This window comes from Notolabrus celidotus, chromosome 14 (genome assembly GCF_009762535.1).
Source record: "Notolabrus celidotus isolate fNotCel1 chromosome 14, fNotCel1.pri, whole genome shotgun sequence".
Taxonomy (NCBI): Eukaryota; Metazoa; Chordata; class Actinopteri; order Labriformes; family Labridae; genus Notolabrus; species Notolabrus celidotus.
Genome location: NC_048285.1, coordinates 3,393,236 through 3,537,414, shown reverse-complemented (window position 1 = coordinate 3,537,414; position 144,179 = coordinate 3,393,236). Strand labels below are relative to the sequence as shown.

At 42.3% G+C, this 144,179-nt stretch overlaps 3 protein-coding genes across 11 annotated transcripts in view; 2 read left to right on the top strand and 1 right to left on the bottom strand.

The window, feature by feature from the left end:
• Positions 1-16,356, top strand: part of LOC117825424 (beta,beta-carotene 9',10'-oxygenase-like) — a 16,599-nt gene extending 243 nt beyond the window's left edge. The window contains exons 2-13 of the mRNA XM_034701259.1: positions 11,818-12,024; positions 12,164-12,362; positions 12,932-13,143; positions 13,384-13,499; positions 13,725-13,827; positions 13,927-14,055; positions 14,245-14,405; positions 14,528-14,695; positions 14,810-14,947; positions 15,085-15,267; positions 15,395-15,505; positions 15,725-16,356. Coding sequence (XP_034557150.1) covers positions 11,988-12,024; positions 12,164-12,362; positions 12,932-13,143; positions 13,384-13,499; positions 13,725-13,827; positions 13,927-14,055; positions 14,245-14,405; positions 14,528-14,695; positions 14,810-14,947; positions 15,085-15,267; positions 15,395-15,505; positions 15,725-15,841 — 1,674 coding nt within the window. The 5' untranslated portion in view covers positions 11,818-11,987 and the 3' untranslated portion in view covers positions 15,842-16,356. The remainder of the gene's footprint in view (positions 1-11,817; positions 12,025-12,163; positions 12,363-12,931; positions 13,144-13,383; positions 13,500-13,724; positions 13,828-13,926; positions 14,056-14,244; positions 14,406-14,527; positions 14,696-14,809; positions 14,948-15,084; positions 15,268-15,394; positions 15,506-15,724) is intronic.
• A 4-nt stretch (positions 16,357-16,360) lies between these two features.
• Positions 16,361-20,579, bottom strand: LOC117825425 (testis-expressed protein 12-like). 9 transcript variants are annotated; one of them, XM_034701264.1, is made up of 5 exons: positions 20,450-20,579; positions 19,575-19,694; positions 19,303-19,432; positions 17,394-17,445; positions 16,361-17,227 (listed from the first exon to the last, which is right to left on the bottom strand). In XM_034701264.1, the coding sequence occupies exons 2-5, from the start codon at positions 19,677-19,679 to the stop codon at positions 17,083-17,085; spliced, it is 432 nt and encodes a 143-aa protein (XP_034557155.1). In that variant the 5' UTR covers positions 19,680-19,694; positions 20,450-20,579; the 3' UTR covers positions 16,361-17,082. The 9 variants fall into 9 exon arrangements, with proteins under 9 accessions (XP_034557155.1, XP_034557160.1, XP_034557151.1 ...); XM_034701269.1 differs by having other exon boundaries at positions 19,303-19,411; positions 20,287-20,517; XM_034701260.1 differs by lacking the exon at positions 20,450-20,579 and adding an exon at positions 20,163-20,443 and having other exon boundaries at positions 19,303-19,452.
• A 5,097-nt stretch (positions 20,580-25,676) lies between these two features.
• sorl1 (sortilin-related receptor, L(DLR class) A repeats containing) lies at positions 25,677-142,311 on the top strand. Its single transcript, XM_034700863.1, has 48 exons — positions 25,677-26,106; positions 54,279-54,395; positions 59,381-59,515; positions 61,495-61,656; positions 65,197-65,264; positions 78,489-78,669; positions 95,956-96,057; positions 96,840-97,009; positions 99,758-99,950; positions 102,510-102,627; positions 110,010-110,083; positions 112,835-112,923; positions 113,578-113,756; positions 115,375-115,561; positions 117,901-118,029; positions 119,745-119,830; positions 120,826-120,998; positions 121,085-121,216; positions 121,618-121,709; positions 122,264-122,510; positions 122,594-122,732; positions 123,406-123,579; positions 123,665-123,778; positions 125,259-125,381; positions 126,006-126,125; positions 126,522-126,647; positions 126,796-126,906; positions 127,827-127,958; positions 128,230-128,361; positions 128,500-128,634; positions 128,722-128,874; positions 129,110-129,286; positions 129,712-129,840; positions 129,978-130,104; positions 130,201-130,370; positions 130,493-130,605; positions 130,808-130,912; positions 133,291-133,357; positions 135,150-135,232; positions 135,367-135,457; positions 135,550-135,740; positions 136,487-136,606; positions 137,178-137,342; positions 137,452-137,626; positions 138,013-138,119; positions 138,454-138,646; positions 139,120-139,332; positions 139,511-142,311. The coding sequence occupies exons 1-48, from the start codon at positions 25,783-25,785 to the stop codon at positions 139,576-139,578; spliced, it is 6,711 nt and encodes a 2,236-aa protein (XP_034556754.1). The 5' UTR covers positions 25,677-25,782; the 3' UTR covers positions 139,579-142,311.
• The last annotated feature ends 1,868 nt before the right edge of the window (positions 142,312-144,179 follow it).

Here is a 144,179-nt window from a genome sequence, read left to right as displayed (position 1 = left end):
GATTTCTCCACCTCTCTGTAAATGTGTGTGAAACGAGCCGTTTCAGACTTCAGTGTTTTTGTTACGTAACAACAATATCCGGTCTGTCACGGAGTCAGAGCTCGGAGCTTGTTCAGCCCATAGACTGTATAAAATAATACAGAATCCCCTCCTCCGTTTTTCATTACCTGCACACATGTGTGCTAACAAGGAGCTTAGGAGGGAGGCATGCTAGTTGTAGGCTGTCTTAATAAACACAAAGGTCGGTTTTACTCCCCACGTCTGCAGATTTGAAGATCTAGTGTATGATTTTGATTTATCATGGATAAGTGCTAGCGCTAGTTAGCATAGCTACATAGCTACAAGTCGTAGCTGTAGCTGTGTACCAAGACACACGTCGACATACTGACAAATAAAACAACAAGAAACACTAAATCTGTGACCAATCCTTCAGAAAGGTCCCACTGCCTTTCTGGCAGAGGTCAGTTTTACTCCCCACGTCTGCAGATTTGAAGATCTAGTGGATGATTTTTATTTATCATGGATAAGTGCTAGCGCTAGTTAGCATAGCCACATAGCTACATGTTCATAGCTGTAGCTGTAGCTGTAGCTGTGTACCAAGACACACGTCTACATACTGACAAATAAAACAACAAGAAACACTAAATCTGTGACCAATCATTCAGAAAGGTCCTGCTGCCTTTCTGGGAGAGGTCGGTTTTACTCCCCACGTCTGCAGATTTGAAGATCTAGTGGATGATTTTTATTTATCATGGATAAGTGCTAGCGCTAGTTAGCATAGCCACATAGCTACATGTTCGTAGCCGTGTACCAAGACACACGTCAACATACTGATAAATAAAACAACAAGAAACACTAAATCTGTGACCAATGGTTCAGAAAGGTCCTGCTACAGGCGCCTCTCCGTCAGGATCAGATTCTGGATCAGATTCAGAGGGTTGAAGTAACGTGATCTCTGAGCCGCCGTGTATATTCAGCCAACATGTAAACATTAGATCAACGTGCTGGAGAGCCGAGGCACATCCACTTCCTGAGGGGGCGTGGTCAGAGAGAAAACAGAGTGTTCTGAGGAGGACTGAAGAAGAGGGTTTTTCAGGCAGACCAAAATCTGATTTCAAAATGTTTTTTTGAGCATAAACTTTAAAGACATGTTTTGGGGACCTCTTAGACCAATATATATTGATGAAAAAAGCGTGATATGTCACCTTTAACCTGTGAGAATCATCTTGAAAATGCAAAGCAGACGTAAAAGGAAATATCACCAGTGAGCTGAGGGCTTGATTATTCTTAACAGAGAAGAAACAAATATCTGAGTCCCTCTTGGAGAAGAAGAGTCCTACATGAAGAATTAGAGTATTAGCAAATCTGTCAAACTCATAACATGAATACGTTAGGAAGAAGGTGCTCTGTATTGCTCTGAAGGTTGATGATGTGTCATGTGTTGCATGATATGCGTGTGCCAGAACAGAAGCTGTAACATTTGTAAAAAGGAGGCAAATATGAAGTCGCAGTGAAGTTGTGACCTAGTACAGTATGTGCAAAATATCAGGAAAAAAGGAACTGAACCTTTGGTGTTGTTGTAAAAGATGATGACCTGGCACCGAAGTGAAAAGTAGCTTTATCTGCTCAGTCACAACTCCCTTATCCTGAAACCTTATAAAGTGAATGTTATTTTTAAAGCAGTAAAGCTCCGCCTGACCTGCTCCCAAAGAGATAAAAACAGTAGGGGAGTCACTGCGAGGTAAAGGGGTCATCTATGAGGAGTGAGTCATACTTTACATGCAAACATCAGGAGGCAGCATTGAGTTAGAACAGCATAGTGAGCTTCTGAGCTGAATCTTCAAGTTTGGTAACTCTTGTTTTGCATCTAACAGACACCTGTGGCTTGTAGTTCACAGCAACAATAAAATATTCTACCTCATCACATCGCAAAGTAACATTTATATGGTTTTAATCTGAAGTCAATTTTTCTTCTTTCACTAAGTTTACTATCTGGCTGAGACGATCTTGCTGTCTGCCACCAGAGGGAGAAAACTAGATAAGAGGCATGATAAAGATGTTAGAGAAGTAAACCAGTGTGTGTTTTCAGAATAACCAACTTGTTTTTTATTCTGGAGACACTTCATGTGCCAAAGGGTTTAGTGAAAATCTCCTTTCCTCTTCTATTATTATTCTTTTTTCCAACCACTAAATATTTCCTCCCAGGCGAACACCAAACAACCACACTTTGCTGACAAGTACAGCCCTGTGCAGAAGTTCCTTCACTGATAGAACAACATCCATTTTTAGCTTTTGTAAAACATCCGTCCTATCTAGTAGAACTTTAATACATGTGCCAACTTGAGCTGGGTTATTCAGAAGCTTTAAACTGACAGGGATTTAAAAAGTCTACAATGATTGGATTATTTATAAGTGTACGACTAATTAAATGTATTTCTTTCACACAAGTTTGACTCAGTGGATCTCAAGCGTTTTGCACGGCATCATCAGAAGGTCCTTCAACAACTATCCTGATAGAGTTTTGAGCCAATGCCACATAGAAATACTAACCTCTGAACAGTGTGGAAAACAGCAACTTCAAGCTATCAACACTTACAGTGGGGCAAAAAAGTATTTAGTCAGCCACTGGTTTTGCAAGTTCTCCTACTTAGAAAGATGAGGGAGATCTGTAATTTTCATCGGACGTACACTTCAACTATGAGAGACAAAATGAGAACAAAAAATCCAGGAAATCACATTGTAGGATTTTTAAAGAATTTATTTGTAAATGATGGTGGAAAATAAGTATTTGGTCACCCACAAACAAGCAAGATTTCTGTCTCTCACAGACCTGTAACTTCTTCTTTAAGAAGCTCTTCTGTCCTCCACTCGTTACCTGTATTAATGGTACCTGTTTGAACTTGTTATCTGTATAAAAAGACACCTGTCCACAGCCTCAAACACTCAGACTCAAAACGCCGAGAGGGACTCAAATCCTGCAGCGCCAGGCGTGTCCCGCTGCTTAAGCCAGTACATGTCCAGGCCCGTCTGAAGTTTGCCAGAGAGCATATGGGTGATCCAGAAGAGGATTGGGAGAATATCATGTGGTCAGATGAAACCAAAATAGAACTTTTTGGTAAAAACTCAACTCGTCGTGTTTGGAGGAAGAAGAATGTTGAGTTGCATCCCAAGAACACCATACCTACTGTGAAGCATGGGGGTGGAAACCTCATGCTTTGGGGCTGTTTTTCTGCAAAGGGGACAGGACAACTGATCCGTGTTAAGGGAAGAATGAACGGGGTCATGTATCGTGAGTTTTTAAGCCAAAACCTCCTTCTATCAGTGAGAGCATTGAAAATGGAACGTGGCTGGGTCTTCCAGCATGACAATGATCCCAAACACACCGCTCGGGCAACGAAGGAGTGGCTCCGTAAAAAGCATTTCAAGGTCCTGGAGTGGCCTAGCCAGTCTCCAGACCTCAACCCCATAGTACATTTGTGGAGGGAGTTGAAAGTCCGTGTTGCCCAGCGACAGCCCCAAAACATCACTGCTCTAGAGGAGATCTGCATGGAGGAATGGGCCAAAATACCAGCTACAGTGTGTGCAAACCTGGTGAAGACTTACAGGAAACATTTGACCTCTGTCATTGCCAACAAAGGTTATATTACAAAGTATTGAGTTGAACTTTTGTTATTGACCAAATACTTATTTTCCACCATATTTTACAAATAAATTCTTTAAAAATCCTACAATGTGATTTCCTGGATTATTTGTTTCTCATTTTGTCTCTCATAGTTGAAGTGTACCTCTGATGAAAATTACAGACCTCTCTCATCTTTCTAAGTGGGAGAACTTGCAAAATCAGTGGCTGACTTAATACTTTTTTGCCCCACTGTACGTCTCCAACAGCCAGAAATGGCACTGTTTTATGTGTTGGTTGAAAAAGTGAAGACAAATTCTGAATTCTATCTTTATAAATTATTATTTAAACTATTGCATATACTGGAAATTAGTATACAGTATATATATACATATTTTATTTATTTAAAAAAAATGTAATTTGTATTATTATTTATTATAATTTTTTTTATTGTATTTATGTATTTATGATTATTTATTTTTAAGCATAATTCAATTAATGGAGCAAATTCTATTTATAAAATATGTCAACAATATTTCTGTGTAGTCTAGAAGGATAAACAAATGATCTGAATTTTATCTTAAAAAATGTAATATTTGAAGCTAGCCTGAATGGATTTGTTTAAAGTTCTTGAAGACATTTTACGTCTCATACGTCTTCGGTTCTTTCAAATTATTTTTCCCTCAGATGCGGTTGGACTCAGTGTTTCAAGATGGTTCCCTGTACATTGCCAAATTCTTGAAAAATAATAAATTAAACCTCCATCAAACAAAAATGTTCAAATTGTAAATTTTAGAATTGTATATATCTATATATATCTATATATATAGATATATATGGAATTATTTTGAATTTATAACATTTCCATAAGATGTTATGCCTTCAATTTAAAAGTTATGTCATGTATGGTTTATGAACCACCAATAAATCTTTAACACTAGTGCTGGCACACATAGTTGAATGTTGAAGACACAGTTGTAATACCAGAGTTATGACCCGATACTAAAAACAAATAAACAATAATATATATAAATAAAAAAGATCTGAAGCTTCGTGTTGATGAAAGAAAAACAATGACCTTGCACCAATCTGAAATATTGCATTACCTGCTAAGTGCAGAGTAGTTATTTCCTTATCATGAAGCATTATTATCTCTGCAGGCTGTCAAACAGTGGTTAAACTCTGTCTGACTTCAGTCGTATAAACTCAGACATATAAAACTCATAGGGAGAGTCGCTGAAAGGTCAGCATGTAATTTACAGTACGGGGACCTGAGAGCTGGGTAACCAGGCGAGAACATACTGTATCAAGTGAACAGTGCGCAACATCAAGCACACAATGTGTATCTGCTTGAAATAGTGCAGCTTATCTCAGAGGTTTACAAATTAGGTTTTCTTTTTTCCTGTTATCATTTGGTGCCTTATGAGATTACACATTTATCAGTGAAAAAGTGTGTTCTGAGGACATTGGAGATGTGGTCATAAATGTTTAAGTGTGCTGCTGTAAAAAGTAGGACAAAATCTTAACTGTGGTGATTCTTGATAATCGTAAAGAAAGTACAAATAACTTGAAATTATTTATATGCTAATTTTTATGATGAAAAAAAAAGACAGTAGATGAAACAGATTTACTAATGATGTCTCTAAAAAAGAAATAGCACAATTTATTGAACACAACTAAACACAGCAGCCGGTACCATGCAGGTAAACAATGTCGGGTTGGTTTGCTGAGTTCGGGTAACACTAACAGAGCTAGCACCAGGAGCCTTTGTACTTCACAGGTTTATGTTCCTTTGCTTGTTACTTGTTGTCAGCTGTGCTGAGACTAACCAGACACAGCCTTCATAGAACTGTATCTCCATTTTAGATCAAATACTGACAAACTGAGCTGTGAGATGTGAGATGTTAATTGCAATCCGTGTTTGTTTACATCCAGGTAATAGAGCATTATAACACTGTGGTAGTCCCCAGTGTCCAAATCTGCAGCCCCGGCTAGTGGTGGGTGGCTGTCATACAGCTTGCACAGGACTTCCATGAGATCTGTGTCCGGTCCGTCTCTGATCCGCTGCGATCCGACTCCGTGCTCTCTCGTCCGTCAACACCCACCAGTTGAGTTTTCAGAACGCAGCACGGAGCAGGACCTCTGGACAGCTGGAGTCACGTGACCGAGGTTTTCCTGCAGCTATCATTGAATCAAGGATTCTCCTCCTCCTCCTCTCCTCATCCATGTTGTCTTTGTGGCCCTCTGAAAACCTCTGACCAGTGGACTCCAGGCCTGGCTCCACTCAAAATGACATTTATTTGTCATAGTTAAGTTAAAACCGATCGAACGAAAACACAGTGTTTTATTCTGAAAATTAACCGGATGTTTTCATTTTGTTTTGGTGCCTGACTTCCTGTACTGCTCCACCTGCTCTGTTGAGATTGATGCATCGTGCTCCGGCATCCAGCAAAAATAGAAGTCTTGCGTGTCTGATCTGTTGCGTTCCGACCTGCCAGATCATCAGCCAGAACGCAACAGATTGGATCCAGTGGAAGTTAACACATTGACTAGAATAGAAACCTATCAGATCCAGTGCCGTGACGGATCAGAGTTGGACCGGACATGGATCTGGTTTAATTTAGCCGTTGGCATGGGGTCCACTTTTTAGAGGCCTGCATTTTCCAATCAATCCCAATAATAAACTAACTCTGGGAATATAGTCAACTCTCGTACACAAAATCCAAAGTGAGGTCAAGTTAGTGATGCCCTTTTCATCGCCCATGCAGTGTTGGGTTAACCACAGTACTTTGGCAGAGCTAGCACAGCACACTCACTCTTCATCTGATACAAAGAAGCTCCCTTTTATTTCTGTGGCTCCAAACATTCATTTTTCAACCTCAAAGGCGAACTCATAGCACAAATCCATTTAACAGTATCGCTTTGGTACGGGTTTGATCTGCTCTTTGAAGATTGATATCTGTGGTATTTTAAACACAGTGGGTGCTGTTGTGTTGTTCTCAATCTGGCAGCAATTTGCAACTACCTGAACATCTGAACACAGTCAGCATATAGTGAAAGAATGCAGTTCAGAAGCATTCAATGGATTAAATGTTTGTATTTCACTAAGTTTCTTTGATCAGTAATAAAGGCATGAAAATGAAATAAGCTGGGGGCTGTTTGTTCTGATTCAGTTTTTATACGAAGCATATTTATTCTGATACCCTGTAGACCTTTTGTAATCAGACTATGACGGTGCTTGTTCACTGCACGTGACCAATAAAACCACATCTGCCCTGCCCTGCTGATAACTCATGGGCATGAATGAAGAAATCTCTTTAATCCAACCAGCTCGCCAGAAGGCATTTAATTTATGAAAAACAGCAGCTCAAAGTGGGTTCTTTCTGTCAGATGGATGTTGCAGCACAACAAAGGGGAACGCTGTTAAAACTGAGTGCTGGTCAAGAGGTGGATTGGAAAACAGCAGCCGACTAGCAGCAGCTTTGTAGTGTAAAAACAAAAGAGTGTGAAACAAGATGAATATTACCAAGCTGTGATGTTTGCTAAAAGAAAGCATGTATGTCCATTTTAAAAACTACAGCACAGTTATTATCAGTCTGACTCTCCTTGTTTAACACAGATGTTCCAGCTGTGATGTAACAGCTTGATAGGCTATCTTGATAAGAGCAGTCGGGATTATTTAGTCTTGTATGCCCTTTCATTGTATATCCCTGGCTTGCGTCACAAGGTGTCTCAGCATGTGTTTAATAGCCAATCAGCTGTTTGCTATGCAAACTAAGTTAGAGGGAATTGTATCCCCATAGACAGTTCACTTGCAGTGGAAAAACACCTTAAGATTACATGTGAAGTCAGCTGGTGTGTGCAAAAGGGAAAAAATGTTGTGACTAAACTATAGGAACCATAAAGATACTCAGTTATTATTATTACTTTTATTTTGTATTTTTCTAAAACTTTCTGTATGTCTTGTCTGTGAGAGGCGCTATAATAATAATAATAATAATAATAATAATAATAATAATGATTGTTTATTATTATTGTTGTTGTATTAAATAATAATAATAATACAAGTAACAATAATAATAATAACAATAAAAAACAAGTTTATTATCATTAATAATAATAAAAATGATAATAATCTTGTTATTGTTGTTATTATTAGTAGTAAATTAAATACAAATTAATTATTATTATTATTACTATATCAATCATGTATCCCATCATGTGGAGAATATACACACTACCAGTCAAAGTTTGTAAACACCTTCTCATTCAAGGGTTTGTATTTATTCTAATTATTGTAAACAGTGTAGATTAATACTGAAGACATCAAAACTATGAAAGAACATATATGGAATTATTGAATGAACAAAAAAGTGTTAAACAAAGCAGAATATGTTTTATATTTTAGATTCTGTAAAGTAGCCCCCTTTTCCCTTCATGACAGCTTTGCACACTCTTGGTATTCTCTCAGTCTGCTTCATGAAGTGGTCTCCTGGAATGGTTTCTAATCAACATGAGCCTTGTGAGGAATGGGAAAAGCCTTTGCACTGGGCAGAGGTCTGTAGCACTGTCACCCGAAGACAGTGATAGACTAAAGCTTTAAACATGTGTTCTCTCAGTTTGGATATTTGGGAAGCATTTTGCCCCCAGCTCCACCCCTGCTAGGGCACTTTTATTTCTGGGACTCAATGTTCTTGACTTGACTTGTCAGAGCCAAAAACAATAACCTACTTAAGAAGATGAACCCCCTGCCCGTGAAGAAGCAGTGTGTAATGTCAATTCAGTCCAGAAACAATGCTTCAGTTCATAATTTCAACCTAAATATAAAACTAGGTTGATGTCACATACATTTCATGTTTTTCAAAATAACTCATCATGTCAGGGAATATTCTTTTTTAGCTCTCTTTCTTGTCTTTGCACTACATTTGAAACATGATCCAGCGTTTAAAGGCAGAATCTGCAAATACTTAAGTGTAGGTGTCAGAATAAGTGTCCATGAAGAAGAATAGGTACAAGAAAATCTCACTTTTGGTATTTGAGAGCTAGGTGTGTTTTATGCTTAACTCTTTGTTCACCTTGTTATCGAATATGTGTTGAAGTAAACACACACTGTTTCTTTAATGGCTAAAAATACTTTCAGTTTATTTTGGTTGTAGGAAAACAGGTTGTTTTTGTTGTTGTTGTTGCTTTGATTTTTGGCTACCATTTAGCAGACTTAAATTTATCAGTGGTCATTCTGCAACAGATACAAGCTGCTCTTTGTTCGCATCATGATGGAAATTTAAGGATCATAACCTCTGAAGTGTTCCAGCACACAAGAACTGAACAGAGCATTAGTGAACAGTTGTGACATTATAAACTTGCTGTCATGCCATGGACTATTTGGTGACCCAATTTCTTTCACCCGTCCTGTAAAGTCTTCCTATAGGACAGACTGGCTGGAGTCACTCTGTGTAGGGATGAAGATTTACATAAATCTGTGAATGATTTTTCACAGCACAGAACTTCTTCCATAGCTTGAAGGGAGAGATGATGATACCTCTTTTTCACATTCACAGCTCAATATATTTCTCATGAAATAAATCAGTTAATCAAAAAAAACTTTGAATTTCCAGCATTGACAGACTACACTGTTCACCCATACAGTTATATAAATGACTTAGTTATGCCTCTTTTTTTGTACTCAATTTATAATCAATGTTGTCACTGCCGCAGGGCTCAAGTTGTTTTTCTGGGAACTTCCAAGTTGCGTAATACCTGCATAAGATCAGTAAAAAGACTTGTGACTTCAATCTGTATTTTTCTGAGCTTTACTTTTACTTGTGTTTTTGACCATTTCTACTAAAGTTTGATTCTACCTGTGACAACTTTAGTGATTGGGAAAAAAATCTTTGAAGCATTTAAGCTAAGATCATTCTTTTCAGGGAAATTTGGCTGCAGGTTGTCCAATGAGAAGATTGCTCTTAATGTTTGGCCTATCTCAGATCACATGGGCAATTTTCTGACCATACTATTGCCTCTTGGAGCAATGGTGCATGTTCCAGGACTAACGGTATAGCCTATGGTCAAGGTATAAACGACTTCTGGCTCATCATGATGGTTTGTTGTTGTAGTTAAGTGAAATACGATCTGGTGATGACACAGAGTGTTTTATTCTGAAAATTAATCGGATGTTTTCATTTTGTTTTGGTGCTTGACTTCCTGTCCCGCTCACGTGCTCTGTTGAGATTGATGCGTCCTGCTCCGGCAGCGGTGAGAGAAATAATAACCAGTGAATCCAAAGGAACAGCACGCTCTACTGGAAGTAATGACTTAAAATCTGGTGAGCCATTGTCAGACAAAAACAACTTCCTACTTTATACTACTGACAGCTTGAAAGTGTCTGAGTGCAGTTTGAATAAGCAAGGTTACACCAGGAAATCATTTAGACAAGGTGGTGAGCCGCCAAGATCTCAAAGCATCTGATCAGATCAGACGCCTGTTAGTGGGCAATTTGAGTGAAAAGCTGTCTCTGCTCCTCTCCTCCCTGACACAAGGGTCAGGGAGTCCTACTTTTGTTTACATATCTGAGTCTGATTTTCCGAAGGTGTTTGTGTCTTTTTTAACCAATTAAAATGTTTTCACGTTGTTGTAACTTGTGTTTTTTTTCTGGTTATACGTGGCATGACATTTAGAAGCATTTATTTCCAAGCTTTAAGTCTATGTTTGATTACCTATTTTATTGATAAATGCTCCTTCAGTGGACCAAAACACCCCTTTCAAAATAAAATACTGAAAATAAAAGTTATGGTATTTCAAATGATAGGATAACGCGAGAGGACGACCATGCCATACCTTTCGTTTTCAGTTTATATAAGCTTGTAATATTTATATACCCTCTCGATGAGATATCGATCATGACAATAAACATAACAGATCATTTAGGCCTGACTGCATCAGCTCCTATGCTCCAGAGGACAGAGCCCTGCTTAGCTATGCTCTCTGTTTCACCTCATACTACACATGACGTTGAACAATGTTCAGTCCTGTTAATGTAGATAAGACATAGTGAGAGCTGATAAAGCTCATATACTGTGTTTTAAAAGCATGTAAAGAAGAAGCACATCACAACCTGGAAAATGATACGTCTTGAAGTCTACATTTAAAGAAAATGTACCGTACAAATATTAATAAACAAATCAAATAATATCAATCAATCAATAAAGCTTTATTTATATAGCACATTTCATACAAATCAAATGCAACCCAAAGTGCTTTACAGCGATTGAAAACAAGAAAGAAGCAGAAATGAGACAATGGCAAGACGTATTAGGGGAAGATAATAATAATGATAATAATAAAAATAATAAGAATACAAATTAAAAATAAGAACAACATAAAATAAAATAGAGACTAGAAATAGAAATAGAAATAATAAGTTCAAGAGATATATCAAGTGACTCCACAATGAGGCCCCCACTCCATGGTTGACTAATTAGTACCTACAGTAAATCAGCAATTTAGATACTGCAGTTCAACTGACCTGAAACTGATAAGTGGCTCACCTTCCAATGCCCCGACGGGAAGCATAAAATGTGTTAGTTATCAGCTTTATGGGTCGTATACACTAGTGAGATACCAGACTCTTATTTTTCTTCTGCTTCACATAAAAAATTCCACAGGAACATCCAATTTTTTTGGCACAGATTTAGCTCGGTGGTTAAAGCATGCAACCCCTAAAAAAGGCCTTAGTCACTGTTCCTTCAACCCTTTGCTGCAAGTCATCCCCCACTCGTGACTCCACATATCTTTCTTTAGCAGTCCTATCTAATTAAGGCAGATGAGGTTTAAACAAAATTAATAAAAAAGTAAAGAAAATTCAAGTTGGCTATAAAACAAATCAAAGGCATTTTCGGCCAGGGTACAATCGCTATTATTGTCACAAAAACAGAAGTTTGCATTAAAAAAAGCTGATTGTGTGTTTCTATAAATATTTCCAGACCATCTTCTTATCTTCCCAGATTTCATGCGTATATGCTTATTAATTAATCATGCCAACTGAAGTATAAATCACCATGCAATAAACACTGATGTATAAAGAAAGATGAATGCGGTCACAGTGCATTTTTGCCACTTGTCAGTACGATCAAGTGATTACCTCTGTGAATAAGTTACCACTTGTATTATCTTGTGATCATGAAACACTTCCATTCTTTTAGATGATTACACAAGCACGAAATCAGTGTGTGACGGGGGCACGCTAAGGGGGGCGTCACAGCCAGGAGAAGAGTATAAAACTGAGTGGCAGACTTAGAGAAACCACACTACTGCAAGAGGAGTGTTCAAGGACTTTGAAACGGTAACAAACTCAAGAGACGACTCTACAGCCATGACCAGCATCCCGACCCAGCAGAACAGTGCTTCAGGTAAAACTTCATCTTACAAGCTTTGCAAACTTAAGCTTCCTACTGCTTATTTTTAAATAACACAACAGCATCTTAAGTTATACGTAGGAATTTTGCTTCGAGTTGCACTCACGTAGAGTTTTTCAATTTTTTTCCATAGCACTCAAAAAATCCAAGTCTAGGAAGAACATCAACCACTTCACCGACGTGCATGGTCTGCCTTGTATTGAGAAGATTGTGACCTCTGTGGAGGAAACCCCAGAGCCCATCAACACCAAAATCACTGGGAAAATCCCAGAATGGGTCAACGGGAGCTTGCTGAGAAATGGACCGGGAAAATTTGAGATTGGGAACCAGAGGTGAGTACTTTACCTTTTTATACATCCACTGCAGCCACTACATCACAAAGCAGACTCTATAGATGTAGTAATCCAGGTCCTGGATCTCTTCAAATTATTATTTAATGAGTGGATTCTGTTAAATTTGAGTCTCTTTCTGATTGTGAAGCTGTAGTTTAAAAAGCTTTAGCTATATAATAACGCTATTTGTTATTTTGGATAAACCATATTGGCAATAAAAATGGCTTCTTTTAAAGAAATCAAAATGTATTTGGTTTTGAGATTAACACAATCAAGAAAATAATCTTGTGTGCTATATTAATGTACAATTATGAGATCCCCTTTAATATAATAGACGGTGTGCCAGCTTCATGTAATACCAAACCCTCTGTTTTTTGGGATAATCTTAATATTATAAGTTTTGGTACTGAAAGAAAAATACAAGGATAAAAAGACATCAGAAGCCTAAATTTAATCTGGACCCAGGCAAGATGGTGGCCGTATGGTTCTGCCCCATATCAGTGAAACATTCTACTGCTCTTTTTTATCTACGTCTGAGTCCAGCCTTGTATTTCCTCTCCACTCTTCAGGTTCAACCACTGGTTTGATGGTATGGCCCTCCTGCACCAGTTTAAAATATCCAATGGTCAGGTGACCTACAAAAGCCGCTTCCTGTCCAGTGACAGTTACCAAGCCAACAAGGAGCACAACCGCATTGCAGTGTCAGAATTCGGTACCATCATGATGCCCGACCCCTGCAAGAACTTCTTCCAGCGCTTCCTGTCAAGATTTGAGTTACCGAGTGAGTGTTTTATCAAGCTGCATGGAAAGGACATTGACTTGTTCTTGCAGTTGACCCGTCAAGATTTGTAAAATCAAATTAACAGTTTATATAGTGATTTGAAAAAGAGTCTGAACTACTAGGTTCTAATTTAAGTGTGAACCACTCTGCACATTAAAGTATATGATATACAGAATAGTAGTGACTGCTGAGGTTGTCTTGATCTGCGTTGACACCATTTGCTTGTTGTTTCCCCTTTAGAAGCCACAGATAACGCCAATGTGAGCTTTGTGACCTACAAGGGCGACTATTTTGTCAGCACGGAAACTAATGTCATGCACCGGGTGGACCCTGAGACACTGGAGACAACTAAAAAGGTAATGCACTGTTAAATTTAAGACAAGTGGTTGTAATTCAGCAGAGAGATATGCACAGCAGTGCAGTTTGTTATGTTGATAGCAGAAGTCATAAAAGAGAGCAGTATTACGGCAGATTTATAGCAGATTTCCAGGCTACTGTCGGAGCTTATTAGCACTCAGCAGCTCTATAAAATCATAAAATATAAGAAAAGGTGTTTACAAGTCTCTGTACTGGTTTACAAGGTGGACTGGAGCAAATTCATTGCTGTGAATGGAGCAACAGCACACCCTCACACCGAGCCTGATGGCACAACGTACAACATGGGGAACTCCTACACACCTAAAGGTACTTTAGACACATCCAATCACATTGTTTAGAATCATAGAGGTGCAAAACCACCATGTATCTGCTGATCTTTAACTCATTAACTCTCTGTTCTTGTAGGAGCATACTACAACATCATCTGTGTGCCACCAACCAAGCAAACAGCTGATGATACCCTGGAAGGAGCCACCGTGCTGTGCGCTATTCCCTCAGTGGACAAGACCAAACCGTCCTACTACCACAGCTTTGGTGAGCTCAGGTTTTACACAGATGAGAGTTCACACTGCTCTCAGCCTTGAACCAAGAGTATAGATCCATTTAAAGGAGCTGGATTCAATCTCTACCACCAATGAAATGTCAAAACACAGCACCAACTACACGAATGATCCCCTCAGAGTTATGAATAAAATCTAATATAACCTCTTCAATCAATTACAGCGATGTCTAAGAACTACGTGGTGTTCATTGAACAGCCGATCAAGATGGACCTGTTGAAGATTGTGACCGGCAAGCTGAGAACGAAAAGCATCAGTGACGGCTTTTCCTGGGATCCAAAACTCAACACCATCTTCCACCTGATTCACAAGCAGACGGGGCAGGTGAGACTCGAACACGGACCTTCAGCTCTTCATACGGCCTTTAAAGAGACCACGTCAGTCTTATAACTTGTTGACCGCTATGAGACAGGGTCTTAATCCCTCTGTCACATCATGTTTTCCAGGTTAGCACCATGAAGTACGTTGCCAAGGCACTGTCAACCTTCCACCAGATCAACGCGTACGAGGAGGACGGCTTCCTGATCTTGGATATGTGTGCTTCAGACGACGGACAGGCGATCACAAACTACAACGTCCAGAACCTGCGCAAGTCTGGAGAAGCCCTTGATGAGGTAAGAGGGTGAAACAGAGGTCGATACCACAGAAGTCGTACGCTCCATTAAGGGTCTTGGTCAAAGTCTCGGTTTCTTGAAGCTGCTAAAGTCGTGTTCACTTTGTCCCCTCAGGTCTATAACACCTTGTGTCGAGTCTTTCCACGGCGCTTCGTTCTTCCTCTCAACGTGTTCCACGCTACACCCTTCAACCAGAACTTGAACGAGCGGTTCGACACCACAGCCACTGCGATAAGAACCGCCAAAAACAAGGTTAGCAGCTGATATAATGTTCATGACATATTTAGGCTGGGTGGTTCTACTAAAGGGGATATTACTTTAATTGTAACACAGATGGAACAATGCTTCCTTGACTCCATCACTCATGTTGTTTTAATTTTCCTGTGCAGGTCTTCTGTACCCACGAGGACCTCCACGGGGAGGATCTTCATCAATATGGAGGTCTGGAGTTCCCTCAGATCAACTACAGCGAGTACAACACCAAGCCCTACCGCTACTTCTACGGCTGCGGCTTCAGACATCTTGTAGGAGACACACTGATCAAGATGGACCTCAAAGGGAAACACATGAAGGTGAGTGTTTGTTGTTGATTCGTACTGTCAACCAGTGCGATCACAAATCAATCAATCATATTGAAATGTGGATTTAATGCTCACATACATAACTCTAACTCATGGTGATCGCTGTTCTTTTCGTCAGGTGTGGGAACACCCCGGTCTTTATCCCTCTGAACCAATCTTTGTACCCTCCCCTGACGCGACTGAGGAGGACGATGGTGTTGTTTTGTCCGTGGTCATCACTCCAAATAAGGTGAGCAAGGTTCAGGGTTTTTTTGTCTAAAGAAACTTATTGTAAAGGTCTTTATACACTTTTTATTATTAATAAAGCTACACCTTATGAGTTTTCCAGCAGGTCTTGCTCTACAAATTTCCTTTCAGCTGACTTTTTGACCAATATAGTCGTTTGTTTTAAGATGATTCTCTTAACTTCTGGTTTCCTAAACTGTATTTGTGTCTTTATCAATTCCAGGACAAGAGTACGTTCCTCCTGGTTTTGGATGCCAAGACATTTGAGGAGCTGGGCAGGGCGGCGGTGCCTGTCAACATCCCCTACGGTTTCCACGGGACATTCAACAACACAGCTTAGGAGCGCGAGGAGGAATCCAACAATGAATGTACCTCTGGTTTCACATGGACTCATAGAAATCAGATCAGAAGTGAAACACTGTAAATATTCCCTTTGTTGTTTTGTTCGTCTCAAAGAAATTTAAAGGGTCATTAAAATGGAATGAATGTATACTTCGCCATAAACTGGTAACAAAAAGAAGGAAAAGCTCCATTATTTGTGTTTTTGTTATTGTATTGATGATGTGCCGTTAGAAACACTGTAAATATGTTTTTTTTCTTTACTCTGAACCATTGTTTTGAAATGTTTTATGTAAATATATACGTCCAAAGAATGATCCGTTTCAGTACAAGTTAGGAAAACTTTGACTCTTTTATGAGACATATTTTGTTAGAACCAGACAGTGATGAATAAATGGATATTATGGCTCAAGCTTCACAAGGTGGAGAGAGCTACAACAAACTTACATTTTTGAATATGTGCATGAAAAAACTATTTCTGCTCTGCAAACAAATAAAGACTGTTCAAAAATAACAGAAATACGAGCATATGTGATTTATTTCTCATCATAAACAGTCAGTCAATAAGCACTGGGATTTAATGGCTTGTAATTCTAAATAAAATGCATATTGAAGTCACCAATACATTACATTTAGCACAAAAATAGACTCTCACATGAGGTGGATTACACATTCTCAAACGTCAACAAATGAAGCTGTGGCAACAGAGTGTGGCGCACTAGCGCCCTCCTCTGGTCAGTGTTTGGGCTTCACACTGCCTTAAGACGTATTCACAATACAACTACAAACATGTATGGCAGAGGATGTAAAAGTGGTCACAGAAAAATAAAATAGATGCAAATAAATTCCACTTATTATTTACCAACAATCATGACAACATGTAAGACTCTTCAATAGTTAAGGCACATTAATTCTGTACATACATATGTGCAAACAAAACTTGTTTGTGTCCTTCCTCTTTGAAAATGCTCAAATATTCAGACAACAAGTTATAATTTATCATAACTTAAGACAAAAAAATTGCATGACTAAAGAATCTACAGAATCAGTGAAATTGTGATGAATAGTGGCATATTTACGTGACTAATTCAACTCAAAAACAATTAGTTTAATATATTAATAAATGTCTATATTAAAGCAATCCCACATATAAATTACTTATAAACAAAAGCAGAGCATATTGACAAGAAATATAAGTGTTCAGGAAAATAAAAAGGTCTGTTGAGTCACTGTGCGTTAAACCTAACCCTGCAGTTTGTTAGAGATGAGCGCCAGCTTCTGCCTCAGATGGTTTTTCTTCTCTCTCAGGTAAGACTCAAGGTTTTGAGTCTCTCTCAAAATACCATCCAGCTGCTTGATCTGGGAGGTATCAGCTGTGGCTCTCTCACTGCAAAAGACCATGATAATGACATTAAAAGGTGTCTATTATGACAGTTTTATATCATACTGTTATTGTCTGATGCTCCTAAGGGGCACTGAGTGACCTAGATAGATCAGACAGTTATAGATCAAAGCTTTGTAAAGTCTAATGAGGTTGTATGAAAGTGACCTACCTTAACACTTCAGCAAGTTTTGAAAACAGCATGCTGACCTCTCTGCTTGCGCCTGTTTTAGAGAGCAAAACAACGAGAGGGATGTTAGACATTTCACTGTAAAGCAAAGAGTACCTCAGAGCGACAATAAGACTGAAACGCCATTTCATTTAGTTTCATCAGAATATATTCCTCAACAGAAAAACAACAAAGGCAGTGAAGTGAATAGAATTATATTTCCTTCCCTGGGGCAAAAGAAGTCAAAGAACAATGGATATAAGGGACTCAAACATGGCGGCACCTACTCTGAATGTGTTTTCTTGAGTTGGAGGCAGAGTTGCAAGAAAGTAAGCACTGTTTGGTGTTATACATTTAGTAATACAGGCACATTGCAGCAGCTCGCATTAACAAAATGCACTACAAAAGAATAAAGCACCACATGCCAGAACACCAGAGTTGTGGCCTCTATTACCCCTTTTCCACCTAGGCAATTCCAGGGCCGGTTCGCAGCCACTGCTCAATTGAGAACCATTTTTTTGTGTTTCGACTGCGAGAGAACCGGCTCCCGGCCAGGAAAACAGGTTCCAGAGCAGTACCAACTCTTTGCTGGTCTAAAACCGCGAACCGCTTACGTCAAGGGCGAGGGGGAGGGTGGCCGTGACCAAAAAGACCAACCAGATGAGTTTCCGCCATCTTCCTGCAGCAAAAAAATAACAAAGAGGAAGCTAATGGCTAAGGCTAAGTAGTGGTCAGTCGAGGGAACAAGCTGCCTCCATAGACTGTATAAAATATGGATGTAGTATCCGTGATGTCACCCATCTGTTCCTGAGAGCTGTTTTGAAGCCAATCTATGGCAGCAGCCATATTGGAGATGCGGAACTCAACCAGGCAGAGTGTGACGTAATGTGAGCTTCCTAGCCAATAGCTATGTGTTCCCAACCAGGAGTCACGTCAGTCATGTCCTTATTTGGGCAAAACTGGTAATCTTAATATCTTCTGAACCGTCACGTTAGAAAAAAGTTCACCCCCGTACAGTGTGTGTTGATAGAGAGATTAGCTTTGTAGGGCCAAGCCGGTTTTTGAACCAGGCTGTAAACATGTTTATTAATGCTGCAAAGATCGTCTTTTTCCCATTCATGTCCATGTGGTTTCTGGTGTTTCTGCAGCCAGCCTCAAGAGGATTCTTGATGTATTGCAGTTTATAACACTTCTGCATGGGCTTCATCGTTTGAGACCGGAGGTTGTCGCTTGGCTGCCTCCTTGCGGTTTTGTCCTCGCAAGGAGATCCAAAATCGACTGATGTGAGAGAAAGTTCGGCGCTAGCACTGCTGGGAAAAGTGGTCATGTAGAATTGACGTCCTGACGTGGCTCTTCCACGGGCTCGATAACAGGGGGGATAAACAAACTGGTGCCGAGTTGACCAAAGCAAACCTAATAATCATGATCTATCTCAGACAGGATTTAATTTAACTCTGAAAAAACAGAACATTTTGGACTTAATTGGTTAACGGTTCTAGACCATCAATGAGTTGGTGCCGCTCTGGAACCTGTTTTCCTGGCCAGGAGGAAGTTCTCTCGCAGTTGAAATGGTTCTCAATTGAGCACTGGCTCTGAACCGGCCCTGAAACTGACTCGTTGGAAAAGGGCTACCTTGAACCAGCTTCGAACCAGTGCGAGCATCAACCCTGAACTAGAACCAGGTTCACGTTGGTCGAAAAGGGGTAATATGTTAAAGCAGTGTCTTGACAAACAGGTCAGGTGTATATTCTTAAAGTACCAGCTGGATCTGTTTAAAACTACAATCCACTCATTATGTTTACAAAACACAGTCAATACATTTCAGTCAGATTTATGATGAGCAACTTCATTATAGGATTAAACTTTGAAACTACAACAACATGTTGTGATGGCAGTGTGACAATGCTCATACCTGCAGTTGTAGCATCAAATAAATCCGCTGGCTCTACCATGGATGGTTTGGATGGCGGCCTTTTCTTCTTCGGGGGCGATTTCTCCGGATTGGCAGATGACCGTTCTGTCTGTTGCAAAAGGTTGCAAAACTGGTTGCACCAAAATAGACCTATTTAATTGGTCTGTCAGAGGAAATGTCAGAGTCTAGCCCCATAGTTGAGACAGTGGGTTTTCTGTGCTATCAAGAGTAGAGTAGTCAGTAAATAAGAGGCCACCAGCAGCAGCTCTTACCTCTTGTGGTGTTGCCTGTTTGGGGCTTTTGTTGTAGATGTTCACAGCTCTCTTGTTGAGCGTTGGTGGAACCAGCTTTCCTGCCATTGGTGTCGTTTCCTCCATTATTTGGTAATGTCACTGAAAATTTGACCGAACAAGTAGTTTGTTAACAACAAAGGGTGTCTGTCACAAATTCATACAGTGGCTCATGATAACACAAATCTGGTGTTCCCCATTATAACAGGTTAAGAGGTGCTAGGTGTATTACTATCTTTATTTGTGCTTTTATATCTCTAGAAATTAGTTTATGCCTGTTGGCAAGGGGGAAAAAGACTATTTTGAGAAAAACTATGCAGGCTTTTCAATTATAATTAATATTACATGTTTTACAACATTAGACTCCAGGATAAACCGATTAATTGTGCAAATATCATGAGTTGCTACCCTTAGTTAATGTGGCTACACATCCTGTTGTGAAATATCTCCCTTGTAGGTTTAGATAGCAAGGAAATGTAATAGACTATGACTAAAAGTCGATTTTTTTCCCCCCTTTGTGTAAGCTATAAAGCTGCATGACTCGTGTAAATTAACATAATGTAATTGTACCTTCACTCACCTCATTCATTCAATCCAAACTGTTTAGTTTACTCTGTGGTGTGCATTTAACTAGCTAACACGAAGCTAAAACAGTGTGTAAAACTAGTTAAAATCAAGCTAGCAGCTAACCTACCTGCTGACATTAATCAACGGTTGATTTTTGAAATAACGGTTTGTAACTGTTTCCCACGAGCAAACGGGCAGTGTGAGTTAATGTTTAATACGTTCATCGAACCGTGAATTCAACTGTTCATTTCCGGTTTATTGAGTTACGTGAGTTAATTATTAATAATTACCGTTAATTCAAACAGTTAGCGCGTACCGGGCACACGCCGCGGTAAGGGGTGTAGTGTCAAGCAGCGCCATTTTGGATGATTACTCGTAGAGAAGGGGGAAGTACGGCGGCCCTAAAGGTCAAATGTTAGAACATTTCATGACGCAAAAAAATAAATAAAACAATTACAGAAAAAATCCAAAATAAACCAAAATATTTTTCCTAAAATAAGACAAAAAGCAAGAACATTTAATTAAAAACAAAAACACTGTACCTGTAAGCGCCATTTCACAGTTAAAAGTTTTCTTATATTATTTGAATAATATATCTTGTTAGAATACAGAGAGAAAAACATTTTGTTTAGTTTTGGTAAGTATATTGTTATATTTGCTGATTTATTTCCTGTTTTTTTATGTTCTTGTAAGCTTTTGCTGTCCTACGTGGCTCCGGTAGTCATGTGACTAGGAAACAGGAAGTGAAGTGTTTTGTAAAAATAAGTGTTTTATGTGGTTCTCAATAAATGAGTGCAGCGGAGTGTCGTGGTTGCTTGTATTTAGGTGATATATCGTTTGAAAATTGGGATATTGATGTAAAAAAATACTTGGTATACTATTGAAACAAGCATCAAACTCCGGTCTAAAAATATAAGTCCAATACGGAAGTGTTAAAACTGCAGTTCATCAAGGATCTGCTTGAGGCCGGCTTTGGGAGTACCGGAAACCACATACACATCAATTCAAAAAAGCCAATCTTTACAGAAGAAATAAACATGTTTACAGCCTGGTACAAAAAAAGGAGTGTAGTCTGGATAGCTCATTTCTCTATCGGCACACACTTTGAGGGGGGTGAATTTTTTTCTATCGCAACGGTTCAGAAGACATAAGATTACAAGTTTTTGCCCAAATAAGGACATGACTGACTTGACTCCCGGACGGGAACGCATAGCTGTTGGCTAGGAGCCTCAAACCCTGTATCTTTATGTCACACTCACTCGAAAAGCAGTTATGTTGAGCTCAACATTTCCAATATGGCTGCTGCTGGCAGATTGGCCCATAGACTGTATAAAATATGGACGTAGTATCCGTGACGTCACCCATCTGTTTCTATAGAGCTGTTTTGAGACCAATCAGCGGCGGCATTCATATTGCTTCTGTCGAGCCAGTGTGACGTAAAGAGGCGGAGTTTGAGCCTCCTAGCCAACAGCTGCAGTGTTCCCACAGGCAGCTGTGTCTCTCATTGGAAGACTAGTAATCTCAATATCTTCGAAATTGCTGCGTTAGAAAAAAATTCACCCCCCTCACAGTGAGAGCTCATCGAGAAATGAGCTATCCAGACTACACTCATCTTTTGTACCAGGCTGTAAACATGTTTATTAATGCTGTAAAGATCGTCTTTTTCCCACTCATGTGTATGTGACTTCCGGTACTTCCGGAGCCAGCCTCAAGCGGATCCTCGATGAACTGCAGCTTTTAACACTTCTGCATTGGACTCATATTTTTAGAGGAGGTTGCCGCTTGGATTGGCCTCAAAACAGCGCTTCAGAAACAGATGGGTGACGTCACGGATACTACGTCCATTATTTATACAGTCTCTGCTCAGAACGGAAATATGTATTTGTTTGAAATTAATGACAAAAAAGTTACTTGGTATACTTTTGACAGCAAATAATAAAGGACATCACAAGAAAATGGTTAAAAATAGAACCACTGACCATTGAGGAATGGATTAATATTGTCCATGAGATTTACATTATGGAAAAACTGTAATTTTCCCCCATAGTGCAATATGGAAAGTTTTTCTGTGTTCAATTCATATTTTACATTTATTGAAATGTGTATTTCTTTCAGTTAAGTGTTTTTTGTGGTCATGATGTGTTTGTGCAGTTTTTCATTTTCCTGCACATGAAAATGTATTATGTGAATTTTGCAAACTAGCTGCGTCATGCATGTGGTGTCTCAAAATCCCCTCATGTACCCTGAGTGGATTAACTCCTTGGGATTGCTTAGAGGGGGATTAGAACTGCACTGTGAGTAAACTGTATGTCAGGTGAAGCTGCTAAGGTTGGGGTTTAACTGGAGATCAATGTGTGAGAGCTAAGTGGATTATTTCAATAAATATACAGCACCATCATAAACTAAAAAAAGTAAACTTGCAAGTCATCCAGGGAATGCGATCGAAGCTTTTACACATTAAGACAATAAAAACACAAAGAGACGAGGAACTTGTTTCCCATGTGATGCATATGATACCACATTATACTTACCTATGAGGCCTGATAAGACGAGCTAACCTTGCATGGCTAAACTGTACCTTCAAGTGCTTACAGTGCCATCACTGTGCTTATAGAATACAGGCCTGCTTGTGTCGTATCTCTAAGAGTAGTATGGGAGGCATAGCCAACAGTGATGGGACTTCTAAATGAAACAAACAGAGACTCTCTGAAATGTATTGGCATTGATAACAACATCACCCTAATATAAAAGCTATTGTGATGTTAATTTAGGATGCACAAGCAAATAGATGAACTCCACTCTGAGTCCATGTTTTCCTAAAGTCTGACAAGTTCCCATTTGCAATGATACTTTTTTAACCATAATGAAAACTCCAGGGCTCGCATTGGTGTCGTTGTACACACACCAACCTTGTTTTGTTGTGGAAGAGGTGGTACACAAATCAATATAGGACTAATTCAAAGGTTTTGCAGGAAATAATGTGATTCTTTGAGGATGTTTGTGAATGCAACCCCTGAAGAGTTCAATCGATAGAAATAAAGTAGACTGAATCGATCCAGAAGTAGAGACAACATAGAGAAGTGGGTCTGCTAATGTTCTGGAGCTGTATTCTGTTTGACTGTACAAATATCATATACTGTATATTTAAAGTAGTGTAATAAAGGATCTCCAAGGACCTTAAAAATCAAGTGAAAGCAGGATGCTTTTGATAAAGCTGTAAACCATGGTCATTAACTGATAAACATCGTTTGCAAGCCACTGTTACTCTTTAACACCTTTATATATTTAACAGGCATTCAAAACACATTTGAGTCAATGTTTAACAGCAAATCAAACACTGCAAAGTTAACCATAAACCAAGAATCCTGTATCCACATTTAGTTAGCTCAATGTTCTTGTTAAATGATTGTCAAAATATGCAATAAAAGTTTGACTTCAAAACGATAAAGGAGTTTAATACTAACTTTTAACTCCTTTGTGTTTTGAATTTAAGAAACTTTCTGGGCTTATCTAAATATGTAACAGCCGAGACTCAGGACAGGTCATCAAGTAGCTACCATTCCTTCCTCATATGTAAATAAATAAAAAAACTAGACAGTGATGGCATTTAACAGACTTAATAGAAGGTGATAGAGAATATAGTAATAAAAGGCATGTGGTTGTTTTTATTTCAAAAATCTGTTTATTTGAATTTTTAGACATTAGATACAAAAGATCAATGTAAACAATTGAGGCAAGCGATTTTTTTATAAGAAAACACAATAAGAAGACAAGTTAATGAATGATAATAAACCCAAAACAGTAATAATAAATGTTAACAATTTAAAATAATTTATATTAAACAAATAACGAATGGAAGCATAAAATAATTGTGGAAATACAATAAAATAAATGGGTAAATATCTAAAAAAATGAATTAGTACAAAAGTTGAATTCAGTGGAGGCCCTAAAAGGACATGATTAGATACATTTTATTTTCTCTGTTATCACAAGATCTCGACTTATTTTTCTTGTGATAATGCGATTATTTAACTCATTTTATCCAGAGAACAAAGCTTGTCTTTTTGTGTTTTGGATCCTCAACCTGTAAGATAAATATCTTGTAACAAAATGTCTTTTTATTCTTTACTCAATGGAAGCCACACGTCTCATCTGCTCCTTTGTTTCAGAAACTCCAGCTTCTTAATATCTATAACATTAATATCTCTCAAATATGTGTTTTTTTGTATAAAATACAACGTGAAGGGAATATCCCTGATCACTTCAAGTCTTACTTCAAATTAAATTCACAGGTCCACTCTTACTCAACTCGTCAAACTTCATTTCTTCATCCTCCTGAACGTTTTACTTGTAGAAGTCAAATCTCAATATGTTTCAGGGGCAGCAAATTCTGGAATATTTATTCCAATGTGGCGAAAAACAGTTTATCTTTAAAATGTTATAAAAGATGCTTGAAAAAACTTTTAACCACTGTTACTTAATTATACTCATCATGCTCAACCAAATACTCATAAACAGGTGTCCATACACATCATATTCATATTTTGTACTTTTGAATTCTGTTGATGTAATAACTGTATTTATATTAATTGTTAATATTGTATTTTCTTATGTTATTTTATTTTTAGTATCAACTATTGTCTTTACATGTGTCAATTTAGTATTTTTAAAATAATTTTTGTTATTAGAACCCTATTTGGGTGGAGGCTTCAAATAAACTCTCTGAGTTTTCTGCCTCTTCCTGCACATTATATTATTTATCTTTACTATTTTTTTGTATGTATTTTCTTTTAATTGTGCAAACTAATAAACATAAACATAATCACAAACATACTGAGGCAAAGTGTTCTAAAACAATGTTTGAGAAATATAATTAAAAAAAGTTAATAATAATAAAAGAAACTGATACCATGCCTTTCCTGTTACCTGAATTTACTTGGTTATCATATGTATAAATGTGCTCCTTTTATGTGTTGTACGGAAGCCCTAGCAGGTCATGATTAAATACATTTTATTTATTCAGTTTTCTTGTCTTATTTTTCTCGTTGTCTCGAGTAAATAAATAAAATGCATTTAATCATGTCCTTTTAGGGCTTCCATAGCATTCCTTTTTTTTTTAAACTTGTGATTTTCCCCTGTTGTGTCATTTGTATTGTTTTTAATGTTTTTGTGATTTTGTAGGGCTGTAACCTTGTCATAGTCTCTTATAGGAAAAATTGCCAGTCTCAGTGGGACATTCTGGACATATAAAGGTCTAATAAAAATAAAAATAAATAATTAAACTGAATTTTAGGACTTTTTGTTATTTTTCTGACTTATATAATTATAATTATTATACAATTATAGTTATTATACACATTTTGAGTATATGTGTAGCATTCTTATTGCTTTTGTGTTTTTTATTTATTTATTTGTGTCTTCTTCATAATAACAAATGACATTTTGTCGCATTGGGGGCCTCACAGTCTTTGTTTCACCAACACTTTCTCATAATGCTCGTAGTGTCGTCTTTCCCGGGCATTCCCATGGTCCGTGAACGCAGCATGGAGCAGCCTGCCTGCCAGTAGAAGGAGCTCTCCTCTTCTTCGGTCTTACCTAATCTACGAGCCAAACATACACAAACATGGCGCTATCACAGGCAGGCAGGATGCAGTCCTCTCTGCGCTCCTCTCTGTATTTATTCGTGCTGGTCTGGGTCGCAGGATTGAACGCGTCGACCCTCCATCTGCACCCGGAGCAGCGCTTCATGCTGCCGCAGAACAGAGGATTCTTCACGATAGAGGCGAATGAGGATTTACCGTGGGGAGATGGAGGAGGCGCCGCGGCTCCTGCGCTGCCCCTGGCCGCTCAGAACGTCGCTGAAGGCAGGTTGGACTCCGGCGCCCTCCCGCTGCAGCGAAGCCGCCGGAGCGCAGGAGAATCCACCATGCCAAAGGTGTACGGACAGGTAAGGCTGTGCATCTCTGAGATCCCTCTCTGGAGAATCTGAACACTGGGCATCACCTCAGTGTGCCCTTAGCTGGGAGAGAATTACGCAAGCATCTGTGTTGTTTTGAAGTCACATCATTGCTTGCACCTTAAACTGAAGGCTGGGATGGTTGCAGAGGAAATACCGAAAATAATTGACCTGGTTCACCTCGAAGCAGCACACCCAGAGCACAGGACACACAGCGGGTCAGCAGGTTCACATTGTGTATCCGATGCAAGATAAAACACGGTGCATGCTCCCTGAATATGAGGTCTGTGTGAGACCAGGTTCACCTTTAGGTCGGTGGAACCTGATGTAGCATCTCTTACATTCAGAACTAACTAGCTCCTACGTAGATCCTATTTGCACTGAGGTTACTAGAAAACCAAGTGGACTCTGGAGGTTTTAGTCTTCCAGGTGTGCTCTGTCCAAGGAAACCGAGTTACATGATCCTTAAATGGTGGTTCCCCATGGAGGAGCATCAGAAGGGAAGGGCGAGCCAAGGTGTGAAACAAATGGCTCCAGCTGTTTCCTTATCACCTCTGTCACCAGAAGACAGAGGTTACAGAGGAGTTAGGGTGAGAAGTTTGTGTCAGGATGCCAGTTTCAAAGACTCTGGGGAGCTCTGCTAAGCTCTGCTAAGTCCTGCAGACTTAAGTCAACATTAAGATAATTTAGATGATCTGCTCACCTGGTGGGGAATGAGCCAGGGCAGTAACCTTTAGGAAATGTAAATGTTAGGTGTGTTTGCTTCATTATAGGTGCAAGCTTAGTCCTGCAAAACATGTCATACATATGAACATATTTGCATTACTGATTGTAGAGAGAAAGAATCCAGCATGGCTCAAAGAAATTCAGAAGGCGTCCGCCTTAAACCGTAACGCCGTTGAAGAGGGTGTATGCAGGATAATTCATGGTGTAATCAAGCGGCAACCTCCAGCCGCGAGAATTGAAGCCAATGCAGAAGTGTTAAAAACTGCAGTTACTCTAGTGTCCACTAGAAGCTGGCTTTGGAAATAACGGAAACCACATAAACACCAATTCAAAGAAGCCGATCTTTACTGCAGAAATAAACATGTTTACAGCCTGGTGCAAAAAACCAGTGTAGTCTGGATAGCTCATTTCTCTATTGGCACACACTGTACGGGGCTGTACTGTTGGCTAGGAGGCTCAAAGCCCGCCTCTTTACCTCACACTAGCTCAACAGACGTTAGGTTGAGTTCAGCATTTCCAATATGGCTGCCACCGATGATTGGCTTAAAAACAACACTTCAGAAACAGATGGGTGACATCACGGATACTACGTCCATTATTCATACAGTCTATGGGTGCAATACCATTAAATATAACACAATACCTAATACAATGCCCCAATCATGATGCAAGCATTCTGCAATAACTTATATTGCAAGACAGTCATGTTGTGATGCATCATGATATCAGACTAACTTGAGAATAAAGAGTAGGCCAAAGTGCATGATTTATGTCATTGGCACCACCATGAGGGATCATGAATAGTGACTCTTAGTCAAATAGGAACACAATCTGTCCAGGCTTTTGTATCATTTCTAAATCAAGATATTGATATTTTGTATTATTGGTAAAATACATGGATTCAACGAGTCAGAACTAGAATATATTGCTGTATTGATATTTTGTTCCAACAGTATGGTCAACCGAATCTACTGCAGACCACAATCTCTTTAGCTGTGATGCTTTGCAACATGTGCTGCAGACAGTGCTTTAGTGCATTATTGTCCCAAGGTGTGGAAAGGCACTCAGCTATGTGTTGACATCATTTCTAAATCACCCCTAGAGCTGATTTTTGTCAAATTAAGATTTTGTTTTGGTGCTTATCAAAAATATACATTGGTAAAAGTGTAGTCTGTGAGATGCCCTTATCGACTGATTGTTCAACCAACATATTAGGCTGGATCAGACAATTTTACAAAGTATATAGTAATGCTTTAATCATGCATTGCTACACAAACAGCCACATTTTAAATGGAGTTTGGTGCAGACATCTCAACTGGTGGTCTCTGCAGATCACATACCTCAATCTGACTAATTTTGAAAGCAAATATTTCATCTGAATTATTTACCTTTGTCCCCCGTGTGTCAGCTGCTGCCGCTGTTTACCCACACTCTCTCCCTAATAGGCTGTATTTGAACAAATTAAACGTGTGTGTACAAACACACTTTGTCTAATGCTTTTTGGGGTAATCCACTCTTGGTGACATAATAATCTGCTCTGTGACGTTTGCTGAGGAGCACTCTGAGTCTGGAGCTTTTACATGTGTTTAAGTTATTTGACTCATTACTGCAGGTAGAACGTCGCCGTTTAGTACAGATCTTACATAAGTCTGACGTCACAATGGGCCGTTAACTCTAGTTATAAAGCTTGAACACACTGACACCGCCGTGATGGAAGAAGGGTAATGAGGCGTCTATCAACAAACTACAACAACAGTGGTGAAACACTGTTTCCTGGAAAAAAGTTTCAAGTTGAGACAGAAAATGTGAGAGACGGGGCGGCAGAGTCAGAGTGAAACTATCTGAGTCAGTGTGGGAACTTGTTAGAGGACAAACTGCGTTTATCTGGAACTGTAAAGAAGAAATGATCCATTCCTCTGAGGTGAAGGTTCCTCTGGAGTGTCTGAAGTGAGGCTGGAAGTTTGGTGTTAGAGGATTTATTAAAGAACATATTGTTTTCTCGGTTCAAATCAGAAAGGAAATAGCTCCTGAAGATGCTTTTATTTTGTTTCCCCTGTTTGAAGCCTCATTCTTTAAGTAAAGATAATCAAAAAGGACTGAAAAGAAGAGTTTGATGTTAAAAATCAGCATTTCTCCAGTGCTCTGGTTCAGGGGTGACGGGAGAGGCTGTGAGCTGAGCTGCCACTAATGAGGACTTCTTCCATTGTTCACAGGGTCTCCAAAGGCAGATGAATTATTGATGAAGTCTTCCACCCCTCTAAAACCACGACACAGACTCTGGTAGAAACACTGAATTAAACAGTTTCCTCTAAAAGTCAGTCGGCTCTGACATTCTGCCGTTTCAAGGCGTGATATTTACGCCCCTATGACGCCTCGTCTGCGATGTTGAACGCACTGAGGCGTAAAGGTGAGGCAGAGTGGCTCCGCCTCTGATCCTCTCTCTGAGGTAGTAACAGAGGCGGAACGGGGGGAAGAAGGTGGTGTAGTGTCTGAGCCGGCAGGGCGGAACAGAGCTGTGTGTGTGTGTCTGATTGTGTGTATTTTGTGCTCCCACTGTGTGTTAATAATTCAATTCAATTCAAAATACTTAATACTATTTATCCCCGGGGGGCAATTAAAAGGCCAGAGAGCAGTGGTAAAGGAACGCGGTTAGGTCAATAGCTCTACAGCAGCAATATATACATTATTACGTTCATACATACATACATACATACATATATCCCAAAGTATACATTTTAAATTAAAATAAATAAAGAAGTGTGGGGACTGCGCCGTGGTTGTGGTTGGATAGAGAATAAATAAGCTGTCTCTTGTGTCTGGACGCCGTTTTTGTGGTGCAGTGTATAAGTACAAAGGTGCAGGGATGATGGAGCTTTGTTCCAGAGCTGTTGCAGTGAGTCAAGCCTGGTTCATACTTCTGCATTGACTCCACGCCGTGGTGGCCAATGCTGATGTGAGCTCTTCATACATAAGTGTCCGTGCCGTTTTGCAATACTCTGCCTAAACGTTTGGAGGCAGTATGATTTCTCAGCTTGTCAGATCTCCTGTTTGCTTTCCCGCTATGTTTTCTTGTTGCATACACACATAGTGACTTTGAGCGTCTTATATTATGGAGATAGGATGTATGGCAATTCTGGAAATGTTGTAAATGCAGGAAATGCCATGCTTCCCAGTGGACCAATCACGGGGCTTGCTGCCGGCGTCGTTTCGATAGGTAGTTGCATTTTGGAGGAGTTACACGTCATACTGCGTTTATAGGCTCCTGCATAGGAACATGGGTTCGCAGACCTACGGCGTAGGCTATGGCATTGATCTAAAGCAGACGCATGAACCAGGCTCAAGAGGCTGGTGTTTCTGCCCCTGAAAGCTAAGCCAAATCCTCACTTCAGTGACCAATGTTGGGCCCCAGCCCTGCTTTGACCTTTGCTGCACGTCATCCCAACTTTCTCCTCCCAATAATTCCTGTCTTCCTTTCTTTTATCGCAGTCCTAAAAAGCAATCTATCATACAGAAAGAATGATATAAAGATCGCCTGTGTTTCTCAGATGCTTTTTGGTGAGCAGATTGCCATGAGGGGCTGCGAGCTGAGCTGCTGTTACAAACTCTAGCACAGTATCTTTTGTTCTGTGGTTACCTTTTGCAATATTTCCACAGTGAGAAAGTTTGACCGCATCCTGTAAAAATGCAGAATAAAACTGATCCACAGCAGAGACCTGTGTTTCTGTCTTTGGTAAGGCCTTGAGGGCTGCAAGCTGAACTGCTACTGAAGGATAGCTTGGTTTGAATGCACTGAAAGCTTGTTGTGGTGATTTCTACTCAGTGATTGGCCTTTTGATCTATCCATCTATAGTTAAAACATCCAGTGTTTCCTCCTTATTGTGCTGAATTTATGATATTTTTAAAGATGTTAAATATCCAGTATGTAACCAGTAAACTGACAGGCTCAAGGGCCGGACTGAGAGAGTGAAAACTGTTGAAAACAACCTTCATGCAAATGTGGACTCACTCGAGGGTTGGCCAGAGAGAAAAAAAACAAACAAGAAAGGAGAAAATCTTTGTCTCAGCGTGTGTTGGTGTCTGTGGTTGACAATCCCACAAAGAGCTTCGCGGAGCAGAAGAAGGAACCGAAGAGAGGAGGTGTTTCTTTTCATCAGCTGTCGTCAGGCTGCCGTCTCACGCTGTCCTCAGCTGTCTCGCCCGCTGACACCCACAGTCCAAACACAGCAGACAGGACAAACAGACTCCAGAGAGTCACATCAGGATCAGGTTTCCAGGCTTGTTAAGAGCCGAGTGCTGGAGGTTGTTATTGAGTGCTTAGCGTGGCGAGTGTTTGTTCCTGGACTTGTTGTCCCTGCTGTCTTTGTAGTGGGATGAGCGGCCTCGTTAAGGAGCGGAGGAGGCGTCCTAATTGGAGATAATGGCCTGGTGTGAATGGGGTATAGTTTGCATACTTAACCATGCATCCATTGACCCATAAGCTGTGGTTAACTGGTGCAGTGTAAGGTTAATGGTGCCTCTTACAACCACTGGATGAAACAAACCTCCATGTTTTTACTGTGGGAGTTACAGAAAATGTGCTCAGAGTTGTTTGTTGTTGATGTTGTTGCATAAAGTTAGATTAATACAAAGTGTTTTTGGAGCGATGAATCTGCACAGATTCAACCTTTATTCAGTCCTGATATGATAATGATGTAAATGCGTTGGATTCAGGATACCAGGTCATAGGGCTGGGCGATAATTTGATAATGATAAGTATTGTGATATAATTTTTCGCAGTATAAATATAACAAATGTTGGATAAAAACTCAATATATTTAAGCCTGTGATTACACCCCCCAACCACTAGCAGGGTGAGAGGGGTGGGGGACGGAATTAAACAGCCAATCATGACTGCTTGGTGATGGCTTTGCGTGATAAAGAAAACGTGCGTCTTTATTCATCTGAGCTGATGTCAAATCTAACATCTCTCACATATTCACTTCACTCATGAAACGTCTTAAAGGTGACATATCATGCAAAATCCACTTTTTAACGGTTCTCTACCTGAAATATATTTCCCTGGCATGTCTACAAACCCCCCGAAAATGAAAAAAATCCATTCTGCCCCTGTTCTGATTTCTCCACCTTTCTGTAAATGTGTGTGAAACCAGCCGTTTCAGTTTTCAGTGTGTTTCATACGTCACAACAATATCCGGTCTGTAACTGAGTCAGAGCTCAGAGCTTGTTCAGCCCATAGACTGTATAAAATACAACTCAACCCCTCCTCTGTTTTTCATTACCTGCACACATGTGTGCTAACAAGGAGCTTAGGAGGGAGGCATGCTAGTTGTAGGCTGTCTTAATAAACACAAAGGTCGGTTTTACTCCCCACGTCGGCAGATTTGAAGATCTAGTGGATGATTTTTATTTGTCATGGAAAAGTGCTAGCGCTAGTTAGCATAGCCACATAGCTACATGTTCGTAGCTGTAGCTGTGTACCAAGACACACGTCGACATACTGACAAATAAAACAACAAGAAACACTAAATCTGTGACCAATCCTTCAGAAAGGTCCTGCTGCAGGCGCCTCTCCGTCAGGATCAGATTCTGGATCAGATTCAGAGGGTTGAAGTAACGCGGGTCTGTGAGCAGCCGTGTATATTCAGCCAACATGTAAACATTAGATCAACGTGCTGGAGAGCCGAGGGCACATCCACTTCCTGAGGGGGCGTGGTCAGAGAGCTCATTCTCATTTAAAGGCACAGACACAGAAAACAGAGTGTTCTGAGCAGGGCTGAAAAAGAGGGGTTTACAGGCAGACCAAAATCTGATTTCAAAGTGTTTTTTTGAGCAATAAACTTTAAAGACATGTTTTGGGGACCTCTTAGACCAATATATTTTGATGAAAAAGAGCGGAATATGTCACCTTTAAAATTTGAGGGTGAACTGCAGGTGTGATCGCAAATGAGAATTGGTTCTCAATTAACTCACCTGGTTAAATAAAGGTTAAATAATAAAGTTTGCACCCTGACGTCACCAGGAACTTCACCAACGAGTCCCCAAAGTGAAGTGTTCACAAGAAGTCTGAGAAATCTAGAATCCACTGCAAGAATTCAATGCAGTTGTTGTGCACGAGTGTCCGTTTACACGTAGCATTGCTCAAAAGGCAAAGACTTATCATAGTGTCACACTGCTTCAGCCACCCTCTAGCTTATCTTGTAAACACAACACTGTGACTACTGCAGCGTCCTTTTTCTGCCATGCCCGGCCTCCCTGGACTCTCTTCCTCTCTCGTGCCACCGGGGAAACTCCCGGCTGTGAGTGATGTGTGAGAATCAGCAGCTCGGAAGGATTTCAGGGGAAGATTGTCCTGAAATTTTCTCGAAATGTACGAGCAGTGTGGATGTGAAAAGGGCTCAAATCAGGCAGAGCTGGAGCAGCATCCCCGCTGCACCCTGCTGCACCCTCTACTCACCAGACGCAGTCCTAATGACACACTCCCACACACCTTTAGAGCACATACACACACACACACACACACACACACACACACACACACACACACACACACACACACACACACACACTCATGCATCTTTACTCTCAGTGCTTTGCGTGCAGAGTCTGATTCCTTGAGCCTTCTTAAAATTCATCACCGACTCTCACTCTCAACAGCCGACTGAATCTGTGTCTGTGTGTGTGTGTGTGTGTGTGTGTGTGTGTGTGTGTGTGTGTGTGTGTGTGTGTGTTCTGTCACACAGCACTTAGCTCCAGCTTGAAAACACGGCCCTCAGTTTTTGTCTGGTGGAGTTTGTGCAGCTGCAGTTTAGATGTTTGGAGTAGAGTTGTCTGCTCGTAGAACAACTTTCACCCACTTTTCATTCAGCTTCACAGAAAATGAACGTAGTGTTTATGTTTTTCATACGAGTGCTTCTCTTATAATCATTAAAAAGCCCTGTAAACAGTTTAATCTACTCCAAAGCATCCACCAATTATCCGTCCTTGTCATAACCTTCTGAATCTGTCGACACCTCGCTCTCTGTCGGCGTGGTCTCACCTTAAAGGAACCCTGACGGGACGTCTGCTGTCACATCGAGCACAGTGCCTTCATTGTGTTCAGCCGGAGCAATGCTACCAGCACAGGCCAACTTGCACATGCAAAGTGTGGAAAGCCTGCCAGTCCTGCAGGGATGATGTCATTGTTTGAGACCGGGCCCTGCCGCCGCCGATGCTCTCCTGACTACGATTGCTGCCCCCCCTCCTCCACCCTCCCTCCTCAGTTGAATAATGGAGAGCTCAGAGCTGAGGAGAGGGGAGGGCGGAGTGGGAGAGAGTAGGCTAGATGCCCAGGCGTAGTGTTGCTCTGTTTCACTCCTTGGTAGTACCAGACACGGAGCCAAACTCCTCCACGCTACCGACGGGACGTCAGAGCGCCAGAGAGGAGGAGAGGAGGAGAGGAGGAGGAGAGGAATGCAGCAGATAGCAAAGAGGAGCTCTCTGGATCTGCTGCAGTTAATCCTCTCAGGTCAAGTCAACAGTTGTTTTTGCTTAATTATGCAGTAGGGCTGAGTGTCATGGCAAAACTATGTAGAACTTCTGGTATGCTGACACTGATCATTTCCCCTGATTTATCACTTAAACTTCAGAACACAGTTTGTTTACAGGCACACGTTGAACTTTACTCAACTAGTTGTTCTCCAGGTCACAATTCTCTCTGTTTTAGCATCGCAAGGATTTTAAAGAGAGCCAGATTACCTGTTGAGACCTCCCCCACCACCTTCTTAAAGGGATATTGCATTTATTTATTTTTTTCTAAGTGCATAACCCTTCAAGAGATCCCGGTCAGCTCGGCCCCTTTGTTGAGAAACTTTCTGGTTAAGACGGGTCAGCTGTACCTCTTAACTTGAAGTTAGCACACTCTGACCCAGACACTGATGTTGATGTAAGTGTACACTCTATTTAGTCATTTTCTGCACTTCACCTTACTTATAGAAAGCCAGTCTGTTGTTGCACTATTTGCACATGCATCACATGCATAACATGTTGCTCCTGTTTGTATCTGCAGGCTTTGAAAGAGACCAACAATACAACAAACTGAAAAATGAGTATTACTGTAACTAAAACCAGAAAAAAGCAAGTAAAAGATGTTTCTAAGAAGTCGGCATCTGTCTGATACGCTTTGGGTGGGAGCAGTTTGGGGACTGCTAGCTGAGCAGCCTCTAACACTGGCTCAGCTTGTTTTGAAAGGTAAGCTTCTTGCATATTAGGATTCTTTCAGTCATCATCATTCACAAAGGTATTCAATTAGAGCCAGAATTACTGTATGGGCATTGTATCACAAACATGTACAACACTCAACAAAGCAGTTTCTAGGTTGGAGTTTCTTGTGTGGACGATCTATTGAAAGTCAGCCCTAGATGCAAGTTTTTGTCAGCTCTGTGCACAGACTCCCCTCCTCACTTCCTGTTAGCATTGCTACCAAGGGTGCGTCAGATCACCCCAGCCTTATCTCATTTTTTTTCAGTGAATTTCCGGGGTCCCCAAATCTGTGACTGACACTATTTGAAGGGGGTGCATGCTAAGCTGGTCCTCAGGTCAGGATTCCTCCAGCAATCACACCTCCAGCTTTTTTCTGAAGCCAAATTATCTTGAAAAACTATCTTCTTCTCCAAAACGAACATAACATGTTATTAAAACCAGTAAAATCACAGACAAGTTTAGAAATGAGTCCCTCTCTAAGGCTCGTCAGCAGACACAGAATGCTGGTAGGGGGCTGTTAGCTGAGCTGACGCTTACATACATATACTTTATGTTGTTGTCATGTTTTTCTGCACTATCCGTGTCTTTTGCAGATCTTCTGGGAGTCTGTTTCTTTACCTGCAGCTCAGACTGAGCTTTGCAGTGGGAAGTGTGTGAATGTCACGTACTGGCTAAATCCTGCAGACAAACTGACGTCTAAATAGAAATGTCTACAGTTCATCATCCTCCATGCATCCTACATCATGATGGTGTTACTGCACAGCCCTGTTTGAGTTTAGAGAAGGAATCAGATCCTCTCCGCCTGGTTCTGATATTCTATTTTCTGAATCCTGCCGAACAAAAGGTTATTTTCTTCCTCTGTGCTGGAAGCTCTCTCTCTCTGTTGGTTGAACAGAAATATTTTGGGACTTGGAGATGCTGAGACTTGAAATGAGCTGCTCCTCCGCTGGGATGATGAGACATAGCACAGACTGTCCGTGTGCCCGTTCTCACTCCGGGAAGAGTTTCTAGTGTTTTCTAATAGATGAGATCAAGAGCTTTGTCTGGAGTTTATTTAATTGTGTTCAGGTTTCACTTTGCTAATCCTCTGACGAAGATCCGTCTGGCCTGCGCTTGCCTGCTCAGGATGACTAATGCTGTGTCACGTCCAGGCCTGGTCATGCTTTTTATGAACACTCTCCCCTGGCGATTAATCTGCCGGTGAATATTAAACACTGCTACTGAAAATGTCCGTCCGATGGCTCTGGTTTCATCCCAAATAATCAATATACATTGATGAGGCTTTTAAACTGTTGTCAGACCGCCAGTAGAAACCCCGGCAGCCAAAAGAGACCAGAGGCTTTTATTTGGACGCAGGCGCTGATGAGGAATGCAGCCAGTTTTTTTCACTCGCATGTTTTGGCTTGTTGGTGAAAGAAACAGCCTTGTCGCCCGCCTGGGGGATGTGACACAAATAAACGTGCAAAAGGACAACACATAGTGCCATTTAAAGGGATCGAAAACTGTGAATGTGTCACCAGACTTCAGTTTAGTTTCAGCCTTTTGGGCCGTATTCTGAACCGCCTACTTTACGAGCTGTGAACCAACATGAATCACGTCTACAGTGAGCAAACAAAAGCTAAATATGCTGCTAGCAGGTCGCTTTGCCTGCTGTATGACACAGTGAGGAATCAAGCTAACGTGTCACAACAACTAACGTGCCAAAAAACGATCTGGTGATAACACAGAGTGTTTTATTCTGAAAATTAACCGGATGTTTTCATTTTGTTTTGGTGCCTGACTTCCTGTCCCGCTCCATTTGCTCTGTTGAGATTGATGCATCGTGCTCCGGCATCCGGCAAAAATAGAAGTCTTAGATATCTGATCCGGGGGTCTCCGATCTGCTGGATCAGAGACGCAGCTAGAACGCAACGAAGCGGATCCAGTGGAAGTTAACACATTGACTAGAGTAGAAACCATCAGATCTGGTGCTGTGATGGATCAGGGACGGATTGGACAAGGATCTGGTGGAATTTGGCAGTAAGTCTTAACTGGTTTCAGGGTTCCCACACTTCCTGGAAAGTACTGAGATGTTAAGTACTGGAAAACACCTGGGAAATGGGAGAAAAAGTCAAATGTCCTGGAAAATCACATATTGTCCTGGAAAATTATTCCAACATGACTAAACCACGATATAGCAGGTATATTTTGAGTTTGAGTTGAGAAACATTTGTGGCCATTTTTGTCATTCAGTTCTCCTCTGATTATTATCATTGTTATTTATTTATTTCAGTAAGGCAGCTTCCAGATTTCTTTGCTGGCTCTTTTGTCTTTTTACTTAGCTAATTATCTATTTTTTGAGAAAAGAGAAAGCTGACATGAGAGTTGCCCATCATTAAAGTGCTGTACATCTGTGGTTGCATTATTCTATAATCAATTTGCCATAATTTTGAAGCATGTAAGAAATGATTTCATAGATAGCCATAGACTGCACGTCTTTCAATGTAGACTTCCACTGAGAGGAACATATTAGACTATTTAGGAACTAAATTAGGAACTAAATTTAGACTCTCATACCAGCTTGATCATCACTGAAAATGTCCTGGAAATGTCCTGGAAAATGATCTCTGGAAAGGAGTGGGAACCCTGTGGTTGTGTTGTGTTAACATTTCCAGTTGAATGCTTTAAACCTGACATTTGAACCTTAACAAACAAACAAACAATTGAGCTAGAGGGAGACCGGCAACTCCCGGGTTCTGTAAGTTAAAATGGCTGATTTTGTGGATGGAGTGTGATGGGTGTAATGTTGTCAGTAGAAGTGCGATGCAATGTGGTCTTAATCCACCATGAGCAGAGCACTTTGCAGCATTTAGCAAGTTACAGTGGCAAGGACAAACTTCCTTTAACAGGCAGAAACCTCCAGCAGGACCAGACTCATGTTAGAAGTGCAGGACTAATTAGAGCTGTGGCCGGGCCTTAAAAGTTAGACCTGACTCGACCCGACCCAACCCAACAACCGTTTACAGCCCGACTGCCCCGACATTATTCATTACTGATCTGGCAAATTTTGCAAGTTTTGGGTAGGATGGTCTGTTGATCTTCCACCAGCCAAGAACATCAGTTTCATCTTCCATGACAGTCGTTTTAATGTAGTGAGATACCTCGTCTTCTTTTCAGTCAGCTCGCTGTACATTTTCCCACTCCTCAAAATTCACTCTTTTTGCCAGAGGATGAGTGTACTCGTCTCTTTAGAGCTCTGGGTCTTAAATCTCCACATCACACCGTGCACCTGCAGCACCGGGCATAACTTGCAGATGAATGCGGGCATGAACATGTATGGCCTCCCTGTCTGAGTGTGACAACATTCTCAGGAGGTTAAATTTGGTCAGAGGAATGATGCGGACTTGGACATGGACTTGTACTTATATAGCGCTTTTCTAGTCTTTCTGACCACTCAAAGCGCTTTTACACTACTCGTCACATTCACCCATTCATACCCATTCACTCACTGATGGTAGAGGCTGCTATGTAGTGAGGGATCATCAGTGTTAGCTAATCTCATTCGTTCACATTCACACACCTCTGAACAACAGAGGGAGCAATGACTTGCAGTGTCATGCTCAAGGACACTTCGGCATGTGACTGCCGGAGCTGGGATCGAACCGCCAACCTTCCGATTGATAGACGACCGACTCTACCCACTGAGCCACAGCCGCCCCGTCGTATAGAGGTCCTGTATTATCACTTTACGTGCAAGCCAGTGCTTGTGCCGTTAACGCACGACTGCTTGCAGAGGGGAGTCCAGATTCACCTCCAGATTAACCGTGCAAGCCCGAGCCCGGGCCGAGCCCGTGTAAACTGATAGAAATTATCCCCGAACCCGACAGTCAGGTTCGGGGTCAGACAAATATCTTCAGCTCTGGGACTAATGTCATCAGCGCCACAGCGGGGAGTCATGAAGAAGTGATGTTGAGTCAGTTTGAATGGAAATCTGTTTAGAGCTTTTCCTTGAAGTAGTTTTGGAGATTTAGAATCTGAGTGAGAGAGGGGAATGACATGCGGTGAAGGGTTGGCAGGTCAGTCTTGAACCTGAGCTGCGTGCTCCGAGGATGACGGCCTCTGAACATGGAGCACATGATTTAACCGCTTGTCCAAACCCTGGCCGTAGAGCCTGTTATTTAAAATTAAGATATTCATATTTGGTGCCAGGGATGTGATTATTTTATTGTACGAGTCAGGACAACATTATTTTGCAGTATCAATATTTTGGTTTCAGACTCATAAAATAACATCCTGATCCTGCCAGTTGCATAAACAAATACTTTAAGAGTCTTTATTTTCTGCAGCGTGTCCTGTGTTTACAGACAACACTTAGCAAAGACGTGTTTGTTTACCTCCTCTGTCTGATGCATGGAGGCTCCACTGTCAGGGGAAAAGAAAGCCTCTGTAGAGGTTTGGGCTTTTCCGGGACTGTCTCCAAAACGTTTCATTTCATTAAATTGTAATTTAATTTGAACGTTGCTCTGATATCATTTTGGACGGCGATAAGATGAGTGAAGTTGTTTGATGATAAACGCAGCAGAGCTTCAAAACAAAATGTCATTATTACAGATTTAAAGCATCAGACTGAATTTTGCTCCAGAGACATGAAAGTGCTCTTAAACCTGAGTTAAAGGTGAGCGCTTCATGGTTTCTAAAAGACTTAATGGACGTTTTCTGAACTCTGTCTGCCTCGTTGTGAGGATTCAGTAATCCTTAACACTGTGTTTCTGTTTTGCCTGTTTGCACCAGAACAAACTTTTGGTGCAGAAGAAGAAAAAGGGAAAGAGAAAAGAAAAACTTGAGTGTTGCTACAGTTAGCTGATCTAGCACCACCAGCCTTCAGTTCTCCTTGCAGGTTAGCGTCCTCATGCCTGCGCTGGTTCCTCATTGCTCTGGCGGAGTGGTTATATGTCAGTTTAACCCATAGACTGTATAAAATATGGACGTAGTATCCGTGACGTCACCCATCTGTTTCTATAGAGCTGTTTTGAGACCAATCGGCTGCGGCAGCCATATTGCTTCTGTCAAGCCAGTGTGACGTAAAGAGGCGGGCATTGAGCCTCCTAGCCAACAGCTGCAGTGTTCCCACAGGCAGCTGTGCCTCTCATTGGAAGACTGGTAATCTCAATATCTTCGAAATTGCTGCATTAGGAAAAAATTCACCCCCCTCACAGTGAGAGGACATCGAGAAATGAGCTATTCAGACTACACTCATCTTTTGTACCAGGCTGTAAACATGTTTATTAATGCTGCAAAGATCGTCTTTTCCCCATTCATGTGTATGTGACTTCCGGTACTTCCGGAGCCAGCCTCAAGCGGATCCTCGAGGAACTGCAGCTTTTCACACTTCCGCATTGACTCATATTTTTAGACCGGAGGTTGCCGCTTACAACTTTATCTCCATTTACTAGATCAACATACTGAGAAACCACGCCATGCTGCAAGACAACATCAGTTACCTATGATTGTTTACATCCAGGTAGTAGAGCTTTAGAGCCGTCATCAACCGGCCCCATCATCAACATCATCATTGCGATTAGCGTGTCTGCAGACCCACCCAGAGACTGCAGATGGAGGACAGCATTTCTGGGACTGCAACTCTGAGACCATTGTGGTTCGAGAAAGCACCACCACCTAGTGGTCGCCAGGGACTGCAATTTTGTGTCTTGCTTCTTTTGAAGTTGTGCTCATAAGTTTACATACCCTGGCAGAATTTGTGATTTTTTTTGGGGCAATTCTTCAGAGGATATGAATGATAAGAGAAAAACTTTTTTTTTCACTCCCAGTTAGTGGTTGGGTGAAGCAAATTTTTATCAAACAACTGTGTTTACTCTTTTTATATCATAATGACAACAGAAACTACCCAAGAAACCACAAATTCTGCTAGGGTATGTAAACGTATGAGCACAACTGTAAGGGTGTACTACAACCATAACCCTAAAGCCTGATTTATACTTCTGCGTCTCCCCTACGCAGCAGGGGCTGACGCGGACATGAGCACCACATACTTGTGCGTCGATGTGTCCGTGTCGCTGCCCTCAGCCGAAACACTTGAGGGCAGTGTGGTCTCTCTGATAGCGGGTCGCCTCCTTCCAGCCCCGTTACGATCTCTGTTTACTTTTCCACAGAGATTCAGAGCGTGTTATGTTAATCTACAGCTGATACATGTTGCTGTTTATCATACAGACATGATTACATGAAGAATAGAGAGGAGGAGATGAAATACACAGCTGATGAGTGGGTATCCAGGAAGTGGTGTGAATGCGGGAAATACGATGCTGCCGAGCGGACCAATCACAGGGCTTGCTGTCCGCGTCCATTCTGTGGTTAGTTACATTTTGGAGGAGGTGCACGCCGGCTACATGCTTGGCCTCAATTCAACACAGAAGTGTAAATCAGCCTTAACCGCAACTGTTGCAACAACTCAAGGGTCCTACAGATGCGGTCCTGAATCTGCAGCTTCCTGTTCTGCAGACATAAACTAGTGGGGATTGCCTACAGTCATAAATATATTAACAACTCCTTTAACTTAGTAATTATTCAGGAGATGACGTTGAATCGTTAAGTCAAGTAAAAGCACTCATCCCTATATGAGAGTCCTGAAAGCTCTCAGAGACGGATTACTCGGTCTTGTTTATAAAAAACAGCAGACAGCAGAGTTCTGTTAAAATATCTCAAACAGGATTTTATAAATGTTTCAATCTGCCGGTGAAAGTTCCAGTGTGTTTTATTGTTCCAGTGTCTTTAAGTTATTTGTGTTTCATTGGGGTGTTTGAGCAGGACGAAGCGGTGCAGATATAAATCTCCCCTCCTCTCCTCAGAGGAGAGACTATTAAAATGGCGATAAAGCCACTGTTCCAGTCTGCTGCCTCTCAAGGTCTGACTGAGGAGCCAGCCGTCAGGAAGAGAGAGAAATCCTTCCATCTGCACTTTCTGACTGCGTCGCTGTGTTTACCGAGTCCTGTCTGCTCGCTCAGGTATGAAGGGTTCACACAGGAGAGCTGCTGGGGACTCAGTGTGCATGAAACATGTTTGTGACAGACAGACTGACAGACACTGTGGCAGTATAGTCGCTTTTATCGGTCTGAGATGCTCCTGTCTGAGATGCTCCCGTCTCGCCCCCTTTCCCGTCCTCCTCCCTGAGTGACCACAAAGCTGTCACAGAGATTGATGGACGCGAGCAGACAGGGATTACACCTCTGAAACCAGCCGCCATGTTGCTTTGCAGAGAGAAAGAGAGGGAGAAAGAAAAGAGAAGAAGTGAAGCTGAGCAGCACAGGGAATATGCTAAACAGGAATGATAGCATGAAATCTTGTTGGCCTGAAGGTGTGCATTATTCTCAGATGAATGTACGGCTCTGACACAGCAGCTGTCCTGAATTAATTCGGAGGTGGGAGGTGTCTGTTCAGCTGTTACTAGGATGCAGCTTCTCCTCCTTCTTAGGATAGTAACGCAATGTTTACAAGGTTGACAAAGGCAGAGTCTGTTTATAGAGCAAGTGGCTCCATGCATGACCAGGCTGGGCTTTAAAACGGAGGGAGCCTCACACTTGAGCTTCACCTGGAGGAAATCATTTGTAGTAAGGCTGTATTACACACATGAATGAACAAACCTTTACAAATAGATGTCTGGAAACTGCATATGAAACATTTGCATGTCAGTTTGAGAAAAGTAAACAAGTAAGGTAAATAAAAATGTGCTTTAATGTCCCTCAAGGGGACATTTCCCTTGGGTGATATGCAATGAAGGTGCAGCTTTGAGCACCATAACATGAGACACGTGACACAAGATTTGCAGCCATAAGTACCAATCAGGCAGAGCATTAACATTAGGGATGACCACAATTAATCGATTATCGATTGTTTGTTAAGAAATTACTCGAAACACGCATTTTTGTTATCAATTTTCCGTCACGTGGAACAAACATCACATGGTCTCATATTTGTTCAGCTATCAGGGAGGTGTTTAAAGTTTAAAGCATGTTTCGATGTGAATCAGCTGTTAAAGGTGTTGAGGACAGCGAAGATGCTCAGCTGGCGGCTGCAGCTGCGCGTCAGGTCTCCATGCGCGCTTTTTAAAGAGGATCAATACGCAACTGCTGCCAACAACGACACGGTCACAAAGGTTGACAACTTTAAACAGGTCATTTCAACCTTTGGATACGAAGGCAACAGACTGGTGGGAAATTCAGGTACACATGTTTGCAGACCAGCAACATCAGAGCCGTCTCGTCTTTTCTGCCGCTGGATTAATTCTGACTAGGGGTGGTGAAAAAAAACGATTATTAATTAATCGCGATTATGTTATGGACGAGTATGAATCGATTATTACATTTTCAAAAAAGTTATCCCGCGGTCAACAGAAGTTAAACGTCACCCGCTTGCACGTGTTCAGTGCATTCAGCGGTCAGAATCGTCACAACGAGTGAGCGGTGTATGCAGTGAGGCGTGTAAAATGGACGAACAGCCAGCTACTAGCAACCAACCAATCCACCCAGCTCCTTCTGGGCTAAAAGCGAGCGTGTGGATTCACTTTGGTTTTTATGGCAGGAGCTCTAAACATGTCGACAGAACCATAGACTGTATAAAATATGGACGTAGTATCCGTGACGTCACCCATCTGTTCCTGAGAGCTGTTTTGAAGCAAATCGACAGCAGCAGCCATATTGGTAATGCGGAACTAAACTGGGCAGAGTGTGACGTAGTGTGAGCCTCTTAGCCAATGGCTGTGTGTTCCCGACCGGGAGTCACGTCAGTCATGTCCTTATTTGGGCAAAACTCATAATCCTAATATCTTCTGAACCGTCACGTTAGAAAAAAATTCACCCCCCGTACAGTGTGTGCCATTAGAGAGATTAGCTTCATAGGGCCAAGCCGGTTTTTGAACCAGGCTGTAAACATGTTTATTAATGCTGCAAAGATCGTCTTTTTCCCATTCATATCTATGTGGTTTCTGGTGTTTCTGCAGCCAGCCTCAAGAGGATTTTCGATGTATTGCAGTTTATATCACTTCCGCATTGGCTTCATCGTTTGAGACCGGAGTTTGCCGCTTGGACAGAACGCATGCCGTCTGGCGACATTGCCACACTAAATTAAAGAACTGCGGCAATACCACAAACTTGAGGGCTCACATCTCCCGCTTCCATCCGGAGGCGGCAATAATAAGGCGGCAATAATAATAATAATAATAATCGGGAGTAATCGAATCGGGACTTCAATAATCGGAATCGAATCGAATCGGGAAATCAGACAGATTAACCACCCCTAATTCTGACCCGGTTGCGCTCCCGGCTGACACCTGACCGAATACACATGTTTATTTTTCTCAATAAGAACAAGTAGACAGAAAACTGGACTCTGTGAGTCTGAAGTACTTTTCTGTTAGTAGTCTCAGCCTTCACTTTATAAGATTATATCTGCGTAGAATATTTTAATGAGCCTTATCGTTGATATTCTGCGTGTCAAACATGTACCCGTATTCAATCCCGTCAGTTATTTGCATTTTGTTGCTGTAGAAAATACAATTTAGGGGGAAAACAACCTATTTGGCATTGTTTTTGACATAAGAAAAATACTGTTTTTTTAATCAATTAATTGATAATTGATCGTTAACAATTCCAAAAATCGATCATGAAAAACACTTAAAATGTACATCCCTAATTAACATACAACATGTTCTGATATATGCATGATTAAAATACATTAAAATGGAATAAAATCCTTATAGGGATGCAGAATTTGTTATTGACTGATAAAGGAATGTATTTGTAAAATGTTTAAGCATTATTTAAGCAGCAGCAGCTGACCAAAGTGCTGTACAATACATACAAATAAATAGATGGATAAAATGAAATTAATAAAATTAAAAAAACACAATGTGAGACCAAACCAATGAAATTATTTGAGAAAAACAAACAAACAAACAACAAGGAAAGCACAGCATGTTGGAATTGTAACCTACTCGGGGCTAGAGGACTCAAATGCTAAAATAGAAAAGTGAGTTTTAAGGTGAGTCTTAAAGCTAGGGTTGTTAGCCATGGAAAACTAGCATGAATTTGAATGTAGCATTTCCTCAGGACTCCGCCTAAGATGCAGGCACAGGTCATTCTTCTGTTGCAGGTCTGACTGAGCAGCTCAAGTCGAATTTGCAGGAGCTGTCATAAATAAACACTCCTATTTCACCTCTAAATCAACCAGGAGTAACATCTCTATCATTTCAAAAAGCTGCGTGGAGGACGTGCCCTTCACCCTGCAGACCGTTACAGTGAGTCTTCATGAGAAGTGACTCCTCTAACGAGCAGACAGACGGAGGATTCAGCCGCGCTCTGCAAACACTGCTTCACAGTTTATAAGCTCGTCCTGCTCCAGAGACCGATCACTACAGACCAGTTTACAGCTGGAGGTAAACACTGGAGCTGTAAATGTAAATCATCAGTAATGATGCTCTTACATGGTGTATTTTCAGTGTTGAAGAAGTGAAGCTTCTGCTGGTCTGATGTGCAGTTATCACACAAACATGCTTGTGAACCTCGGGTCTGTGTGCCGGTGTTAGGGGGGGACGGGTCACGATGAGTTCAGTGAGCCAAACCACAAAGTGTGTTCTCTGCAGAGTTTGAGAGCACTTTATGACACTAAAACAAAGATACTGTGTTGCACAAGAACATAACTTATCACTTTTATGGTCATGGTTTTCTTCTTTATGGCCGTACAAAACCGAACTCAGACTTTTTGTTCCTCTATTTTCATTTCTGCACCACATTAAGCTCCTTTATCAGACTGTATGAGCTTTATGCTTTACCTTTTAGATACAGGTTTTCAGTTCGTATTAGTTCACCAGACCGTATTTTACTTCACTACAACAACATGATGAGCGGAGCCAGGCCTGGAGTCAACAGGTCAGAGGTTTTCAGAGGACCAGAAAGACAACATGGATGAGGAGAGGAGGAGGAGAATCATTGATTCAGTGATTACAGCAGGAAAACCTCGGTCACATGACTCCAGCTGTCCGGTGGTCCTGCTCAATGCTGCGTTCTGAAAACACAACCTGTGGGTGTTGATAGATGAGAGAGCCTGAGCCGGACTGCAGCGGATTGAAGACAGACCGGACACGGATCTGGGCGAATTTGGCCGACACTGTAGAACAGCAATCCCCCCTAGAATTAATTGATAGCATGTTGAAGGTTTTAAGTCAATTAATGAGCCAACGTTTGCTGTAGTGTAAAACCTCCTGAAGCCTCGCCAAGAAGTTTTGGCAACACACAGAGTTTACTTTTCATTTTAATGGAGGTGTAGCTTCTTTATTCAGTGTTTTTACCAGATTGAATTCTGGGTTATTTGTTCTGGAGAGGATGAAACCTCTGTGGATAGTTCTGTCTCTAAAGATAAATAAAACTTCTTGATGCGTGGACCCGTCGTCCCTTCACAGCCTGCCTTGTTGTTGCTCCTGCTCTGCTCTGTGTGAGGTTACCCTGATGCAGCTAGAGCGATAACATAATCGCAGATACGACAGACGTACGGCTCTGTAGCTCCAAGTCTCCTTGACTGATGATTCGAATCTTTGACTTTGAGTGGGCAGCCCTGAAGTAAGAACATTTAATGGCCGCTCTGCCCTTCATTTCAGAGCACACAATCCTACTCAGACAGACCCTCGCAGCTTTTACTCTAATGCTGCAATCTGCTGCAACCTGGCAAATAGTTTTTATCACAGTCATCACCGTTCCCTACTTTCAGCTGCAGAGCCGCTGGCAAACTTTCTGGCCCGCTCACACCGCGACCCAATGAGGCCGAAAATGCAGAGATTTACTGCTGCAACACCTCGGCCGGCGAGGGAGAGACAGCCCTGACTTTTACTGAGGTCGCCCCGAGGGAGGAGGACTGAGGAAGATGGAGAGGAGGAGGAGGAGGAGGAGGAGGAGGAGGAGGCTGATGACTACAGCAAGAAATGGAAAAGCAAGTTGTGTATCAGTGGAGCTGGCTTCATGACAGCATCTCATAGTCGTCCCATTGTGAGGAAAAGGTTAATTTGCGTCTTGCAGGCGACACAGAGTCTGCCCCTGCAGGATGTTGGCTTTTTAGCGTCAGGAAAAATCCCTGCTTACTCTTAAAGATCATCGTCTCTGGCAGAGTTTGATGCTTTCCACGACTTATTTGTGATAAACGTTTGTAATTTTCCAGAAGGTCCCTCTCTCTTAACCAGAACACGGTATGCTGATGCTGCATTGCTTTATAGATTAGTGAGGCCTCTGTGGGTGGTGATATTAGAGTCTCAGCCTTTTCTGCTGCATGTTCCTCCATGTCTAAGAATCTAAAGTCTGATGTTCACAACACAACCGGCCAAGAGATGCACGGCAGCTTTTCATAACCGGGGACCAGACATTTTATTAAAGTGCATTTCCTCCTGCTTTCACAATAACAACGTTTTGGCCCTGTCATCCACATCATCGCCGCCGATAGTGGAAGTTACAAACAAGAAGTGGGTCGAGGGTTGTGTTTGATCACAGTTGACAGGGGAAGCAAAGATATTTGTTGTTTACTCCTCAGTGTGAAGAGCAGAAAAAGCCTTTGAAGCAAAATAACAGCGCTCCTTCAGAAGCCGGGCCCCTCGCAGAACCATCAATAAAAGATAAGGGAGGAGAGGCAGCACGGAGGGCGAGGCAGTGACAATGAAAAAGATGAAATAGCCTATTCCTTTTCATTGATCTACGAGTCCGATGGGAGCTGCACTGAGCGGGGAATTAGTATGTGTTCCAGCAAGTCGTTTCATTACCTTGCCTTTACGTGGAAGTGGACCGCCTGCACAGACACATACATACACTGTGAGAGCCTGAGCAGCCAGGTGTTAATGCGTTAAAGAGGACTCTCTGTGTACCGCTTGATTACAAGTTAAAATCACTGAAGGACCAGATACAACAACACAATGAATCCTTTACAATCAAATGTGTGTGTAGCTCCATCTTTGTCCATCAAGTCTTAAAGGTGACATATCATGCGAAATGGACTTTTTAATGGTTCTCTACCTGAAATATGTTTCCCTGGCATGTCTACAAACCCCCCGAAAATGAAAAAAATCCATTCTGCCCCTGTTCTGATTTCTCCACCTTTCTGTAAATGTGTGTGAAACGAGACGTTTCAGACTTCCGTGTTTTTGTTACGTAACAACAATATCCGGTCTGTCACGGAGTCAGAGCTCGGAGCTTGTTCAGCCCATAGACTGTATAAAATAATACTGAATCCCCCCACCGTTTTTCATTACCTGCACAAATGTGTGCTAACAAGGAGCTTTGTCTTAATAAACAAAAAGGTCGGTTTTACTCCCCACGTCTGCAGATTTGAAGATCTAGTGGTTGATTTTTATTTATCATGGATAAGTGCTAGCGCTAGTTAGCATAGCTACACAGCTACATGTCGTAACTGTAGCTGTGTACCAAGACACACGTCGACATACTGACAAATAAAACAACAAGAAACACTAAATCTGTGACCAATCCTTCAGAAAGGTCCCGCTGCCTTTCTGGTAGAGGTTGGTTTTACTCCCCACGTCTGCAGATTTGAAGATCTAGTGGATGATTTTTATTTGTAATGGATAAGTGCTAGCGCTAATTAGCATAGCCACATAGCTACATGTTCATAGCTGTAGCTCTGTACCAAGATACACGTCGACATACTGACAAATAAAACAACAAGAAACACAGAATCTGTGACCAATCCTTCAGAAAGGTCCTGCTGACTAGAGGTCGGTTTTACTCCCCACGTCTGCAGATTTGAAGATCTAGTGGATGATTTTTATTTATCATGGATAAGTGCTAGCGCTAGTTAGCATAGCCACATAGCTACATGTTCGTAGCTGTGTACCAAGACACACGTCGACACACTGATAAATAAAACAAGAAACACTAAATCTGTGACCAATCCTTCAGAAAGGTCCTGCTGCAGGCGCCTCTCCGTCAGGATCAGATTCTGGATCAGATTCAGAGGGTTGAAGTAACGCTATCTGTGAGCAGCCGTGTATATTCAGCCAACATGTAAACATTAGATCAACGTGCTGGAGAGCCGAGACACATCCACTTCCTGATGGGGCGTGGTCAGAGAGAAAACAGAGTGTTCTGAGGAGGACTGAAGAAGAGGGTTTTTCAGGCATGCCAAAATCTGATTTCAAAGTGTTTTTTTGAGCAATAAACTTTAAAGACATGTTTTGGGGACCTCTTAGACCAATATATATTGATGAAAAAAGTGTGATATGTCACCTTTAATAGAATATAATAGAAGACTTTATTGTCAATGCAGACTGTACAATGAAAATAAAGACAGGATGAAAAACTTTCAGTCATTCACAGTAAAAAACAAACAGTCATTCAATTAAATCAATGCATATTAAACAGTTAATATGTTTTTTGAATGGTAGATAATGTATAAGATAAGATATTACTTTATTGATCCCCAGGGGGGAAATTCAGTTGTTGCAGCAACCCAGACAAAAGTACAATCAAGAAAGAAGTTTCAATTAGTAAAATAAAATAATATTACAAAAATAATAGATAAACAAAGATAGAATTAAAATTTAGATATATACAAATGTTACAAATGGATTAAATAGTAGTAATTACAGGCAGTATTAGAATGATTCAGTAGTGACAGGTTGACATGGTGAGATTATGGTTTGGTCAGACAATGTATATTGTACAGTAGTTAATGCACATTGCAAAATTGAATATGTGAATTGCACTGTTAATAAGGTATAATACAAACAAATATGTATATAGCACTGTAGATACTGTATATCAAAGGAGATAGTGTGTGTATTGCACATTAGATATGTATATATATATATTTTTATTTTTTATTTAACCTTTATTTTACCAGGAATATTCCCATTGAGATACAAAGTCTCTTTTTCAAGGGAGTCCTGGCCAAGACAGCAGCATAAAAAGTTTCACAAATAGAACAGGACAAAACATACAGTGGCAAGTAACTATTACATTGATTTATAAATTAGCAGTGTTAAGCTTTAAAACATGTGCACAAGCTGTTCAGATCATCCTTTATCCTAGCTTTGAAATCCTCCAATCGAATTAAACAGTCCAGTTTCAAGCGACCCTGAAGCTCAGACCAAGAAGACGGAGCAAAGACATTAAAAGCACTTTTACCAAAGACAGAGCGAGTCTGAGGAATGACAAAAAGAATTTGTCCATGGGACCGAAGATGACAGCCACAGACAACTTTAGGAGTCAATAAGGAGCATAAATAAGACTGCAGCTCCTGGAGTATGGCCTTATAAAGAAAGACATACCAATGCTCCATTCTTCTGTTGTATAAGGAAGACAAGCCCACCTTCTCATACAAGATACAGTGATGTGTGCGGAAACCTAAACCAGAAACAAACCGCAATGCAGCATGGTACACAGAGTCCAACATTTTCAGAGAGGCTGAGGAAGCATGCATATAAAGAACATCACCATAGTCAATTACAGATACAAAGGTTGCTGGAATGAGCTTTTTACACGCAGCAAAGGAAAAACAGTGTCTGTTTCTATAAAAGAAACCCAATTTCACCCTCAGTTTTTATAGTAAGACTCTCAATATGATGATTAAAAGAAAGATTTTCATCTAAGAGAAAACCCAAGTATTTAAATGTTGGGACACATTCGATTTCCTCATTTGTGGAGGTGAAAATCTTAGACTCATTTTTCACCGTCCTCTTGGACTTGGAGAAATACATCACCTTAGTCTTGTCGGCATTTAAAACCAGCCTTAGTTTACAAAGATTCATTTGTACTGTGTTAAATGCAGCTTGCAGTTTGCTAATTGCACTTGATACGGACGAAGCTGAAGAGTACAAAACGGTGTCATCCGCATAAAAATGAAACTTTGCATCCATTACATTTTTACATAAATTATTGATATAGATGACGAATAAGATAGGACCCAATATGGACCCTTGCGGGACACCATTTGTTACATTCATATAGTCAGAAGCTAAGCCATCAACCCTGACACATTGCTTCCTACTGCTCAGGTAGCTTTTAAACCATTGAACAGTTTTCAGCGCGAACCCATATATTGAACAGAGTTTCAGTACTGCATGGTAGATAATGTTAAATGCACAGATAATATGTTTATTGCTCAGTAGAATTAGGACAGTGAATACGTGAAATGCATAAATATGGTCGATAATGTGCATAAAATAAGTAAATACGCAATATATGGTTCGGTAAATGTTTTGTATTTCATGGTGATTGTTAATTTTGCACCAGAAGAATATTTTGCCCTTTAGTAAAATTATATTGCCCAAGAAGAAAAAAATGTAAATGCAGAAGAAGTCTTTTTTTAAATAATAATTACTATATTTTACTGGTTAGTCATGAAAACACATTTCAATCTGAGTTCAGAGTGTTTTGTGTTATTGAGCTCATGCAACATGGAGTTCACAGCTTCTGCTTTTTTTATTTAATTTTGCAGTCTTTTAAACATCCTTCATACTACTGGACTTATCTATGCAATCAAAAACCACAATGAGGCCTGCACGATACTTAACAAATACACAATATGCAGGTGCATTGTTCAGCATGTGAGATGATGATAAGAAGTATGCAGAGCAACAAACTGACGATGCTAACACTGTTTGTATGTCAGAATGAACTGCAGAGCTGTGTTATTTTTCTCTGGAGGTTCATCACTGTGAGATAACAGCCCGCTGATCATCCTAACCTAACATAAGACAGTCTATTCCTCCTGTTTCTTCCTACGTCTCACAATGAAGTCTATAAAAGTAGAGTTTGTTGGCGAGGAGACCAAAAAAAGTTCATAGAAGTTAGAGAACAAACTTCAGGATATTGCTCTCATCAGTCTATTTTCTTTGGGTATTTTTCCATATGCAGCTTTAACATTGACTCATTAAATCATTGTGATTACAAACACAACCTTTGTTGACTCGTGGATAAATGTGACATTTTGTTTATGAGCCGCTCCGACAGATTCAGCATGAGGTTATCTCGGGTCTCCGCCTCGTTTGTTTGCATACTTTAATAAGTTGTCATGCGGCCCTGAAGGCAGCTTCACTTCCTTGATCTTTATCTTTCTTCATTGTGTTAGTTTGACAGTTGGGACACTGAAGACAAAGTAAGTGAGTCTTAAAAGGGGAGGAAGAGGGATGAGCTCGTCTGGGCGCTCTGGTCTTTAAATCGTAACAGATTTGCAGCTTTATGGTTGAGGTTTTACACTGAAGTAAAAAGTCATCGCTGTCTGCTGAGGCCTCAGATTTAAGCCATATGGTGAGCTGAATAGATGTCTGTATCTGTTCTTGAGACAGTCAGCAGATCCAGCTGATTTATTACACCAGTCCTCACTCCAGAGTAAGAAACATTATCACCTTCAGATTAATGGATGGGTGTCAGTGAAGGTAGTTCTCATTCCCAAGTGTTGCAAAGAGGGACGCCATCAGTGTCCAAAACTTCCTGTAGCTAGAGATAACAAAGCACGGGAACATAACTACAACTTTAATTTCTGCTTTTTGCACAGTTGTAACCATGAAACTGGGACCTTTAAATATGGCTGCTGCATTAAATAAATCCTCTTTTGTTGATGTTTGTTGTGGTTAAACACTCACACACAAAGACAAAGATGATACAGTTCATGAACATATGAAATAAGATGTTTTCATTGTTGAAGCATGAATTGAATGTGAGTTGCCCAACAGTGCTTAAAGGAACTAATTTCCTCTCTTGATGTTGCATAATCCCATCCATAAAGCATTTATTGCTGTGGCTTTCACAGCTGTGTTTGGCACCTTGCACCAGTCTGAGACGTTTCTTTTGAGGCTGCTTCTTGCGGGCTCTCACATTTGATTTATTTTGAACTTCTTGGAACAGGTTTGTCAATTGCATGAAGGGATTTGTGCTCATTTCTGTATTTCTAACAACCGTACGATGGCAAAAAATCTTTATAACTCATTCATCTTGACTTTATCATGACAAAGACTTATGCATTGAGCAAAACTAGGGGCGTGGCTAGCTCAACTGACAGGTGGGTGCATTGCAGCCCCAAGCTTTGGTCTCAACTCTACCTCATATTGCTTTCTAGGCAAGTCTGGAGTTAGTTGGAGTCAGCATTTCAGAAACTAACACGTGACATCACTGAGCCTACATCATTGAAATTGTCTATGACTTTGTCGGGTCTCAATCAGCTAATGTTCCATGTGATTGGTTGAAACCAGGCGGCAATCTCCGGTCTAAAAATATGCGTCCAATGTGGAAGTGCTAAAAACTGCAGTTCATCGAGGATCTGCTTGAGGCTGGCTCCAGAAGTACCAGAAACCACATACACAACAATTCAAAGAAGCTGATCTTTACAGCAGTAATAAACATGTTTACAGCCTGGTACAAAAGACGAGTGTAGTCTGGATAGCTCATTTCTCTATTGGCACACACTGTACTGGGGGTGAATTTTTTTATAACTCAGCAATTACGAAGATATTTAGATTACGAGTTTTCCAATGAGAGGCACAGCTGACTTGTTTGACAGTCAGGAACACTGTAGCTGTTGGCGAGGAGGCTCAAAGCCCGCCTCTTTACCTCACATTCGCACAACAGCAGTTATGTTGAGTACAACATTTCCAATATGGCTGCCGCCGCCGATTGGCCTCAAAACAGCGCTTCAGAAACAAATGAGTGACGTCACAGAGACCACGTCCATTATTTATACAGTCTATGGTTGAAACTGCAATATTCACAAACCAGCAAAACAAGAACTGGTTTCATGACTGGATCAGCTTCCTATTATTTCATCCTTAAAACCAAACCTGAAACTCTGCAGCCCTGGAGGAACTGGAAGACTGCGGTCTGTACTGGTGTTTGGAAACAGATGAGTTTGCATTGAATGCAAACACGCTGAAATAACTGAAGAGGATGTTTTTATTTTTGCTTTCCACCTCCTGTGTGTGTGCTTCTGCAGAACTCTGGATATTGAGACTTCAGTGCAAACACCAGGAAGATTCATGACTTTAATTTCACTCTGGTATCAATATTTAACGTTTCGTTCCTGACCCTTAAATCTCATTCACTGCTCTTGTATGCCTCCGTTCTCCTGCTTGGCAGTGACCCAGTTTCTCTGTAGTGAAGATTGACTCGCCCTACCTGCATCGTACCCTGATGCTTCACCTCTAATTCAGCTTGTTTTGTCTACAGGCCAACCTGAACGACTCTCATAACCAGATGGTGGTGCACTGGGCCGGGGAGAAGAGCAACGTCATCGTAGCTCTGGCCCGAGACAGCGCCGGAACCAGCGTGCTGAAAACCAGCTCGGTGAGTAGACCTGAACGAGTCCACGCATCAGATCGACTGTTTAATGTAAGCTCTGACTCAAACATCTCTCAGTGTTTACGTCGTCTTCATCGACTGACCTCAATAATTCAGCAGGAGGTGTGTGTGTGTGTGTGTGTGTGTGTGTGTGTGTGTGTGTGTGTGCTCACACTCGTCTAACATGGTTCTCATGTTTCTGGTGATGTTTTGATTGTTGAGCCACAGATTGAGCCCTCCATCTGCCACCTTAAAACACATGCACAAACACACACACACACCCACACACAAACAAACAAACAAACAAACAGACAGTTAGAGGAGCCTGAAGCCCTGTCATTGAACCTGTTCCTCTTTATCTCTCAGTTTGACTTCCCCACCTGTTCTACTTCAGAGTCACTTCCTGTCAGAGCTTGCTTGGTGAGAAGTTAACAGTAAGAAATGATCTAATGTTTTAAGTAAAAGTCTCTTTTTTTACCTTTTATTTATATTATTGAACCTTGACCTTATTTTTATAGGGTCTCAATGACTAATAAGGACAAAATGACTTCAGCTTACAGCTGTGAAACAAGCTGTATCAGCCACAGCATCATAGAAATACCTTATTTAGATGCTTTTCCTAACCCCAGTCAGATGCAGATCAATATTACATCTGTCTGACTGCAGAAGAAGAAGAATTCATACAGAGACAGACGTTTATGCAAAGATGATGTTTAAAAAAAAGAAGTGGTTAGACTTGTTGCATAACTGTAAAGCCACAAGACTTTGAATAAAACAGAACAGCTTTCTTCCCCAAAATATACATCTGTAAAATGTGACACATTTGCGTTTAAGACTTCAGACTAAGGCTTTACTTTAAGACTGTAATCAATATCCATACCTCAAGATTAAAACACTTGTCATTTATATTTTTGTGTTAAAATAAGACATAAAGCCTCATATTCCATCTTAAAAAAAGATCCAGATGCATAGCAAGGCAAGGCAAGGAGCCTGGTGGGACGGTTCAGGGTGTTTTTACCCTTTTCTATTCATTGTGGATCTGTGGTGGAAGGAGGAGGAGGGAGGCAAAGGACTCAAGAGGTTACAGGATAAATACATACATAAAAAAATAAGGAGATAAATAAAGAGAAAGGAACAAAGAAATAATAAGGAAAATAAAATAAACTACAGTAGTGAAAAAAAGAGTGTGTGTGTGTTTGTTAATGTAAGGTGTAAGGTGCATAGTGGTTTGAGCATGCACCCCATGTATTGATGCTACAATCCCCTCTGCAGTGGTTGCTTGTTAGACTCCCAGCCACGACTCTTTGCTGAATGTCTTCCCCCGTTCTCTACTCCCCACATTTCCTGCCTCTTTTCAGCTGTCCTAAACTTCACCTCTCTTGCAGAGCTCAGGACTTTGTTTTCAAGCCTTCTAACTGTTTAATTAAAGTCTACCGTATCAGTGATTGACATGTTATCCTTTTTGCTCATTCTAATGTGCCTGATGTAGAAATGAGGAGTTAAAGTCCTTTCAAGAACAAATGAAGGTTTAGCGATGTCCTGACTTGACTATTTACTTAGTTGTGTGAATGGATGTTTAGATTCTGACTATCTGACTAGTCTGTAGGTAAGACAACACGGCTTAACACAGGATCAGAGTCTGTGGGTAAATGATGTCGGTTCACTGAGGGTGACTAAGGATAGCAGAGCTAGCACCACCAACTGTGGACGTAACCAGACACAGCCTACATACAACTTTATCTCCATTTACGACATCAACATACTGACGAACCACGCTAAGCTACGAGACGACATCATCACCTGTGCTTGTTTACATCCAGGTAGTAGAGCTGTCGTAAGTTATGGCAGCAGTCCACTCACACATCTCCGAGTTTGAACGAATTCAAAAGAAAAAATGAATCTTTCTGTTCGATATCTGCTTCACACTCTCCTCTTCTTCCACTGTGTAACCTCTCAGAGCTCGTATTACAGCATAAAGATATCAAACTGATATCTTTTAATTATACCTTATCTCTCATGAACACCCACAGCCGTGGAGCTGAATGTGTTGATAAAGAGACGTTTGATAATCGTCCCCTGAGGCGGGCAGTTAAGGGAATAATTTAGCCCTTTAGTTAATTACAGATAAAGGGAATGGATCATTTTGTGATAGAGTTATAAGTGTGGAGCGTCCTCGTGTATTTATATAACCAGGAGATCAAATCTGAGTTACAGTGAAAGGATTTGAGGACGTATTCTTAATCTCAGATATCAACATTTTCTGTGGGTGGAATCAAATTATAAAAACAGCATCTTATTTCTGCTTTAATTGAATTTCATGTGATTATGTTTGAAAGAAGAGCGTCCAGCATGTCTCCTTTTAAAGGTGGCATATCATGCAAAATAGACTTTTTAATGGTTCTCTACCTGAAATATGTTTCCCTGGCATGTCTACAAACCCCCCGAGAATGAAAAAAATCCATTCTGCCCCTGTTCTGATTTCTCCACCTTTCTGTAAATGTGTGTGAAACGGGCCGTTTCAGACTTCCGTGTTTTTGTTACGTAACAACAATATCCGGTCTGTAACGGAGTCAGAGCTCAGAGCTTGTTCAGCCCATAGACTGTATAAAATAATACTGAATCCCTCCTCTGTTTTTCATTACCTGCACACATGTGTGGTAACAAGGAGCTTAGGAGGGAGGCATGCTAGTTGTAGGCTGTCTTAAAGGTGACATATCACGCTTTTTTCATCAACATATATTGGAGGTCCCCAAAACATGTTTTTAAAGTTTATGCTAAAAAAAACACTTTGAAATCAGATTTTGGTCTGCCTGAAAATCCCTCTTCTTCAGTCCTCCTCAGAACACTCTGTTTTCTCTCTGACCACGCCCCCTCAGGAAGTGGATGTGCCTCGGCTCTCCAGCACGTTGATCTAATGTTTACATGTTGGCTGAATATACACGGCTGCTCAGAGATCGCGTTACTTCAACCCTCTGAATCTGATCCAGAATCTGATCCTGACGGAGAGGCGCCTGTAGCAGGACCTTTCTGAAGGATTGGTCACAGATTTAGTGTTTCTTGTTGTTTTATTTATCAGTATGTCGACGTGTGTCTTGGTACACAGCTACAGCTACAGCTATGAACATGTAGCTATGTGGCTATGCTAATTAGCGCTAGCACTTATCCATGAAATATGAAAATCATCCACTAGATCTTCAAATCTGCAGACGTGGGGAGTAAAACCGACCTCTGCCAGAAAGGCAGCGGGACCTTTTCTGAAGGATTGGTCACAGATTCTTTGTTTCTTGTTGTTTTATTTATCAGTATGTAGATGTGTGTCTTGCTACACAGCTACAGCTACGACATGTAGCTATGTAGCTATGCTAACTAGTGCTAGCACTTATCCATGATAAATAAAAATCATCCACTAGATCTTCAAATCTGCAGACGTGGGGAGTAAAACCGACCTTTGTGTTTATTAAGACAGCCTACAACTAGCATGCCTCCCTCCTAAGCTCCTTGTTAGCACACATTTGTGCAGGTAATGAAAAACAGAGGAGGGATTCAGTATTATTTTATACAGTCTATGGGCTGAACAAGCTCCGAGCTCTGACTCCGTGACAGACCGGATATTGTTGTTACGTAACAAAAACACTGAAGTCTGAAACGGCTCGTTTCACACACATTTACAGAAAGGTGGAGAAATCAGAACAGGGGCAGAATGGATTTTTTTCATTCTCGGGGGGTTTGTAGACATACCAGGGACACATATTTCAGGTAGAGAACCATTAAAAAGTACATTTTGCATGATATGTCACCTTTAATAAACACAAAGGTCAGTTTTACTCCCCACGTCTGCAGATTTGAAGATCTAGTGGATGATTTTTATTTATCATGGATAAGTGCTAGCGCTAGTTAGCATAGCCACATAGCTACATGTTCGTAGCTGTGTACCAAGACACACGTCTACATACTGATAAATAAAACAACAAGAAACACTAAATCTGTGACCAATCCTTCAGAAAGGTCCTGCTACAGGCGCCTCTCCATCAGGATCAGATTCAGAGGGTTGAAGTAACGTGATCTGTGAGCAGCCGTGTATATTCAGCCAACATGTAAACATTAGATCAACATGCTGGAGAGCCGAGGCACATCCACTTCCTGAGGGGGCGTGGTCAGAGGGAAAACAGAGTGTTCTGAGGAGGACGGAAGAAGAGGGATTTTCAGGCATGCCAAAATCTGATTTCAAAGTGTTTTTTTGAGCATAAACTTTAAAGACATGTTTTGGGGACCTCTTAGACCAATATATATTGATGAAAAAAGCGTGATATGTCACCTTTAAAAGCTCACACATTACAATCATTCTCCCATCATAACAACGTCTGCTTTGCAAATGTTACATGCGTCCTTTTCTTTGCAGCGTTGAGGGTGAAGTTTCAGGATGTGATGGTGTTGCACTGGCTACTGAAATGTTGCTTTGTTTTGTTCACCTGTTACTTCCTGGTTGCTGTTTTGCATGCACCACTCTGAGCAGAGATAGTAAAGATGCAAAGATGTCTCACTCCTCAGCAGTTTAACTCCAGAACACTATGCAAGCGTTGAAACACGATGACATCACCGACCAATAACAGACAATCAAATTTGTACGCAACTAACCTTTTCATTGATTTATGTCGATGAAGTCTTTTCCTGTTTTATCAATGCACCCTCTCTTAATTCTCCCCCTTTAGTCTTCTCTAATGCTCTAGTCTAATCTGCTTTGTTCCTCTGCTCTGAGTGTAAATGAGGGTTTCTCTGCAGAGTGTTTTGGGAGGATTTGTAGAGAACATTTACAGGTGACTGCAGGGCAGGTAAAACCAGAGAATGCTTGAACTGAAATCTTCAAGTGCAAGGTTGAGGAAGCTTTTATTTAAGTTAATGAATTTCTGAAAGTTGCACAGTTTACCATCAAATGTTCCTCCACACACTGAGTGTTGTCTCTGATCTCTCTCTCTCCTGCTCTTCCTCTCCAGATCTACGTGTCGTATGATTACGGGACCACCTTCACGCTCGTCTCAGAGAAATTTCAGCTCCTCGGGGCCAAGTTCAAAGAAGGAGCCAAGCAGGTCATCTCACAGTTCTACCACAGTCCTGCAGACAACAGGAGGGTGAGTTTGAGTCAGGACACACGGACACAGACGTGCAGAACAACGCTGTGAAACTAAGAGTGCACGATCAAGTTACTCTGCGAAGCTATCCTGGTCTGAACCCTGAGTTTCAGCTTTATATCTGCTAAGATTAATCTCTTTTGTTCAGTGTTTACCTTTGCATTTCAGTCTCTCAGCTACAGATGCTCATGTGTTCTCTTTCTTGAGGTGCAAACATCTCTCAGGGAAATACAAAGGAATGTTTTTGTCACTGAAGTCTGGAGGCTTTAAAGAGACTGATGCAACAGTTGATTCTGCTCAAAGAGGCATCTTCACCAAAAGCTCTTTCTCCTTTTCTGTACAGACGTAAAATAACAATCTGAGCCTGTCAGTGCTGACACTAAGAACTTCTAGTGGATGCACTTTGATCAGGCATGCAGCTTATTTCACGGAGTTGACCACTTTTCTCTACCTGCTGTTTATTTTGACCCCAAACTAGAAGATGGGCCCAGGTTTTAAAATATGCAAATTCTTCTTTGATGCATTTTCCGTTGGTTTTTACACGCTTGGTGCAGGCTAGAGAATAAACTTGATAACACTACTTTAAAGTAGAGATGCACCATGTGGATTTTTTAAGCAGGGTTCCTCTCAGAGAAAGGAGTGTCATCAGGTTCTGTAAGTCGCCCCAGTAGTGTTTGTCCAGCTCCACCTGGGAGATCCAAAGACGCTCCCAGAGCAGACTGGATTTAATCCCTGCAGTGAGCTCTGGCTCTCCTTACATTGGACTTCCACCAGATCAGATCTGTCTCCGATCTGTCACAGCACCGGATCTGATAGGTTTCTATTCTAGTCAATGTGTTACCTTCCACTTGATCTGCTCCGTTGCATTCCGGCTGCGTCTCTGATCCGGCAGGTCGGAGTCCTCCTGATCAGATACACAAGACTTCTATCTTTTGCCAGATGCCGGAGCATGACCCATCAATCTCAACAGAGCAGATGGAGCGGGACAGGAAGTAAGGCACCAAAACAAAATGAAAACATCCGGTTAATTTTCAGAATAAAACACTCTGTGTTATCACCAGATCGTATTTCACTTAACTACAACAACAAACCGTCATGATGAGCGGAGCCAGGCCTGGAGTCAACAGGTCAGAGGTTTTCAGAGGACCAGAAAGACAACATGGATGAGGAGAGGAGGAGGAGAATCCTTGATTCAGTAATTACCGCGGGAAAACCTCGGTCACATGACTCCAGCTGTCCGGCGGTCCTGCTGCGGACCACAGCGGATCGGAGACGGACCGGAGACGGACCGGACACGGATCTGGTGGAATTTGGCCGACAATCAAACGCTCACCTGCCTTCTGTCAACGCGAGACAGGAGTTTCAGCTCTCCTCTGAGCTGCAGACGTCTCCTCCAGAATATTGACAGACTTTAACAAAGTGCTGATTTAAAAATAAAACTTCTTAATTAAGGAAAAATAAGCTTTCTAGCTGCTCCTGGAATCACTTCCTTCTTGGCACACGCTTGTTATTCAGCAAAGCGCTCTCCTCTGAACACTTTCTCGTGTCCCAGCGGGACTGAATTAGCAAAGCGTTCTCTGTGCATTAGTGATCCGGCACCTTGACTCTCCGTTGAAACGCTGCAGTCAGAAAACCGCTGAAGCACCTGAGAACCAGCTCGGCTCGCTCCCCGCCTGAATAATTTGTGCTTTCTGATACGCCGTGGCTCGCACACTCAGAGCCGAGTATTTATTGGGGAAACAGTGACACAGCACATCAAAGCCAGCTGAGGAAAGTGGGATTAGCTCGGTGCAATTACATAATCAGACTGTGTAATGTGGCTGGGGAATACAAAGTGTTGATGGAGCGCTGAACTGTGAGACTTCTCCCAGAGTTTCAAAGCTTACGTAATGTTTCAGCTTTAAGTAATGTTTCGCCTCAATCTGTGCTAACGTGGGTGTTTCCTTCTTCTTCTTCTTCTTCTTCTTCTTCTTCCGCAGTACCTTTTTGTCGACTCCACCAACAACTACCTGTGGAACACCTTCGACTTCTGTAAGAGCGTGCAGGGTTTCTCCCTCCCCTTCAAACCCACTGACCTGCTGCTGCACAACCGGAGATCCAACCTGGTGCTCGGCTACGACAGCTCACACCCCAACAAGCAGGTAAAGACGGACCTGCTGCACCTGAGGTTTACCTAATGGGTCGTAGTGGAGCCTTTTTTCATCTGAACAAATCTCATGTGTGACAAGACGAGAGAGAGACGCAATGTCAGAGTGTTCACTGCAACAAATACAAATGCTGACTTTTGGTTTTGCTCCAACAAATTTAATGAGTTAAAATAAAAGATTTCAGGCTTTTTAATTGAAGAAACATTTGAACGATGTGCACAAAACTATGAAACCCACAGAGCTCCATTTAAAAAAACAAAACGTATACTGTCTTAATTTAATATCTTTCTGAGAGTATTTGCGTGTTGTAGCTGTTTGATGGGAGGCTAAAAGGCCCGCTTTAAATCCACCTAATTCTAATGTATGTTTTTATTTACTGTGGAGTGTTGCTTTTATTATTGCTATCATGTAAAGTGACCTTGGGTGTCCAGAAAGGCGCCTATAAATAAAATGAATTATTATTATTATTATTATTATTATTATTATTATTATTATTATTATTATTATTATTATTATTATTATTATTACCTCTTTGCTCTTGAAAGTTAGGTTGAGTCAGCATTTCCATCCTGGCGGCCGCCATTATCAGGCTTCAGAGCATCTCTCCAGAAACCAATGATACCCCTTTTCGACCAAGGCAGTTTCAGGGCCGGTTCTGAGCCGGCGCTCAACTGAGAACTGTTTTTTCGTGTTTTAACTGCAAGTGAACCGGCTCCTGGCTGGGAAAGCAGGTTCCAGAGTGGCTCCAACTCTTTGCTGGTCTAGAACATAGACTGTAGAAAATATGGACGTAGTATCCGTGACGTCACCCATCTGTTCCTGAGAGCTGTTTTGAAGCCAATCGGCTGCGGCAGCCATATTGCTTCTGTCGAGCCAGTGTGACGTAAAGAGGCAGAGTTTGAGCCTCCTAGCCAACAGCTGTGCCTCTCATTGGAAGACTGGTAATCTCAATATCTTCAAAATTGCTGTGTTAGAAAAAAATTCACCCCCCCTCACAGTGAGAGGACATCAAAAAATGAGCTATTCAGACTACACTCATTTTTGTACCAGGCTGTAAACATGTTTATTAATGCTGCAAAGATCGCCTTTTTCCCATTCATATGTATGTGACTTCCGGTACTTCCGGAGCCAGCCTCAAGCGGATCCTCGATGAACTGCAGCTTTTAACACTTCTGCATTGACTCATATTTTTAGACCGGAGGTTGCCGCTTGGTCTAGAACCGCGAACCGCTTATGTAAGGGTCGAGGGTCGGGGGGTGGGGTTGCTGTGATCAAAAACACAAACAGAACATGTTTCCTCCATTGTCCTGCAGCAAAAAAGAGACTAATGGATTCCAAAGCAAAGCAGTGGTCTGTTACAATGTTACAATGTTACAATGTCATTTAGCAGACGCTTTTATCCAAAGCGACGTACATACGAGAACAAGAAGAACACAAGCAAAGATCTAGAACAAGAGGAAACAAGATCAGTAAGAGTAACAAACTGCTTCAAGTCCATTTGGGTGCAGGTACTGCCAAGCAGTGTAAAGGCAATGCACAAAAGTAAATAAGGAACATCTACAATGAAGCAACCAAACCATTTAAGACCTTCCATTATCATCATCAACAATTAACATCACCACATTAATGACCAAAGTACCAAGTGCTGGGTCACTCAAGAGCTGAACACAGATTCCCAGAGTAGAGCAGGACAGTGCGAGTCAACTGTAGCTGGAAGACATGATCTGCCACTGGGGACAACAGTGGAGAACAGTCTAGCTAAGTGCATAGTGCTTCTTAAAGAGCTGGGTCTTTAGCTGTCTTTTGAAAGTAGAGAGGGACTCTGCAGATCCAATGGAGTTGGCCAATTCATTCCACCATTTAGGGGCAACAGAAAAGAAGAGTCCAGCTAGAGATTTTGAGGCCTTGTGTGCTGGAAGCACTAGGCGCTTTTCAGAGGCTGAGCGTAGCGGGCGAGAAGGGCAGTAGACCTGGATGAGGGGTTCCAGGTAAACTGGAGTGGTTTTGGTGACTGCTTTGTATGTCATGATTAGAGTCTGCCGAGGAGACAAGCTGCCGTTGTCCGCCATCGTTGTTGTTGTGAGGGAAAGTTCGCGTAAACGCTGCTGGGAAACGCGGTCACGTAAATCTGACGTCATGACGTGCCTCTTCCACGTGCTCGAGCGGGCAGAAAAACAAACGGGTGCTGTGTTGGTTCTCGAGTTCAACCAGCTCCGAACCAGCGCGAGCACCAGCCCGGAAATACAACCCAGGTCACGTTGGTCAAAAAGAGGTATGAGTGGCGTCACAGAGACCTACGTCCATTTCATCTTACAGCTTGATGAAGAGAGTGATATGTTTGAGCGTTAAAGACAGCAGGATGATTTTATTACAGAATACTTTCAGACATGTGCAGGAAACAAAATTAAACGTGTCACAGGAGCTTTAAGGTTAAAGAAATCATTGAAGTCAAGCTCTAGCTGCAAGGTTTCCTAATTTGAAATCAATTTAACTTAAAACAAGAACCCTCATTACCAGATTGCAGCCACACAACCACACACACACGTCTGCCAGAACAGGAGCCACAGCAGTCACAAGAACAGTAACTATTAGTAAGCTCTGTTGGCTTCTTCGTGGTTAAGACGATGTGCTCACTCGACAGGTGTTGCCTATCAGCTGCTGATCAAGACAAACATTTACTGAAGGCTGGGACCCTTAAATCTGCATTTTCATTGGACAACATGATGCCCGACTTCCGAAAGGAAGCTCTCTGTTGGCGTGCAGACTGCAGGAATGTCACCGGAGCAGTTCACTTATTGTTTCATCCAGAAAGTCGATGTGAACCATGCAGGACAGTCGTTTCATCCTGCTGATTTTAAAGCCAGCTTTGGTGCGAGCGGTCCAGACACACCTGGGGGATAAAACAGTTAATCCAGCTTAATCACAAGGATTTCTACAAATTAGTGGAATTATAAAACCTGAGAGGAAGAGGCCTCTTTTCATGCAGAGAGAAACCCTCACATGTTTCATTTGAAAACTGGAGCAAAATCAAAAGTGGTGTTCGCATTAAACTTCAATGTCTGAAACTAAATTTGGAGAATAAAGATGAACTTTTGATGCAAATACAAACTGTTTTCATGCATGCTTAAACTGCACATGTGTATTGTCAGGTACTTGATTCCCTTGTGATTGGGTTCAGTTTGAAACGCTTCATTCTCAGAGTCGAGCTGCTCTCACGTATTCTGCACGTGTCTGATTTAGTTCCTCTCACTGAGAAGGAACCAGCAGAGGAAAGTATCTGTTGCTAAGGTATCAGCCTGGAAGCTGTGTTTGGTGTCCTTGCCCTGAGTTCAAGAACGAACCGCCAAACGGCTCTTTACTGTTCTCATGTCACATGTGCAGGAGCCAAAACGAAAGGAATGAGCTTGACCTACATTTTTACAGTGCACCATCCCCCTCCTCCTCTTCTTCCTCTTCTTCCTCCTCCTCCTCCTCCTCCTCCTCCTCCTCCTCCTCCTCCTCCTCCTCCTCTTGTCTCTCCTCTCTCTCCTGCAGCTGTGGAAATCAGACGACTTTGGGGAGACATGGTTGTTGATCCAGGAGCACGTGAAGACCTACTTTTGGTAAGACACATCCACTGTCTCAGGTTGTGTATTCTGCGTATCACAAATGTCCTGAACTCTGTGCTGCATTCAGGGCCTCGGTGTGTGCAGGAAATGGGAAACATGGCCTTCCAGAAACAACAGTGAAGTCACAAAGTAATACCAGGCCTTCAGGCACTAATGATGACTAATGCTGCTCATGTGTGCTCCGGGTTGTGAGTTAATGTGGTTAATTATTGCTGCATGGGCCCTTTATGAGAGAAGTCTGAGTTAAATTATTGTAACATAGCTGTTGAACAATGCTCAGGTCTATTTATAGAGACATTCAACTTAATAATAACATGTTTATCCATCCTGAATGACAGCATATCAAATGTATAAAAGTCACTGGCTGCTGTTTAATATCAATTCTGATATATTCCTGTTGCTTCTGGCAGAAATATCAGTCATGTTCCAAAATCTTTAGAATCGCACAATCCTTTTTTTCTGTTTCGTGAATTAAATAAAAAAAATTGTTTTTCTTTTCTAAGTTATATTTTTGGTCTTTTAGGCCTTTATTGACAGGACAGCTGAAGACAGACAGGAAATGTGGGGAGCAGAGAGTGGGGGAAGACATGCAGCAGATGGTCGACTGGCCGGGAGTCGAACCGGCGACCTCTGCGACGAGGACTACATACATGGGCCCTAGACTTAAATGAATCTAAAGATCTGTTTAAAGCATGTAAATGGCTCAGATACCCGTGCACCGTATGTTAAATAACAATATGCATGGACTAATTGGTGTTATTATTATCAAATTGTTGTATTCAATCAGATGCAAACAACAACAACAAAGTAATATCTGTATTTTATATCCGCCAGCAGCCAACCTGCTCTCTGATTATCAGCATCTGCAGTTAAAAAGCTGACTTCTGTTGACCACTAATATTTAATCTTAATCAGGGTAATATATTTCCAGCGGGTGTCTTGTCCAAAAGTCTCAAATACTCAACCACTTTGGCTCCAAAAGTTAGAGAATGAAACTTAAAAATACTTACTTTGAGATAATAAAAACCAGAAAATGCTTTAATGTTAATTTTTGAAGTGCTTTTAATGAATTGTATGTCTTTGAAATATAACATTCAGTAAACGGCAGTTATAAAAACATTAAAAAGACATTAACTCAGTGAAAGTTGAGCAGCTGCAGCCTCTGCGGCAGTAACATGTCTTTATTTTGTGTTAGTACCAGCTCCAGTCTTTTGAGACAAAGTTAAATTTGACAAAAAAAAACATTTTCAGACAGATGGTTTCATCAACATCTTTAGGAAGTGACTCATATATATTTTAAAATATCTGTCATTCATAAATTAGATTGAATTTGACCTCAATGAACCATAATTCTGCAGCCAGATGAATTCCCCCTGACGCCTCCAAACAAGCTGTTACAAAGAGAGTCCAGTTATTCTCTTTTAACCCTGACGTTTCACTCAGTCATGTTTTCTTCTTCAGATGTTTTAAACACATGAAGTTAACGTGTCGGTGGAGAGGCGGTGTGTTTGTCTTTGAGGAGTGGCGAGAATGACTTCATTATTTAGACGGATGAACAGGATCAGACACGAGGGCTGAACTGGTTCATGTTTACTTTCACTTTGTCAGTGTCACACTGTGTGTGTGTGTGTGTGTGCGTGTGTGTGTGTGCGTGCGTGTGTGCGTGCGTGCGTGCAAACACATGAGTGTGCGTGCGTGCATGCATGTGTGTGTGTGCATGCGTGCGTGCATGCTGCTTCTTGTTGCTTGCAGTGAGAGGAGTAATGGCTGCTCCTGTGTGTTTGCGTGTGTCGTTGCAGCTGATTGCTCGCAGTCGTCGGTCTCTGATGAATATTTAATGAATCCTTCTGTAACAGCCGGCAACACTATCATGAACACACGTCATCAGAATGTGCCACAGAAAGTACAGAACCCAACCTTTATGATTAACAGATGATAAACAATAAAGAGAGGGTAAGGAGTTAGATGATATAACGTAATATTCGTGCTGTCACATCCTGTTTTTCCCCACCAGTTCCCCTCACTTTGATGATTCTACTTCAGTTCTGAGAAACAATCAGCTCTTGAAACCATGTGTGGTTTCTCTTCACCTCGACATGTTTCGACCACAAACTTCCTGCAGTCGTCCTCAGAAGACTCTTGTGATGTTTAGTCTTGTCTGTCAGCTGATTTACAGAAGTTTGATCGTCCCACCTGAAGCAACTGGACGATCATGCCCCCTTTTGTCTACCAAGTCTTAAAGGTGACATATCATGCAAAATGGACTTTTTAATGGTTCTTTACCTGAAATATGTGTCCCTGGCATGTCTACAAACCCCCCGAGAATGAAAAAAATCCATTCTGCCCCTGTTCTGATTTCTCCACCTTTCTGTAAATGTGTGTGAAACGAGCCGTTTCAGACTTCAGTGTTTTTGTTACGTAACAACAATATCCAGTCTGTCACGGAGTCAGAGCTTGGAGCTTGTTCAGCCCATAGACTGTATAAAATAATACTGAATCCCTCCTCCATTTTTCATTACCTGCACAAATGTGTGCTAACAAGGAGCTTAGGAGGGAGGCATGCTAGTTGTAGGCTGTCTTAATAAACACAAAGGTCGGTTTTACTCCCCACGTCTGCAGATTTGAAGATCTAGTGGATGATTTTTATTTGTCATGGATAAGTGCTAGCGCTAATTAGCATAGCCACATAGCTATATGTTCATAGCTGTAGCTGTAGCTGTGTACCAAGACACACGTCGACATACTGACAAATAAAACAACAAGTAACACTAAATCTGTGACCAATCCTTCAGAAAGGTCCTGCTGCCTTTCTGGCAGAGGTCGGTTTTACTCCCCACGTCTGCAGATTTGAAGATCTAGTGGATGATTTTTATTTATCATGGATAAGTGCTAGCGCTAGTTAGCATAGCCACATAGCTACATGTTCGTAGCTGTGTACCAAGACACACGTCTACATACTGATAAATAAAACAACAAGAAACACTAAATCTGTGACCAATCCTTCAGAAAGGTCCTGCTACAGGCGCCTCTCCGTCAGGATCAGATTCAGAGGGTTGAAGTAACGCGATCTCTGAGCAGCCGTGTATATTCAGCCAACATGTAAACATTAGATCAACGTGCTGGAGAGCCGAGGCACATCCACTTCCTGAGGGGGCGTGGTCAGAGAGAAAACAGACTGTTCTGAGGAGGACTGAAGAAGAGGACTTTTCAGGCATGCCAAAATCTGATTTCAAAGTGTTTTTTTGAGCATAAACTTTAAAGACATGTTTTGGGGACCTCTTAGACCAATATATATTGATGAAAAAAGCGTGATATGTCCCCTTTAAGACAGCATGTAGGCCCCTTCATGCAGGTGTTCTGCCTCCCTAACCAACGCTGGAAGCTGTTGCTTTCTGAGTAGATGACCTTGGGTTAGAAACATCTGAAATGCTCATGTGCAACAAAGCAAAAGGGGACCAAGAGAAGTTAAAATCAGACTGCTGCAAGAGAGGAAAGTCACATCATGGACCTGGATAAGGCTGAGGCTGAGAGAGTGACCAACACCAGCGTTTGCATAAGGGAGGCGAACCAGGACTACATGCTGTCACGTACCTGGGATGCTGTCCTAACACTGTCGGGCAGCAGCCTCTTCAGGATGGCCTCTTTAAAAGCTGTTGAGCTTTATAAAGAAATTCGGGTTGAGTAACTTCTATAAATCAGCTGACAGACAAGTCACAACAACACAAGAGTCTTCTGAGGAAGACTGCAGGAAGTTTGTGGTCGAAACATGTTGAGGTCAAAAGAAACCACGCGGGTCTAGTTACAAGAACTCTTTCATTATTTATTTATGTTATTCTATTTAACCAGGAAAACCACATTGAGATTAAGAATCTCTTTTACAAGTGTGTCCTGGCCAAGTTCGGCAGCATCATGTTCCAACAGAGTTACAGACAAACAACATAGAATTCTAAAAGATGACAACATATCATGAATTGCAGAACAAAAGTCATCAGTCAAAGCTTCTACAAGCTGATGCATCTTCCTCAAGAGCCTTCAGTCTGCTTTTAAAAACATTTAAAGAGACAAGCTCACTCAAACCCAGGCTCTCCTGCAGGAGCAGCATATCTAAAACTCTTTTTACCCGTTTCAAGACGCACTCTGGGGACCGAAAGCAAAAACAAGTTTAGTGACTGGGTCACAGAGCGGAGACTGGAGCTTCCAGTATTTTTTAAATGAATAAAATCACAAAAAATATGAGGGAAGCAAGTTAAGAATCGCCTTATAAACAAGGACATGCCAGTGATGTAGCCTACGGGTAGACAATGCAGACAAGCCAACTCGAGCTTACAGGGAGCAGTGATGAGTTAGAGACTTAAAGCTTGCAATGAACCTCAGAGCTCCATGAAAAACAGTGTCCAGAGAGTGAAGGCATTGAGCTGATGCATACAGATATAAAACATCACCATAATCAATCAGAGGCATGGAAGTAGCAGCAACACATTTTTTCTTTCATACAGAGTCAGACCAAATGTGTTAAATTGCAGCGAGTGAGGTGACACATCCGTCCGTGTCCTGTGGTGTTTGTTCTTTAAAGTCAGCTTGGTCCTGCCCTGTCTCCTTAAAGCTACATATTCTACAGTCATGGCCAAAAGTTTTGAGAATGACACAAATATTACATTTTCACAAAGTCTGCTGCTTCAGTGTTTTTAGGTGTTTTTGTCCGATGTTTCTATGGTATAATGAAATACAAATAGAAGCATTTCATAAGTATCAAAAGCTTTTATTGAGAATTACACAGAATTCATGCAATAAGTCAATATTTGCAGTGTTGACCCTTCTTTTTCAAGACCTCTGCAATTCTCCCTGGCATGCTGTCAATCAACTTCTGGACCAAATCCTGACTGATGGCAGTCCATTCTTGCATAATCAATGCTTGGAGTTTGTCAGAATTTGTGGGTTTTTGATTGTCCACCCGCCTCTTGAGGATTGACCTCAAGTTCTCAATGGGATTAAGATCTGGAGAGTTTCCTGGCCAAGGGCCCAAAATCTTAATGTTTTGTTCCCCGAGCCATTTTGTTATGACTTTTGCTTTATGGCAAGGTGCTCCATCATGCTGGAAAAGGCATTCTTCATCACCAAACTGCCCTTGGATGGTTGGGAGAAGTTGCTCTCGGAGGACGTTCTGGTACCATTCTTTATTCATGGCTGTGTTTTTAGGCAAGATTGTGAGAGAGCCCACTCCCTTGACCGAAAAGCAACCCCACACATGAATGGTCTCAGGATGCTTCACTGTTGGCAAGAGACAGGACTGATGGTAGCGCTCACCTCGTCTTCTCCGAACAAGCCTTCCTCCAGATGCCCCAAACAATGGGAAAGGGGATTCATCAGAGAAAATGACTTTACCCCAGTCCTCAGCAGTCCAGTCCCTGTACCTTCTGCAGAATATCAGTCTGTCCCTGATGTTTTTACTGGAGAGAAGTGGCTTCTTTGCTGCCCTCCTTGACACCAGGCCTTCCTCCAAAAGTCTTCGCCTCACTGTGCGTGCAGATGCACTCACACCTGCCTGCTGCCATTCCTGAGCAAGCTCTGCACTGGTGGTGGCCCGATCCCGCAGCTGTAACACCTTCAGGAGACAGTCCTGGCGCTTGCTGGACTTTCTTGGGCGCCCTGGAGCCTGTTTGGCAACAATTGAACCTCTCTCCTTGAAGTTCTTGATAATTGGATAGACGGTTGACTGAGGTGCAATCTTACTCGCTGCTATAAACTTCCCTGTTAGGCCCTTTTTGTGCAATGCAATGATGGCTGCACGTGTTTCCTTGCAGGTAACCATGGCTAACAGATGAGGAACAATGGTGTCATGCACCATCTTCCTTTTAAAGTGTCCAGTCACTCAATCATGACAGATTGATTGCCAGCCTTGTCCTCATCAACACCCACAGCTATGTTAATGTGTGTGACACCTGTGTCATTGAAATGATGTTAGCTGGTCCTTTTGTGGCAGGGCTGAAATGCAGTGGAAATGTGTTTTTGGTGATAAAGTTCATTTTCAAGGCAAAGAGGGACTTTGCAATTAATTGCAGTTGAGCTGATCACTCCTCATAACATTCTGGAGTATATGCAAATTGCCATTATAAAAACTGAAACAGCAGACTTTGTGAAAATGTAATATTTGTGTCATTCTCAAAACTTTTGGCCATGACTGTACATCTTGCACTCTCCACACCTTTATTGAGACTTCTGAGATGCATTCAAACTCCTGCTCTGAATCTTAACAGGATGTTTTCTAACATATTTATGTGTCACATTCTGTATCCAGTTCATGCACGCAGCGTATAGATTTCTGTCCACACTCGATGGAAGTCGCCCCTGGAGTTCACAAAAGGATAAATGTTAGTTTTGGAAACGAGACAAAAATGCCGTTCAGCTCCTGAACTGAAGAAACACTTTCTCCTGCTTTGAATCAAAATAATTGATTCATATACCGCTCTAACCCAGTTTGACAAAAGCTAGTAAAAGCTTTGGTGTTAAAGTAGTAAAAGTAGAAGCAGTGCTGCCAACAGCCACACAATGAAAGCAGTGATTGCAGATCTCCTTTGTGCCAAATACTTCAGCGGTCTCAGTCTGCTGCTTTAGATTTAAATAAAGGCCGGCTTTAGAGTGCAGGAAACGGCTCTGATCAACTCTCAGACCACGATGAGGTCTGCAGGTGGATTAAAGAGTTTTAAAGATGAGTTAAATAGTCTGAATCTCCTGAACAGATGAATGGAGCTGCAGCTTTCTTTGCTCTCTGAACATGTTACAAGATATCACACGTAGCAGGCCTGCACACACACTTCCTCACCTTACCAGGGTCATGTTGAATGGATTGTAGAATTGAAAGGCACATGATGCAGATGCTGATTCAGTAAATCTGGAAAACAAGGAGCATTTTTATTCAGAGAAAGACAAATTTAATACTCAAAACTCAACACTTCCTCATTCTGAGTAAATGAAGCTCAAGGGGATCGGTTTCGTTCAAACTGAGGACTGAAACTCATATTAAAATACAAACTCAACTGCAGGCAGGCCAGTTTAGCACCTGGACTCCTCTACTACAGAGCCACGCTGTTGTAATACGTGTTGAATGTAGAGCCTTCAATGATGTGTAAGCTACCCATGCCATGGACTCTTATGATCCCCATACCATCAGGGACGCTGGCTTTGAGCTGTGAGCTGATAACAAGCCGGATGGTCCGTCTCCTCTTTAGAGCGGAGGACACAGCGTCCATGATTTCCAAAAAGAATGTCAGATTTTGATTCATCAGACCATGAATAGGCCATAGGCCATAGACCATTCATCCACTTCCCCTCAGTCCATCTTAGACGGGCTCAGGTCCAGAGAAGTCTCTGTGGTTCTAGATCAGGTTTATATTTAGTTTCCTCTTTGCATGGTTCAGTTTTAACTTGCGTTTGTGGATGCAGCAACTTCCACTACAGAGTCATGTCTGTTTTTAATACAGTGACTTCCACTACAGAGTCATGTCTGTTTTTAATGCAGTGACTTTCACTACAGAGTCATGTCTGTTTTTAATGCAGTGACTTCCACTACAGAGTCATGTCTGTTTTTAATGCAGTGAATTCCACTGCAGAGTCATGTCTGTTTTTAATGCAGTGACTTCCACTACAAAGTCATGTCTGTTTTTAATGCAATGACTTCTACTATAGAGTCATGTCTGTTTTTAATGTTGTGACTTCCACTACTGAGTCATGTCTGTGTTTAATGCAGTGACTTCCACTACAGTCATGTCTGTTTTTAATGCAGTGACTTCCACTACAGTCATGTCTGTTTTTAATGCAGTGACTTCCACTACAGTCATGTCTGTTTTTAATGCAGTGACTTCCACTACAGAGTCATGTCTGTTTTTAATGCAGTGACTTCCACTACAGTCATGTCTGTTTTTAATGCAGTGACTTCCACTACAGAGTCATGTCTGTTTTTAATGCAGTGACTTCCACTGCAGAGTCATGTCTGTTTTTAATGCAGTGACTTCCACTACAAAGTCATGTCTGTTTTTAATGCAGTGATTTCCACTGCAGTCATGTCTGTTTTTAATGCAGTGACTTCCACTACAGAGTCATGTCTGTTTTAATGCAGTGACTTCCACTACAGAGTCATGTCTGTTTTTAATGCAGTGACTTCCACTACAGAGTCATGTCTGTTTTTAATGCAGTGACTTCCACTACAGAGTCATGTCTGTTTTAATGCAGTGACTTCCACTACAGAGCCATGTCTGTTTTTAATGCAGTGACTTCCACTACAGTCATGTCTGTTTTAATGCAGTGACTTCCACTACAGAGTCATGTCTGTTTTAATGCAGTGACTTCCACTACAGAGTCATGTCTGTTTTTAATGCAGTGAGTTCCACTACAGAGTTATGTCTGTTTTAATGCAGTGACTTCCACTACAGAGTCATGTCTGTTTTTAATGCAGTGACTTCCACTACAGAGTCATGTCTGTTTTAATGCAGTGACTTCCACTACAGAGTCATGTCTGTTTTTAATGCAGACTCCCACTACAGAGCCATGTCTGTTTTTAATGCAGTGACTTCCACTACAGTCTTTGAATCTTTTTGTGACTTGCTAAGTAGTTAAGTGATATAACTCTGCCAGCTGTGATTTTTAGCTCCTGCTGCCACTGTCCTCAGCATCAACAGAGTAGTTTTATTTGTATATTCATAGAATTCCTGATAATTGAACCTCTGATGGCATCCAGCGGTCAGCCAGTATCTGATGAAGTCTGTTAAAGCCCCCCTCCTCCACAGCCCTGCACCCTGCAAGAGAAACTGCAAATTATCCGAGGACAACAGCAGCACAAATAAAGATTGATCTCAACCCAGACTCCCCCTCCAGGCCCCCTGCGGCTCCATCCAATTTGGGTCTAATCCTGTTTGTTCTGGCTTCAGCAAAAGGGGGGTTCTGTTGTGCTGCAGATCGGTCTAAAGGCTTTTGCTACTGGATGCGTTAAAAACCCAATCTGACGGGTCGATCCCCCACCAAACTCCTAATCTTCTGATCTCAGAGCTCCGACTGAGTGCTCAAATCCTTTGTGTATACAAAGAGAAGTACAATCCCCTTTCTGGTATGGATTACAGACGTAAAACAAACGCTGCAGAGGCTTCTTTTAAATGCATTGAGACGGATACCAAGGAGAGATGTTGCAAGTCACATTTTTCTTTATACAAAAAGAGCAGCTAACATGTTGGATGTGAATGCAATAGCATGTAATTCATAAATTCAAAGTTACTTAAGGCTTTCACAGATCAGCAGTTCAATGCAGGATGCTGCAGAGCATGACGCACTGAGGCACAATGGTGGGGCAGAGTTGTTCCACCACTGATCCGGAGTAACAGAGGCGTGATGGGGGGAGGATGGGGGCAGTGTGTAGCATCAGAGCAGGCAGGGAAAAGCCAAAGTGGAGTTCAGTGTGTTAGTAAAATGAAGTAAGGATGACAGATTTTAGAAGAATATCAATGTGAAAGTAGCTTTAGATCAGCCGTATGCATGCAATGAAGTGTCAGCAGTTTCGATGTGCAAAGACATATAGGGTAAGTAGTTTGTGTGTTTTTGCAGTGAATCCTGCAGAGGATGCTTTTATTTTCAAAATGTTGCAGAGAAAATCTTATTCAACGACAAACAGGAAGAGAGAGACAGGGCGGGAGGAGGACGGTGTTTAGGAAGTGTTGGAGTGTGCAGAGCTGAACTCAAAGGAAAGGCACGGAGACAGACTGCGAATGGCCTTCTGTGCACTCTCAGCCCAGACTGCGTCCATCAGCTTAACAGGAACCTCTGAAAGAATGCCACAGAGGCCGAGTCCGTCCGGGACACACTGCTCCCTCTGTTCAGCCCTCCAGACTCTGCAGGAAAACACACTGATTTAGAAGGCAGACGATAAGACGCAGTGAACCTCCTCCATTCATCCGGGCTGACTCTCCGTGCCACCGCGTCGGAACAGCCTCGCTGTACACTCGAGGACACAAATAGTTCCACTGCAGCTTTTCAAGGTTGACACACAGGCGGATATTTTTTTCACATCGGACACTGACGCTCTCTTTTTAACGCGCTTGCATTTATTGTTTTGAAATGTTGCTCCTGCACAATCTGACACATGAAGGATCCTCTGCTTCAGCTCAGGGAGAGAAAAAATAACTCAGAGACTGTAGATGGAGCAACAGAAGAGTCCGCACGCACAATTCAGAATATAAGCATCAGGCTGACATCCCTGAAGATGTTTGGTCAATTTCTGTTAAATGCATCTCAGGAGAAATAATAATAATAATAATAATAATCTTTATTTCTATAACACTTTTCTAAACAGAGTTACAAAGTGCTTCACAGAAAGACATGCAAACACATAAAATAAAATAAAATAAATATATAAAAATATTAAATAATAAAAAAATAACAACAACAATAATAATAATAATATAATAATAATAATAATAATAATAACAGTGATAATCTTTATTTCTATATCACTTTTCTAATCAGTTACAAAGTGCTTTAAAGAAAGACACAAAAATAAACAAAGAAAATAAAAATAAAATAACAACAACAACAACAACAATAATAAATACATTCAAATAAAAATAAAAGAACTCCATAATAAGATGTCAAGAGCAGACTAACATGTTTAGAAGAGATTAAAAATTACATACAGAAGTAGCACGCCTTATTTCATCTGGTAGGTCGTTCCATAGTTTAGGAGCCCGGACTGAAAAAGCCTGAAAGCCCTTGGACTTCAACCAGGCTCTGGGAACCACCAACAAGCCCATGTGGGCTGATCTGAGAGGGCGGGCAGGCTTAGACCGAGTGAGAAGGTCTGTGATGTACTGGGGAGCCAGATTGTGTAGAGCTTTGTAAGTTAGGAACAAAATTTTGAAATCAATGCAGAATTTAACAGGAAGCCAGAATTGGAGTTATGTGATCTGATTTTCGTGAACCAGTGATTAATCAGGCGGCTGCATGTTGAGTTAATTGAAGGCGGTGAACAGGAGTATGAGATAAACCAGAATAAAGGGCATTGCAAAAATCCAATCTTGACAAGATGAAGGCATGGACAATGAAATAGTCTTTAAAGTTTTTATGCACTCTCTTTATGAAGGAGTCAGAACTTTTAAGATCTTGTGGATGATTTTATTGAGAGAAGACATCCAACAGCTCAAACTGAGTCAGGCAACATGCAGGATAGAAATGAAACACACCTGAAGTATCCCACGTGTGAGTCCACGCAGCGTGACACAGGATGTCAGCACATCGCCCTGCAGCCCCAGTGAGATCGCGTTAAACCTCAGTGCTCTGACACCCTGTGATTATACTCTGCTAACACGTTCCCACTCTGAAACCAGAGAGGGAGACGCTTTATTTCACAGCGTGCTAATGAGAAGTGAACAAACACCTCGGGCTGCGAAACATTAGCATTTAAAACAGCATCATTTCTGTTTATTGAGCTCTGATGAACTTTCAAACCTTTGCACCGCTGCCAATTAGCCGCCTGTCTAGATGGAACTGACCTTTACGGGAGGAGAGAGTTTCAGAGTCTAGGACAAGGATGATGTGTTAGCTTGTTAACTGGTATTACTTTAACATGTTGATTAACCTCGTCTGTACAGGACGGTCGATGGTTTCATCACGGCGTTTGAACTCACTGACCCTCAAACCACTTTGTTTACTCGGGAGAGTCGTTGGGAATTTCTAATGTTTGAAGTGTTTTAACAGTAAGCTCATCGGCATCCCCTTCTCTGCATCCTGAAGCTGCTTGTCTTTAGAAATTATACCGTTCAAACCTCTGATTCTTCTTTTAATTAAAGCTCATTTCAACAATATTTTGCAAACACAGGTAAACTAAGAAAATACAGCATAAAAACAGCGTCATGTTAGCAGTGAGATGTAAACTGAAGGCCCTTGAAGAGAGGAGATAGAAAAGGATTTCCCCTTTGATGTTGAAAGTAGGTCTAAGTGAACTAGTTGGAGGAGGAGGGGGTGTTAAAATTTTTATGTAGTCTTCCTTGTCCTCCATTAAGAAACCACTAAAATCCCTGTTCATGCAAGGATAGTACTGAGTAGAGATATGCAAAGGTCGGAGGAACTTTACCCCTGAACTATGTGGATTTCGACCAGTGGACCCAGGGTCTGAATTTAGTTCAGGGGTAGTTAATCTCCCCCTAAAAAGCCCTTGCTAGGGTGGTAGTACTTTTCAAAGGTCCCTGGACTTTTGGTGGGCAGGGCCTGCAATGCTGAACGTGTCTGATTGGTAGAATAACCGCAGTGTTTTTATTCCGCCCGTCGTCCACAATGACATCACACACATCTGTGATTCACTTGATTTCTCTTTCTTTCATTAGTTTTTATTTGTTCTATCTTTTTTGTATGTGTGTGTACTTTTCAAAAGAAGAAGCTGTGATTCTCTTGATTTAGCAGCTTGTAACAGTAGTCTTCTCTCAGCCCACCGTGAATGCGTCTCTCCCGGTGTTACGGTTTTAAAAGTGACCCTGTAAACTGGAGACCCGTCAGCTGAACGTGTCAGTGTTTGTGGAGTGTACACCGCTGTTGAAACACAGAGGGAGTTCCTGGGAATGCAAAGTAGTTTAGATTTTATTAAGATTTCAAAATATCCTCATCAGATATTTAATGATCGTCTAAAGACGTTTATGAGGGATGCATCCGGCTGAGAGTCTCCAGTTAACAGGGTCGCTGTTTAAACCAAAACACCGGCCGATCTCTGCCACGGCTTTTTGAGTTCAAAAGGATTTTAAAGCCGTGTTGAAACGTCTTTGCTACTCGCGCTTATCTCCTCTCACGTGTTGATTAAGTGAATCCATCTGTGATGAAATATAGCACCATCTAAAACAGCGCCAGCTGAGTCTCTTCATGCTAACAGGCTAACTGTTGTGTTGATCATAATGATACCTGCCTATCCGTCTGCTTCTATGGTGTCATCTGTGATGAATGGCATTCCTCTTTGTTTTACTGCCCTCTACTGGCCTGGAAGTGTAGTGCATTTACTTTTTTTTCTGCATACATCACTGGCCTGATTTACACAATCTACCCTGAACCTTTAAATTCAGGGTAAAGTAGTTCTGGGGGCAAGAAGACCCCGGAACTCTTGATCTAAATGCACCTTCTTCAACACTGCCTCAGCTTCTGTAAAGCCTGTAAAATGTCATCCTTCTCCTCCTCACGCTCTCCTCTCCTCCACCTCAGGGGTGTGGAGCCGTACGACCCCCCCACGACAGTCCTGGTCCAGAGACACGAGCCTCAGGGCGTCTCCACCATCATGAGCAGCACCGACTTCTTCCAGAGCGAGCTGAACCGCCGGGTGATCCTGGAGCAGGTCGACAGCTTCCAGCTGAGGGAGAAGTACATGTTCGCCACTACCACGCGGGTAAGAGAACAGATACCGCCCTCGTTTTGTGTTTAATGTTTTTTAGACTTTGTTAGCTTAGAATCAGGATTGTTCAAATAAAGTGCAAGGTATTTTAAAATGTCACCTTTAAGAGATAAAGTTTTAAGAAAAGCAGAGAGTGATATTGTACTTCTGTCTGCAGCTCTCCTCACATGAAGAGGTTATTTAAAGACTACTGAGCTCCTGTACATGAAAACGTTGTCTACTAACTCAATCGCTCTGCTCCTGCTGTGCACCAACATGCATTTTTGAAAGCTGACATTGTTCTACAGCAGGCGAGAGAGCAGCCATTTTCCCACCTCAGCATAATGCTGCGAGTGGAACAGACGTTGGATCAATATTTGGCCTGCAGTCACATGAAGCTCCGTGTGTTTGTCACATTTAGTCTCAAGTGTTTGTGCAGAGAAAGCCTCAATCAGGCGGCAGACAAACAGACAGCCGAGCAGATGGAGAGGAGAGTTTGGATCTCCTCCGCGGTTCACAGGCGGCCTGCGACAGATTTTGCTTTTCTCCCGTGTCCCCGGTCGGCTTTGGCGTGGGCTGACGGCGGCCTGTAGCTTCAGAAACAGTGGACTGTACAGAGAGAGAGGAGCTGTGAGGGATCGCTCTGATCTGATAATTGATATCAGATGGTTCATGATACGCAGTTAATGCATGTGGCTGTACTTAAAGTCAGCAGGGACAGAGAGGAATTACAGGAAGCCACCTTCAGGGTGAACCAATGAAGTCGCATGAAATGCCAAAAACTGCAGTACCTCAAGTGTCCACTGGAGGCTGACTCCAAAAGAGAGTTGATCCTTATTGAGCCCCATATTAAAAACACCCAACATATTCGTTTTAATAATTTATATAATTATAAAACTCACCTGTTTATATTTTGATTCAATGTATGTATAAAAAGGGGTGTGGCATTTTGAGTGACCGATCTTAAAATATCACGAGATCTTCACAAGACTTCCTGAAGTGATGAGGTCATCACATAAGCATGGAAGGAATCTGTCTACCCATAGCTCCGCCCCTGACAGGCCCCTGGAGTGCTAGCCAATCAGAGGAAAGGGGGTTTGTGGGACAGGGGGGGCCTTAAAGAGACAGTAGCTAAAACGAAATGAGGGTTTTCTGATACTCAGTGTGAGAAAAATAGTGATTTATTGGAGCTGTGACTCATGTAACGTTAGAACAGAGGTACCAGAGGGACAGAATAAAGCCTGAAAGAAGGCATAATATACCTCTGTTAACCTCTGCTGTTTCTGTTGTTGTTGGATCCTCTTTCTTCATTCAAATATCAGAAAAATAAGACGTCTTGTTGTGCCGTTTATTGCACCAACAGACAGTCCAAAGAGTCTTCTGCTCCAGTTTTTATCCAAAGAAATTCACCCGTGTGTTCTCACCAATACTCGTGCTATGATTTATTTTTGTCTGTCTTAAAGCTGGGGTTGGTAATCAGATTTGGATCCACTTTTTGTTATACTGGTTAAAATGATCTTTATGTCTTGATGGCAATCCATACATAATGTGTTCTTAAAAAACAGTGAAAAAAAGCTGCTATCTACAGCCGGAGTAAACCTGGGAAAACACCAACCAATCAGCCTTTTTTGGATGCCAAAATGTTAAACCATTCAAATCCCGTCCTGTCGTTCTGCCCGCCTCCTGCGCCTTCATTTCCCCGGCGTGCACTCTGAGTCCCCGTCTCCTGCCTCTGCTTCCCCTGACTCTACTGACTGCCCCTCTCGCTCCACCTCTTGCCTGTCCCCTCTGACCCGATGAGGTGCTTTGCTCAGGACTGTAGTCCGGATCAGTCTAAAAAGCTCTCACCACGGGGCTCTGACAAGTAAAAGAATGAATGCCATTTACTAAATCCTACAGAAATGTAGATGTACTGTAGCGTCCGTCTGGACGCTGTAGGGATGACGAGCCGATTCGTGAACACGTTTAGTTTTAATAACTGGTCACTGTTGGCCGTGATCACGACAACCAATCACAAAACAACAATCAATGTTTGAATGAATGAAAAACTTCTCCTCTTGTCTCTCCTCTCTCCAGCTCACACACTCTACACCTCTCCTGATGCCTTCACTGACTGTCAACACTGTAGGAATTAAGAGCATTTACACTGAACACGTTTAACAAATAGGAGAGTTGTTACAGTTTTATATGTGTTATAACTTTTCTCCTGATATCGTGTCACCAGTACAACTGGATAATGCTAGAATGACAGTTGTGAGTACTAACAGCAGCCATGTTTGTTTGTGTTTTTAACTTTCACTATGAGAATGTTTTGGTGAGGACCCGTTTTGAATCAGTCACCATCATATGGTCGCAAGTCAGCGGCGGTCGTGCATGTGAGCCGGGGGGAGCGTCGTTTTGGAGGAGCTCTGAGGAAGGAGGGGAGGGGTTAGACGGAGTCATGAGGACATGCTACATTCAAATTCATGCTAGTTTTCCGAGACTGCCAACCCCAGCTTTAAGAATCAAGATTCCCACTGGCTGTCTAAATGCTGGAGCACAGTTTTTAAAGGAAGAAAAGTTATAAAACAAAAAACAGAATCAGGTCATACATGCACATTTTTTCTGTCCCCTACAGTCCCCATACCTTTCTTGACCTTTGTAGTCTGATAAATACACAGCTGTGATCAGATCTAGATCCAGAATGCAATATGGCGACCGTCATGATGCTGAACGTGCCTCAAAGACACTTCCTGATAGAGGAGTCTGCTCCGTGCGTGTTGCTTTCAGGCTTCACTTTGGATTTTCAGTTCTTGTCATCTGTGCAGAACATCGACGTCCCTCTGTGTTATGATAATATATAACAATACTCCATTAATAAGCCTGATTTAACTTAAAGAATCCACTAAAGCTTCTGCTCTGCTATCTGCACATCAGATCACCCAGAGAGGGATAATGATCTATGTATACTCTGAGTGTGTTGTCATCTGTTAGTGCAGTTTGCATGTGGTGCAGTTTACTGTTTACACAGCACGCAGGCGGTGTTTAACGCCGGGCTAATGAAGTCAGAGCTATATAGAGCAGCCTTAATAAATCCCAGTGGCTAATGTGGTTAAAGCTAATGAGTAAATCCTCATTTCCAATTACTTATGTGGTCCCATAAAACACAGAGTTTAACCTCAAAGTGTTGGGAGGCAAACAGCTGCTGAGCGTGGTTTGTCGACCGCGGAGGAAGAAGGGAAACGACACGGGGAGAAAAGAGTGTGAGCAGCGTCTGAAGCAGAGATGAAGACCTTCTTTAAAGTCTGACCTGGAACTACGCATCAGTCTCAATCCCTCAGTCACAGTTTAGAGTTGTCACATAGAGCAACAACTCTTCTTTTTGAGCTGTTAGATATTTTTTTCAGGGCTATTTAAACGGACAGTTGGAGAGAGAAGGAGACTAAATTCTGCAGAAACCAGGAATCGATGCTACACCCGGTGTGTCGAGGACTGTATCCTCTGTGGGGCTCCAGCTTTAACAGCTGAGCTAACCTGAAGCTACAGGATCAGCTTCTCTTTCACTCTGTGACTTAAGCAGTGAGATATCTAGCTCTGCAGCCTAAAGCTCCTTTCTCACACACACGCACGCACGCACGCACGCACGCACGCACGCACGCACGCACGCACGCACGCACGCACGCACACACACACACACACACACACACACACACACTGTTGAAAGTTCATCGAGGGGAGCTACACACAGACGTCTTCCTTCAAGCCGATCGAGGAAAACGTCTGTGTGAGTCGATCTGGAAAGTTCATGGAAAGCGAGTCGGTTGGTTGATTGATGTTTAGCAGCTTTACTGCTCACAGAAGTTGTTGCCGTTAAGTTTTCCGTCGTGTTTGTGTTTTTGAAACGTCCTCAACATCTCCTCCTGCTCGCTCTACTCATGATTCCCCTTCACTTGAACCAAACAGACTGTTTTAAACTGAAAGAGCATGCCTGACACAGATTACTTCCAGCTGTGAGGTTTATGGGGAAAAGGCAATCCAGGAAATAATTGATTGTCCTGAAATGATCGATAAATGGTTCATGTTTGAAGGAGCTAACGAGTAGAACGTAGAACGTAATCTCACTCAGGAAATGTGAAATACAAAATTCGATGCACGTGAGGATTTGCACAAAATAAAATGCCTTGCATGTCTGGAAAAACTGCATTTACAGTATGTTAATGCAACAATATTTCCTCTTGTTTGCGTCAATATCTTCCTATTTTGGATTGCAGAGGGGTTGGAGCCTGTCCCAGCTGTCAGGGGGCGAGAGACGGGGTACACCTTGGAAAGATCGCCAGCTTATCGCAGGGCTACCATGTAGAGATCGACAATCATTCATGCACATGCTCACATCTGCAGTTAAGAGGTTTTTGTGGAAACGTCCTCAACATCTCCTCCTGCTCGCTCTACTCATGATTCCCCTTCACTTGAACCAAACAGACTGTTTTAAACTAAAAGAGCATGCCTGACACAGATTACTTCCAGCTGTGAGGTTCATGTGGAAAAGGCAATCCAGGAAATAATTGATTGTCCTGAAATGATCGAGAAAGGGTTCATGTTTGAAGGAGCTAAGGAGTAGAACTTAGAACGTAATCTCACTCAGGAAATGTGAAATACAAAATTCGTGCACGTGAGGATTTGCGCAAAATAAAATGCCTTGCATGTCTGGAAAAACTGCATTTACAGTTTGTTAATGCAACAATATTTCCTCTTGTTTGCGTCAATATCTTCCTATTTTGGATTGCAGAGGGGTTGGAGCCTGTCCCAGCTGTCAGGGGCGAGAGGTGGGGTACACCTTGGAAAGATCGCCAGCTTATCGCAGAGCTAACATGTAGAGACCGACAATCATTCATGCACATGCTCACACCTGCAGTTAATAGTCACTAATCAACCGGATGAGCACTGGATTACCTGGAGAGAACCTATGCATGCAAACTGGAACAGAAAGGTCCTGCATGGCCGGAGATTTGAACCAGGAACCTTCTTGCAGAAATGACAAATTTACCTATCTTGATATTAAAGTTTTTGCAGACGAGTGAAAACACTACTGGTTTGTAAGTGTTCCAGTTTCAGGACTTGATGTCAGTGTTCTTTTAACCTGGCCCTAGTTTTCATCCAATCAGAAGTCTTTGTTTCACTTAATGCACCTGATTACTCTTGATTCAGTCTGGGTTCATTGCTTTGGCGTGGATTGTTGTTCAATTTTTATAAGCAGAGATGGAAACCTGACTTTATTTGATGTATGATAAATGTAGACGTGATGTGAGAGTGGTTAAGATGATTCTTGTATCATTTTGGAGTAACAGAACATTTAAAGAGCTTCAGTAAAAGAGTAACTCGTCTTAACTTGAGGTTTTTGTGGACTTTGCAGCCTAATTTAGGAGATTACTCTAAGCTGCTGCAACAGGCTACATTTCATCCCGCCTGATTCCCCTCCACCTCTGATTTCTGAAACAAATACTTAAAGAGCGACTACTTCCTCAGCATTAGATTTGGTGTGCTCTCGTTTAATCAAAGTCTCTGCTCCCACAGAACACAAAGTTCTGCCGTGCTGAATCATTGCAAACCTAAAAATGTAGATCGGAGAACAAAACCTCCTCAAATTAGTCCGTGACCTAAAACGGATCCATCAGGGGCTCCCTGACACGGAAAAGTCAGAGCGGCAATAAGACTGCAAAGTATTTCTGCCAACTCTCGGCCGCTTTGTTTGGATTTTTCTTTCTGCGGTGTTCCCTCAGAGACACTCATTTCTAGAACAATCCATCAGAGCTGCAGCAGCACGATGAGAAGAGTCAGGGGGAACTCTGAACGTCACGGATATCCTGATGAGCTCAGAGAGAGTTTAATGTCGACTGAACGGATCAGAGAGATGGAATAAAAGGAAGATGAGAGAGGTTTCTGATGAGTGTCTGCAAACTGTCCTCTAAAGCCGGCTGCTCTGAAGTGTTTCCAAACAACGTGCAGAAATACATCCAGTTGTGTCCAGATAGAAGAGGTGGGAGGAAAATCCGAACAGCACAGGATCATGATGATACTTTGCATGGTTATATATCCATGCAAATATACCTGAAGAATGCAGCGTTCATCCAGCAAACAGGAGACACTCTGAGGTTGTCAAAGCTGCCTCCCGAGTTAGAGCCGCTGAGAAGTAACACGAACCATCATCACCTCTTGTGCAAAGACTTTCAGCCCTCAGCGTTGGCTCTGCTGAATGTTAAACACACTGGAACACAGGTGTGGGAAGTTTTTCTCTAACACAGCCGTATGAAAGTTTGAGGGTTTCAAATATGACACTAACGGCTCATTATGTGACAGATGACGTACGGCTGCTGTCTCACCATCTATTCCTGACTTCAGCAGGTCACACCTGGATGAACTATTCCTGTATTAGCACAGTCGATCATGCAGTGAATCCGGATTAGACTGGAATAAAGACAGCTCAGTTTGGAGCAGTCTTGATTACAGGTTGTATCACAGTGTTGGTCAGTCTGTGTGCATGACTCTTAATTGTGATTAAACTGAAATGACTGAGGTGAGATGAATAGATATTTCCTGTCAGATAACACAGGTTCTGATCTTAGCTGTCCTTTCTTACAGTGACCAGGAGATTTCTGGACAATTTGAACCCAAATCATGATTTATTTTCAAAACTTTAATCATGGTAGTACCACATATCCATCAACCTGTCTAATGATGTATTACCTGTGACTGGTAAGTGGGTTAATTTTGGGGGCATGTTGAAGATGGGAACAAACATCAGTTGGGGGATGTGTGGAGTATTAACTTTATTTATAGGGTTGTGACTCAACAGTGTGGTGTCAGCACGGTGGTGCAGTGGGTAGCACTGGTAGAAGGTTCCCGGTTCGAATCCCCGGCCAGGCAGGTGCCTCTCTGTGTGGAGTTTGCATGTTCTCCCCGTGCATGCGTGGGTTCTCTCCAGGTACTCCGGCTTCCTCCTACAGTCCAAAAACATGCTCACCAGGTTGATTGATCACTCTAAATTGCCCATGAGTGAATGGTTGTCTGTCTCTCTATGTTAGCCCTGTGATGGGTTGGCGACCTGTCCAGGGTGTACCCTGCCTTCTGCCTGGGATAGGCTCCAGCCCCCCGTGACCCCTAACGGTATAAGCGGTCAAGTTAAAGCTGGGGTTGGCAGTCTCGGAAAACTAGCATGAATTTGAATGTAGCATTTCCTCAGGACTCCGTCTAACCCCCCCCCCCCTGCTCACATGCACGAGCGTCGCTGACTTGCGACCATATGATGGTGACTGATTCAAAACCGGTCCTCACCAAAACATTCTCATAGTGAAAGTTAAAAACACAAACAAACATGGCTGCTGTTAGTACTCACAACTGTCATGCTAGCATTATCCAGTTGTACCAGTGACACGATATCAGGAGAAAAGTTATAACACATATATAACACTGTAACAGCTCTACTGTTTGTTAAACCTGTTCAGTGTAGATGTTCTTAATTCCTACAGTGTTGACAGTCAGTGAAGGCATCAGGAGAGGTGTAGAGTGTGTGAGCTGGAGAGAGGAGAGACAAGAGGAGAAGTTCTTCATTCATTCAAACATTGATTGTTGTTTTGTTGGTTGGCGTGATCACGGCCGACAGTGACCGGTTATTAAAACTCAACGTGTTCATGAATCGGCTCGTCATCACTACAGCGTCCGGACAGACGCTGCAGTACATCTACATTTTCTGTAGGACTTAGTAAATGTCATTCATTCTTCTGCTTGTCAGAGCCCCCGTGGTGAGAGCTTTTTAGACTCTGATCCGGACTACAGTCCTGAGCAAAACACCTCATCGGGTCAGAGGGGACAGGCCGGAGGTCGAGCGAGAGGGGCAGTCAGTAGAGTCAGGGGAAGCAGAGGCAGGAGACGGGGACTCAGAGTGCACGCCGGGGAAATGTACGCGCAGGAGGCGGGCAGAATGGCAGGACGGGATTTGAATGGTTTAAAATTTTGGGTCCCAAAAAAGGCTGATTGGTTGGTGTTTTCCCAGGTTTACTCTGGCTGTAGATAGCAGCTATTTACACTCTTTTTTAAGAACACATTATGTATTGATTACCATCAGGACATAAAGATCATTTTAACCAGTATAACAAAAAGTGGATCTAAATCTGATCACCAACCCCAGCTTTAATGGATGGATGGACGCAGTGACCCCACGAAAAAATATCACTGTGATTTTGAACATTTACAGTACTGCAACACCATAATGCATACATCATTCATACATTCATCCCAATTTATTACAGTTTTTGGACCTCACACTTTGTCCACAAAGGTGGCCAGGGGGTTTCGGACAAACTACACGTCCTAAAGACTTTGCAAAAGGAAAAAACACAGACTCTTTAATGGAGAACACAAATGCAAACGCTCCGATTGGAATGCAAATTTGGTGTTTTGCATTCCAGTTCTCCATCAATGCGTCTCTGTTTTTTACTTCTGCAAAGTTTTAAGGATGTGCATGATGAGTGTCTGACAGCTCCAGGTCACCTTTTATGGACAAAATGTGAGGTCCAAAAAGTGTCACAAACTTGCATGAATTGCGATGTATGCAATATGGTACTTCATTACTAAATATATTGCGTAATGTTGAAAATCACAGTAGTATTTATCATGGGGTCACTGATGATTCACAGACTTATCAGTGAAGTTAATACACCTGCAAATCCTCCAGCACTAATCCCCACTCTCAATACGTCCCAAATATAAGCACACTCACAGGTCCTAGGTGTTTCAAACTTGAACCAACATGTTTGTAGATATGAGGTTATGTTATTTAAGCTCCAAACTTTTAAAGTTTTGAAAAAAAATAGGATTTGTGTTCAAATAGTTTGATTGTTAAGTCATTAATACAACAACTGTATTCTCTCTGCAGCACAAGAAATGAGAGCGCACATGGTCTGCAAAAACAGTCCTTACTCCTGGTTCAATTACAGTTATATGAAGCATTCAGTTCATATCTTTTAACGTAAATAACAAGAAAGATAAAGCTTCATAAATAAAAAAGAGTTGTTGTGATGGTATATCAGTGCTGGAAATCTGCAGCCTTAGCTTCATCCATTAGCAGCAGTCACATGACAGATGGAGAGGAGACCGACGTGGACGTGCAGGTTTTTGTAAGAACTTTAGATTTAAAGAATAAAGTCTGGCTGATTGAACATGAGGAGTAGTTTGTTGTGAGGATCAGTCTGACACCTTGTTGAGTTCAGTTGACAGTGAAAGAGAGAGCCTCTGTGTTAGACACCATGTCTGGCCTGCAGGTGTTGTGACTGACCTGTGAGTGACCCGAGCTCGGAGTCTGACCCCCAGAGCTGATGAGACCAGTCTAACAGACCTGACAGCCTGCAGAAAGACCGTGCATGAAAAGACTGAAACAGATCCAGAGCAACCTGTCACACAGCATCAGCTCCATTAGCCACTTTCTGCACGCTGCTCGCAGAGTTATCTTTATTCTCTGCCGTGTTCATTAGCTATAAAAAGAATGCTTCTTCTGGTGGAGTCACAGTTACTCTTGCTGCTCTTCTGTCTTTGCTCTCGCACTAATAGGATTAGAATAATGGAATATCACAAGTGCTTTTGGCTGCACCAAGCTGCTTAAGCTAATTAAGGAGCCAGAAATGGAGAGTTTTATCTAACAATAGGGATCCTGAGGAACCGAGTGTTAATCAGACCTTAAAGACCCCAGCCTTTCTCCCACACAGAGACAGACCCGGGAAAGATAACTGGCTTAGAAGATGTAATGGGGGTGTCGATAAGGCCCGTCCCAGTTATCTGTTTGCCATATTCTCCCTCATTAGATCACAGATTCTCTGCAAAGTCTGAGGCAGACAGACAGACGGAGAAAACAGGAAGTGAGGATTGCAGGAGGAATGAGTCCTCCCATCACAGTGCAGCAAGCTTTAAAGTGGCTTCTGAGGTTTTGTTTACTTGCAGTTCCTCAAAAAAAGAAAAAGAGAACCAGTTCAATCAGACAGCGAAGAATTCCTGGCACTGTCCTCTTCTGTGTTTCGGTATTTCACAGGAAATTCCCAGGAGAGGTAAGCTGTCGTTAAGAGCTTCGTGTTCTCACGTTAAAAGTTGATTCTGCAGCTTTTCTGTGGTCGAGGAAATAAAAGAAAGAGAGTCAACAAAAATGCAGAAATGTGAGTGAGGTTATTGTCTTACAGGAAATCTCTGAGGGGGTGCATGTGACGGCATGGTGGGTGGAGTCACTGCTGTCATAACCTCTGAGTGGCAGAAAGCATGCAGCACCAACAGTATTGAGTTAGCATGAGTGAGAGGAAGATAATATGAGATACCTAAAAATAAAATTATTATAATAATATCTGAAAAATTAAATAAATACCAGAATAAATAATCATAATATGTTTTTTTAAATAATAATGCAGTAAAATATTTTAAAATATATTTATGAGAATAAAAATAAAATCAATAAAACATGATCAGATGAATACCAGAATAAATAATAATAATAATAATAGTATATAACTTTTTTATTAATAATACAATAAAATAATTAAAAATATTTTTTATTAAAATAAAAATAAAATTGTTACAATAAAATCAATAAAACAAAATCTGATGAATACCAGAACAAGTAATAATATAATTTAAAACATTTCTTATAAAATAAAATACAATGAAATTGTTACAATAAAATCAATAAAACAAAATCAGATGAATACCAGCATATATATTAAAAAAAACTTTTTTTGAAAATGATATTAAAATAAAATAATTTAAATACATTTTTATTTTATCAAAATAAATTAAGATTAAATTGAAATGAAAATAATTCTTAATGGTATTTATGGTAATAATGATTATTTCCCAACAAAGCTTTTGTGAAGTTAAATTTTGAAAGATACAAATAGTTTTAAATCAGTAAGAATATTTACCTGTCTGTAAAAACTGCCCTGGAATCACATTTCAATTACAAATCACTCACATGCCTTTTGCAACCTGCTGCACTGATGGGAGAGAGAGAGAAACAGACACCTGTCAATACGAGTGCTTCGACCTTTATTACCATCGATAAAGCCAACATGAGCAGCAGAGTCCTCCCCCTCCCTCCTGTTACTCTCTGAGCTGAGACTTTGAGATGCACGCTGTGGATCCACTCCCACATATAAAGCTCCAGCTACATCAAAGTCCAGCCTCTCCCCCCCTCTCTGCTATAGCTAAATATCTGGATCTTTACCAACTAAATGCTCCACTGTGTTCATCCTCCTCTCATTAAGTCTGCCTCTGGACGCTCAGAGAATAGCGTGGGTTAATCACAGCTTCTTCTACAAACAAAGCTGCAGATGGAGAGGATGCTGATGATATACATTATTTCCTTTTTGGTCATTAAACCAAAAATATCAAACCTTTGTTCTGTGAAGGTGAAGAGAAATCAAAGAGGAGAGATGACGTGTGCTCGCTGCCTCATGCACATTTCTACAAATTCAAGCATCAGGCAACGAGTTCACTTTGATGTTTCACTTTGAAACTCTGGTAGACTCATGACGACTCGACGTGTCAGTGGATGTCAGTCTTGAATCATAAAACATGGAGTGCATGGACTTAAAGTTAGATTTTAGACTTCTGTTGCAGCAAACATCTGGTCTGATGTGCTAATGTTGTAGGAAACTGTTCACCATGTATTCTTTGTAAAGACCCTTACATTGCCGCCACAAGAAAGACACACTGAGGGCCCTTTTGTGAGCTCCTCTTGAACAGAGATCTAACAGAAAAGATGTGTTGCCTTCATGCTGTATTACAGTCTGAAAAACAGCATTTCCTTTGGTGCATGAGGCCAGAGAGTAGGTCATGAATATGTAACAGATGATCCCTGAGATATCGGCTGGCACAGAGCAGACCGGGGGCCTCGCTGCGTAAACTGTGAAGCACATAAAGGTCTGAGAGGGCTCAACTGTTCAGCAGAAGGCTCTTTGCCCCTGGAGGATTTGGCCTGTGACATTTCCAGCTTGTTTTGGTGTCGGTGCGGCTACCTCTCTCCACATAACAAAATGTCAGCCTTTTTAAAAAAAAACAGTAACTGTGAACATGCGCTCTTCCTCCTGGCCAGTCATTAACAAATGTCACCTTGCAGCTGTTTGCTATGTGGGAGGCGAGCTCTCACTGTACGGCTTAGCGGGTTACAAGGAAATATCAAAGCTAATAAACATCCTGAAGAACAGACACTTGTTTGCCTGAAATGCCAGATAGTGTGGGAGTGAGATTGGCCTTGTTTTTACTTGAGGAACCGGCATTTTAGATTAGCTTTAGATAGGGATATAACCTGAAAGACAACTCTGTGTCACACAACAAATACCCGAAGCAGTAAACCCGAAACTGCTCTGCTCTGTAAGGTCAAATGTTTGTCTTCAGCAGTCTGGTGGCTTTAAGGAGAGCAACATAACTGCTGTTTAGGTTTCATAAAAACACAGAGGGGCGTCTGCAAACATGCCATGCTCTTTATTTTAGAATCCGAACCTGTTAGCAGTAAAAACAAGCTCTTTATTTGACATAGTTTGATTACCCCAAAGGATTATGTTGCAGCAGTATCAGCCTGTTCAGTATCTGTTTTTGCAGTATTGAGTTTGCATCCTGCATCCAACAGTGAGACTACAACTCAACCAAACCCCCTGAGATTTAGGCTTTAGACAGGACTGACCATCCTTTTTATAAAAGCAGAAGAAAAGGGGACCCAGGATTGTGCCCTGTGGAACTCCCGACACCAAGCTTAAGTGCTCATGACCAAATTCCAGCAGATCAGTGTCCAGTCTGTCTCCGATCATTCACAGCACCGGATCTGATCGGTTTCTATTCTAGTCAATGTGTTAACTTCCACTGGATCCGCTCCGTTGCGTTCCGACTGCATCTCTGATCCAGCAGGTCGGAGCCCTCCGGATCAGATACACTAGACTTCTATTTTTGCTGGATGCCGGAGCACGACGCATCAATCTCAACAGAGCAGATGGAGCGGGACAGGAAGTCAGGTTTCACCAAAACAAAATGAAAACATCCGGTTAATTTTCAGAATCAAACACTCTGTGTTATCACCAGATCGTATTTCACTTAACTACAACAACAAACCGTCATGATGAGCGGAGCCAGGCCTGGAGTCAACAGGTCAGAGGTTTTCAGAGGACCAGAAAGACAACATGGATGAGGAGAGGAGGAGGAGAATCCTTGATTCAGTGATTACGGCAGGGAAAACTTCGATCACATGACTCCAGCTGTCCGGCGGTCCTGCTCCAAGCTGCGTTCTGAAAACACAACCGGTGAGTGTTAAAGGATGAGAGAGCACGGAGCCGGACTGCAGCTGATCTGGTGGAAAGTCAGATGTCAGATCTTTTCTCTGCAAGTTGAATGAGAACAAAAATGTTTTTGTTTTTTTTTAAATGAAGGTAAACTTTCGGAGCAGAGTGGAGGATTCTTGCACAACTTCCTCTTCTTCTCCAAGGTGTACAGAGAGAAAAAAAATAAGTCTAAAAGGGTCAAAACTCTCGTCTAAAAATGTATAACACTGAGGATGACTGCTCTGTTTCTTCCAACAAACTAAAGCTGACAAAGAGGAATATCAGATTTAGGTTTGTGCTGATTAATAAGAATTTGCTGTAAAAACAACCTTCAAGCTGAACAAAATGAAGCTCTTTTGCATCACTCAGTAATGAGAAGGCTCTAAGCTCGAATGCATTTCATACTTTCTTCCTCTGACTTCATTTTGCATTGTTCATTGTTAGGTCAAATTCTGCATTTCATGCAAATCTGTTATAGTTGAGAGAGTTTGCCACCCAGGCCTAGTTGATCCAAGGCCTGAACACCACTGCTCATTTCAGGGATTTGAGAGTTCAGAGAGGATCAGCTCGGGTGAACATGAGTGCAGCGAGGAATGTGCGGCTCACTTACAGTCGCGGTGCAATCTGTGGTCAGGGTGGAAAAATATAAAAGTGCCATACCGCTTACATTTCAAAACACAAGGTAGATGTGATCCTGCTTCTTTCCTCCTCGACTCTTAAAGTCAACTGACAGAAACCTCAATTACAACAAACTCAGCTCCTGACCTGTCGTTAAAAAATCACCTTTTTTTAGTGGAAAGAAAAAGATCCTGATCAGAAACACTTCTCTCCCTACTACACCTCTCTGTGTGTTTAACATTATCTCTGCGACACCTCCATTACTTCCTCACTCTGCATCTCTGCTCTCTTCCTTTGTCTCAGTGTTTCTGCTGCTTTGCTTTCACATCACACCGCTCCGTCCATGTGGGCACCGCTAGATAAATCAATAGAGTGAATGGTAAAGGCTGAAACGCTCTGCTGGAGACGAGGGGGATGCTCGGGCACTCAAGGATGGAGAGAAATCCTTCCAGGGGACACACACAGGCCTGCAAGCACGCACGCACGCAAGCACGCACGCACGCACGCACGCACGCACGCACGCACGCACGCACGCACGCACGCACGCACGCACGCACGCACGCACGCACGCACGCACGCACGCACGCACACTAACAGACATGAGATGACGAGAGATCTTCTTACATTTCAATTTGACACTTGACTTCACGACTTATAACGTCACTTCCTGGTTGTGTGTGCAGGATGTTTCAACTCCTCTTTGAGGAAGTTACATTTTCTAAGCTTCAAAATGCGATTAGAAAGATTTTAAACCTCATGATCAGATGTAATGATCTTAAAAATGCCATCATTCTTCAAACATGCACTCATCATTCATCAGTCGAGATGTTATTTAAATGAATTGAGGATTTTGAAGATGTGTAGCTCTCTCCGTCTTCGTCTTCATTTCCAGCTTTCTACAGCCGCCCGCTAACCGCCCGCTCCTCCCTCCTGACTCCCCTCTGCTGAACTCCCCGATGGCCTTTTCTTGTTTCTCTTCTTTTCTGTTCTCACTATCTCGTTTTATCTCCCTCTCTCTCTTTGGAGGATGTTGGTGTCGAAGCCTCGAACGGGGAGGTCTGAATTAATTCACAGTGAAATAATGAAGCAGCTCGGCTCTCTGTTAAACAGCAGAACAACATCACAAAACAAATCAACAGTGAGGTTGAGGGATGAGACGGAAATGGAAAAAGGGAGAGTGTTTGAAAACTGTGAAAGTGTGTAATTAGGAGTTCAGAGAAGAGCTGTGACAGGCGGAGAGATAAAAGCAGATAGATTCTCTCTCTTTCTGGATTCAGATAAAACTTCATTTCATGTGGATGGAGAATATAGACTTAGATCAAACTTAGGGATGTCTAGGGATGTTCCAAAGTGACTCATTCACTCGTCTTTTAAACAGACGACTCTGAAAGTGAGGAAGCACTCAGAAAACTCTTGAAAACAAGCACAATCTATTTACACAGCTAAACTCAGGATCCCAGAGTCTGCAGATAAGGCGTTTATTGACTGGAGGAACTTTACCCGTGAACTACGAGGACCCAGGGTCTAAATTTAGTTCAGGGATAGATAATCTTCCCCCTAAAAAGCCCCTGCTAGGGGGGTAGTACTTTTCAAAGGTCGTGGGACTTTCAGGGGGCGGGGCTTGCAATGCTGAACGTGTCTGATTGGTAGATTAACCGCAGTGTTTTTATTCCGCCCGCAGTCCACAATAACATCACACACATCTTCTATCTTTTTTGTATGTGTGTGTACTTTTCAAAAGAAGAAGCTGTGATTCTCTTGATTTAGCAGCTTGTAACAGTAGTCTTCTCTCAGCCCACCGTGAATGCGTCTCTCCCGGTGTTCCGGTTTTAAAAGTGACCCTGTAAACTGGAGACCTTCAGCTGAACGTGTCAGTGTTTGTGGAGTTTACACAGCTGTTGAAACACAGAGGGAGTTCCTGGGAATGCAAACTAGTTTAGTTCTTATTAAGATTTTAAAATATCCTCATCAGATATTTAATGATGGTCTAAAGACGTTTATGAGGGATGCATCCGGCTGAGAGTCTCCAGTTAACAGGGTCGCTGTTTAAACCAAAACACCAGTACAACAATGTACAGTCTTTGTAGTTTTTATAAAAAAAATAAGAAGTTTTGATTTAAAAAAAAAGAATCTCAGAAATAAAGCCTCGACAGTTTGCAACACCAGAAGTCATTGCAAATAAATAACAATAGTTAATTTTGCAAGTTGCCTGGTTTGATTCTGAGGATTATTTAGAGTAAACTTTGAATTGAGGTGGTTTCATAACCAACACAAGACTTCTCTGATCGGTCAAAGTTCATAGAACCAGACAAACATTTGTAAAAACACCTTCCAAAACGTCAATAGGAAGTGTTTTGTTATATTTTTCCAAATTCCATCAAAATAAAAAGTGATAGGAAAAGTAAAGTCCGTGCACGACTCACTCTGAGTGTCCTCTCGGTGTGTGTGTGTGTGTGTGTGTGTGTGTGTGTGTGTGTGTGTGTGTGTGTGTGTGTGTGTGTGTGTGTGTGTGTGTGTGTGTGTGTGTGTGTGTGTGTGTGTGTGTGTGTGTGTGTGTGTGTGTGTCATCCTTCAAAAGAAACTATGAGTCACTCATCTGAAAATCTCCAGTATATCCCCGGGAATCTGATCACTGTTTCTCCTTCACACACACACACACACACACACACACACACACACACACACACACACACACACACACACACACACACACACACACACACACACACACACACACACACACACACACACACACACTCTACCACATACACAGACATGAGATATGCTGGATATGCTCGCTATGTCTGGTCTGCACCCGCTTGTAATTCATAAAAGATCATAGTCCTGCTCCCTCCAGCAGCAGGACTTCTAATGCATTTGTAATGACAATGAAGACGTGTCCTCTGAGTCTCTCTCTCTCTCTCTCTCTCTCTCTCTCTCTCTCTCTCTCTCTCTCTCTCTCTCTCTCTCTCTCTCTCTCTCTCTCTCTCTTTCTCTCTCTCTCTTACCGTCCCCCACTGGGAGTCTTTTAAGTCTGGACATTTAATGTTTTCTGACTCAGCTGTCGGGCTCGGTGCAGCTGGAATATCAGGACAGAAAAACATCATCATTAGAGTGTGTGTAATTGAAGTCTCTGGTCTTTAACCTCTGATGTGAGGACAGCTCCGTCCAGACGTCGGGTTCATCAGCGTCCCCTGGGAGTCTTTAATAAAAGACTTTTCACATTTGTTTTGGAGGTTTTCATGAGGCCTGTTTTGTGGTTTCCAGGTTAGAGCTGCAGAGAGAAGTCCCCGTGTTGGCTACTTGTGAAGTGTTTGACATAACTGATGAGTGTCTGATTGAACTGTCTCTGTTTTCTCTCCAGAAACTGTTTGGCAGCCATGATCCTTCATCTGTTCAGCTCTGGGTCTCCTACAACCGCCAGCCAATGAAATCTGCTCAGTTCATGACCCGGCATCCAATCACAGTGAGTGTCTCTTACATGTGCTGCAGTGATAACTCAGAAATAGAGTTTATGACATCCTAAGTGATAAATAAGGCATGCATATTCACCAATCATTGAAGTGTGGTGAGTTGAGCTCGACTGATGAAGTGTTTTTGTAGCTAAAGCTAATTTCAGAAGAGTGTTGTGCAGAAATATGACAATGCAAAGGTGTTTAAATGCCTCAGTTGTGACGCTGTGACTCATGATCTCTTACATGATTCTTCACACCATGAGATACATTTCCAGTTCAGGTCAGGAGTTAGAAAAATGATGCAACTAGGTCACATTGCTGCCTCTGTCTTCTTCTGCTGTTTGAGAGTGAACACATGAGTTCTGCAGGGTGTGGAGGTCAACACTGACTTTGTATGTAAAACATAGACACAAGAAGATTGGTTCATGCAGATTAATAAGATGTAAATGTGACCCCATCAATGATTCTCATGATCCAGTATGAATCAGGTGTTTTGATCTCTCTGCAGTCAGAGCTGAGTCAGAGTTCCCATCCTCCCGGTTATTTCAGCTCTCTGTGGATGTCTTCAGATCAGAGAGCTGCATCCGAACATCGTGCTTCTTCTTCTTTCTAAAAATATTTCAAATGATCGACTTCTTGGTTCTGCTGGAAGAACCACCTATACCACACCGCAGAGTACCCGTCCAAGTTTCAGCTGTGATGTCTTCTCACATCCCGTCCAGGCATTTATCATCACTGCAAGTAAAAAACACACTCTCTCTCTCTCTCTCTCTCTCCTCTCTTTCACTAACAGGAGTACTACATAGCGGACGCTTCAGAGGACCAGGTGTTTGTGTGTGTGAACCACCTGAACAATGTCACACACCTGTACATCTCAGACACACAGGGTCTGTCCTTCTCTCTGTCGCTGGAGAACGTCCTGTACTACAGTCCTGAAGGCTCTGGCAGCAACACACTGATACGGTGAGACACATACACACACACGCACACACGCACACACACACACACACACACACACACACACACACACACACACACACTTTCATAGAGAACATTTTGAGGATTATATTTCAAGAAAGTATAAAAATACAGTCCACACTTTTAAACTCAGGCCCCTCGTGTATTTTCAGCTGCTTGGTGCTCACTGGGAACGCAGAAACCTTCCTGTTCCTAAAATAGACCCTGAATGCATCACTCTGCTGGGATCAAGATAATCCATATTTTTTTAACTAAGCATAAACAATCCTCCTCAAAAGTTTGAAACAATGCAAACCAAAGAGCTGAGCCGGATCAGAACAAAATCTTGATTATGTTCACTAATATGATTCAGAATCTCTTTTCAAGATTATATACACATATACAGATTTTCAAGATCCAACTTTGACCCCAAATGATCAGATTTCTTTTGAACTTCAGGAACCTTGTGATTCAACCAAAGCTCCACAAAAAGCTTTGGGAGGTTTTGTTTGTTGTATTTGTGTTTGTTACAGCTGTGAGTACTGATCGACCTGCGTTTTAGTCATGCGTTGTTATTTATGTTCTTATTTCACACGAGAGAATAAATACAAACCACAAAGGGGAAGTATGAAAGCACATGCGTGGGTGTGTTCCAAACTTGTGAAGACAGAAGACATGACAAAGATCAGACGAAACTTCGACAGGAAACTAAATATCAGAGTTCATGTAGAAAGTTGTAAGTTTAGTTTAAACAAGTGGAAGCAAGTAAGAGGCACATCCAAACAAAGTCAGGACACAGTTTGATATCCTAATGGTTACTAATCCAGGTCATTGGTTTTTGCAACAAGGAGTTCATAAGTATTTTTTTGTGCATAATTAAAAACGTAATCCATTTCACATGCACACCCTGAATGTTCTTAGAAAGTTTCAAAACAGCCTGCGATGAAAACATCCAAAGTTGGTTCACCGTACGTTCCTCACAGTGCAGAGCTCTTCCTATTGGTCGGAGGGGCAGGGGGTAGAAAAAGGACCAGGAAGTCTTGACTAGTGTCAGTGCTATGACAGGGTTCAAACTCCATATCAATGCTACAAAATCTGCAAATCAAAAGATCAATCTTTATTTATAAAGCGCTAAATCCCAACAAATGTTCTCCTCAGACTCTTTCTAAACAGAGCAGGTCTAGACCGTACTCTATGTTCTATTATTAACAAAGACCCAACATCAAGACCGGATCAGATCCAGTCCCATCTTACAGACAGGACTCAGTCTGATCTCATCTTAATCCACCATGAGCAGAGCACTTTGCAGCATTTAGTAAGTTACAGTGGCAAGGACAAACTTCCTTTAACAGGCAGAAACCTCCAGCAGGACCAGACTCATGTTAGACACACATCTGCTGAGACTGTGTTGGAGAGAGGGATAGAGGGAGATGAAAAGAGAGAGAGATGATAGTGGGGAGACGGATAGTAGTAGTTGTAGCAGCTGCAGTCTGGCACGTCCACAGCAGCAGAGATCCAGAGGAACCTACGAGACAAGGGAGCTCAGGGACTCCAGAAAGGTCTATGGTTAGTAACTTTAATGGGACAGGAAGAGTTAATGTAAGAGACAGGCAGAGAGAGGAGAGAGAGGGAAAGACAGGATCCCAGTGTGTCAGTATAAGCCTATAGCAGCATAACTAAGACCTGGTCCAAGCCTGATCCAGCTCTAACTATAAGCTTTATCAAAAAGGAAAGTTTGAAGCCTACTCTTAAAAGTAGAGAGGGTGTCTGCCTCCCGTACCCTGATTGGTACATGACTCCAAAGGAGAGGGGTCTGATAACTGAAGGCTCGACCTCCCATACTACTTTTAGGAACTTCAGGTACGATGAGCAGGCCTGCATGGTGGGAGCATAGTGTTCTAGAGGGGTAATAGGGCACTATGAGCTCTTTAAGATAAGAAGGTGTCTGATCATTAAGAGCTTTGGAGGTCAGAAGAAGGATTTTAAATTCTAGTCTAGATTTTATGAGGAGCCAGTGAAGAGAAGCCAAGAGAGAGAGAGAAAGAGGTTTCAAACAAAGGAAGACAGATTTTTACCTGTCTTGTTTTGAAATAGGAATCTTTGGACAAACGAATATCTTAAACAAACATCTGTGGATATGAAAATGATCCTAAACGACATTCAAACTCAATCTGCTCCTCAGACTCTATAGTGATTAAACAGTTCCCTCTGCAGCCTCAGGTAGATGTCCAGCTCCCATTACAACCCTGACAACACAAAGGCTTCGTAAACACTGACCAGCGCTGCTCCTTCATCTGATAACGATGTATCGATGCGACGCTGCGGCTCTCCGTGACCTCTCCGCTCGGCCTTCATTGTTCTCCTGCTCCGTCTTTCTCTGTAATCACATCAGGGAGACGCCGTGTTGTTTTGGCAGGAGCGGTTTCTCTGTTGACTCAGGTGTTTGTGTGCCAGTGATGAGTCTGTGCGTTTATGTCGCACTGTGTCTTCTGTTAATGAAATTAGCTCCTGGTGCGTGTGCTGCACTTAATGCAAACACAATGCTTCCTGCACCGTGCAGCTCAGGTAATGTGTCCATGTTCCTTGTCCTTTTTTATCTACGTGTAAAAAAAGCCTCTATATTCCCTGTATTCATCCTTCAGTATTCTTGGACCAAGTTTAGAAGAACATGCACAGAGATTTTGGCACTTTAAAAATCACAGTTCTGAAGCTTTATAGTCGTTGTGATCATAACGTCTTCTCTTTGGGTTTCAGGTACTTTGCCAATGAGCCCTTCGCAGACCTTCACCGCGTCGAGGGGCTGCGAGGAGTCTTCATCGCCACGCTCATCAACGGCTCGGTCAGCGAGGACAACATGAGATCCGTCATCACGTTCGACAAAGGAGGGACGTGGGAGCTGCTGCAGCCGCCTGCTGCGGACAGCCTGGGAGGGACGGTGGACTGTCAGGTACGCAGACGACCTTAAGTGATGAAATCTGTCTGCAGGCGTGAGGAGATGAGTCCTCGTTGTCACCATAGACTGTAAATAAAAATGGACAGCGTTGCTCCGCCTCTTCCCGTTGTACAGTTCTGAAGCCAAAAAATCCCGCTCCTTGGCGCCGCCATTGTGCAGCCAGAGCCTGTGAAGCCACTGTAACAAGCTCCATCCTACAGCGTAGTGTCACAAGACGCTGTGTGTCCTTTGAAGTTTCACTCCACGGTGGCTGTGAATCAAAGGAAACCCGGAAGTAAAACCCCGTTTTTTAAACTCCAATAACTAACGAGAAAGAAACTTTTCAGGAAAAAGAGACCTTGAACACAAAACAGTCAAATACTAACTACATATCACCACAGCATACGGACGTGAGAAACATTCGTACGACGTGTACTTATTTTTTAAAGTTTTTAAAGGTGACATATCATGCAAAATTGACTTTTTAATGGTTCTTTACCTGAAATATGTTTCCCTGGCATGTCTACAAACCCCCCGAGAATGAAAAAAGTCCATTCTGCCCCTGTTCTGATTTCTACACCTTTCTGTAAATGTGTGTGAAACGAGCCGTTTCAGACTTCAGTGTTTTTGTTACGTAACAACAATATCCGGTCTGTCACGGAGTCAGAGCTCGGAGCTTGTTCAGCCCATAGACTGTATAAAATAATACTGAATCCCTCCTCCGTTTTTCATTACCTGCACAAATGTGTGCTAACAAGGAGCTTAGGAGGGAGGCATGCTAGTTGTAGGCTGTCTTAATAAACACAAAGGTCGGTTTTACTCCCCACGTCTGCAGATTTGAAGATCTAGTGGATGATTTTTATTTATCATGGATAAGTGCTAGCGCTAGTTAGCATAGCCACATAGCTACATGTTCGTAGCTGTGTACCAAGACACACGTCTACATACTGATAAATAAAACAACAAGAAACACTAAATCTATGACCAATCGTTCAGAAAGGTCCTGCTGCAGGCGCCTCTCCGTCAGGATCAGATTCAGAGGGTTGAAGTAACGTGATCTCTGAGCAGCCGTGTATATTCAGCCAACATGTAAACATTAGATCAACGTGCTGGAGAGCCGAGGCACATCCACTTCCTGAGGGGGCGTGGTCAGAGGGAAAACAGAGTGTTCTGATGAGGAATGAAGAAGAGGACTTTTCAGGCATGCCAAAATCTGATTTCAAAGTGTTTTTTTGAGCATAAACTTTAAAGACATGTTTTGGGGACCTCTTAGACCAATATATATTGATGAAAAAAGCGTGATATGTCCCCTTTAAAGTTTGACTGACAGATTTTTTTACCTATACTGCAGCCAGCCACCAGGGGGCAGACACTCTGCTAAAAGCTTCACCTCCAGCCGAGCGAGATGCACCCCTGGTTGTCGCACATCGTTCTCACTGTGGGGTCAAGTTCATCGGTTAATCTGACCTCTTGAGTCACTGTAGGGATTATGTTTTGGTGTCTCACTCTTCCTTTGAGAGAAGAATCCAGAGTCCTAGATACTCCATATAAATAAATCTGCTGGAAGCTCTCAAAGCCGAGTGTTGAGATCAGAAAACCTGGTTATACACTCTTCTGAAAATGAGTTTTCACCAGGTGAGCAGAGGCCAAGTGTCCGTTAAACCACGTCATGTTTCAGTGAACAAACACCCTTCAATCCTTTTCATGTTGACCTGACGACGAGTGGTGTGCATCACTTTTGAGATCGCAAAAGGTTTTGGTGCTTGATATTTTATTGAGGTAGAATTTAAAAGGTTTTATTGTTAGTTCCAATCCAATCCACTTTATTTAAAAAAAGAATCAAGTTTAGCAAAGTGCTGCAGTGAGGTAAAACAAGAACACAGAACATGAAACGCTGTCAGAGAATAAAATAGAATAAAATAAATGAATCAGAATAAAACAAAAATAGTTTAAAAAACACCCAAAAAAATAAAATAAAAACACTGTAAGAGCAAATAAAAATCCAATAAAAGAACAGACTGATTGTCTTGCTCCATGTATTTTATGTCTTAAAGACTGTCATGTCATCTCTATTTCATTTTTAATCGTATGGTGCTGTTTTTACTTTTCTATTCTTCTTTTCTTTTTTTGTTTGTGTTTTGGTTTCTCCTCTCCTTTCTTATTTTCATTTTATTATAATTTATTTTATTTCATATTTGTTTAATCTTGATCTTTTTAGGGACCCTTTTTAACATCTGGCAAGGGACTACGGATGTAAACTAGCCTTTTGGCTAATACTGCCATATTTACAAAAATGTGAATTAATATACATGGTCCTTTTTAATTAAAAGAAAAATTAAAAAAACTAGACAGAGACAGAGACCACACAACTCTCATGCTGGCGTAAAGCTAAGGAGTAAGAATATGTTTTAAGACAGGATTTAAAAGTAGTATATGTAGGGGACAATCTAACATGGGGTTTGGGGGCCACTGCCATTCATAGATTCCAGTATCAGCTCATTGTTTTGGAAACAAACACCTCTCTCTGCAGAAAGAAGATTGCATAAACTGACCTCCCTCATCTCTCTGTTTCAGCTTGGTAAAGGTTGCTCTCTGCACCTGGCTCAGCGCTGGAGCCAGCTGTTCAACATCCAGCTGAGGAGGATGCCCATTTTATCCAAAGATTCTGCACCGGGACTCATCATGGCCACAGGTGAGACTGCAAGCTGCAACATCACAGATTCCTGAAAACCTCTGTTTGAACCACAAAATCACAAAGGTCTTTGTCAGTTGTCTTTTCTGTTGCTGCTCCAAAATTATGGAATGGGCTTCCCCTCCACATTAGACAAGCCTCCTCACTGTCCATTTTTAAAACTCATCTTAAAACCCATTTTTATTCCTTGGCTTTCAACCCAGTATGAGACTCTGCTCCTGTTTTAGTGTTTTATGGCTTGTTTTTATTTATTGTTTTATTGTTTTTATTGTTTTATTATCCTGTGTTTTAACTGTTTTTATGCCTGCATTGTTTATCTATTTATGTACAGCACTTTGTTCCGGCTGTGGTCGTTTTAAAGTGCTTTATAAATAAAGTTGAGTTGAGTTGAGTTGAGTTGAGTTGCACACTGAGGTGAAGTGGTTTGAGACCACCGTCCTGATGTGATCAAATGTATGTCTTTCTTTTGTAGCAGGCTGTACACATGCGTAAAAACTGGTCTTCACCATAGACTGTATAAAATATGGACGTAGTATCCGTGACGTCACCCATCTGTTTCTGAAGAGCTGTTTTGAGACCAATCGGCTGCGGCAGCCATATTGCTTCTGTCGAGCCAGTGTGACGTAAAGAGGCGGGCTTTGAGCCTCCTAGCCAACAGCTGCAGTGTTCCCACAGGCAGCTGTGCCTCTCATTGGAAGACTGGTAATCTCAATATCTTCGAAATTGCCGAATTAGAAAAAAATTCACCCCCCTCACAGTGAGAGGACGTCGAGAAATGAGCTATTCAGACTACACTCATCTTTTGTACCAGGCTGTAAACATGTTTATTAATGCTGCAAAGATCGTCTTTTCCCCATTCATGTGTATGTGACTTCCGGTACTTCTGGAGCCAGCCTCAAGCAGATCCTCGATGAACTGCAGCTTTTAACACTTCCGCATTGACTCATATTTTTAGACCGGAGGTTGCCGCTTGGTCTTTACACGGCCTATGATGGGGATTCCTTTTCTTTTGAAGTCGGCCTCTAGTGGACACTCAGGGAACTGCAGGTTTTGACACCCCTGCAGACTCTGAACTAAAAAATTCTGCCAGAACTTGTATTTTAGAGTCAGAGATATCTCCACATGAGCAGAAAACCCTGCTCAAACTCAAAGAGATCGCAATGAAAGGAATCATTTGTATTTTTAGACTGAGTAAATATCAGAGCTGTACGTCACAGATGGCGTCTTTAAACTTTCTACCTTTATTTTAACCATCCTCAGTCAGTTTCACCTCGTTCTTTTACCACTGCGTGCTTTTGAATCTCTGAAACAGATAGAAAAAAGTCCAAACATTTCAAAGTTTTGGCAGCACTCTGACAGTCTGAGCGTCTCTCAGTCAGGACGGATGAAGGGGATGTGGATGCCATCTGTTGGAGAGTGATCTCACATTGAAAGCTGAAGCCAGGCGAGCTTGTGTTGTTTCCTGAACAACTTCCTCTTGTGCTGATAATGCAGATAAGTTGGGTCTATTCAGGAAACAAGCAATACAGACCTGAAAGTCTGCCTCTGTGCTAATGAGTGGAGTTTCCTCTCTGTGTGTCTGAGTCAAGATGCACCGTCTGTATTGCTTTGAGCAGGAAGCATGTCTGCACCCTGCAGAGAAGGTGAGAAACGTCTAGTTTAGCGTGTCTGGTTTGAGTAAAAATAAAGAATAACAGGTGAGCTTCATCAACATGTTGCAGGAGGAAACCGTTTCCTTGCTCTGCTGCTGCTGAAGCCTCAGGTTCCAAACTTCTGCCCGTTTACAGCCGGGGGAAAGCATTGATCTGTTGATGCTCTTCAGTGTCTAGGAGACTGCTTTCCCTGCACCCAGCAAGTCCCTCTAATTAAATTCTTATTAGATAATGGGCATGGAGAGAGAGAGAGAGAGAGAGAAGGAGAGGGAGAGAGGGAGAAGGAGTGGAGGGAGGACTGGCAATCGCTGGCGCCGTTCGCTTCGTTATCGCTCTCAAACAGATGGGCTAATTACTGCTGCTGCACCCAGCGGGCACTCGAAGGGTCAAACACACACTCATGAATACAGACAGTCTCACACACACACACACACACACACACACACACACACACACACACACACACACACACACACACACACACACACACACACTGCTCTGACATGTTTACATAAACAACAGCCGGAGTAAACCGCACATATCCTCCTCCACACGTTTGACCGGCGTGTCACATTAAACCATAATTAAAGTGTTCTACATATGCCATGTGTATATAAACAAACACCATGAGCGTATATTAATAAAGTTTATGACACAGCCCTGATTGGTTCATCATTAAAGTATAAAATCCTACAGCTGCAATTAAAGATTTAATCCTCAACAGACGGAGATGTTAAACAGTCTGTGTAGAAGGATGTACAGAAGTCACAGATGAACAAACGAGCCCTGAAAAGAAATGTAAGATTAAACCTCAAACCTGGACGACATTCAACAAGTTAGCTGCTTCTTTAAAAACCTTAAGGATGTGATTTTTATTTGAGTCCAATGACTCTTGTGCTAGTGTTTGTTACGTTTCCTCTCACTGTTCCTCCTCTACTCTGACAATCCGGTGCAAACAGTGCTGCAGGAGCCTCATTGGTCAACAGAGCTGTCAATCATGATGTCACGTCCTCTCTTTTTGGCACCAAATACTTTCTAAAACTAGCCTTCTTATGAAAATGAATCCTTGCTCATAAATCAGCATGATAAGAACTAACTTTAAAGACAGAAACCAAGTTTGAGAAACATTTATTTGATTTGTATTTAAGCTTTCTAGTTTGACCCATGTCCCATCTGTTAGCATGGAGGAGGCAGGGTTTAAGACCTTTACTGCAGCAAGCCACCAGGGGGAGCTCTTACAGTTGTGGCTTCCCTTAAGAGGAGTTCTTGTGCCCTCTATGATTAAAACTTTGAATGCAAAGTTTATTTTAGTGATTTTATTTGTGATTTATCTTTTCATTGTTATTATTTTTGTTGCATGTGAACATCAAGCCAAAGCAAACAGCTGATAAATAAAATAAATTCTGGTACTAAAAACGTAAGACTTAAGACCTCAATCCTGAAAAACAAACAACATCAAGACAAGTTTACCACAGATTTATAAACCTAATAGATGTCAAATTTGCTTGACCAGCTTTTTAAAAACTTGATATTAAAATCATGAAAACCTCAATAATCAGAAGGCCAAAATACATAAGAGATTAAGTATGAATAAGCACCTTAAACTGGCCCTGACTGTACATTTTATTTTTACAGTTATTATTTTAATAATTGAGTTCAATCAACTTAAATTTTTTAAATCCTAGCGATTTCCTGTCACTGTCGGTGTTCCCCAGGGTTCTGTCCTGGGTCCTCTTCTATTTTTCATCTACCGGCATCTACTTCCTCTTGGCCTTGTCTTCTGTGGATTTATTTTTCTTGTAGATTTCGATTGCTATGCAGGTGACACCCAGCTCTATCCATCTACCAAACCTACCTCCTCCTCCCTCCTGCCTGCTTCCCTCTCTGATTGAAATCACATCCTGATTCTCCTGCACCTTCCTCAAACTTAACACCAAGCTCATTTGCACTGAATCCACCTTGACACCCCCTAGGTTAAGAATCCGGGTATCATCCTTGACACACTATCACCCCAAGCTCTCGTTGTAAATGTCTTCAGGGCGGCGTATTTCCATCTACGTGACATTAATTTCCTCACACCCAACATCACCTCCATCCTCCAGGGATTTAATTCGGCTGAACTGAAGCACTGGTAGACTTTAGGACCCCTTCGTCATCCCTCTCCTAACCTTTCAATGACACTGGCTTTAATCAGAGGTGTTTCATTTCTCTTTAAATACCGTCACTCTCCCGAACAGCTCAAGCACACTCATTTGAAGTGCCTGCAGTTGTATGCTTTCCACCTTTGTGTCAGCACAATGGCAGAGAGTCTCCTGTGGAACATTTGTTTTATCGTCTCCAGCCTCTGTCTGGCTGTCTGATGATATTTAATGAGAGTCATTAGCCTGCTTTACTCGGAGACGGAGCGTAATTCATTTCACGGGTGTTTTTACAGCCCTCCAACAGACACACAAGCCTGCTCCCGTCATGACAGATTTGATTTCAGAGATTGATGTGTGCAGATGTGAGGAGGCGTCTGTCTGCTCCTCAGGTAGACCCTGCAGCTGACGGAAACACAGTCGGTAAATGCGATTGTTCTTTATGGATTGAAGGAGGGAAGCCTTTTGTTTGTCGTCTTTTAATACCATTTAAATCTCAATTAAAGATGTTAGCTTGCACACTTCATCTTTATGGATGACACTTATGAGAATCTTCATCATGAAGCACAGAAACTTGGATCCCCCTTTGGGGTACAGAGAAGTCTGCATGCATCGTCCGTCTGCACTCAACTAGGGACTGACCCTTAGGGGTGACCAAGCAGCAACCTCTGGTCTTCCAATGCGGAAGTGCTAAAAACTGCAGTTCATCAAGGATCTGCTTGAGGCTGGCTCCGGAAGTACCGGAAACCACATACGCACAAATTCAAAGAAGCTGATCTTTACAGCAGAAATAAACATGTTCACAGCCTGGTTCAAAAGACAAGTGTAGTCCATCCATCCATCCATCCATTTTCTTCCGCTTATCCGGGGTCGGGTCGCGGGGGTAGCAGTCCAAGCAAATTGACCCAGACATCCCTCTCCCCGGCGACACTTTCCAGCTCCTCCTGGGGAATCCCGAGGCGTTCCCAGACCAGGCGGGAGATATAATCCCTCCACCGCGTTCTGGGTCTACCCCGGGGCCTTCTCCCAGTTGGACGTGCCCGGAACACCTCTAAAGGGAGGCGTCCGGGAGGCATCCTTATCAGATGCCCGAACCACCTCAGCTGACTCCTTTCGACATGGAGGAGCAGCGGCTCTACTCCGAGCTCCCTCCGGATGTCCGAGCTCCTGACCCTATCTCTAAGGCTGAGCCCAGACACCCTTCGCAGGAAACTCATTTCAGCCGCTTGTATCCGCGATCTTATCCTTTCGGTCATGACCCACAGCTCATGACCATAGGTGAGGGTTGGAACGTAGACCAACTGGTAAATCGAAAGCTTTACCTTCCGGCTCAGCTCCCTCTTCACCACAATGGTCCGATACAACGTCCGCATCACTGCTGACGCCGCACCAATCCGCTTGTGGATCTCACGCTCCATTTTACCCCCACAAGACCCCGAGATACTTAAACTCCCCCACTTGGAGCAAAGTCTCACTCCCCACCGAGAGAGAGCAATCCACCGTTTTCCGGCAGAGAACCATGGCCTCAGACTTGGAGGTGCTAACTCTCATCCCGGCCGCTTCGCACTCAGCTGCAAACCGCCCCAATGCCAGCTGGAGGTCCCCGCTCGAGGAAGCCAACAGAACCACATCGTCTGCAAAAAGCAGAGATGAGATTCCAAGCTCCCCGAACTGGAGACCCTCCTCCCCCCGGCTGCGCCTTGAGATCCTGTCCATAAAGATTAAAAACAGGACCGGTGACAAGGGGCAACCCTGGCGGAGTCCAACACGCACCGAGAACACGTCCGACTTTTTGCCAAGTATGCGGACACAACTCTCACTTTGGTCGTACAGGGACCGGATAGCTCGCAGTAGCGGCCCCCGAACCCCATACTCCCGCAGTACCCCCCACAAGAGCCCCCGTGGTACACGATCGTAGGCTTTCATCAAGTCCACAAAACACATGTAGACTGGATGGGCAAACTCCCATGCCCCCGAGTATAGTCTGGATAGCTCATTTCTTGATCGGCACACACTGTACAGGGGGTGAATTATTTTTCTAATACAGCAATTTCAAAGATATTAAGATTACGAGTCTTCCAATGAGAGGCACAGCTGACTTGATTGACAGGCGGGAACACTGTAGCTGTTGGCGAGGAGGCTTAAAGCCCGCCTCTTTATGTCACAATCGCTCGACAACAGTTTTATCAAGTTTAACATTTCCAATATGGCTACCGCTGCCAACTGGCCTCAAAACTGCGTTTCAGTCTCTGAGACTATGTCCATTATTTCTACAGTCTATGGGGGGTGACATGAAATTTCCTTAAATCTGATTGGCTTTCACTGGTGCCACTCCAAAATCCTGAACTACTATTGGCTGTTTGCCTTGTCAGAGGCGGGACTTCTGTGAACATCAACTTTTTGAGGCTGCAAGTCCATCTTTGCATTTAAATGTTGCACATTTTTTTTTGTTGGGACAAAAGAATCGAGCTTAGACAATGAAAATGTTGCCACTATGTTGTTTTATTTTTAAAGCTAAGAAATAAAAACACAAGTTTAATATTTGGATGATACTTTCATGATAGAAATATTATAAAGACATATTAGTGGGGACAGGGTTAGTGAATGCCTTTCGTTCTTTTTGTTTCATGCAAAAAATAAACTTGTAAAAGATGCTTCATCTTTTTGACTCCACAAATCAAAGACTCTCAAGGACGGACTACGATACCTCGTGGTTTTGCACCATTTCTGTTAGGACTGAGATGTTAGAACAAGTACAAACACTGTCTTTGATGATCCATCAACTTTCCCTGTGACTCCACAGCGGATCAAACATCTCAACTTCTGCAGAAAGTATTTTCCTAACATTAAGTTCAGACAGTCACGTCCTCTGTGGGATGATTTTCGATAAATTTGGTTATGAAATCGGAAGTTTCACAAGAGTTGCAACATCCAGTATCATTATAAACATCTCCTCTTCACACTGTCATCCTTACAGAACGGAAAAAACCTGAAGTCTGATAAATGTTGCGAAACTCTCAAACGACTGATGCAACCAGGATTGCTAAATATCAAAAACAAGCTCTTTTTAAGTGATATTTTTCAGGCTTGTATGTTTCCATTTAGAGAGGACAGAACGGAGGAAAGATTCCAACCTTTTGTGCACAAAAGGTTGGAATCAGACAGAGGCTGTCAGCTTCAAGGACTTTATCCTCTGCACATGGGGCGCAAGAGGCTAAACCTCCACAAACAAACTTTTGACCCCACTTCATAAATCCTCTTTGAGCCCACTGACCCGACTGCAGAATCTTATTCATCCTCATTTTCAAATCCTCATCTCTTTGCTGGAACAGATCATTCTTGATGATTTGCCTTCTCATACGTCACGCTGTCAGAGGAAAGTATCCGTCAGTGCATGTAAAGGTCACATGCATGAAAAGAAGCTGAATGCTCCAGTTTGCGATCTGGGGTTGCAGGTTTTCCACATGTGGAGCAGAAAGTGTGTTGGCCTCCCGTCTATAATACTGAGGGAAAACCCCTGTAATGTGTGTGTGTGTATATATGTGTGTGTGTGTATGTGTGTGCTAAATGCCTCTCTGTCCTCTGATTGCAGGATCTGTAGGCAGGAACTTGGCCAACAAACCGAATGTGTACGTATCCAGCAGCGCCGGAGCCCGCTGGAACGAGGTCAGTCCAAAAATCTGATGCAGCTGACAAGAAAAACACAGTTTGTAGAAACTTGAGTCAGGAGCAGTTCATCCATCACACAGAGTTTTAATATGACGTGATTACTTCTCTTTGGTTTCTGAAATTGTATCTAGAAAAAGTCACATTGAATCATCAGCTCGGTTTACACACGTCCCGATTATTCAGTGAAGTATGAACTCGTTTAATTAATCTTTGATTTAGAGCAAAGGCCACAGATGTGAATGTAAATGTAGAAGGGTTTGTGTTCTGCACAAATTAAGTCCAATGAGAGGCTGATTTACTCTCAGGGTTATCTCTGAACTCATCTGCAATCATCGTCTGATGACTTTATGAGATATGTGATTGGGAACGGACGCCAAGCTTGGAGTTATTACGGTGCAGCAGGCGATTATCATTCAACAACCTCCAGCCAAGACTCCAACCTCCAGCTTTGACATAAACGCAGTCCATTTTGGGGGCCATTACATCTCCCATAGTAGCGCCAGTTTAACAGTAGACAGTAAGTTACACAAATCAATCAATCAATCAAGCTTTATTTATATAGCACCTTTCATACAAATAAAATGCAACCCAAAGTGCTTTACAGTGATTGAAAACAAGAAAGAAGCAGAAATGAAACAATGCTAAGACATTTTAGTGGAAGATAATAATAATGATAATAATAAAACTAATAAAAATACAAATTAAAAATAAGAACAACATAAAAATAAAATAAAATAGAGACCAATGCACACCAAAAATAAAATATGTGTAATTAAAATAAGTTAAAGCATCAAAATTAAGAAATAAAAATAGTTAAAATAAATAGATTTAAAAGGTAAGGATAAGAGTTGAAAAATAAAACTAAGACTGAAAAATATCAATAAAACTGAGTAGATAAATAAAATTAAATAAATGAATGAATAAATACATAAAAATAGAATAAGATAACAGTTAAAATTACTAAAATAATAAAGCAACATTTAAATCAATATTATAGTAAAAGATAGGTAATAAAATTGTTAAACCCTACATAAAAGCCAGACTGAGGGGTTGCTGGTGGCCTAGCGGTCTAAGCACCCCATGTACAGAGGCTGCAGTCCTCGTCGCAGGGGTCGCCGGTTCGATTCCCGGCCAGTCGACCATTTCCTGCATGTCTTCCCCCACTCTCTACTCCCCACATTTCCTGTCTCTCTTCAGCTGTACTATCTAATAAAGGCAAAAAGGCCAAAAACATAACTTTAAAAAAAAAAAAAAAAAAAGCCAGACTGAATAAATACGTTTCACAAAGGCTTCACTTTAATGAAATAAGACGTAAAAATAAACCCTCTTTTTTGTCATCCACTCATTATTAACGTGTCTAAAGTTTGAAATCAACAATCAACAATAAAGATGTCAAGCTTTGTCAGGTCAGTCTTCAAAAGAAGAAGAAAGCAACTGTTTTATGCATTACAAGGGGGTCTGGAAACTCAGCGTCAAGCAGATCTGTCGCTCAAGTTAAAATGTTTCATGTAGAGCAGATATATATCTACAAAAATCACTTGCCATTTGAAACGAGGCTGGTGTAGGTGGAGAGATCTAGTGAGCTTAACAGGTAGCAATTGACCCAAGATAGCAAGTAGCATCAGACGAAAGAGTGGGGATGTCCATGCAGCAGATTATTACACAGAAAACAAACAGTCAACCTTACCACGCCAGGTCTCCACGGCGCTAAATTCCCATGTCATGCATGATACATGGAATATGTATAAAACACTGCCGTCTCAGAGGATAACAACTTCTCTGTATAATCAGATCAACACCAAGAAAGGTAGCGTCACCCTGTGGCGCTCCCAGACACTGAAGCAGCACTACCACACTAACTTCTAACTGTTACATAATGTCATCACAACGGTGTTCACTTCGCCTGCTTTTGCTCTCCACACTTACTTTCTTCCCTGCATGCACAAGAACCTGAACACAATGTTAACATTTCCTGTTGTTTAAAAAATTGCAGATTAAAGGCCTTTGCTTTTCTCTGAATCAAGAAATGTTGTCCAGTTCTGATAAAACTGGCGCTATGATCTCTGATCTCTGCACGAACCGCCTACAGTCACTTCTTGCTCATGCCCCAGCTAGACCGCACCTGTTGCTATCTCCTCTTTCTATCTCCTCAGCTTGAAGCTTGCCAGGTTCCTTCAGACCCTCCTTTGTTATCATTAGGGTTTTAAAATCTAACATAATCTAGAGCCTGGAGTTTAGAATGAAGCAACACTGTGATCTTAAATAGATGTTTTATTAAGATCTGACTCTGAGCCAAAATATACCATCTCTACAGTCTTGCAGAAGTCACTCCCCTGGTGCAAACACCAAAAGAACTTCTTGCTAACAGGTTTTAAAATGCAAAGTAGGCGCCTCAAATTCCCCGTCAGCCCAACCACTGTACATTGTGATGATGTCACTGGTTTGGAGACCACCTTTTTAGTCTCAAGGAAAGTTTAACCAATTCAAAAAATCTTCCTGAAACACACAGAATATAAATCATTGATCTTTTATGATTTCAAAATATCTTCTGAACAGTTTTATGTCTTTCTTTTTAACGCTGGTTTATTGGGAAAATGCTTAATGAGCCACTAATGGAACATAGCTGCAGTACCTCAAGTGACCACTAGGTATAACTGGATTCAAGGCTCAGTAGCAGCTCTAATTTTCCTGTCTTATATATGTCTTATATGTCTGTATTTTGCTCATGTATGATGCGTTTCTTGTCAGGCTCTGGCCGGCCCTCACTTCTACACATGGGGAGACCACGGCGGCATCCTGATGGCCATCGCCCAGGGAGGAGGCACCACGCATCTCAAGTACGTCCAGATGACCAGATTAGTGTTCCTTCAGGACAGAAAACAAAACCATTCTTGAATAATAATCTGACATCTGTTCCTGAATGAAGAATCCAAACATTATGCCCTCAGAGTCTGCTTTGAGGCTCAGGGTTCCATTTAAACCATCAGAGGGAATCTGAGGCTCATAAACGGCACCTGTCCCCGAGGATGAGCTCGTTACTCTGCAGTAACAGATTGTGTGAACATGAAAAGAAGTAAATAAAACTTCCCCGAGTAAAAACAGAGGAGTAATAAAACCCTCTGTGACAGCTGTGCAGGCGTTTGGAGTTCATGTGTGGGTGGATTCATGTGAAATCAGCTGACTGTGATTACACGCAGAGAGGGTTCACTTTACTCCCTCTGGTTCATGTTTACCTGGTTTTACCTTCATATGGAGAGTGTCAACATGCCTGGTAAAGGATACGTCTGCAGAATTGTTTATTTAATTTGTTGATAAGAAATTTCTTCAGAGTAAAAGACAAACCTTAGGATGAAAACTAAAGACCTTTGAATTTACTGAAACACCTCATTGTAAAACCTGTTGTTATACCTTAAAAACGCACCAGCTGCCACTGTCTTCAAAAGTCTGGTTCAGAAAAATAACAGGCTACATTCTGTCTGCGTGTCCTTCAGGTTCAGCACTAATGAAGGCGAGACGTGGACGGACTTCACGTTCTCAGACCGAGAGGTGTTCGTGTACCAGCTGCTGACTGAACCCGGGGAGAAGAGCACCATCTTCACCATCTTCGGGTCATACGCCGACCAGAGACACAGCTGGCTCATCCTGCAGGTCAACACCTCCGACGTCCTGGGTATGTACGAGAGCGAGAGCAGCCTCCAAACAGCTGTTAATGAGTTTCAAAATGCACTTGTAGTCCATGAATATCACATTAAAGCTGGGGTTGGTAGTCTCGGAAAACCAGCATGAATTTGAATGTAGCTTTTCCTCATGACTCCGTCTAACCCCTCCCCTCCTCCCTCGGAGCTCCTCCAAAACGACGCCCCCCCGCTCACATGCACGAGCGCCGCTGATTCTCGACCATATGATCGTGACTGATTCAAAACCGGTCCTCACCAAAACATTCTCATAGTGAAAGTTAAAAACACAAACAAACATGGCTGCTGTTAGTACTCACAACTGTGATTCTAGCATTATCCAGTTGTACTGGTGACACGATATCAGGAGAAAAGTTATAACACATATATAATACTGTAACAACTCTACTGTTTGTTAAACATGTTCAGTGTAGATGCTCTTAATTCCTACAGTGTTGACAGTCAGTGAAGGCATCAGGAGAGGTGTAGAGTGTGTGAGCTGGAGAGAGGAGAGACAAGAGGAGAAGTTCTTCATTCATTCAAACATTGATTGTTGTTTTGTTGGTTGGCGTGATCACGGCCGACAGTGACCGGTTATTAAAACTCAACGTGTTCACGAATCGGCTCGTCATCACTACAGCGTCCGGACGGACGCTACAATAAATATATATTTTCTGTAGGACTTACTGAACGTCATTAATTATTCTGCTTGTTGGTGAGAGCTTTTTGGACTCTTATCCGGACTACAGTCCTGAGCAAAGCACCTCATCAGGTCAGAGGGGACAGGCCCGAGGTCGGGCGAGAGGGGCAGTAAATAGAGTCAGGAGAAGCAGAGGCAGGAGACGGGGACTCAGAGTGCACGCCGGGGAAATGTACGCGCAGGAGGAGGGCAGAACGGCTGGACAGGATTTGATTGGTTTAAAATTTGGGGAGCCAAAAAACGGTGATTGGTTGGTGTTTTCCCAGGTTTACTCCGGCTGTAGATAGCAGCTTTTTTTTTACTCTTTTTCAGGAACACATTATGTATTGATTGCCATCAGGACATAAAGATCATTTTAACCAGTATGACAAAAAGTGTATCTAAATCTGATTACCAACCCCAGCTTTAAAACAGAGAGATAATGTCACTATTTGCATCGCAGGGTTTCTTCACTTTTTCCTTGTTAGCCAAATCCAATTTCATGAGCTACGTTTGCTGCACAGCCTCTCCTGAGTTCAGCCAGAGTGAAAACAGAGTGTAGAGTTCTGGATCTGCAAACTAAAGAAGCTTCAGTAGCAGCCAAGAGATAGCTGTATGATGGGCACACATGGCATGAATATTTGTGTAGAAATTCCGGCATATCTTTCCTTTCATAACTGAGAAAGAGAAGAAATAATTGTAGGTGTTCTCAAGAGCCCTGACTTTGAAACGAGGCTCGTGTTTTTTGCGAGTCAGAAATAGAGGAGAGAGAAATCAAAGGCTGACTGACAGATGGACAACTATGTTTTTGAATATTGCAAAAGTAAAAATAAAATTTTGCAATCAATGTATTTCTCAAACTCAGCCTACAGCTTTGTTATTTGCAAACACAACATGCAACATAACTCTCCTTCCTCCTTCGTGTTTTCCTCCAGGCGTGCCGTGTTCAGACGCCGACTACAAACGCTGGTCTCCGTCGGACGAGCACGGTAACGAGTGTCTGCTGGGCAGAGAGATCACGTTTAAGAGGCGAGCTCCTCACGCTACGTGTTTTAACGGAGAAGACTTCGACCGGCCCGTCACCGTCTCCAACTGCTCCTGCACGCGACAGGACTACGAATGGTGAGAGACACAAACACTTTTTCGTCTCTTTCTCTTGTCTGCATATATATTTCTGGTTTGTGTCATGTTTGTCACAAACTGTCAAATATTCATGCAATTTATTCTTGCAGCAAAAGAAAAGAAAGAAAACCTTTTTCTTCTGTGCTTGTGACTGTGTGCATGCAACCATCACCATCCCTCTTAGAACTCTGGCCTATCTTTTATTGACAGCTAATATCATGTTCTGTAAAAGAGGGCGTGCACACCTAGGTGGACCAAAAAAAATAAATAAGAGAAAGTGAAAGAAAGATTACATAAGGATATACAAAGGGACAGGGAGAGAGAAGGAGAGAGAGACCTAACACACTTAGATGGAGAGGGACCATCTCACCATGATGCCAAAAAGAACTCTGTGGGGTGATACTAATGATTAAGCAACCCTTAGTGTCCACAATCATTACTGAAGCTTGGGTCGCAGAGGGTTGCCGCCGTGCTGTGTTCTATTTGTGTAACAAGACCACCACCGGTGCAGATGAAACCACTTGGGTCAGATCAGCCGAGCGGTACGGCCCGGCACCCGGGCCGCGAGAGCAGTCAGACCGAAGGACCCAACCCGCCGCGGGAGACCCAGGCCAGGGGTCAAGCCAAGGACCCAGACCTGAAGCAAGCAGGTACCGCCGGAGCACCCAGGGCGACCCCCAGGTCACCCAGTAGGAGGAAAGGGGGGCGAGGGGGGAGAGATCCCGCAGCCCCCCCAAGGGACACCCCCACAACACCGCCCCCACAGCCCCCCAAGACGGAGCCAAAGGAGCCACCAGGGCCGAGGGGGCCCGGCACCAGGAGCAGACAGCCAGGCAGACGGGCAGGACCAGGACCAGAGCCCACCAACTGGCGCGCCGGAGCGGGGGGAGGGCGGAGGCGGCAGGGCCAATCCCCCCTGCCCCCCCCAGACGGCCCGACCACTCCCCCCAGCCACGCCCCCCACCCACTGATGGACCAGGCCGCGGGGGCATGGAGGGACACCCTAATGGCTGCCGTAGTAACACCCCCCCAGCTGCGCACCACCCCACCCCCCCAAGAGGACCGCGAGGGAACCCCGGGAAACCCGGCCCCGAGGGCAGCCGCGGACCAGGCCCCCACAGGGGAGGGGGCAGCAGGGGGACGGAGGGTGACAGGGACACCAGCCACCCACCCAGCCCCGATGGACCCCCAACGAGTAGGGCCGAGCCAAACACTAAGGCCCCGCCAAACCTGAACCTGACACAAACACTTTCATATGCATGAAGTATCAACAGTTTTCATTGTTGAGGTCTCGTTTGTGATGGAGAACAGTCTTATGTTGATTGTTTGCTTTGGCCATTACAGATAGAGCTTAAAGGTCTCATATAACGGTATTTTCACCTGTTTACAACATGTCCTAGTTTTCTGTTGAGCAGAGTTTTGAAGTGAGGTATAAAAAAAACAAACTCAGCCTTTTTGGAGGGTCTGCAGCCTCTCAGTTTCCAACCTCATTATCCGTGAAGTGGTCTGAGTGGGCAGGGATGCTCTGATATTGAGGTGCTTTGCTGAATGGCTGCCTGGATGTTGTCTTTGAGAAATGCAGGTGCATAAAAACACCAAAATAAAATTGGCGAGCGCTCCAGAAGAACCCATGCCAGTACAAAGCTGAATGTTTCTTGTACTAAACTTTCACTTATCGATCACTGATTTGGGAGGGGAGTAAAAAGGTCAAATTGAAGCATAAAAATGAACATTTTTATGCGGCAGACCCCTCTTGGAAAATACTTGCCCAAAGCTATATTTGCAAGGGACAGGTTTTACTTGGAGATTTCATATAATTGGAGGTTTAATGGAACAAATTATATCACACAACTTCTTTATATAGAGAAAAAAAGGCATATTTAATTCACTTTTTATCAATGTGGTAGATGCAACTAGAATAGAAATTCAAGACGACCTCTGCTGTCAGATTACCAAAGGTCTCCCAGTAACACTAGTCGCATGTAAATAAAGCTTTAGACCTAACACCTGAAAGACTTTAACATACTTATAATAAATAATAGTGTTTCTGTTAGTGTGAGTGAGACCTCCTTTGAATCAGTGAGAAGCTCCCATTGTCTGTCTGACTCTTAATTAAATTCACTGCTGGCAGACTAAAACATTGCTTTTAGCCTTGGCTGCACATTTTTAATGTTCCCTAAACTCCCATCAGTGCTCATAATGAGTCTGTTTTAAAATGCACATCAGGCGCCGCCGTTCATCACGGGGCAGGAGCTAACTGGGCTGTTTTTCTTTCCTATTCTCCTCACCTGTCTCCCCCCTCCCTCCTCCCCCCTCTCTCTTTATTTCCTCCTTTTCAGCGACTACGGCTTCAAGCTGAGTGAGGACCTGTCCCTGCAGGTGTGTGTGCCTGACCCGGAGTTCGTGGGCGACCTGTACGCTCCTCCGGTGCCGTGTCCTGTCGGCACCACTTACCGCCGCAGCAAAGGGTGAGCTGCTGTTACTGTCTGACTTCTCGGTGCAGAAAGAAGAAGTCCGGGTTCTTTGTGGGGATTATTAGCATAATGTGCATGCATTCAATCATGCATCGAGTATTATCAACCAGGAAATCAGAGCCAGATCTGGTTCTGATGTTGATACTAACATTTCAGCTGAAGGCAGAATCTGGTTCTGATATTTTCAGTGTTGCTTTTTTAATTTAGTTGTCATTTATTCCCCCCTTATACATCTTAACTTTGAGATGAATAGTGAACATTGTTAAAATTATCCAGGCTTCATTGCACCGTCTTTGAGTGAGCACAAATTCAATCATAGAAACTTACAAAAAACCTTTATTTTAACCTTCCTTTGAATAAAATTAGACCATTTTTGGTGAAAGAACTGCTTCCAAAGCCTCCACAGCCCCACAAAGACCTGCTCTTTAAAATCCTCACATGTTTGGGAAACATTAAGTGTCAGATTGACCTGATGTGCATGTCTTTGGATCGTGGGAGGAAGAGGGAGTTTCTTCAGGGAACACATGCATGCACAGAGAGAACATAGTAACTCAAAACAGAAAGGCCCCAGCCAGGATTTGAACCAGGAACCTTGATGGTGCAGAGGTTTGCAACAATGCTTAACCTATGTCAAGAACACTTTATCAAAACTACCAAGTTTAGACCCTCTAAAAGACACAAAGAGCTTTAAATAATAACCTTCTTAGGTAAAAAAAAAAAGTAAAGAAATGTCGAAGCAAGCATAAATACTTCAGAAATTGTGATCTGAATGGATAAGAAGCAGAGAGAGATGCTTGTATTCTCAGGTCTGAATCATCAAACGTGGATCCTGTCATAACCCGGCTCCTGGGTCATGACACAAAGATGAGAGGAGCTTGATTTACCAGATAGATAAGTCATTTATTTAGTAGTTCGCATGTCGGTCTACCTGAAGATCTGAGGGCTGAACAGAGCATAAACATTTTTAAAAGCAAACTCAAGACCAACCTTTTTAGTCCCGCCTTTAACTGAGTTTTATTCTTATAACATTTTTATTTATTTATTTATTATCTAGTTAAAATTTGGGATTAGGATGGGGGGTCTTTTTTATAACTCCTAATTTATTCTATTCTAAGTTGTCTTTATGTACAGCACTTTGTGTTACAATGTCATTGTATGAAAATTGCTTTATAAATCAAGTCTGATTGATTGATAGGGAGAGTGAAAGTTAGAGAGAGGTAACAGGAAGTCGGCTTTACATCAAGTGATGAGCACAGGGAAAACATATATCGATGAGTAAGTCCACCAGTGCCTTCACCACCCACAGCCCCGACGTGGAGATCTGTTCCTGTTTCACGTCATACAGCTGATGCAGGACACTTTGGTAGATAACAGAGGTAAGACAAAAACTGCAGATTGAAGAAAAATCCAATTATCCCGTTTGACGAATTCTCCGTCCCTCGTTCTCTTCTGGCCTTTTGAAGTTTATCTTGTTACGGAGGACAAAGCGCACGAGCTCCGTCTTCCTTTGGGCTTATTAATCAGGATCCACCGCCCGCCTTTATCTTCTGACATTACCTGAGGAATCCTCAGAACAGAATCCAGCCTTTGTTCTCTCTGACTTTTTATTGCCTCTGTGGAAATAAATGCTGCGTCTGTGATCAGATATGTGAGGTTAGAGCTCGCCCTAGTGGCCATGTGATGAAGCTTTGTTTCTGTTCCTCCTGCAGCTACAGGAAGGTCCCGGGTGACAGCTGCAGCGGAGGAGACGTGGAGTCCAGACTGGATGGAGAGATGCTGCCGTGCCCAGTCGGAGGTAAACCTTCACTTTGAGCACCATTACAACATTTGCACCTTGAGGTGGTCTCCAATCAATCAATCTTTATTTATACAGCACCAAATCCCAACAAACGTTCTCCTCAGACTCTTTCCAAACAGAGCAGGTCTAGACCGTACTCTATGTTCTATTATTAACAAAGACCCAACATCAAGACAGGATCAGATCCAGTCCCATCTTCCAGACAGGACTCAGTCTGATCTCATCTTAATCCACCATGAGCAGAGCACTTTGCAGCATTTAGCAAGTTACAGTGGCAAGGACAAACTTCCTTTAACAGGCAGAAACCTCCAGCAGGACCAGACTCATGTTAGACACACATCTGCTGAGACCGTGTTGGAGAGAGGGATAGAGGGAGATGATAGTGGTGAGATGGATAGTAGTAGTTGTAGCAGCTGGAGTCTGGCAAAGAGGAACCTACGAGACAAGGGAGCTCAGGAACTCCAGAAAGGTCTATGGTTAGTAACTTTAATGGGACAGGAAGAGTTAAAGTAAGAGACAGGCAGACAGAGGAGAGAGGAAAAGACAGGATCTCAGTGTGGCAGTCTAAGCCTATAGTAGCATAACTAAGAGCTGGTCCAAGCCTGATCCAGCTCTAACTATAAGCTTTATCAAAAAGGAAAGTTTAAAGCCTACTCTTAAAAGTAGAGAACGTGTCTGCCTCCCTGACATATAGATTCTCCGTGCAGTCTGTGAATGAATGTTTGGGACAGTCTGGGGTCTTTATGCAGGATGTGAGTGTCACTCAGCTGACTCACTTCAGGGAGAGAAACCTGTTTATGGACAGTAAAGCTCTCTCCTCTGGCAGCAGCAGTGACTGGAGGTGACAGAGACTTCATAAAACCCACTGCAAAGCTTAATAGACATGTTTGCACTAGAGTTTAATTTGTGCTGTGAATCATTTAATGCAAAACAGGTTCACCTCAGTCCTGTGTCCTCATGCCTGAGTGTCTTTACCTCTGTCCTTTTATCAGAGAGTAACGAGTTCATCCTGTACGCGGTGAGGAACTCCATCCATCGGTACGACCTGGCCACAGGAACAGACCAGGCTCTGCCTCTGGCCGGACTCAGGGAGGCTGTGGCTCTGGACTTTGACTACGATAAGAACTGCCTGTACTGGGCCGACATCTCTCTGGACACCATTCAGGTGAGTGATGAACTTCATCTGCAGGAGGTTTTGTCTTTGTGTCAGTGTGTCCAGGATTAACCCTGTCTCTGTGTTTCCTCCTGCAGCGTCTGTGTCTGAATGGCAGCACGGGTCAGGAGGTCGTGGTCAGGAAGGATCTACAGAACGTGGAAGCTCTGACCTTTGACCCCATCAGCAGACTGCTGTACTGGGTGGACGCTGGAGCGCAGAAGATAGAGGTATAAAGTTATCTCTGTGCCAGTTGCAGATTTTTAAGTGTATTGGGCATGTTAGCTGGATATTTGTGCACCAAACAGATGATTTATGTCTCTTAGTTTCAAGAAGAACACTTCCTGTCTTAATCTTCTTCTTTTTTTTTTAAGATATGTTTTTTGGGGCATTTTAAAGTTTATCGGATAGGACAGCTGAAGGGAGACTGGAAATGTGGGGAGTAGAGAGTAGGGGAGAACATGCAGTAAATGGTTGATTGAGGCTGGAATCAAACCTCTGTGACGAGGGTTATAGCCTCTGTGTATGGGGAATGCGATGAGACTGCTAGGCCAACGGCGCCCCCTGTCTTCATCTTCTTAAAATTCACTTTATGAGTTTCTGAGAAGTTTCTCTGTGGTTGTGTCTGAAGGTTTCGAACCCTGACGGTGACCTCCGCCACACGCTGCTCAACTCCTCAACCCTGGAGCATCCAAGAGCTCTGGTGCTGCTGCCTGGAGAGAGGTAAAACACACACACACACACACACACACACACTCAGACATATCTGAGGCTGTGAAAGTTGAGAAAAGAAAACATGCTCTTAAGATATTTTTGAAGTCCTGTCGGCCGTCTAAAGACAAAATATCTAATCTGCATGATCATCCTTCAGGCCGTTGTGGTCAGAAGTTACAGATTGAGGCTTTAACCTCCACGGCCGTATGGCTAACCTCAACTTTTACCTCGTCCTGCAGCATCATGAAAATCAATCCCAGAGAAACCTTTGGGGAAGTGATAACCAGACAAAGTCTGTGAAACTTTCCATAACAAAGCTGGTTTCACTTCTGCAAACACGATTCTGCTTTTATTAAAGATGAGTTCAACACATTGATGATGTTGGCTTTATTCTTCTATCATTCCTCTTTTCTTTGGAACTGTACAGACTTCCTCTTACTCTCTAGTACAGTGGAAAACAGGAACAAACAGGAACATACCGAGGTTTCAGAACCTGCATCAGTAACTGAATGAAAACCTAACTTTAAAGATGAATGTGACGTAATAAACGTGTCCTGTCTCAGCCTGATGTTCTGGACCGACTGGGGAGACCACGCCGCTGGTGTGTACAGAAGCTACATGGACGGATCCAACGTGTCCTGCATCGTGTCCGATGGCGTCCGCTGGCCTAACGGGATCACAGCCGACGACCACTGGCTGTACTGGACCGAAGCGTACAGCGACCGCATTGAGAGGGCCGACTTCATGGGGGGCCAGAGGAGCGTTCTGATGGAGGGGCTGCCCCACCCGTACGCCATCGCTGTCTTCAAGGTAAGACCTCGTTTTCAATCAAAGGGTTAAATTTAAAACACATCAAACCAGTTTTCACAGGTTTGTTGTGATGCTGCTTTCAGAACGACCTGTACTGGGACGACTGGTCCAGAATGGGGATCTTCAAAGCTCCAAAAGCCGGCTCCCAGAGCAACGAGCTGATTGTCGGCCGACTGACCGGAGTCATGGATCTCAAGATCTTCTACAAGGGGAAGAACAGAGGTGAGGAACAGAGAGTGAAAACATGTCCGTGAGAAGTATCTGGGTCTAAAATGTCAGTTCAGGGTTTATGAAAATAGATTGCAGGACAATTTGTCCATCCTGTTCCTGCTCAGAGTTTCAAAACATCCAAATTGTTTTATAGTGACCCAAACTGAATCTATTTTTGGTTTTAACGATCAACATGTACAGAAAGTTTTGATTGTTGCATCTGATGTCTGTGAAACAGGCTGCAAAGGTTTCTCTCATGGAACAATCAGATGATCAGAGTATGTCTACTTAAAGAGCTTGTTTTTGCTGCAGACAGGCTCAGAGGCCGAGTGCATCAGCCGGGCGTACTTCTGGGTGTTACCCTGTCTGACACAGAGCTGACAGTTATTACAGATAGAAAGTTAAACGCCATGCACCAGTTAGACTAACGCCCTGTTTGTGTTACACCTATGTGTGCACTGTAGCAGGCGTTGTCGTTATGCTCTTTGGATACCTGAAGTCACAGACAAGATATGACAACAAGATTAGAGGCTGACAGAGGAAAGGTTAGACAGGGACCAACCTGTGTTTGTGTTTGTTAGACACTAAGAATAACAGTCTGAGCCAACTGAATCCACTGTTGACATTTGAAACATCTTACCTTTAAGCAGATCTTAAAATAAAATCTTGATCTTTTCTCCCCAAGGTCATAACGCCTGTGCAGACCAGCCGTGCAGCCTGCTCTGCCTCCCGCAGCCCGGACACCGTCACACCTGCGTCTGCCCGGACGGCGCCCCAACTCTGACCATGCCCAACGGAGAGCTGCAGTGTCAGTGTCCCACCGGCTACCAGCTCCACAACAGCACCTGCGTCAAGATCGGTGAGACAGAGGCACACATGCTGCAGAATGACCTTGAGTGTTTGATTAATCAGCTGCAACTTAACCCTTTGTTCCCTCCAATCAGAGCACAGCTGCTTACCCAATCAGTACCGCTGCTCTAACGGACGCTGCATCAGCAGCATCTGGAAGTGTGACAGCGACAACGACTGTGGAGACATGAGTGACGAGCAGGAGTGTCGTAAGTTTCAGCATCATTAACTCTCTCATGACTTTCTCATAGACAGACTGTCTTCTGAATATTTGAGCAAGAATCTTAAAATATTAACAAAATGTAAACATTTCTTTACGCCTCTTTCTGGTTTTGACGAATGCATCACGTTGGAATTTATATAACAACTCGGCTTTTTTGTTTGTTTTTTAAATCAATTTTTTCCTCAAATTTGTATGTGATTTATTAAATTCTGACTCTAACCATGACAGAATAAATAAAACCTAGATGGAAGATAATCTATTAATATATAATATACACATTACGTACCTTGTGTATTGAGTGAGTGCATGGAGAAATTAACATCAGCTGGAGACATGAGGGCTTTAAGCCCAAAATTTTAAAGGTGACATATTACGCTTTTTTCATCAAAATATATTGGTCACATGTCTTTAAAGTTTATGCTCAAAAAAACACTTTGAAATCAGATTTTGGCATGCCTGAAGAACCCTCTTCTTCAGTCCTCCTCAGAACACTCTGTTTTCTCTCTGACCACGCCCCCTCAGGAAGTGGATGTGCCCTCGGCTCTCCAGCACGTTGATCTAATGTTTACATGTTGGCTGAATATACACGACTGCTCAGAGATCACGTTACTTCAACCCTCTGAATCTGATCCAGAATCTGATCCTGACGGAGAGGCGCCTGCAGCAGGACCTTTCTGAAGGATTGGTCACAGATTTCGTGTTTCTTGTTGTTTTATTTGTCAGTATGTAGACGTGTGTCTTGGTACACAGCTACTAACATGTAGCTATGTGGCTATGCTAACTAGCGCTAGCACTTTTCCATGACAAATAAAAATCTTCCACTAGATCTTCAAATCTGCAGACGTGGGGAGTAAAACCGACCTCTGTGTTTATTAAGACGGCCTACAACTAGCATGCCTCCCTCCTAAGCTCCTTGTTAGCACACATGTGTGCAGGGAATGAAAAACAGAGGAGGGGTTGATTGTATTTTATACAGTCTATGGAGTGAACAAGCTCCGAGCTCTGACTCCGTGACAGACCGGATATTGTTGTGACGTAACAAAAACACTGAAAACTGAAACGGCTCGTTTCACACACATTTACAGAAAGGTGGAGAAATCAGAACAGGGGCAGAATGGATTCTTTTCATTTTCGGGGGGTTTGTAGACATGCCAGGGAAACATATTTCAGGTAGAGAACCATTAAAAAGTCGATTTTGCATGATATGTCACCTTTAAAATGAGGTGAGCGTGTGCCTCTTGTGGCCAAAATCAGTATTACAACTTCACAAATTAATGCCTTGAAAATAAGAACCTAGCAAAAGAAAACTTTGAAGCTACTTTTGATACTTTTTCTCATCTGTTGCACATCGGTAAAAAGACATTAAATCATGTATTATTTGTACCTTGCATCCTGCAAATGCAAAAAAAAATCCTCCTTTAGAATTCTGCATGTTTATTTACTTATTCTTGTCCGTCTTCTCTCAGCCACTACGACCTGTGACCCCTCAAACCAGTTCCGCTGTTTGGCCTCAGGCTCCTGCATCCCTCTGGCCTTTAAGTGTGACCACGAGGACGACTGTGGAGACAACAGTGATGAAGAGCACTGTGGTAAGATGCAGCCGTTTATCTGCAATCTCTAGCAGATAAATGGAGATGTGAATGTGACGCCTTCTGCATATTGATGCTTTTCAATAAAGACAATAAAGAAACTGTATAATCTTGCAAGAGTAAAATAAAGCTGTAATGATTTAAGTGTTTGAAAACAGAGGTTTCATTATCTCAAAACCAAACGAGTATCAGACTTCATCATCTTTATAAATATGAGGAAGTTTAGGACTCATAAAGCTCCTTTAGACCTGGAAAGAGGCAGACTTTCAGGACAGTAAGGGGTCTGTTTGGGTTTAACGGAGGCTAGCTGTGTATTAAGAGGTATTAACAGCCTCATGATAGGGTTTTTTATTCTAAGTGTCTCATCCAGAGCATGTTTCAGGACCCTGTGGGATTCTACAAGCAGCACCAGGCTGTACTAGATGGATATTTTGTACAAACATTGTTTTTAAAGGCTTTTATTTTGAAGGTAGAGAACAAACTTTTTGGGATGAGACATTTTTTGTTGTGCTCCAAATTCCTGGAGAAATTCCCACTTTGTGTCTTGATTTAGTTACATAGGAAACAAAAGCAGAAATGCAAAGTGTTTTCCTGCACTCATTGTGTCGTTGATGAACTCCTCAGAGTCTCACCAGTGCGGCCCGGGAGAGTTCACGTGTGCACGAGGAGTTTGTATCCGTGAGGCTTGGCGCTGTGACGGAGACAACGACTGCAGAGACTGGTCGGATGAAGCAAACTGCACAGGTAACAACCGTGTTTTTAACGAATGATGCATCAGATGAACACTTTGAAATAAAGCTGCACTGTTACAGAGGAAGTAGAATCTCCTGAGATAAATCCATATTTGTTTACGTTTGCAAAGACTTATCTAAAGATGCAAAAAGGTCTTATGTGACCCTGAAGTGATTCCAATCTGCTATAACCACCTGATCACTGAGCATCATCTTGCTTATTACACACTGAAGACATAAACAAGTTGATGACTTGTTTATAAGGTGTTTTTTGTCACAGTGTAAACAGGCAGAAGTAAAATGTGCCGCCTCTTTTCTGCAGATTGGTTTGATTTGACGTGCACGATGATCAGAGTGTTCCTGGTGTCATCTGTAGAGAAATAACACACACTCTTTCTTTTGTCCCTAGTGGGCCACCATACATGTGAGGCCAGCAGCTTCCAGTGTCACACAGGTCACTGTATCCCAGAGCGCTGGGTGTGTGACGGAGACGACGACTGCCAGGACGACTCTGACGAAGATCCCAGACATTGTGGTGAGTACACACACACACACACACACACACACACTCTTTACTGTCCTGGAGGACTTTGGAGCTCACACTTTTTAAGTTGACATCAATGCACTGAAGTTATCGTCTTCTCAGTAACCTTATATCGATCCTCTGCTCTGTGTGTTTCCAGAGGGAACTCGGTGTAACGGCTTCCTCTGCTCCAATCACACCTGCCTCCCTGCCACCGCTCACTGTAACGGCATCAAGGAGTGTCCGGACGGAGCTGACGAGCACAACTGTGGTGAGTAATTTAAGAGAAACATCAGATGGAAGGCCAAGTTAGCACCAAATATGAAGATATAAAGAAAGTAGTGAGTGTCCTACAGGAAGGCTTTTATTGCACTTCTTGTAAAAAAGCTAGAAAGAGAAGATGAGAGCACAGAGGATGCTACAAAATAAAAAAGATCAGGTGCATAAAAGCAGAAAAATAATGAAATGTCATTTTTTCTGATGCACATCCCTTCTTTTATCACAGACAGAGATCAGTAGAGTTTAAAAGAGGTGTAGCTGGGTTATTTACATACAGATTATTTAAGTTGGACAATTTCCAAAGTGATGCAAGAATACCTCGCTATAGGGTGCCTTCTTCCACGGTAGCAGAGTGCATCGTGACTCCTGTACTCTGATAATCAACTCGTTATAACCCTTTTTTTTTTTTTTTTACTTTTTTTTTTCTGAGGTTGTTTTTTTTTCAGAACAGACATGGTTACACATATACCTACATACACACAAGAACACAAAAACATGAGGTCATAGCTTGGTCTGTAGAAGAAAGCGCAAATTTAGATGAGATGCATCACAAAAAGCATACTTGGTCACACATATTTACAATGAATTATTCCCTAGCTAAATAAATACCCCATTTCTCCCATTGTTTTTCCCCCTGTTCTTTTTGGAGCCGTATAGAATATGTCATTTTCTCTAAAAGATGTAGTTGTTTTACAATATTAATAAAGATACCAGCAGTAGGACACTAATGGCCTGTTACAACCCTTTTTAATGCATCAAATAACTCATTAGAACTTAACTTCCCTAAAGGAATTAATATTTGGATATAAACCAGCATGATGTGAACTAACTGTGACGGTAGAAACATCTTTGAGAAACTTTATTGAATATATTTTAAAATGTCACTTGTGTGTTTCTTTGTCTCACCCTCAGACCCTCTGTGCACGCGCTACATGGAGTTTGTCTGCAAGAACAGAGCCCAGTGTCTGTTTCAGTCTCTGGTCTGTGACGGGATCAAACACTGTGAGGACGGGTCTGATGAGGACGCAGGATATGCCGGATGTGGTGAGGAACAGTCTTAGAGAAAGCTCTATTTGTGGTATTTGTTTGTTGCAAGTCCAGTGTTTCAGACTTAAGTTGACTTTTATATTTTTCTTTTAACTCCTTATCATTTATACATTAATTAGCATATCTTCACCCTCATATTAAACTAAAAAATGTATCACTGATGTACAAAAAGCACTTTAATTTATGCATGTCTGTCAAACATTGTCTCTGGTGTCTTGTAGTGAATTGATTTGTATTCACGCTGATGTTTCTGTTGGATTTTTATCAGCCACGCCATCTGAGTTTGGCAAAGTGTGCGACGCCTACACCTTCCAGTGTGCCAACGGAGTGTGTGTGAGCCTAGAGTGGAAGTGTGACGGCATGGACGACTGTGGGGATTACTCTGACGAAGCCAACTGTGGTAAGGAGGAGGAGGAGGAGGAGCAAAGGATGTTATTGTTTACACATATTTAGATGTACTTTGTTCTTCTTCAGATAAGTATCAGAGCACAGTTAAAGCTCTGTGATGTGATGTTGAAGTTAACTCTGTGTGTTGCAGCCGCTCCCACTGAGGTCCCCGGCTGCTCCAGGTACTTCCAGTATGAGTGCAGAAACGGACGCTGCATCCCGACGTGGTGGAAGTGTGACGGAGAGAACGACTGTGGGGACTGGTCTGATGAAGCACAGTGCACGGGTACGCCGTCTGAAATCGCATGTTGCTTTGCTCTCCTTTCTTGTCTTTGTTTGAATCATAAATTCACCGTCCTCTCCGCCCTCGTAGGTGGTGTCACTCCTCACACCGTGGCTCCTGGTCCCTCCACATGCGCCCCGAACCGTTTCCACTGCGGCTCTGGAGCTTGTATCATAAACACGTGGGTGTGTGACGGCTACGCTGACTGTCCTGACGGCAGTGACGAGCTGGGATGTCCCACAGGTAACAAATCTGTCTTCTGATTGGCTGAGACAATCCTTGATTAGGTTACAATCATGCATTTAAAGAAAACAGTGTTACACGTTTAGGTAAACAAAGCTTGTAGAGCTTGTTTGATTGAATAGAGCTACACATCTGCACAGAAGCTGCACAATGCTGAACACATATTTCACGTATGACGGTTCATCTTGTGTGCATTGTAAGAGAAGAGTAATAATATTTCTTTCTCCATCCACAGGTAACATCTCTGTGACGGTCAGTCCTGTACCCACTCAGCCCCCCGCTCCACAGCCCTCCCCAAGTCGGTGCAACCGGGGTCAGTTCCAATGTCGACGACCCCCCCTCTGCATCCCTGACTGGCAGCGCTGCGATGGTCAGAACCACTGCCAGGACCGCTCTGATGAAGCAAACTGCCGTGAGTCTGCACACTCCTCACGTCTGATACCCTAACTGCCAAATTCCACCAGATCTGTGTCCGGTCCGTCTCTGATCCGTCACAGCACCGGATCTGATAGGTTTCTATTCTAGTCAATGTGTTAACTTCCACTGTGTCCGCTCCGTTGCGTTCTGGCTGCGTCTCTGATCCGGCAGGTCAAAGCCTTCGGATCAGATACACAAGACTTCTATTTTTGCCGGATGTCGGAGCACGACGCATCAATCTCAACAGAGCAGATGTAGCGGGACAGGAAGTCAGGTTTCACCAAAACAAAATGAAAACAGATCTGGTGGAAGTCTTGTGTAACACACACACATTGAAGAATAGAGATTATGAAACTGAATCTGTGGTGTGGTTTTGAGTGTTTTGAAATGAAAGACTGAACCATGTCTGTGTCTCTGCAGCCACTCGGGGTCCTCTGTTCTGCCTCAACGGGACTCGCTGCTCTGACGGTGAGGCGTGCGTTCTGGACGGTGAGAGGTGCGACGGCTTTCTGGACTGCTCCGACCACAGCGACGAGGACAACTGCACAAGTAGGTTACAGATACTCTCATCAGCACCAACAGAGTGTTCAGATTTAAGAAGTGCGGTGCTGCCACCTGCTGGTTAGAATCTGTATCGCATGCTCATTATTATTCATGAAGGATCTCTGTGTATCTTTGCCCCTCAGTGGACAGCCTAGCCTACAAAGTCCAGAACCTCAAGTGGACCCGAGACTTCCTGGGTGCCATCACTCTGACCTGGTCTCGTCCTAAAAGCCTTCCTCTGGACTCCTGCTACTTCCTGGTGTACTACAGGTGAGCCTACCTGCACCCTCATCATGTTTCTGCACTGTTAGCATCAGCTGTTTCTCCGCTGTGACTGAGTGTGTGTTTGTGTGTGTTTGTGCTCAGGCTGGTGGGCACCCAGCAGTGGACCATCATGGATACTCACAGCAACAAGACCAGCTACCAGCTGACGGTCCTGAAACCTGACACCACCTACCAGGTGAAGGTGCTCACTCAGTGTCTCAGCAAGCTGCACAAGACCAACGAGATGATCACAGTGAGGACTCCAGAGGGCCGTGAGTGTCACTTCCTATTTAGACTAATTAAAAACATGATGAGGAGTTCAGGAGGACCCGGATCACACTCTCCTCTCTGCATCATTTCTGTTGATCGATCTGTGAATCTTTGCGCCCTGCAGTGCCCGACCCGCCCAGGAACCTGCAGCTGTCGTGTGATAACGGGGAAGACGGGAAGGTCCAAGTTTCCTGGAGTCCTCCTGACAAAGGACACGGCCTCATCAGAGAGTACATCGTGAGTCCTTCTGATCAAAGTCCACTTTCCAACTCTAGTGCAGAGAAACCACCAACGATCTAGTACCTGGTGTCTGAATTAAATTTTTGCATGCATGATGTACAGAACAAAGCTGATCTTAGACATTATGATAGCATTTCCTGCCTCACCTCTGTGCCTGAATGGAATAAAAGACTAATGTAAGTCTGATTGTGTTTGTTAGGTTGAGTACAGTGAGCGAGGAGGTCTTGAATGGACGTCAGAGAGATGCATAACAACCAACACAGAAGTGAAAGAGCTTCAGTCGGACACGATGTACAGGTTCAGGGTGAGTCCAACACTCACAAACACAGAGCTCCTTTTTCAAATATTCAGGAGAAGCCTTCATTCTTTATTTCTGTCTTTTGCATCAATATACAGTGCATCGGTTGATGATGTCACTATTTTGCATGATGAGTATGCAATAAAATGCCATAATCTCCCTCTGTAGATGCTGCTTCTTCAATCCAGTTTAGATTAAAGTGAAATAAAATCCATCAGAGCTGGATCTTTGATGTGAAGCAGGTTGAAGTACTGTAAGAAATGACATCACAAGAATCAAAAATCATATCTGAAAATGCTTCTAAACTCTGCTCAAATATGAGAACATTTTTTAAAAATCTGCATTTTTTTGCTTTTTCATGATTTTTGTAGTTTTAAAAAAAAGAAATTCTGTTAATTTTTGTAGACTCAGAATTTATTTGATTAATTAATTTAAAGCTGCTGTGAGAAACTTTTGTTTTGTGTCGATTCTGGCGCCCCCTTGTGGACAAAGTGATACCTCTTATCTCTTGCCCTAAACATGCAAAAGTAGTGTTTTCAACAAAAGCCTCATCCTGTTGTCTTTTAACAGTCAACTTTATCAGGGAATGTGATTATTTTCCATGAAAACAGTCAAAGAAAGGCTGTTTCTGAAGCAAGATGTCCATCATCTGGTCTGGCACCTACCCCCCCAGGGCGGTTTCAGACATTAAAAATCACAACAGAGAAGGTGTCAGTGGCTACGTTTACATGAGACTTTTAATTCCTCTTTAATTCCGAATTAAGATTAAATCCTCTTTAAAAAGATTTAAAATGACCATGTAAACACCTAATTCCGAATGAAAATGATAACTCCGAATTAAACTTAAATCCGATGTAAGTAGCTGGTTTATTCTGATTTTAAATCCGAAATGAATAATTCCTCTATCATGTATCCGTTCATTCCGCTTTAAATTAATTCTGGTCGTTCTGCTCATGCTCGTTCCCTTGTCCTGTCGCGATGACGCACATACTCCGCGCTGGCAGGCTCATATTTCAGGATGAGGTAGAGCAGCTGTTGCACTAACCGGCTTTGAATCGCCACAGTCCGGTCTTCCGCCTCCCTTCTCCGGTCGTCTATCTCTCTTCAGCTGACGAAAGTGAAGCAGTACGTTTGTGTCGAGCTGCTTTTTAACAACTATAGTCAAAATCAAAGCGAAATTTGAACTTATTGTGTGGTCTTCCATGTTGTAACCGAAAATGAAACAAGCAGGAACTGGAGTCTGTTTTCTTCCGGTAAACGTAAATACATCACGCCCGCCCCTGTCCAATCAGAACCCTTCCCAACCCCCAGACGTTAAGAGGAATTAAATAAAAACAATTAAACGTGTTTTCCATGTAAACCTCAATTCGGAATTACTATTTCCATGTAAACACGAAGGAGAAAACTTTAATTCAGAATTATTTAAAGCTGCTGTGTTTAACTTTTAGCTTGTATCGATTCTGGCGCCCCCTTGTGGACAAAGTGATACCTGTTATCTCTTGTCCTGTACATGCAAAATAATTTTCTTCAGGCAATAACCTCATCCTGTTGTCTTTTAACATTTAGACTTATCTTACAATGTGATTATTTGCCATGAAAACAGCCAAAAAACGGTGTTTCTAAAGTAAGATGTCAATCATCTGTTCTGACACCTACCCCCTCAGAGCAGTTTTAGACATCAAAATGACAACAGAGAAGCTATCAGTGTTGTTGTAGATGGTCTTGTTTGCTTTTGAGGGTCATAAAGAGGCATCAGTATCAGTTTCAGTCTGTTTCTCAGCTGGTTAAAAACTCCTCATAGTGCCTTTAATTTAGAATTATGAATTCAGAATTAAAAAACATCATGTAACCGTACCCAGTGTTGCTGCTGATGGTCTTGTTTGTTATTAAAGGTCATAAAGAGGCATCAGTGTCATTTTCAGTCTGTTTCTCAGCCAGTTCAAAACTCCTCACAGGGCCTTTAATTTGATATTTATGCAAAATCTAGAAAACATCATGCAGGATTAATTTTTTTATTTATTTTTATAATGTGTATGACACATTTTATACATATTTTTAAGTGCACACTAACAACAAGAAAAAATCAGTGCACAACAAAATAAAGCATATTATGAATCGTTAACCAAAACAAAACAAGTAGATTATAACATGACAGAATGTTTTTATTCTTAATTATGACACAGGTCTAAATCTTTTTCAATGAATTTTCATGGTTTTATGACATTTCTATGATTTTTTTCAGTTTGTGTTAATTCAATAGAAGTGAAGCATTCGATAATAGTCCCAAAAAAAGACAGTTATTTGAGTTAACGTCTCCTCAGCAGTTAAAATAAGACATAAAGTTCCCTATTTAACGTTGGTGTTTCTGTGATGATGTTCCTCAGGTGGCAGCAGTGACGAGTCGAGGCGTGGGAAACTGGAGTGAAGTGAAATCCATCACCCCAAAGAAAGGTACGTTCCTCCTCACAGCAGAGCCACACACTGTCTCAACACTGCCACCTGCTGGTGACAAGAGAGAACAGGTTTTTATTTGTAATATACTCCTTTTAGATATTTTACCTTTTTCTTGCATCAACCACAGAACTGGTCCTCTTATTTAAAGGAACAGTGCACTGTTTTTGTTGCTAAGTTTCTTAGTACAGTATATTATAGTTATGTACTTTCAAATCATGGTGACATAACATTCAAAACTGGGTTCTTCAGTTGTAGAAAATGTGCAAAAAGTAGAAGAAAACAAAATAATCAGCAGCCAGCATGACATTTCTTTGTTCATGAATTAGGTCTCTGATCTTTTTCACACGTGAGGATGCTGATAATTTAAAGGTGACATATCATGCAAAATGGACTTTTTAATTGTTCTCTACCTGAAATATGTGTCCCTGGCATGTCTACAAACCCCCCGAGAATGAAAAAAATCCATTCTGCCCCTGTTCTGATTTCTACACCTTTCTGTAAATGTGTGTGAAACGAGCCGTTTCAGACTTCAGTGTTTTTGTTACGTAACAACAATATCCGGTCTGTCACGGAGTCAGAGCTCGGAGCTTGTTCAGCCCATAGACTGTATAAAATAATACAGAATCCCCCCTCCGTTTTTCATTACGTGTGCTAACAAGGAGCTTAGGAGGGAGGCATGCTAGTTGTAGGCTGTCTTAATAAACACAGAGATCGGTTTTACTCCCCACGTCTGCAGATTTGAAGATCTAGTGGATGATTTTTATTTATCATGGATAAGTGCTAGTGCTAATAAGCATAGCTACATGTCGTAGCTGTAGCTGTGTACCAAGACACACGTCTACATACTGACAAATAAAACAACAAGAAACACTAAATCTGTGACCAATCCTTCAGAAAAGGTCCTGCTAGATTTCTGGCAGAGGTCGGTTTTACTCCACATGTCGGCAGATTTGAAGATCTAGTGGATGATTTTTATTTATCATGGATAAGTGCTAGCGCTAATTAGCATAGCCACATAGCTACATGTTCATAGCTGTAGCTGTAGATGTAGCTGTGCACCAAGACACACGTCGACATACTGACAAATAAAACAACAAGAAACACTAAATCTGTGACCAATCCTTCAGAAAAGGTCCTGCTGTAGAGGTCGGTTTTACTCCCCACGTCTGCAGATTTGAAGATCTAGTGGATGATTTTTATTTATCATGGATAAGTGCTAGCGCTAGTTAGCATAGCCACATAGCTACATGTTCATAGCTGTGTACCAAGACACACGTCTACATACTGATAAATAAAACAACAAGAAACACTAAATCTGTGACCAATCCTTCAGAAAGGTCCTGCTACAGGCGCCTCTCCATCAGGATCAGATTCTGGATCAGATTCAGAGGGTTGAAGTAACGTGATCTCTGAGCAGCCGTGTATATTCAGCCAACATGTAAACATTAGATCAACGTGCCGGAGAGCCGAGGGCACATCCACTTCCTGAGGGGGCGTGGTCAGAGAGAAAACAGAGTGTTCTGATGAGGACTGAAGAAGAGGGTTTTTCAGGCATGCCAAAATCTGATTTCAAAGTGTTTTTTTGAGCATAAACTTTAAAGACATGTTTTGGGGACCTCTTAGACCAATATATATTGATGAAAAAAGTGTGATATGTCACCTTTAATAAATCTGTCAGGCCTATACGTCAGAGTCAGCGCAGAGTGAATCAGATTTTCCAAAGTGAAAGTTTGAGTTCTCTACCTGAAGATATAACAGTTCCTTTCTTTCCTCTGTCTTTCCTCTGCAGCTCTGCCTCCTCCCTCTGTGATCGCCGACACCATCACCACCAACTCCCTGAGCTTCTCATTCAGCTTCAACTCTCAGTATGAGGTACGTGCTCTGGGACTTTTTTCTCAGAGAGAGGAAGTTGAATATTTGCAAGTTTGCATGAGTCAGTTGAAATGTTTAGACTCTCTTGAGAGCTTCAGGATCCAGGTCTGATGCTTCTCTCGTGTCTCTTTCAGGTGAAGCAGTACGTAGTGATCCTGTCCTGGCAGTTTGACTCCCACGTAAAGGAGGACAAGAACTACACGGTCACAGAGCGGATCCTCAGAGGTACTCGTGTGTTTGACTTTAAGGAGTTTTGATCCAGTGTTGATCCCGTCGTTGTGTTTGAGAGTGTTTTCGTTTGTTTGTTGTGTCTCCAGCTACAAACCTGACAGCAGGGACGGTGTACGAGGTGGCGGTCTGGGCTCACACTAGTATTGGAGACAGTCCCACCGCTCTGTCCCACCATCAGACCAGCGGCACCCAGCCAGACCGGCCCCTCTTTAAGGCCAGAGCCCTGAACCAGACCGCTGTGGACTGTGGCTGGAACATGAACGGTCCGCCCAACGAGGTACGACAGGAGGAGAGGAAGGGAACAACAGAAATAATCTTTTAATATAGAGATTAAACTCTGAGTCATCAGGCATGGAGAGGTTTAAAGATACCTTCATGTCCTTGACTTTCTTAACTTTCCTTTCCAAACCTTTCATTTCTATTCTTTCCCTTTCCTTTTGTTTGTTTTCCTTTCCTTTTCTTTCCTTTCCTGTCCTATCCTTACTTTCCTTACCTTCCTTATCCTTTCCTTTATTTCCTTCCTTATCCTTTCCTATCCTTCGCTATCCATTCATTTTCTTTCCTGTCTTGTCCTATCCTTCCCTTCCATTCCTTTAATTTCCTTCCTTATCCTTTCCTTTGTTCTAACCTTTCCTGTCCTATCCTTCCTTTCCTTTCCTTCCTTATCCTTTCCTATCCTTGAATGTCCATTCATTTCCTTTCCTTTCCTGTCTTTTCCTATCCTTTTCTTTCCTGTCCTATCCTTCCTTTCCTTTCCTTCCTTCCCTTCCTTATCTGTTCCTATCCTATCCTATTATTTCCTTCCCTTACCCTTCCTTTCCTTTTCTTCCTCCTATCCTGTCATATCCTTTCCTTTCCTTACCTTACATTTCCTTTCATATCTTTGTATAAAGAGGATTAGGCTTCTGAAAATGTTTCTCTTTGAGGTCTTTTTTTCCTCTGATTGTGACTTTTATCTCAGAGTTTTTTAGGTAATTCATGTGTGTGTGTTTGTGTGTGTTTACTGTGTGTGTTTGTGTTTAGGTGTACGGTGTGTTTTACGCCACCTCCTTCCTGGATCTGTACCGCAGTCCTCGTCAGCTCAGCACGTCGTCTCTCAGCCTGACGGTCACAGTGGACAGCGATGAACAATATCTCTTTCTGGTGAGTCTTCATCCATCCTCCTCTTCCTCTTTAAAAACATTTATCTCCACTGTGAACATCGTTAAAGTCCAGAAGCGTCCTCTTCTGTCTTTGGTTATGATGTTTGAGTGTTTTCAGACTCTTTCTGTGTTCATACTGAGCGCGTGCAGTAAAGTGAGTTCTTTAATTTGACGTGTGAACTTCTTTAGATCTAACTGTTTTCAGCAGAGTGTATAAAGGTGGCATGTCGGGAAGAAAGGAAGTTAAATTATCTGAGTTTGACGTCTGAGAGAGGCGTCAATTATTCGGCGTGAATGTCTGTGAATCAGGTGAAAATGGGAGGCGTGATCTTCCCCTTATCTCTGACGACACCTGTTCGAGTGTGGAGCAGTGAACAGTTATTTAAAGTTTAAATTAGAGGACTTTAAAGTGATTAAATAACAGTGACATCACATGTCAGACAACTGATAATTAAAAACAGGATCAAACACTGCCTCTATTAGATTTCTGGTTTCACCTCCTTAAAAAAACGCCTTGTGTTGTTAGTAAAAGTTGTGAGCTTATGGCCGTGATGTCGTCTCTCTGCCTGCAGGTGCGAGTCGTCTCCCCCTTCCTGGGTCCTCCCTCGGACTACGCGGTGGTGAAAATGATCCCAAACGAGAGGCTTCCTCCGAGGAACCTCCACCGAGTCCGAGTGGACAAAACGCAGGCCACGCTGAAGTGGCAGCCGCCGTACGACGCCCCAAACCAGCCTCTGGTACGAACCTGTCACATGTTCCTGACTTCATACAGTTTCATTATTAAATCCTAATATTCTATGAATCTATGAAAACTTTGCATAACTTCTCCTGTGTATGTATCTGTAGATGTACGCCATCCATGTGCGAGACGTGATCCGTAAGCAGGAGTGGGACTACAAGCTGAGCAGCAAAAACAACACGGTGGAGTATCAGCTGAAAGGTCTGGAGCCCGGCGGACGATACAGCATCTCTGTGCGCCTCAGGAACATGAGCAAGGAGGCCAGCTTCACTCTCAGCACAGGTACGATCAGAGTTCACAGGGCTTCTTCTGTTAGGCCCTTTCAGACAACTTTGACGTGATTGGTCGATGATTTCAGTCCGATGTAAACAAGCACCTTTAAACCAAGCACCTTGGATTTTGACTTCTAAAGCTCTGACTACAGCTGGTTAATTAACGGCTGACTGACTGACTGGCTTTTTATGTTGTATGCAAAGCTTTAAACACAAAGATGATAGTGCTCGTACTGGACGGTTTCTCCAGGAGGTTATTCAAAGTGTTTGTGCTCAAAAGCTCCCTCAAAAAGTGTCTTCAGTCCTGCAGCTCTGCAAGCATGCCAGGCTCATCAAGGCTCTCTGTTCATGCTCCTCTTAAAAACCTGCTGCTCTAATATTCTCCTCCTCCTGCAGTTCCTCTTCCAGCTCCAGAGGCCCTGAAGATTTTGACAGAGAAAGACCACGTGTTCCTTTTCTGGAAGAGTCTGGCCGTCAGAGAAAAGGGCTTCAACGAGAGCAGGGTGAGACGATCAGAACTCTCTCTCTCTCTCTTCCACAGTCAAACTTTGCACACAGGGTCGGCTGTCAGGATCTAATACTTTCCTTTTCCGTGTGTTTCAAAACTGAAGCTAGCTAGCTAAAACATGTCTTACTTTGATGATGAAGGAGTTAAATGTCGGGTTAAACTTGAAACAAAGCAAAACATAATCTAAGCTTAATAAAGAACAGCTATATCCAGTTGGACTGACATGAATCTGAGACCATTTAAGCCCTCAAATTGATACTTCTGGTGTCTCATTATCATGTAATGCTGGTTTTGTGCATTGTCCATTAATGTTTGCATTCTCCTAACAGGGCTATGAAGTGCACGTATACGACAGTTTGACCAACCAGACGTCCTTCCTGGGGAACACCACAGAGACTTACTTCAGGATCAGCAGCCTGCTGCTGGGACACAACTACACCTTCTCCGTGCAGGCGCGCTGCCTGCTCAGCGGCCAACTGTGTGGAGAACCTGCTCTCCTGCTCTACAACGAGCTGGCAGCAAGTACGTCACAGACCTGTAGACCAAGTACATAACTAAACGAGCTACAAGTCAGAAGGGTGATTGCAGTAAACAGACTACTTTGTGCAACGTTTCAATGAGAAAGTGCCAAGAGTGTGAGCTCAGAGTCCTTGGAGAGCTAGTTTCTGCATTATGCACCATAGAAAGCAAAGAATTTGTCCAATTTTCAAATGAAAAACACCATCAACAACACAAAAAGACTGTGAAAGGTTAAGCTCTGTGACTGATTTGGATGTTGAACTCCAGAAAACAGCAGCAGATCTCACATTTCACTCAATATATGTATTTCTGTCGTAAAAATGGAGCCTAATGGAGATTGACCTCGTTTTGGATCCACCCTCTAGTGGACACTTGAGGAATTATAGTTTTCTGCACTTCTACACTGTATTCATTTGTCAAAACCTGGACTCTCTTCTTCATGTCTACCTCTACATGTTGCCTTCTTTCTCGTCCAGGCGCCAGCGATGGCTCCCGCGCTGACGGCCGCTCAGGGGACATGGCGGCAGTGGTGGTCCCGGTCCTCTTCCTCCTTCTGTTGGGCATGTGCGGTGGCTTGGTGGCGCTCTACCTCCGACACCGCAGGCTGCAGAACAACTTCACCGCCTTCGCAAACTCGCATTACAACTCCCGGCTGGGCTCGGCTATCTTCTCCTCCGGGGATGAACTGGGTGAGATGACGTTTTGCATGATGTGTGTGTTTCTTTCGGCCTCCTGGGTGTTGGAGATCAGACGAATTAAAGAAGGAAATAAAAACGAAGAGCTGAAAGACACAAAACTCAAGAAACATGTCACTCAAAAACTCTCAGACACATCTTCTCACACGTTTCTCTCTCTCTCTCTCTCCAGGTGACGATGATGAAGATGCTCCCATGATCAGCGGCTTCTCAGACGACGTCCCCATGGTTATCGCGTAGCACAACGTCCTTCTGTTAGCTTTTTCTCTCTTTCCTTCTCCCCCCCTTCGCCCCCCCCGTCAGCGGCGCGGTACGACGGAGCAAAGATGAAAAACTCTGCCGCCGTCTTTAAATCCGTTGATAGGAAAACATCCCGATTAGCAGGAAACATGAAGAAAAACGGAAAAGTGTAAAGAGAGAAAGAGATATTTTTCAAATATACAATGCACTTTTTTTGGATGCGCAATAACTTATTTTTTATAATGTAAAAAAAAAAAAAAGATATATATGGGGTCAAATGAGGACTGTGAGGAAGAGGAGGAGGAGGTGGACACTGAAGAAACTGTGAAGGATCTGAGTTTGTGAAGCTCGCCCAGGGAAAGAGAGACCCTATTTATAATGCAAACTCACCATCCATAGAGCGGTTCATCGCTTAAAGCCAAAATAAGCATCCAGAGACTGTAATATAGAACGCAAAAAACACACACACACTTTGAGAAAAACTATAGATGATAGACAAATGCTGTAAACTATATGTACAAAAACCTATTGGAGAAGCAAGTTAGATGTTTTGGTTAAAGTGCAGAGTGTACTGAAGCAGTACGCGTAACGTCAGTGTCCAGGAAGAGGCAGGATGATGAGTTAAAGGGGACTCTGGGTTTTAATCCTGGACTTTCATGTGTTTGGTGTCAAAATGACTCAAAGATGTTATACTGCAATTTCAAAATATGTCCAACAAATGCTAAAACTTTAGACGCTGATGCCTCAGATTGATTTTAAAAGCCAAAAGAGATTCCTGCACAGGATTAAGATGCTTTTATGGACGAGAATTAGCCGTAACATCTCTCTCTGCAGGGCCGCCAGACTACTTTGACCTCACAGTGCACCGGAGCTGCTCGTTTACAGCCGTCTACATCTCTTAGTTTGCTGTGCGACTTTGGGTTTTATTTGTTAAGGGTTGGCTCCGATTCTGCAGAATACATTCACACAAACTAACAACACAGAAAGTGGCGAGGTAAACCTTTTGGTTCTGGTGAAATCAGTGCTTTTATCAATGGAGTTTGGTGGCTTTGAGAGGAGACAAGAAACAAACAGTTTAAGGATCCTTTCAGTAGTTTTGTCAGAGACCTAGAGTAAGAGTTTGAGCCCGTTAGTGACAAAAACAAGACCTTAAATCTGGCATTGTGCTGCAGCAATTAAAGGAACAGTTCAGTTTTTTGTAGTACGGTTGTTTGAGGTACTTGATAAGCCGGCCGGTCTGGTATCTTCTGATTCAGAGAGGTCCAGAAGTACTGTTGTGACCACTTGGGATCTCTCCTGCTCTCCAGTTAGCTTGGTCTGTTGAGTCTCGTACTTCCTCTGTAAACTCCGGTTCATAAAGGTGTCCTCTTGAGTCCACAGAAGTTAGTTTAGTTGTGTTTTTATCTCTCTTAAAGCAGACTTACTCGAGCAGCCAATCAGTGCGTTGCAGGTGGAGGAACACAAATGCATCCTAAGATGAACAAAGTGGCTTTCTGACGGCAAATTCAACTTCTAAATTATTTTTAATTATAAAGTACACCAGCTCCAACGCTAAAGTTTGGGTTGCACTTTTTGAAGAATAGCAAGGTTGCATCTGCAGAGGTTGATAGCCTCGCCTGCATGCTTGGTTTCTGGCTGGTTCATCAATAAAGCATAAAACCATGCTTCAAAAAACGGAACTGTCCCTTTAAAGCTTGCTTTAAATTTCAAACTGTCGTCTCTGTGAGTCATTCAGACACCAAACACATAAAGTAGAGACCAGGTTTGAAAATAGCGGAGTTCTCCTTTAACTCTGGGTCATTTTCTATCATTCCACATTTCTAATTGTTTGTCTATTTGATGATCACCAGTTGATAAATGTAAACGCATCAACAGTCTGTGTAGACAACCAAACAGCTGAGTGATGGGTCGACCTGTGGCGCCGTGCAGTGTCCTCATTGATACACCTTTCCTTTCTCACCACCAGCACACTGTTGTACGTCTGTATGTAAAGGCAACACATGTACCATGAACATACCCATGGCTCTGAAATATTTGTAAATATTGGCTTTTAATACGTCCTCTCCTCGTCATGCTGCACCGTATGATTCTTTAAATGTTTTTTTTTGTTTTCCTCTTTTTTTTAAAAAATCGTTCAGGACCACGCGTTTTGTCCCCAGCGTTTTGCCGTAGCTGTAGTCAGAGAGGAAGTGGGTTCTCAGGGAACTGTGTCGGAGCGGACTCCCGCGCAGCAGCAGCAGCAGCAGCACCATCCCCCCCCATGGCTTAGGCAGCACCGTCCGCCGACTGTTGATAGTACGACACCGTTAGAGAGGTACTGGATCAGCTGTGGGTGGAGTTCACGGCAGATGAAGATTATTTTCAGGCTGAAAAATATAAAACTTTAAAGGGTTAATCCAAACAAAATCAGAAACATGTTCACTGACCTGCAGATGTTTTTAGTTTGAGAGATCAACAAGTCTTTCCAGAAACAGCATCCTGGCTCCTGATCTTGTGACACTCATCAGCTGCACGTTTTTTAAAGATAAGCAAATAAAACCGCTCCCTTCCAGCTGATCCGCGCGTGGACAAGGCTTTTTAATTAGTTTTGCAACAATCCAACACAAAGATTGAGCAAAATGACATCGTCAGCAACCGCCTGCACAGAAAACTATTACAGTAGTACGAGAAGCTTTATGCTGAGCATAAGATGTTCACCTTATTCAGCGCATTAATAGGAGCAATTTAATACAGGATCGCTCTCTTAAAGTTATATTTTTTGGGCTTTTTGCCTTTATTTGATAGGACAGTGAAGAGAGACAGGAAATGTGGGGAGCAGAGAGGGGGGAAGACATGCAGGAAATGGTCGACCAGCCGGGAATCGAACCGGCAACCCCTGCGACGAGGACTATAGCCTCTACATGTGGGGCGCCCAGACCGCTAGGCCACCAGCACCCCACAGGATCGCTCTCTGATCACCTGCAGAGCATGCCGGAAGCTGCAGATTATCAAACACGAGGGGCAGATCTATACTCAGCTCATCCAGATATCATCTGTGAGGAAAATCACTTTGCTGATCGTGTCCTGTGTGGTATTTTCTGCTCGCTTTGGACACTTAAATGTGACATCGATCTCTCTGCAATGTCCTGCCAATCATCTAGTGTGACACCTCCCCTCTCGCTGTGGTTTTGCAGGCCATAAAGAGGCATCAGCATCCTTTTCAATCTATTCTAAAACCAGTGCAAACCTCCTCACAGGAGCTTTAAACTTGCTTAAATTGGAGCTGCATGAGTCCGTTAGCTTGGTTGCTAACAGAACAGATCACTCCCTTTTGTTTCGAGGCTGTAAAAGTAAGCATGGTTAGAATGACTTAGCAGTGAAGTCAATTCATTTTAATATTTCTCTTCTCTTAAACAAACAGTTCAAACTTCAGTGAGGTTTTTTTTTATACTCATTTAAAAACAAAAATGCTGAACATTTTGGCAATTTTTTGGCACTTTTGCTGCAAAATGTTGTGAATATTTAATCAAAATGTAATTTGTTACGTGATATTTTAATCATTGAATCCACACATTTCCATTATATTTCATTTATTTGGATGCAACACTGTCTGCTGTTACAAATATTAAAAAGACCAGGCCCTGGAGGAGGTCCCTGTTTCTGGAAAGACTTTATCATGATGAGTCAGTGACTGCACGGTGAGACACCTCTTACAGGTGCAGTGACCAAGTGTTTTTGTTGTTTGTGAATCGATAAGTCCCGTCCAGAGAAATCAACCCATGAAGGTCTCTGTTTGTACAGAATTGCACTGTTTCACACCCTTAAATCTCTCACCGTTTGAATGAACCATGTCTGATTATCCAGCCCCCCCTGCTCTCGTCACTCGACTCCGTACGTTAGTCCATAAACTGATGTTTGTGTTCGCCTCTCAGCCATTCGACCTGATGGTGTTCTGCTCTCTATTGTTCTTTGTTTTGTTTGTAACATGTCTCCATGAATGTATTTTATATCTGTACTTTTGATGGTACTGTCCCAGCTCATGATGCTACCATCACCACCTGTGAAGTGAATGCACTCCCTCTGCTTCGGCCCTCTTCGTGTCGTCTCTCTGCGGACTGGCTTCTGCAGACGAATCTTAGCAACCCAAACCCTCTTCACTGACCCAGAGCAACAAACCACTTTGTCAGGCATGCATCTTTTTTTTTTTTTACCCTCGGATCATTTAAAGTCGGTCCAGACTTCTAACTTTGGCCTGACTTCATGCAGCTCCAGACTCGGTTCATGACGTACTTTGTTCGGTTTTCTTGGCCTTAAAAACAGATTTTCTGGCATTGATGCTGTTTTTGTTTTTTTGCTCTGAGTTTCTGTTTTTGCCACATAATGCCTTATTAGACTACATTGGGTTTCTATGTGAAGAGCTGTTTGTAGGGCTGCAACTAGCAATTCTTTTCCCCATTGATGATGTGCCAATTATTAGAAAGATTAATCAATGAATCATTTTAAATGAAAGATTGAGTCAAATCTTTGTAATGGTTTACAAAAGCCCAAACTTCTTCTATTAAAAGTCAGAAATCTTGTTTCCAAACCATGAACGACAACCAATCCACACAATCTTCACATTA

Excerpts from the sequence above, each read along its gene's own strand:
- LOC117825425 (XM_034701260.1), bottom strand. Across the intron at positions 19,453-19,574 it reads AACAGGCAACACCACAAGAG|GTCTATTTTGGTGCAACCAG; the intron begins GTAAGAGCTGCT and ends CCAATTAAATAG. Across the intron at positions 17,228-17,393 it reads AAACTTGCTGAAGTGTTAAG|TGAGAGAGCCACAGCTGATA; the intron begins GTAGGTCACTTT and ends GGTCTTTTGCAG.
- sorl1 (XM_034700863.1), top strand. The coding sequence starts at position 25,783 with ATGGCGCTATCACAGGCAGGCAGGATGCAGTCCTCTCTGCGCTCCTCT. Across the intron at positions 78,670-95,955 it reads TGTTCGCCACTACCACGCGG|AAACTGTTTGGCAGCCATGA; the intron begins GTAAGAGAACAG and ends TTTTCTCTCCAG. Across the intron at positions 128,635-128,721 it reads TGATGAAGCACAGTGCACGG|GTGGTGTCACTCCTCACACC; the intron begins GTACGCCGTCTG and ends CCGCCCTCGTAG.